The sequence below is a fragment of the Paralichthys olivaceus genome, chromosome 2 (assembly GCF_024713975.1).
Source record: "Paralichthys olivaceus isolate ysfri-2021 chromosome 2, ASM2471397v2, whole genome shotgun sequence".
Classification (NCBI taxonomy): domain Eukaryota; kingdom Metazoa; phylum Chordata; class Actinopteri; order Pleuronectiformes; family Paralichthyidae; genus Paralichthys; species Paralichthys olivaceus.
Genome location: NC_091094.1, coordinates 26,544,765 through 26,688,943, shown reverse-complemented (window position 1 = coordinate 26,688,943; position 144,179 = coordinate 26,544,765). Strand labels below are relative to the sequence as shown.

The following is a 144,179-nucleotide window of genomic DNA, read 5'->3' as shown; positions in this document are numbered from 1 at the left end:
CAACCACTTGTGGGTATTTGAGAATTAACATGGGACAACCTTTATTCAGTTGGCAACTTTCCCTGAATGATCACCAACAGAAAATTGAGTGATGTTTCCTCAGGGCACAACAATCTGCCATGCTGAACTGAAACAGCAAACCTGAGATCATCCTTTCTGCCAGACAGAACGTTTGGACAATTCTGTCATGGATTTTGTTAATTGACAATGTTTCTTCCAATTAGGTTGGGCAACTAAACATCGGTGTGTGTTTCAGAGATTGTTTTTCCTTTGAGAACATTGTCAGCATCTGACAGAGAGCCGCAGCACTGAGGCAGGCTTTTCCCTCCCTCTAGCCTTCACCTGGATACAGCTCCTGCCCCAACAATGCTGGCTCTATTCCGTCTCTTGGGGGTTATGGATTAGTATATTTAACATATTGGAGCATTGCTATAGAACAAGGGGCCTTTTCCTTGTTGAAGAAACCCCAGATCAAGAAGGTGACAGGACCCAAAAGACAAGAAGTGTTTGTGTTTCAATAGATCAAAATGATCTACTTAGGTTTATTTAGCATAGAAGGCAAATATAAAGTCTTACAATATATGAAAGATTAAATATCAATGTATGTGAAGCACAAAAAAATAAAAAGAAGAAAGTGATTTGTGCTTAAATCCTCATAGCTATTCTCCCTCAGATTCTTCAGTCCTCTGCATAAACTTCCTCTGAGATTTACCTCAGATCCTCGCTCTCAGGGTTACGTCTCCTTTATAAGGCTGGAACTGAGAGGAGGGCTTCACTATTCCTTTCTTATCAGCAACCCATACATGGTATATATTTGAACAATCTCAGCAGTTGATTGGTTTAGACCCAAAAGTATGTTTGTGGTTATATGAAACATGCATTCAGTGAACCTGACGGTGGATCATACAAAGAAGTTCTTACATGCGATGTACATATGATCCTGCATAAACAAAATCCTGATTTTTTTTCTGAGAACTTACCCAGACCTCTGTTCTGAGAACAGGGCCTCACAGAGTGGCAGCTGGAAAGTACCACTGTTGTCACCACTGATAACCTCTATCTGCAAGCAGTATATTAACAACAGACTTCAACAGTACATAACACATATGCAACAATTTAAATATCACTCGAAAATGTCACTTGAGTTTATGGATTTCCTTCTCTTCATTCCTCTGAAGCCTCTCTTTTGGAAGAAGCATTGGCAGAACGCACTCTTGACCTGTGCTCTCTCCTAACATGGGACACCTTTCTGACATTACAATGTGCTACACAACCAGGCTACATCATACCACTACACTTTTTCATTGATCCATGTCCACATTTTGGTTTCATATATGATATAATCCCCGTCCATACTAAAACGCCTAAAAACATATCATGTGATCACCCACGAACACTGGGCATGCACATGCCAGTGTAAACAGGAAGAAATGCGCTTTCTACTGGACACAGTAATAGTCGCAAAGTGTTTGAATAGTAGCCCCTGTCCTTCACATGTAAGCAGTTGTATTATTGTAAAAATGTAGAATTCAACTGTTGTGTCTACATCATAGTTTCCAAATGTCTCAGTTTCTTGCCATCCAGAATGAAACGCAGCCGCTGACTTTTCAAAACAAAATGGGGCCAGCAGCTTTTTTAAATTTCGTTGCTTAGTGGCTCCAAGTAATGTGGATGCCAGGCTTATTATAGCACAATTGATGTGTTTCAAAAATAAAACAGAAGTATGGACGGGTAGCCCCAGTCACATCACCTGAAACTCTACACGCAGCATTTTCTTATGATTAGAGGGAAGAAAGTCCAACATTAACTGTTTTACTGCGGCTGCAAACTCTTCTTTACTCCCTTCATGAATCCAAAATACTTCCTGCATTGGCAGTGAACAATGCCACAGACGATGATCATAATTCCTTGAGACACTCTACAGCTTGAATCAACGTGATAAACTTTTCCAGATTGCTGCCATCCTGGTAGCACCCGTGCAGTGGTATAAAGTTGCATTCGAATCTGTAGATTATCAGTGTTTACTGGATATCTACATGTTGTGTCATGTTGTAAGAGTGGTGTTAAGATATGCTGGCATCATTCAGGACAAATAGAGGCTAAAGATACAGATACAGGTAAAACCAACATTGAGTGTCATAGTTACGTTGGCTGCCATGGCACTCTACTGGGGCGATGAACACCATTCTCCCAAAAGATATTCCCTCATTTTGTGTTTTAATGATGGTGGGGATAGAGATGTCTGACACATTAGTCGAAAATTTCCCATTCGGTCACGTCATTCCACAACCCCTAGTTATTGCTATTATATTTCTCCATATATATCCATGTCCTTCCTTCTTTCTGAGACTGAAGGTGAATCACATGTGGCTCTATTTCTGGAGAAGTCTTCATTAGTCAGAATTGCTCAACTTCCAACAACCCACGGTCTCTTGCCTGAGGTTTTCATTATTATGATTTTCTTGTGCAGTTGGTTGATTGAAGAATTGATTGACGTCCAATCATTAAAAGACATTAGATAAATACGATGAAACCATTAATGGACAGCAAGATACACTATTTTTTGCTTGACTGGGTTCTATACCACAGAGGACTGTTGATTAGCATGGTCACATATATAATTCTATATACACCATCTTATTATACACCTTAATTGTACATATCGGTATTGTACAAAAATAAAATTTATAGTCTATTTATACTTAAACACATATATATGCAAGCCTTCACAAGATTCAGCTTAGTTGAGTTTTGTGTATTTTTGCATCCAGTTTTCCATCCATCCTTAAATCTCATGGAAAGGTTAAACCAGTTCAGCTCCATTCACAAGGGAACCACCTTATTACCAAAATAATTTGCAATCACATGTAATTTATTTTTTTAATAATGCTGAGCTACTGGGGGTGACGGCTCGCTGACACGGAAAGGCAGGCTATATATTGGCCCTGTGGAGTAAACACTTTAGTAAAATGTGTTTTGTGTGATGTTTTAACAATACTGGTTGAGCTGGTGGAGTCACCTGTCAGCAGCTCATGAATTTGCCTCAACATCCACGTGGCACAAACATGTGTGAGCAACACGCTCTTCCAAAGTCTTTTTACTGCCGACACAAATTGGCCGCTTAAACCATCTTCTTGTGACAGGTCAATGTAAAACATCATCCGCACCAGCCAGACAGAGGCAGAGAGAGCTCTCTGTTAGCCTCCCTGCTCACTTTCAGTTTTTGTGCGAGCAGCTCTTGCGGCTATTCATCCATCAATCTGACGACGAGTCACTGAGCGCACTACAAACACATGTCTGTCAGCAGAAATGCAGGTTCAAATGCTGTTTGTCCGTTTCCTTGCTGGGCCGGTTCGCAGAGTCGCTCTCCTCTTGTGTATTTTTTGCGCTTCTAGGTGTCGCCTCTGCTGCCTGCCAGAAAAAATATAAATAAACATTACATAATAATAATATAGTAGTGAACACCTATGGTCACATCTAATCAGGTGAGGCTCAATTAGCCATAATTCAAAACAAGTTTATTGATATCTAGCGGTGAAGTTGCTTGTTGCAGCTGAACACCCCTCACCTCACCCTCTCCTTCCAAACATGAAAAAGAAACAGTGGTAGCTTCAGTTGTCATAAAAACTCAAAAGGTTTTAGTTTGTCCAGTTTGTTCTACTGTAAAAAAACATGGTGGCCCCCACACAGAGGATCAGCTCCTGATGTAAATACTGAAATATAAAGTATTTAAATATAAAGGGCTGATTCTAGGGTAAAGAAGATAACAATTTGCAGAAATTAGATAATTACACAATTGTGAAAACATCACAAGGATTTTTTATATTCCCTTTTGTTTTGGATCCCTTTCACCTAAATCTTACACACTAAGCCTTTAAAGACCTCTGTGAACCAGAGGATATATACACGTGGATATATATATATATAAATATATATATATAGCATATGTATGTAAACTACAGCCACTTATATATATATAAAATAGCATATGTATGTATACTAAAGCCACTAATCTTTCATCAGCAATAGATATTCCTGTTCCTGTTGTTGGCTGCACTGAATTAGAACACATTTCACATACTCCTGGGAATTGTTGGCAATCATTGCATTTGTTCTTTTCCTGTGGCACAGTTACCTGTTCGTGCAGAAGCTGCTGCAGTCAGAGTCGTTCCGCCGTGCGCACACGCAGCGCTGGGCCTCTGCGTCCCTCCTCCTCCTCCTCCTCTGCTGATCAGTGCCAGCAGAGCGCTTCATACGCAGCGAACCCTGGTAACTGGACATACCATACGGGACAGTGTGCCTACAAAAAGATACATTCACATGTGCTGAGTGATCATTAGACTTCAAGGTTTTGTAAGCAGACCTGAAGTAATGAAATCTGTAGTCTATTGTAAACCAAGTCAATAAGACTGTGGCTCACAAAGAGCTTTTTTTTCTCCTTGTAAAATATTCAAAAGACATTTTAAAAGGCTGTACCTGGTGCTGGACTGAATTATACTGAGAGGTGTTTCTAGTTTTTGGACCTTCACCATTTGGATACAAGATGGGTGAAGACCAGCTTATAGGAAACACATTTCAGTGTAATGGAGTCCAGTAAAACACCATCAAAGGCTGCAGCCTCAAAAATATCCATACTTAACCTCTGTGAAAAGTCAAAATTGAACATGATGATTGTTTACAGAACTGCTGCTGGATCCAATAGGCAGTAAACATACAACCTAGTAAACCCGTAAGTCTGTTTATCTTAACATCAGTACATGAGCAGATATAAACTAAGCAAATCAACACCCCGAAGCTCCCTTTGGCAGATGACAGGAAGTGTAAAAGTACATTTAAACATTCTTTTTGTTTGTGTATGAACATTAGGTGCAGTATATTTCAGTGTTGCTGTCTTTAAATCATAAAGGCAATACACAAACAGTAAAATGTGTTGCTTCAGCTCTTGAGAGTTGTTCCTGCTGGAATCCCATGATCTCACCTTATACATGGTGTGCACACATGCTTTATTTTGAACTAAACTGTTGGAACTTAAAGGGGCATTCCAACGATTTTACGCATCGACTTATTACAATTTACCTACACAACCTGGTTACATTTTGGGGCTTAGTGGCACAGGAGGGATCATCACTTTGCTAGACTTTGTTTACATTTCAGAAGAATGTGGTTGAGGTCTACTTTATGAATTTCTCACTTCTCCTCCACCTCCCAACGCAGGTGATGGAGGGGAGAGCGCTTCTAACATGCGACAGATGCAATAATACAAAATACTAAAATAAAACAAGTATCTTACAAAAAATGTAGAAAAACAGAGGAAGATGTCACGATAGTTTGTTGCGATAAGAGCCTTCATAGGTGTCTGTATGTTGTCAAGAAAATCACGTGATCTCTGCAGCTAATACATTATTTCCTGCATCTGCCCGCTGCACCTTTCAACTAAATAATCCAGAGGATTTGTTGCTGTTGTGAGCGCATCAGTGCAGAAAACCTCAAGCTGTCTTGTGCATGTGTGAAAGGCAAATTGCGGGTAAAGTCCATTCCCAATTCTCCAGATTTTACGTGCAAGTCATGTCACCGACTCAAATGCAGCAGGCAGCTGTTTTATCTTAGAATAAGCCAACTACAGCCTACACTAGCAGACCAACTAGCTGGGGAACTCAGTGGAATATTTAGTGGCCAAAAAGTGACATTTCCCTCAGGAGCTGCAGAGCTAAGAGTTAATATTAGAATCAAATCCAACAGATCCAAATGAGTGCTACTGTTGCTTTGTGTCTGTTGTGTATTTACAGTCTATAGTCTGATAACGTGCAATTTAGGCTCCATTACGCTTGCAGGTATCTTCTTTACTCACTTTGTTGGCACATCACAATGTTTTTCTCATTTCTTCTGCCAACTGTCAATTGGTGGATGTGAAAATACTGTGAAAATATTGGTAGGGTTTCACAGTAAGCCTGTGCAGGGGCATGTAAAGTATATTTCCTTGTGTATATGCATCATACCAACAAAAGAGGGATGCACACGCACAAAAAAACTTCTGCTTCCAAGAACTGCCAGTGACCAAAATACCTTGCATGCACAGGGTTATGTTACAGGCTTGAGATGCTTTAAATCTGTTTCAGCTTCACTTCGTGACAGTTTGGTAAGAAGGATCAGGATTCATTTATTAAAATCTTTCAAAGAACAACTCTAACCCAACAATAACCCATCTTTTATGAGAAGAAGTTTCTTCTCCTGTCGCGGCTATTCCCTGAACTACTCATATATCTTCATCACAGAAGTGACTCATCTTATACAGACAGTGCTTCACAAGGCTCAATGCCAAGCCATTTTTCATCCAGGTTCAGGTTCACTTAACTTTCTTCCAAGTTTGCTAAAGACGTTATGCTGTTTTGTTCATTCTGCACCATCAGTGACGTGATTTAAAACACATTTAAAGTTTCACTTATTTTCCATGATTTCACAGTTTGACTGAGCCCCCCCCAAAAATGCACTGATCTGCCACAATATTCCAGTTGACTGATGTAATATTGTGGATGACTTGACTATGGCATATGTCCGAAGTGCAAACCTGAAACCAGTTACTTCTTTCTGTGCACCGAGGGTGTTGAACACAGCAAAACTGAACCCGTTTCAATTCATTGTCTTCTAGAGCAGCATCAATCACATTTTAGAATGTGTGATCACCAGCTGCTGAAACACCACACATTTGAAAACACGTCTGCAACTGAACCTGATGAATGATCTTCACCTTGTAACTTAGGATGGAGGTTTAATTTTGACAAACTTGCATAGCTTTCATGATTTCTTACTGCAAGGATTTTCCACAGTAGCAGTAATGAAAATGGGTGCAAGTTGAATTTGTGAAAAACCTGTAACATTTCCTTTTTTTTTGTACAGATCGTTTTTTTTTTAAAGAAGCATGACAACCTGAGAAGTCGAGAGGTCGACTACGGTAACAGCTGCAGCTTTGAAGCACTCCGCTGAGAGGGATTAAACCTCGGGTAATTAATTTTAGTCACACTAAATCATTTCACCTTTTCACACACATGATCCCATGAGAACTGTCAATCACTACAGCTGTTCCCCGAGTTATGTCCCCTTGAAATTTAAGCTTCTTTCTGACTGGCTGTCGAGATGATTTATCCACATATTGTTATTGTGTGATAAATGATTGTGTGTTTTTGTTATTGTATGACTTTGTGGACTCCTATCTGGAAAACAAAAAGTTTCTATCTCCAAAGTCAAACTTTCTTGGTTCTATAGAGTTCTACTTGTGAAGGGGGTTAGGGGTTTGAATGCACACAAGAGGTATATTCAGGTTCTTCATTTTTGTCATGTTGCCACACCGCTCAGTGACTGCAGCTTAAATGGCAGTGAGGACACAGAACTGAAGATGAGAAAATGTCATGCAACCCGGGGCTAATGAGAGGGCTGTCTCTCTGAACTTAAACTAATGGCCCGTATTTAAATCTGACCTCTGCACTGCATGCAAACATGGATCACCTTGAAAAATAACCCACAATGTTCATTTCTATGACAAAATATGATTTGCCCTAAAACAGGAAATACTTATCTGTCATTAATTTTAAAATTCAACTATTCCCAATGAGGAGAGAGTGTGTGCGGCAGCATGTGGCGGCTGAAAGAACCAAAAAAAAAAGCTGCACCCAGCATCTTTTTTCAGAACCAGTGCATCTGGTTGAAAATCCCTGAAGACAGAAATCCACAAGTGTTTTCACTATAGCTGTTTGTTGCATAATTAATCAGATGAGGTGAGACTCGTCACCCTGGTAAAAAAATTGTTCTGGCTGTGTCTTAGCATATCAAACGCAGACACTCACATAACTGTGTAGTCAACACAACAAGACAACAACACAATTCTTTGGGCTGTGGCTCAGACTTAGTGGCGGCAGGCTCATCCATACAAAGTACGAGGCCAAGCGTCCTCTGGCTGGTGCTCATGGTGAACAAAACAATGTGAAATAGTGATCAACAGCGAAGGGACAAGTTGGCATATTAAACAACGATAGTGGTGATTTCTTGTTGTCATAGGAACAAAACTCACACGCAGCACTTTTTTGTTGAGGCGATGGGATGAAGCGCCCCCCCCCCCCCCCCCCCCCCCCCCCGCGCCCTGCCAGTGCTTTTATGCTAGAGAGAAACACTGTAGACACACGCCCTGAGGATTACAAGGTTCTATCTGTTCTACAGCATTTTTTTTTTCACAATTTTGAGCGGATTCTGTGATATTGTACATTGAGGATAAATAGTTTTATATATGTCATAGTTCATATATTACACACACTTTTGTTTTGAATTGCAAAAACTCAATATCTGAAATCTGCTCCGAAGGGCAGAACCCCAAATCCCAAATTATATTTTTGAAAATGAAGCTATAATCCCAAAGGAAAATAATTGCGTTTGAGCCCATGTGGTTACAAAAATGTCCATTCCAATCACTAATGTAACTTCAAATACTAATATTAAGTATGGAATTATATCAGAAATGGGAGAATTCAAAGTGAACAGGAACAACTGGAGAGCATGGACTGTATGTGCTGTACTGCTCACATAGTGTACGAGGCCCCACCTGTAACAAGTACATTCAACAAAAAAATTGCCTGATTTGACTTCAATCTACGCAGGCGCTGCCAAACAAGACAGACCATTAGCAATTCATATCTGGAAAACATTAGCACACCGAGCGACTTCAGAGGAAAGACCTTCCGGCGGCAGCTTGATCCACTCCACACAGTATAAATCCTGCGTACAAAAGGAAGATAAATCTAGACGGCTGCATGCAGCCAATTTTGAAACTTCATCTGTAAGGTGTTACTGCAGAAAAACAGGGGCCTCTTACAGTGCAAAAGCTTTGATCTTATTGCACTGATCCTGTTGGACAAATATTATAATCTGTATAAGTTGTTAAAGAGCAAATCCGCGCCAACACGCAAACGTGTCTTCTGTGCCGGAAACATATGTGAATGGTTTCAATTTATTGATTGACTCTACACTCAATTTTTACATTTTTCAAATAAAGTTCTGAATGTGCTTGTAGAAGAGATCCGCTGCACTTCTCTCTGCAGGCTGGAAACCGTGCCACTCAAAAGCTTTGTAACCAAAGGACTGATAAAAGATGGATGATCTCATATCGCCTCCACCTCCCGACTCTCAAAGCCATGGCCCAAACCAACACACAACTCTCATATTCGTGTCTGAGAAAAAGGCACACCAAATTAAACCAGAGCCGCCCTGAAGCCCATTGTTTGAACTCAATAAACCAGTAGAATTAACTGCACCTATCTTCCCCGTGCTTCAGACATTTGGCGTCAGCTTATACAGGTGATTATCTTACAATTTTGTCTTTTTCACGCCAGATACCAACACATTACTTTCCAGCCTGGCACCAGTCAAATGTAATATTTTGATGTTTTCACACTTGCTGATTGGAAAGCTGATTGGAAATAACAGCAAGTACAGGAAGACAAAAAAGAATGTTGAGCGAGTGAATAACAGATGAAGGAAAATAGTGGTGTTGGCAAGTCGAACCCTCTATTATTCTATAAGATATTAGCTTTGGTAAAATATTATGAAGAGCCATTGCTGTTATCTTGTTTCAATTTAAAACTGGCAGCAACAAGAATTGTGTGGATTTCAGACTCTTCTACATGAATTTCAAAGCCTCAGTAACAACCAGGTTCTATAACAACCAGGTGGACCCCTCCCTGCTGCCTGTTGCGCATTGTCAGATTCTTCGTGGAATTGAAATACCTGAGAGGTCAGGGTTCTGAACTCAGATTACATCAGGTTTTCACAGTTCACAAAGCCACAGGAAATACTGACGTCTGATGAGACAACGCCTGGTGTGTTTGGCGGCTCCCTTTGCCACAAATCCTTTCATGGATTAAAAAATGAAGAGAACACTTTGTTTTCTACATAACTCACATATTTGTGTCTCCTGCAGTTCACCTGTACTCATGAGATTATAGCTCCAGCACACACAACATGCAAATCAGATTCTCGGCACGAAGGTCTGTCTTAAGACCAAGAGTAGTGATTACAGTGAACAAATGAGTGCTCATGACGAGACACTACACCGATCAGCCATTAGAACTGATAACTGCTTGCACTGTTGGGGAATTTGTGATGTATATGTTGACTTAGTCAAACCATGAAGTCTGAGAAAACAAGTGAAATCATAAAGTAAGTTTTAATCTTGTGGCAGAACTGGTACTGAGGTAAGTACATAGATCAAGTACTCATGCCCTGTATCACAGCAATGTCTCTGTAAACTCATCAGCAGCACAAACACATTCTAGGTGTCTGTGGGCTCAGCGAAGTACCCATTAAAAAAGTGAAGATGTTAGGTCAGAAGGACTCTTACTCTGGCGTGTTGATCCAGATGATGTCCAGGTGGCAGTAATACACACACTCCTTGTCTTTGTAGGTGTAACATGTGCACCTCTTCGCCCGTCTCTTGGGCCTGGGCGGCTCAAAGGCAGGACACGGCTTCACCTCAACCGGAGAGGGAACTCTGGCGAGGTCGTCCACACCACCGGGAACGAGCTCGTCCAGCTCGGCCGCCTCCACCTGCTCCCTCGGGCTCACATCTTTGCTCGATGAAGAACCTGCAAGGGCATGGCAATGGGACATGCACAAGCTTTTCAAGTTATGACCAAACATAAACAACAACAACAACAATAGTAATAATAATCATAATAACAATACTTATTTGTATTATAATTTTTGCTATAATAGCAATAATAATAATAATAATAATAAGTAGTATTATTGGTAGCAATGTTATTGTAATTATTGCATTTGGTATTAATGTTGTTACTATGATAATAATAATGACTTTGAATAGATACAAATTGATTGATTGATTATTAGAGGTGATCTTAAGTCTGTGAATGTAAATTCAATTTATGTAAACCATTAGTTCACCAGTTCCAGAATCAGAATCGTGTTTATTGCCAGGTAGGTTTACACATACATGGAATTTGCTGTGGTGTGTTTGTGCGAATATAAATATAGAAAATAGAAAACATAAAAAATAGAAAACAAAAAATGTAAAAAAAAGTAAAATAGAAAGTACTATAGGCAAGCAGGAGGGATTGTGCAAAAGTTGAATGACAATTAATTATCTGTTGCAATTTTAAATATGGATTCATTATTTTTTGTAATTTAAACATGTCACAACTATATAACAATCAATTACAAATTGCTGGATGCATAAATAAAGTAAATATTAATAAATTTGCCGATAATAGTCATTTGCAGCACAAATGAAATGAACGTATTAACATATAGAAATGTAATGACAGTTTTCATTGCACAATGCCCACTATTGACTAACACCTGTTTTCGTCATCACATTTTCTTTCAGCGACTCATAAAATCTTGTGGTATCATAAATAACACAAGTTGTCTCTTTATTTATCGTTGAATGCCTCCTCAGTAAAAAAGACCACCCACTAGTTTAACAGTAGCTGCTACTCACCGTTTGCCAAAGATGCTGTCACCACGATGAGGAACAAAACTCCCACATCAAATGATGAAACATTAGCCATCACACACAAAGCATAAGAAATTAAAAATGTTTTAAAAAAATGAAATTCACAAACAGGAGCGATAAAACCTCCTAAAGTCCAGAGTGTCTTCTTCAGTTGATCTCAGTGCAGTGAAAGTCCCGATGGAGACGTCACATGTGTGATTCCACTGATACCTGCTGACAGAAGTATCACTGCTGCACTGCTACCACTCAGCTTTTACTCCCCTCACTCAAACTCTGCTTCATTATAAACTGATCTCAGTGACAAGTCAACTGTAACACACAGCATGATTCCTGCTGCACCGTTCAAAGTAAAAGTCCTATCATCAAGGCACTAGGGAGGAGTTTAGAATGAAGACTTACTAGATATATTCATTTTTGTCATGTTGCCCCCCAGTTCTCTATATTTATTGAAGCTATTATTTAGGTCAAATGTAAAAACTGCCCTTTTTTTGTTTATTTTATTGTTCTGTATAAAAACCAATTGTTAAAAAACAAAGCTCTCTGTTAAAATGAGTCCTAAACTTTAGCTTAGTTACAGCTCAGTCACAAACCACAGACCAAAACACAGTTTCAGGAGGTTCAACATCACTTTTACTTTCTCTACCTTAGTGAGATTGAAACAGTTTTTCTCTTGTGCCTGATTCAGCACTTATTTCCAAGAAGTACATGTCTGCTTATAACATTTTTGTAATCCTGAGACTACAGAATGATAAACCATTTATAATTTGGTTATTCATATGGAAATGGTTGTTTGATTTCCCTGTTAGGTTCATGTATGTGAAACACAATCATCTCTCAGAGCAATTTTCACGTATTCCTCCTTCTTCTGGGTTTTTATTTTGAAAGGGAAACCCTCCCACTTCTACTTTTGCTCAGCTTGTGTGTCTGGTTTGGATTTGAGGCTGCTGAACCTGCAGAGCACCACCCGCTGGATGCAGTGACTCAGTGATGCTAGAGGGCTGAGGGCAGCAACACGTACAGGATGCAGTCAATGACAGTGGTTCCTGGGCTGTGGTTCAGGGATCTATAGGGTTCACACCCAAATGAAAAACAAGCCAGCATCATTGAAGTTAGTAAATCAAAAGGTCTTGAGAGGGCTGGACCTGGAGGATTGGCTTTTTTTTGTGTTTTTAAAAATAATGAACAAGAGACTGGAAGGTTAGTTAACCAACCAAGGCAGAGCAAGCATCTATCACTGATGGCCCAAAAGGTCTCAGGTTCACAGTGTAATAAACCTTAACTCAGAGGTGGTTCTCACCCCTGTCCATTTCTTTGTTAGTTGGTTAATGTAAACACTACTAAACAGATTTCCATGAAAAGAATCCATTTATAGAGGGCAAAATTCATAGATCTTGAGGAAAGAAAAGTAAGCATAGTAAAACAACCGATATCTTTGAGTGTGTTGAGTTTGGTGCATATCTAAATAAAGTTCTAACTAATTTTAATGTGGATTCATGAGGGGACTGTGGGGACTTGGCGGAGGTATACACCACACTGGGTGCCCTTCTGGTTCGTAACAAAGCAAAATTTTTATTTTCATCATATTGCGGATTGTGAATATGGACACAATTATTCACAGTACACCCCCAAGGTTCAACAGCAGGTCCTAGTGTTATCTGGTTAAATAATAATATCTTTGTTAAAAGCTTTTGTGTTCATTGTCCTAATCAGCAGATGGTGTTTGCTCGGTTGTCATGGCGATGGCTCACCTTCACTTCCGTAATGAACTCTTAATTGTAAGAGCTTTTCTATTGCAGTTGATATTCTTCTTATTGTTCCTGCAGAATTTTGTGTTTAAAATGTGTTTTTTAACGTGTGGGTATACTGGTTAGATTGTGGCTCAAGCAGAATTACGTTACCGTGTGTCTGCTCTGTGTTCTGTAATGGGCGTGTGCTTGAATATGACGTTAAGCATTAAAACACACAGACAGGGGAAGAATGGGGGAACATTAGGGGCCCACATTTCATGTTTTGCTCCAGGGCCCCAGATTGGCTTAATCAAGCCATGTGTTATACAGTACATGTAGTAAACCACAAAGTCAACAGGAAGCTCAGCAAACCATACTGTTAGTTAATGAAAACAGAAACGTGACCTGAATATAGCTAAAGAGTTCTGACCGTTGACCGGTCAAATGATAGACGTTAGAAATCAAATCAGTCACGCGTTAGAATGCCTCACTTTGTGTAAATTACAAATTCCATACATATTCAGACACACACAAAGGTGTCTCCGAAAACGGAGACAGGAATGTTATTGAGGGAAACAAACACTAAGAGGTGGATATTAAATGAGTTTTGAGGTCTACCAGACTGGAAGTGGAAGGACTGAGTGACTGTGGGGGGGGTTTAGTTTACATATGTAACGCAGCTAGCGGAGCTGATTGTGGCACACCTGCAGGCAATCAAACACACTCACACACAGTCGTGTCTCCATGACTTCAGAGGACATTGCTTTGACTTACATTGATTTCATGGAGACGTACTCAAACATTAGTTATTACCTGCCCAACCCTAATTTAAATCTAAACCTGACCGTGAAACACGTCATTCATGGATTACATTGTGGGGGGTTACTTTTTGTCTCCATGATGTGACAGTGTAAACGGATTTAGGTTCCTACAACATTGCCACACAGGTTTGCCAAGCTATCCTCATTAGGACCTGGCGTTGACTTCCATTCATTGTGTACAGCCTAACCCCAACCATATCCCTTACCCTTAACTTTTAGCTCCCCCCAAGGGAGCAATGGAGTGGGCAGAGAGGTATTGACTTCATCTTACAGAGGCCCCAAAGTGGAGAGAATGGAAATTTGATGTCCCAGGGGCATCTATAACTGAGAGTCTCAGAGGTTTACAGTTTCCAAAGGTCACCACGGGAAACATTGAGCTGATGAAAGATAGGTGACGTAGTGTAAGTTTATCTCTGAACATCATATCAAGAACATTTTACCGCAAAATCACATTCCAAAGATTCATTTGAGATATTGTTTGAAATGTATTCAAACTATTCATAACACATATATTCAAAACACTGGTATATCCCATCATGCATCTAAAGTGAGCATCACTGTCTTGAATCCCACTTGGTTCACAGCTTTTAACAGCATCATATCCTGGAGACAGTGTCACTGCCTCAGTCCCCTCTTTCCATCGTTTGCTGCTTTCATTGTATTTTTATGACTGTGTCAGTCAGTTTATGTTTCAAGACATTGTGAGGGAATTTTCTTATGAAATAGCCGAATAGATCTGACTCCAGAAGTGCCAACCGTAGCCCAACAAAGTTAGATAACTTTGGGAAATATGTGACTGTGCAGGGCTGAAGGGCTGTTAGATCATGCTGAGTGGTTCTTCAAATATATCACACGAGAGACCCTATGATAGAGATGTGTGATGCTATTTCATAATCAGCATGGCTAGTAGACAATCAGTGTGTTGGTCGCCGAACGTAGCATGGATCCTTGTTGAGGTAGATCGAATGTTATAAAATGTCACAAACACTAAGATTTGCTTAAAGTACACTGTGGTGTGGACGTCTTGTGATATAAAATCCTGAGATTGCCAAGCCCGGGAGGAAGAGTGAACATTTCCTTTCAAGTGACAGAGCTGTAATTTCAGCTGAGGTCAGAGGCGAACGAAGAGAATCAGATGTCCACTTTTATTGTATGTATAAAGCTCTTTAACTACTATGCATTTTGTCATTATTCAAAAAAATAAATCACTGAGGGAAAACTCAGCTTCATGTCCCAGGCCCAGGATGAAATACTGTCAGTCTGTCTGTCTCTGAGTAACTGAGAGTAAAGAGAACCCAAATTGTTATTGTGTTATATGTGTTTTTATTTTACTGGCAGCCTCTCTGCAGAAGATGACCTCTTTTTGTATCTGTGCTTTGGAATACAGACTTGGAGTGAATGACAACTTAATAATCCAAACTGTCCCTTGTTAAATGTCGCTGTGGGAAATCAAGCTTAGAGATGTTCAAACAACACCTGATCTGGACCGACAGGTTATAACTGGACTGGGTGGATGGGTAATTAGTAGATTTTATCTTTTTAGCATTTGTTTTCTACTTTCAGCTGGAGTCTTACTCTGGAGCCTGGTGCTATTTTGACAGAAAATACACAGTCATAATGCAGTGCAGAGCTGTTTGGCTGTTACAAGTAACCTTGAAAAGCACTGAAAAGCATGGGCCCCAATTGAGGCCCCCATTCCATATAAATCCATAAATAATCTTACCAAAACACATTATGGAACAGGCCCGGTCTTCCCACCACTTATCAGTTGTTCTGTGGCTCTGTGACGTCATTAGTTCCTAGAACCTGAACCTGTGTGGTCTTGACCACAGCGATCTGGACAGGACCAGATTATAGGTCAGAATAAGGTCCCATTTACAGCTGCTTTAGATATTGAGGCAAACTGGGTATCATACTTATATAATGATAATAGTAATGCAGAGTTTAACCAAGGCTCACACAGACTCACTGATTACTAACTGTCATGGTATTCATCACAAGATTGGTCTTGCTTAGGTTTTGACATGATCGCTGTGTTAAGTGGAGAACCTTCAACTATTTAAAATGAGTCATATGACTCACTGAATGAAACCTACTTTTCAAAGCTCATCATCGATGACAACGAACTGCTGACTGCAGAGTAAATGCACATGTTGAGGGGTATTCACAAACAGCAGCAAGCCAAGTTCACAGGTGGCACAAGAGCATTAAACTGTTGATTTTCAAAGTCAGAAGCTGCACACAAATGCCCGGTGTGTGTATTGTGAAGCGTATCACAGATGATGTGGACACGTTGTGATAGACTAGTGTAGAGCTCATAGCAAACATGCCTGTTTGGACTGGGCTGATCTCTTGACCTGTATTAAAGCTCCAGCGCTACTTCAGAATTCTTCCTTGTCATTAGTGAGTCGTCCTCAAACATTTCTACAACGCACTGTCACTTTGTATTGTTTGTGTGCTGGACATTGTGTGCAGAGTTTAAAGATACCTACAGTCAGTCAGACAGACAGGAAGGCAGAGGGTTTGTGGAATTAGTAGATAGATATTGTTGAGCTGTTATAACTTACTGAGGGTAACTTATCTGTTTGAAAAAATGAAACGTCTTCATGAAGTTTACTATTATTTTATGATATTAAATTTCAAAACCATTGTGATCTTTTCCATCAATTTTCCATGGAATTTTATCCATGAAGTAATGTAGCATGCACCAATATCATTGTGACTACCATTGCCGTGACAGTCACCGAAGCTGATGGAATTATGGAACCAATATTTAGCTTAAATGTATACACTATTCTGTTGGTTTTGTAGGCAAATCGGGACTAACTTCAGTCTGCACTCAGCCTTTGTTTTCACAGATTGAGCAGAAATTGTGTTTCTTAAAGGCTACTTAAAACAGGAAAATCAAACAGTTCATTGTCAGGCTGGGACTGTTTCATGTTGCATGTACGTACATCTTAATCATTTTAGAATTTAGAATTCACTTGTTCTGAATATCATAAATCTATTACTGTATTATAGAATGTGTAAGGGAGTTAAGTTAACATCCGACATTGTGGCTTGATGACCATCTAATTTATTTTCTCATCATTTCCTCACATCATAGAATAATGAAAAAGCAGACTCAGCTCAGCATGATAAACTAATCGGTTTCGTCCAGACTCTTGTGAATCAGATCCTGTCTTCTTTCAACTAGGGATGAATAACATTAAAGTTATTTTATCCATCTTGATTCTGCAGAGCAGCAGTCTGTGCTTTGTCATTCTGAGGAATGAAGTTCCTGCAGCTGGGACATTAATCACTCTGTGACTTCAGGCCACAATCAACAACTATTAAATAAATGACTGGAGCGGGAATTTAATTCCAGACAGGAAGCTTGAGATTTGTGTGAACTGAAAGTTAGTGTCAGAATTAGTGTCAGGTAGTGGGCTCGATACTTTTCATTCATTTCTTTTTACAAAAACATCTGTGTTGGTCATTTGTTTGTAAAAGTGAAGAATTGCTATATTTCTATTGGTTTGGCAAGGGTAAAATCACTTTCAAGGTCTTAAACTTTAGAGGTTCTGGAGGAAAAAAATATTTTGCCATTTGATTAACACGAACAAGCTGTTTCCCTCTGCTTTTGATTCATGCTGTGCTAAGCTAACTGTTCCCCCCTCATTATTTTGTTTTGAGATATCAGAACCTATAACTCTTGTCATCTGACTCGTTCGTCAATATGCCGTACTGACATGCCATCTCCCAAGTTTATACCCATCATTTCTGTTAATCCTTTCCTGACACACTTTATTAGTAATAAATTAGTAACTCTTTGTCACAAGGTTATTTTTCACCATGAAATGTTGTTTTACACCATTAAAAATATTCACACTGCATAATAAAATTAAAGGAACGCTTAATCATCACAGTCTAAAACCAAGTCAAAGTTAAAACAGAAGGGCATCAACCCAGCAGCAGGATCGGTATCTGCTCCTTTGTGCAAGGAGGAACAGGAGGAGCACTGCCTTCAATGCATTGAAAATGTTGGGACTGTTGTTACATAACTTTGTTCATCAAGATCTGATGTGTGATTTAAGTGTTCCTCTTTATTATTTTTTGAGCAGTAAAGGCAACAATAAGGTAAATCCATCTGGGAATAATAAGGTAGAATAAATATCACAGGCTATTTTCTATCATGTACTTCTCAATGAGTCACTCTGAATCTAGTGTGTTACTACAGAACAAACTGCTTATCTGGCCTTGGACCAGTGTCTGGTGTGTTTCTCTGAGTTAACTTACTGAAACTTTGTTATGAAAAGTTCCTGATTCAATTCAGCAAAATTATTTTTGTTTCACTTTTGGTGTTAGTCATACTAAGCTGTTATACAGCATGATTACATAACCATGTACTCATCAAGCAACATATTGGCCCAAACTCTCTACATTTATGTAATAATAATAACAACAATACACTTTATTTATATAGCACTTTTTAAATAGATAGATGCACTCTGAAAGCACATTCCTTGCCATGTCAAACACAAGAGATTCCACAGAAGTGTACAGTGCTATTCACCAAATGCCTCCTCGCACTATTGTGTGCTCATGCTAGCATCTATAAAGTTGTTACCGTACAAACAACATAGAAAAAGATACCGATTAACTGTATCTCTGCCTAATAGACCAAAGTTGGACCATTAAATCGGATAGCCAATAAAAAGTTTTAGGGTTTTAAAGCGGGCCCCCCAGATTATCAGGATATTAATAAAAGGCTAATTAAAAATGCATTCGTACTAAGAATGTTTATTTCAAGTAAAAATACTATTTAATAATCATTCGGAAACTATTATTTGAAGATTCCCAAACCTACTACACACAGAGTGGTAGCGAGAAAAGGAGAAAGAGCACTGGGTTCGAGCACTACCAATGGAAAAGTGTTTTAGTCAGATCCTGATTGTATGGGGTACCAATTAACCACAGCAAGGTGTGCTCAATGTTCTATCGTAATTTGGTACACACAGGTACTATCTGTTTAATTATACATCCAACTTGAGTAATTAATCTGGAATCTGCGGGTATCATAGCTGTGTACGGAACAGGTAGTGCAACGATGGTAATGCGTCATCTAACAGGATTAACTAGTAAACATTTAACTTGGCTCGGAGCTGTCGGTTCAACAAGGTCTTTCCAAAATGTTCACTGTGAACTTGAACTTAACTGTGGTACTTCTCTTACATTCCACTGCCTCAAATACCAACAACCTCAAAGTTTAATTCATTAGTTCTTTGTTCATTTGCTAGAAGACCACAGCATTGTGGCTGAGTTTGGTAATTTGCATTGTGTTAGGAAAAGCACAGGTGTAATTAATACCACATGGCTCTGCTTCCGTGTGGGCAGTGAGCCACCATCATTATTTTTTTGAGCTGTGATTATCCTGCAATGAAAAATCAAAATGTGGAAAAGGCCAACAGCAATGCGTGCAAACCACCATTACTGCTGATAATAACATCCATTAAATAAGAGGCCTGTGTTTCTTCATTATAAGAATTTCACAAAGACATTTTTTTAAATAGATCAGTAATTCAGATGGTTGCGCTTTAGTTAGCATGGCAGTCGCTTAGTCAGGACAAATGGACAAACCTTGTCAGCGTTAGCCTAGCTAGTAGCATGCACCATTAAAGCTGAGTTTATAATGCTGTAGATTTAACAGTGCATACAATGACCAGTGTCAAGCCAAATGGTTTAAGTTACCTCCAAATGTAGTTGTTCCCTTCAGATTTTTCTCACATAATTTTCATCAGGCTGCTGTTTTCACTGTTACCCTCCCAAACAACAGGTGAAGACGTTACACACAAGAGAGTAGCATGTGGCTGCTACGTGTTTTCATGTTGGACGGAAATGGACAGCAACCACATGAGTAATGATGTTGGTCAGTCAAAAGCACAGATGAAAATGATACAATTAATGACGACTGAAATCCTATAAGCAGTTTCCGTTTCAGCTGGGGAATTTGTGCTTGTCGACTCACTCTCACTTACTGGGATCAAAACAGGGCAATCATTAATGTTATAAGTCAGGTGTCAGTAATGGTTTTACTAACCCCTGAGCTTTTCCTTCCATAACAAGTCAAAATGACAGATGTGGAAAAAGGCCCTAAAGGTAGCCTGGCTATTGTAATATTAATATGACTGCATTCACAAACAGTAGTTTCTGCGCCAATACATGAGCAGCAGCTGTCATATCTTGGCCACCCTCTATGCAGTGTTCAGGCCAGGCTTGTGACAGCTCTACATTTCAATTTTACATTCAGCATACACTTTATTACTCTTCAGAGTACCTCACGAGTGGGGCGCATGCCATTTAACTTGGTGTAAAACACAGTGGGATTGGTCAGACCGCTGTATTTAAAGAATACACACAGAGTGCATGTCCAGCTGAATTGATAGTATTTGACTAGTAAATAATCCATTCTTTTATCTTTCTATCTGTTTATCCCATTCAGGGTCACAGCGGGCTGGAGCCTGTCACAGCATGCACTCAGCAAGAGGCAGCTGTCTGGGACAGATTGTCTCTCACAGGGTATCACATGCAGAGCAACTTCACACTCACACATACAGGAGTTTCCAGTTCAAAAGACTTACCCGACTTTTAGGTGTGGGAGGAAACTGAAGCACCAACTCACAGATCCAATCCCAGACTGGTCTTAAGGCATTTGCGCTAACCACTGAGCCAGCGTGCCACCCACTCAATGATTCAGATAGAAGACAGAAGCTGTTGCAACATTTCTCAATCCCCGTACTTTAGTGACTGGCTTTAATATGTCAGTTATATCAGAACAGTTGATTGACAGTTGTTTTTGTCTGCTCTCCAGGATCTAATCATCTTATCACACATTATTACCTCTGGAGTGTAGTGTCAGCAGGAGTTCACTGTTTTGCTTGTGTGCCAGATGAAAAATAGAAGTCATTTGAGAGTCAAAAGCGACCCCAAACTTGGTTGTATAACTATAGTCTCAAATATAGTTTATGGTTAAACTATAATGACAGAGTACCTATAGTTACCTCATCTCAACATGAGGCTGGTCAGTCCTGTTTAGTCATGTAACTGTTTTGGCCAATGCCCAGAATGCTAGCTCGCTGCTACCCATGCAGTATTAGAACATGTGTGAGCATGAGCAACAGAATGCTGACTGCAAAGTCATTAAAAACAAAGGTTTTATGAATGTTACACATACAACCCTTAATTGGATATTTCTTACCAACTGCTGGATCTGTGCAAAGAAAGGGAGTTTAGATGATACGATAAAATGCCTAATAAATTCATTTCCAAGTGATGTATTTAATAGTAGAGTGGAAACTGCTTATAGTGATCACGTTTGTCTTAGGGCCAAAATGATCACTATAAGAGGTTCATTACTAAAATCCAATTGTGTAGCTTCCGTATGATAGTCCCGGAACTTGAGTGACACTTGAATACTAACACGCACAGAGTCATCAGACACATTTGTAAACTCAGATTGGGTAAAAACACCTAATTAATAAACTTAGACAATGTATGGAGAGTCAGAGGAAATGGTGGGGTAGTGGGCAGGGGGAATGATACAAAGAGAGGAGCAGTATATTACTGACAGAGCTGTAAAAATTGTACAAAATACCTTTTGACGGTCCAAACATGTATAACAAATGCACACTGTAAGAGGACTACCTGATCACTATAACCAAATTATTTAAACCCCATTTGTATATTTCTCATGTGAGGAAATTACATTTTTTATGAACAAATAATTTCAAGGATATTAAGTGAACATTTTAAATGATCCAAACAAAGAAACAGCTGTTCCCAGTAAACAACTATTGAACTAATGGAGTTTCTGAATAAAATCTGAAAGGATTCTGAGTATAAATTTGACATTATGTCTAATCTCTATACAAATTTCAACTGCTCCCAAAGAGGGCCTATAGAGACCCCAGGTTCCATATCTGTAAACCTTTTGTTGGGATTATTCCCTGATTTAAAGGTACCTCAGAGTGGTTCATGTGTACACCTGACCCAGGACTGGGTGACAAGGTCAATAATGGCCCCACTGCTCATTTTTCCATGGGGTCCTCTACTTGGATAATAAACCCACAATGTACCAACCTGCAAACATTTCTACAAACTGACCTGAATATAATGTCATTCACATAATCCATACTCCGTGTAGACACCATATTAATGTTTTGAGTCAGATGATAAACTCACATGTGCATCTCAGGAGTTCTGAAAAACCTTCCAGCATGAAAATGAGTTATTGACACACAATGTCTTTTTTTCTTTGAGTAAATATGCACATGCAGACTTCTCATCTCACAGGAGGTCTGAAAGACAGAGACATGCATTCTGAGGGACGGACCACATTAGAAAATACCATAAAACTGTGGGGGAACAACTGCAATTGATTATTATATACCATAAATGGAGACAATGCCATATTGTATCTTACACAGGACTGATGCAGATTGCATTGTTTTGCACATTTCCAGCTGTTTGACTCCAAGAGCATATAGTTCTATGGACAGAAAAAACTACTGAAGCTGACCTCACAGACTGCATTCTTTCCTTCAACCCTAGAGACTGACTGCAAGCCTACTGTGTGATGGCTTTATTTATCTTCTTTGAATAACAAAGAGCTCACAAAATCAGTGCTTATGGGAAGTAGCTCCAGTTTAAAACAAAAGGGCTAAAAACACAGAGCTGGAAACACCAGGGAGCAGAATATATGCAGAGGGTCAAACTGGGGAGACAAGATGAGCACTAGGAGCAAAGAGACAGAAGGAAGTCTGGGATAATTGGACACATGTAAAACACACGAGGCAGGACAGACAATCACAAGAACAGGAAGTAAAACAAAATCTGGATTAATCCGCCTCCAAACGTCACACAACAGGGACGTGTTACTTTAGAACTTGACTCGACTCGACATTGAGTTGGCATTTATGACTTTGACTTGTTTTAGGCCATGAACAGATGACTCAAAAACACATTTAATATTTGCATTTTTTTGTTTGTGGATATTGAGAAGTTTTGTTTTTGAAACAGTGCTATGCAGGCAAACTGGACAGCCTTCTCAAGAGGCCTATGCATGAAGCAGGCATCATGATGGCAGCTACTATGAAAAATGAATAAACTTTGGATTCAAGGATTATGTTGTTATTTTGTGTGCTATTTTTAACAAAATCTCTATGTTAATGTTAGCCATGGTCAACCTCACTCTTTTTATTTTGAATCGACAAAACTCTTGCCTTAGTCAAAGTTTAGAAATGTAAAAATGTTGTATAGTTTTAATTAAGGCCAAGAATGAGCATTTCAGTCAAACCTTCCAAAAAGATTTCATCTTGTTGTAGAATATATATACATAAATATATATATAAAACATATATACTTTTTAACAATAGTTGAAATGACATATGTGTCTCCCTCATTAAACAAAGCTGCAGTCGGCAGCAATGTGAAGCTGAAACATTCAACTGGGAGAGCGTTGAATCTGACTCATCATCACTGAGAACTGAGCTGAGTGGAGTAGTTTTGCTTGTCTCAGTGTGTCTGAGCAGTACCAGTCAACGTCATCAGTTTTTGATATCTGGGCTGAAAACACTGAAGGGCAATCACTCAAACAGACTCTGACAAATATCTAGGAATTTGGCTCGATCAGTCACTCCCATTCTAAACACAATTTTCAACAACTAATCCAGAAATGAAAAATCAAACTCTTAAAAATTAAATATTCTATACTGCCACACAGCCAGATCAACTCTCCAGCAGTTAAACCCAGTCTATCACAATGCATTACGCTTCATCACAATGACGACTTCTGCACACGTCATTGTTCAGCTGGATGGACTTCATTACAAACAAGAAGAGATAGTCATCTCATGTTGTTCATCTTTTAAAGCTCCAAATTACCTGACCTCTCTTCTCTCATTTAAAACCAGCACATACGGCACAAGATCCAATAACTACACTTAACCTTACACATCCCTCATGTACACACCAATGTTGGCAGAACTGGTGTCAGTAACCTTGCACCTTTTAAAAGGAATCATTTACAAACATCCCTCAAACTACAGTCTTGAGTTCCCCTTTGGGATTTTACATTTTTACTGAGTTATGTTTTTTATGAATCGTGTGACTGTTGTTGTTTGCTTGTGTTTAATCGTGTCTTGCTGATTGCGAATGCTTCTTGGAAAAGAGATGTTGATCTCAATGTGACTGCCTGATTAGATAAAAAAATATGGCATGTTTAGGTCATCGCCAACTGCCCCAATGGCCAATGGCTCTAGTCATTTTCTTTTGTTATAGTTTACTTCTCTGATAATTTGTGGACATTATTTGATTCAAAATATTGAATTGTGTATAGAGTGTAGTACTAGAGCACAAATTGTAAATAATGCATTAGTTAAATAAATGCTCATTTAGGGTCTTATTTTGTTATAATTATTATATTTTACCAGATAAAATAAATAGAAAGGATGTTAACCCTGCTCTCCAGACATCAGCATTGAAAAATCCTTACTGGTAGCTTTAGCAACCATTAAGTAGCTTTTGTATGTGAATTTAAGACATTTTTTCTATATCAGACTTAAAGGTAAAGTGTGTAGAATTTTGTGATATCTAGTGTTGATATTGCATGTTGCAGCTGAACACCCCTCACCTCACCCTCTCCTTCCATGAACATGAAAAATAACCTGTGGTAGCTTCAGTTGTCATAACAACTCAAAAGGTGTTTAGTTTGCTCAGTCTGGACTAATGTAAAAAACATGGCGGCCTCCATAGAGAGGGTCCCCTCGATGTAAATATAAAGTATTCAAATATAAAGAACCTTTTCTGGGGAAAATAAAACTACAGTTCATACAATTTAGATGAAACGAACTAGTGAAAACATCATGTGGATTATTCTATATTAATTGTCTGCCAATAGATCCCTTTCAACTAAATCTCACACACTGGACCTTTAAAAGTCCAAAATACCATTAACACGATAGTGAAATTCAGTTTATATTCACTGCAGAGATCTGAGTTAGAGAGTGTGTTGTTTATATTTCTAACACTCCTCACCTGAACTCTCTTGTGTTGTGTTATTCATGTGTGAAAGGAAATCCCCAGAGTTCATGCCTGAAGAAGGCTTTACATGACTCACTGGTGGAGCACTTCTTTGGCTTTCACCGGCATAACCAGATGTAGTTAGTAGTTAGAAAATATACATGTTTATTTGGTGGAAAAGAAAAGTTAACTGTGAAGCCCAAGGTGAATTATGTAAAGTAACATCCAGTCACTGGGCTTAAAACCTTGTCACACTGTGCACTGTGCACACTGTGAGGTGGAAGTTAAAAGTAACGTGACAGTAAAACCTACAGTTTACATTAATTCACTGGGATTCTGGGAAATTCAACAATGAACCATCATTAATTAGTTACCACTGTGAATCAAGTTTGTGATTACCTTGATTTCCATAGAAACAGCAGGTAAAGGTTTTCAGACCCTTGAGGCATAAATAAAATAAAATGAATAGAAAACAATTATTCAATCTATAAGCCATCACTAGCAAATTTTGAGTTTTAAATGAACAATAGACTGAAACACAATCAGACCAGTGAAAGGGTTTAAGTAACCTCTTCTTTTGTTGAAATGGTTGAAAACAAAATGTGAGAGAAACAAATTTGAGATAATTTCATGTGCAGTTTTCTTATACATAAAATCAGTCGCGATGTGAAATTCAAAAATGAAAAGAAAATGTTTGTATCATAATGTTAAACTAGCTTCACACCGTCATGGTAAACAGCTGTTCATTTTTGTGCCCTTGGCTTTCAGCTCTATGAATGCATCTAACATGTGAACAGGACTGAACAGATTCACCGCACATAAACCTGAATCAGTGCTATTACACACATACACCTGTCAAGTCCAAAAGGTTTTATGACCACTAATGGGCTGAGGACTGAAGATGAGTCATTGCTGGATTTATGTACAGAAATGTTCCCAGCCGCCCATTTCCTGTCCCGTGAGCTCCGGTGTCTTATCATAGCTGCTGACTCATCGCCAAACCCAGACTGAGAAAGGGGTCGTGCTTCTCCAGCCAATACCTGAGTGATCTGAGTGGCAGCAGACATCCCCGTAATGGGTATCTGACTGCACGTGAACATAAATCACACACACAGGTGTTGTCAGGTAGGGTTAGATAGTGTTACAGGTTGTAATTACTGAGAGAGAGTGAGTATGGGAAGGCAGACACAATTAATGCAGATGTGTGTAAGCATGCGTGAGGCGGATGGAAGTCACATAAAATAAGGGGTGGAAGTAATGTCATCGGTTAAGTAGCCGAAGGAGCTGAAAGCATTGTGTCAACACTTGTGAGGCCAAGCAACAAAGACCTGATGTAAAACAGGATGGAGCTAGCACACAGAAAAAATAGCAATCCTGAGTGATCCGATCACAAGTGTTCAGTGCTAAGTACAGGTGCCAACACACACAGCAACATTTGAATCTGACACATCAACTCAAACAACATAATTTGTTCTTTGCAAACACAAATAACATATGTGATTATTTGCATGTAGTCACTCAACATGTAAGTGTTCACAGAAGAGACATTCAGGATGCATTTGAATGTCAGGTGTAAACATACCTAACACTGGCCACGTGAGACCAGACCATTCAGGATGGATGTTAATACCGGATGTCTGAAATGTATCAATTTGTATTATCATGAATTAACAAACAGTGAGTGCAGGACAAAAACTTTTGTGAAATGGGGGTGTTCATTAAGGCTTGTCCATGACTAAACCTCTGCTCAGCTAGGTTATCTACTTTGGCAACATAGCAATGCTGCCAAACAAAGAGTTGCCTTCTTGGTATGCTATTAAGATAACATGCTAAAACTATTTATCATTTATATATTTTATTCTATTTTCATATGTTTCATACTTCCTATCGAGCCTGGTCATTTGTAGTGGGGCCTTTATTATTGTCATAATTAGTAATTTAATTGTTTTATTGAAGTCATTCCGAATAAAATTTGTTTTTCGTTGGAAATGATGCAACTGTTTTGTGACTTGATTACTGACTTCTGTGGTTGTTTTTGCCTCGGAGGGGATGTTGTGAGGGACATTCCTGACACTCTTGAAATTTCAACTAGGAGGCTGACGTGAGCAGATTTTCCTACTTGACCAGTTTTAAATACTCTCAGTAGAATATGACGTGAACACAGCAGAGTAACCCGTTGACCTGAAAAAAAGGGCTGCTAATAGATGTGTGTGTGAATGGGTGAATGACAAACTGTACTGCAAAGCACTTTAAGTGCTCATCAAGACTAGAGAAGTGATATATAAATACAAACCATTTACCATTTAATGTGCAATTTGTAATGGAAAAATATGAAGCAGTCATTAACAGAACTGGAGAGAAGTTTTCACATGTGGATCTTTATTTGCTCGAACTTCCGTGAAAGTGATAGTTGACCAAAAAATGAAAATTCACTCATTATCTACTCACCGCTATGCTGACGGAGGGTTGGGTGAAGAGTTTGAGTTTCATGGGTAAACGGTGTTGCAGCCAAATTGAATACAATTGAAGTAAATGCTGACCACTTATTGAAAAGTAAAAAAACAACAGAGAAAGATATAAAATTCCTCCATACTGCTCCTGTGGTTTCACCCAAGTATCCGTAAGCCCAGACATTCAAATTCGACTCGATATGAGGTAATCTACACCATTTATTTTGCTTGTCCTCTGTGATCCACGCATGAACGTGGCTCCAGAGGGGGATAACAGCAGCCATTTAGACTAAAAACATGGTGTTACATGGCTTACGGACACTTGGATGACACCACAGGAGGCATTTATGGGGTTTTTTGTTTGTTTTTTTACTTTGGAAAAAGGGTTACCATTTACCTCAGTTCTATTGGAATTCAGTGGTGAGTAAACAATGAGTGAAGTTTCATTTTTGTGTGAACTATCCCTTTAACTTAGCCATCAGTTTCTCTGCCTCCACAGCAGATTTGCATGGGAAACATAAAAATCTACAGCAAATGAAAATGAAATGACATCAGTGTATGTTCACATGTCCCCTAAAGCTCAATGATAAGCTTTCCTTCATCATCACTGCTGCTGGTGTCTTCTGAAAAGTCCTGGCAGCTCTGCACAGGCCTCACTCCAGCAGTCAGACTCTCAGCTGGCTGGTACCCTTGAAGCTGAGCAGCCAAGAAAAAAGACTGGTATTTGTTGGTCATGTCAGTTCTCCCAGAGTTACTGCTGTGTGTTCTGTACTCATGTGGTGCTTGATCCTTGGTATCCAGCTCAGGCTCTTGGTATGTAAAGGGATTTAATGGGGCCCCAGCATTATAACCCAGCATATTGGTGTTTGACGTGTAAGTGTTTCCCATCCATCCAGCTGAAGCTTGACTGACTTGCAGGGAATGAGAGACTTGGCAGTGGTGTGTGGCGCATGAGGTTTTGATATCTGTCAAGAGACCTGGGGTTTTGTTACTTCCTAATGTTACCTCAGTAGAATGGTCTACTGCTGTGCTGCTGTTACCTGCAGTGTTTCCTTGCTGTACGGATAGGGTCTGCTTTTCCTGGAGTGAAAATATTGATTGCTGAGTGATTTGTGAAAAAGCATGTTGTGACTCTTTTAATGGGGCCTGTGTTTTGATAAGTTTAGTGGATTTTGACTCGCAGTAGGTCTGTGTTTGTTGGGTATGGGCGGTGCTGCTTTCCCAGTGTTGTTGTGAGAAATAAAAGTTGTTCATTTCCAGTGGGGGCTGTGGAGAATTGAGAAGGCTAGTCTGACTGCCGCTGGCTGCTAAATGAATGTTATTTGACGTGCTCAGAGCTTGCTGAGGGCTCTGTGGAGGATACTCAGACATTCCTGAGTGCGTCTGGGAAAGATGCTGAAGATGCTCCTCAGATAGCCAAGAGTTTTTAAAGGAATCCACCTTGAACTCTGTGTCTTCTCCCTGTTAATAAAAGAAGAATATGAGAAGAAATATTACCATCTCACATTACTATAATACAGTCATTGTCCTCTTACCACTGAACCTTCTGATTAGATTCCTGCATACTGAAATACCAAAGTTTCTCGTGTCTAGTGAGTGATGAATCAGTCATCATAGAGAACAAGGTGAGTGGGTATTCAGCTTCAACTGTTCACTACACATCCTGAACTTTGAAATCATGTGAAGGAAATCCTGCCTTCTGTGGCATCACTAGTGTCAGCTGCCTGCAGTCCTGGTCTTGTTTTAATGGATTGTTGATGTTTTAAACTTGAGCAAAAAGCTCATAAATCCTAATGATTGTGTTAGTGTTGGGCAGCAGCTTACAGGTAAGGTGATATGTTTGTTTTACGCAGCTCCTTTAAATATATAGGTTTAAATGCAGCGCCTCTTCAACCTTTGATCTCCAGTGAATATCCAGTGTAATTCATGGTAATATATTCACTTAGTTCAACTAGTTCTGCTGACACAGCTTAACGTTTTAGTTATTGGGCAATTACACTTGAATTTGTATATTTTAGTGCAGTGCCCGTTGTAAACCTGCCTGTTTGGAATGGACTGTTTTTGTGGCCTGATCAGAATGATTTCATGTCATGAGGGAGTCCTCCTCAAATAGTTCTACGATATACTGCCACTTTTTACTGTGTGTTTGCTGGAAGTTGTGTGCAGAGATTTTTATAGAATCTTTGTGTTCATCCTACCTGGTTTATCTGCAGTGAAGATTTTATAGTCTTTTATTTATATATATTTATATATATATATATATAGTTTGGACCGATTTACAGAGTTGCCTGTTGTTTTTTTCATACATTGCATGTCGGCTATTTTCAGAAGTATGTTGCAGTTGAACACCCCTCACCTCACCCTCTCCTTCCAAACATGAAAAAGAACCTGTGGTAGCCTTTAGTTGTCATAAAAACTCACAAGGTGTTTAGTTTGTCCAGTCTGGACTAATGTAAAAAACATGGCGGCCTTCGTAGAGCGGACCCCTCAATGTAAATATAAAGTATTTAAATATAAAGGGCCTTTTCTGGGGTAAAGAAAACTACAACTCATACAATTTAGATGAAACAAACTAGTGAAAACATCATGAGGATTATTCTACATTAAATCTCTGCCAATAGTTCCCTTTCACCTCAATCTTACACTCTGGAGCTTAAAGCAGTCTACACAATCTTAATGAAATGAAGTTCTGTAATTGAGCTCATAATGACCCATTGCAGCAACAAAAAGAATGTTGTGCCTTTACTTTAACAGTATCAGCACCCTGGCTTCTGATTGTCTGTGTCAGTCTGGTATGGTGAAATGAAAAAAGATTTTTTTCTTGGCCTGGGAAATTACATTTCTTAAGAAAATATGAACGTGACATGTCTGTGGATGGAGCTGAAGTAAGTGGCGATTGCTTCACAGTCTGAAGATGCAGAGATCAGCCCCCCTGATGGCAAACAGCACTCAGGAGAAGAAGGAATCGCTTTGTTCTCTCTTGTTATTATTTCTACTGCAGAGCCTTGCCACATATATCAGCTTGTATGGCTTGCACTATAAATACATAAATGCCATTCAAACATTTAATTAGCTCTTTGAGACAGTGTTGCTATGTTTTGTGAGTGTGACATATAAAAGAGATTTTATGTAAAGTTTTGAATTTCACAATGGAAGCAGAAGAGTTGAACTATGTAACCTCTCATCAGTGTTGTAATAAATGTCACAGTTTGAGGCTATTTAAACCTTGATGACTCATTTTACAGCTGGTATAAGACTTTGTGTGTGTTTCATGTGAACACCTTCAGTGTGGAGCTGTGATTTTGCTGCCATTATTACTGCAGGGTGACTTGTTCCTTGCCTTACCTTTTCTTCACCTTTAAGATTTTTACATTTGGTTAGCAAACAATACATTTGTATACATCACTCTCACCCACAGCTGAACTTGGAAAGAAATCTGGGGCCGAAAGCTTTACAGTTATCGTTGGGTCAAATTTCTCCTCAAGAAATATGCAAACTTGCACTGTATACAATCAAAATACCTGCATGGGTCAGTGGTTAGCAATTTTCTCCTGGACGCGGTTCCATATCTAAAGGTTCTGTGCTCAATCCCACCACTTTTCCGAACAATCAAAGAAAGCAACATACTTCCTTGCACAGAGCAGTTTTGTTTTTTGCTTCATTCTGATAAGCGGTTGGATTGGAAAGAACCTCTATCTTCCACAAGACTGTGCGGTTTGCACAGATGTTTGATGTTTGTACTTAAGTGATTTCCAAGGGAGGATTAAACCTTTCCACTCATACACATGTTTTTTAAATTCCATATATTTTCATACAACAGTAAAGAGCATGTTGCTCAAAGACATTGCTGCTTATATCTGTTTTTTTCACTGACATAAACAAAACTGTTAATGCAATTTGTATTTTCTTGAAGATAATTTTTGGGCCCTATTGCCTTTACTGAGAGGTCAGTGAAGAAATGCAGCAAGTGGATGAGTCGCAATTAAACCTGCAGCAACCAAACTATAAATTCTCACACTCAACTATATCTGCCAAATCCTTTAGTTGAATGTCTCAACGTCTCAAGTGACGGTTTGCACAGCAGTCTCATTATCACTTATCTGTGGAAAACACTTTTTACATCCGCCTTTGTGTAAGGCTCAAAATAAGTATATTTCCCATGAAATAAATCTTTCTTGTCTGGTTCGACACATCGTAGGGATCATATATTTATGATGCTGTAAATGTTTTCGCAACAAAAAAGAAAATCTGGCAATGGTAATGTCTTTTTTCTTGGTAGAATTCAAACCATTGTGTCTGAAACCTGCTCCACAGGATCTTCAAATCAATACAGTCTGAATATTTGAATGTGAGGATGATTTGTGGAAAGTTTATCAGTGTTTAAGAACAATCAATACATTGAAAATAATAATTATAAATAATATAATTGTGATTGGGGATCTTATAATATTATTGATTCATCATTGACATCAATCTTGGTATATTATTTGCATTGATATTTCCTAGTTTTGCAAACTTTTGATGGAAATGTACTGTCAGCAAGGGTGTTTGATGGATGTCAATCCAACCAATCAACCTAATGGTTGGATCCTTGGTGTCTCAGTAGCCTCCATCTGCTGAAGCTAATCAAGAAATAGTAGTAATCAACAAGGAAGCCCTTTTTGCATTCATAGTAGATGTGTTGTATGAACTAGGGAAAATAAATCAATGTCTGATATTTGTGTCTGAAGCAGCAGGCAGGTTCTTGCCATTGAAAGAATTATGCTCCTTAGTGAGTGCATACATTTATGAGAACAAGTCAAACAATGACAAGCCCCATTGAGAGGGGGTTGGATATGAGTGAGGGTGAATTCTTTGATGAAATCAAATCCAAGGAATCCAAGGAATTATTGCCAGTGGACAAGAATTTAAGAAATTAATTGTCAGGTTTAACAAAGCTCTGATTGGGACATACCAGGATATTAATGTCTGTGCAAAGGCAGACCTGGTAGACAGGTGGCAGCTGTGCTGCTGTGTCTTGAAGGCTTAAAGAGATAGTTAAATCAAAAATGAAAATTCACTCATTATCTACTAACTACTTTCAGAGTTTTAGATGGGTAAACAGTGTTGCAGCCAAATCCACTACAATTGAAGTAAATGCTGTTTTTCCACTTTTGAAGAAGTGATTGCCAGTTACTTCAATGGTATTGGATTTAGCTGCAATGCTGTTTACCCCTGGAGCTCAAAAAGTGTTTAGTTGATTCAAACACTTCAACCACCCCTCCATCGGCATGGTGGTGTCATTATGCTTTCCCTTTAGTTGGAAATTGGATACTCCAGGGCAAAATAAGTGTCATCAATTTCTGTAATATGTGTAAACCTAAGTTTGACAATTCAGTTAGGAGGGTAAGCTCCATCTGGGTATGTGATTTTAGAGATCACTCTGTACTGTATGTGTTTTCATCTGGATGAGGACTATTATTTCAGTTCCTAGCACCTTTGAACCCCATGGACGTCATGAAAACTGCATTTTTCCCTCAGGGAGGAAGGACTAGGCCTCCGGAGCTCTTATGAACAGACTGACTGTCTTTTTGTTATGACGGTTTAACATTAGCACACTGACAGGTGCTGTAGACAGAGCCACAAGGGCTCTAACCCATGCCACTTGCATACTACTAAAACCCTCTGCCTTAACAATTGATTGACTGACACACATACTGAGCAAACAGTGTTGAATTCAGACGCGGTGCAGTGTTTTCACCAGAGACAGCTCTGCAGGTCCTGAGTCCATTTACTCCTGAATGTGTGCATAGTAAATACTAGATCCATTTTTCACAAACCACATATCTTATAAACATTCTGACACTGAAAAAGCATTTTGCAGACAGTTTGAGAAGTTTCTCTGAATGAGTAATACACTCTCGCAAGATCTGACACAGGGTTATCTCTCTTCTCTCTGTAGGTTCTGGCCTGGTTTCAGTGGCAGTGTTGCCAACATTGCTTTCCAACCAGATAAACAGAAATTTTAAGAGGCTATGAATCAAAAAAGAAAACTTAAATCAAACTGTCAGTTACTCTCTTTACAATACTATTGAATACAAACGTATTCAAATGTTATTGAAGGAAAAAAAGACAATTAATATTGGACTGGGAAATAGATTACATTTGTATTGTATCCATTGTGATGAATTAATTAATTGACATGGGCAAGCAATAGCTCATCAAGCTTAGACTAGCAATATGCTGTAATAACAAAACAATGACCAGTGCACACAGGAAGTTTATACCATTTAGGGCACTGAGAGAGAGCTTGTGTCATATATATAATTATCTGCAGTGGAACTAAGGGCATGGGGATACATATTACTGTACTATATTACTATATTCAGAGGTTATTGTTTACTTTGTCTCAATTCAGGGATCGCTGTGACTTACATAGCCACACATTCTGTCAGCAGAATTCAAGTGCAGTTACACTTTAACACTGAAACAGCCAGCAAAACAGATTAACATGCAACCAATAAAGAACTTCGATCTCACCTCTGGCTTTGTCATGTGTGGTAAAGCTGTGTATCTGCAGTTTGAGTCCGTGTTGGCCAGCTGTCTAGGGACCTGGTCTGCCTTGATTCCTCCGTTCTTATCCTCTCTCATCACTCCTCCACCGCTCTGCCCATCTATTCTTTGGTCGATTGTCTCTCCAGCCCCTTGGCTCGGTTTTGGTCTCCACTCTGTGCAGTCTGACTGCCCAGGTATACCTGCATGCCCCTCTTTCTGTGGCTCCTTCTGAACCTCACATCCCATCAGGAAGTCTCCCTCCATAATCCCTAGGGAAATAAAAACACAGGAAAAGCAGTTGATATCTTAGGGATGGTGAATCCACAATCTTAAATGTCAGTTTTAATTTGCCTGGAAATTAATACAGGGTAGAGGGGATTTTCCCTATAGGTTTTCTAACAGTGACTTCAACAATGCTGTCATGGTCAAGTTGCAACAACTAGTACTAACCTGGCAGAACTAATGATAATCTGCTGATCAGTTAATTCAGGGAATTTTACTTTACATTGAACACATTTCCGCAAGTATGTCTTTTAAGGGCAACTAGAAACTGTTCATACCTACAGAAACATTGAGATCTGATACCTCCGACCATATTTACAAGGGATTTTGGCACTCACAGTCTCCCTCTCACATGCCAGCGCCTTAACTTGTTGTTTCAGTTTAGCCAGGAGGCAGTAGATGGATGTCTTTAAGTGGCAGTCTTTTTGTTTTTCCTGTGCTCCCCAAGATTACCTTTTCATCTCTGTTATTGTCTGTAATCCTCAGCTCCTTTAAATTACAGAGTGATCTCTTGTTATGTGCCGTGATGGGGATCAAATGACAATTTCAAATGCTGAAGGACCTTTCTCTGTGAAGGCTTAGGAGGCAAATCAGGGTAAAAAATCTACTCATTTTATTTCACCACAATCAGGTTTGAAGCAAAATGCCATTTCAATATTTTGTTTATGTTTTAACCATGTTAATTTAAGTGATTTCACAAAGACCTTTACTGATTCTGTGGTTCTCACAGGTTAAGATGAAGGCTTCACTCTGCAAACCAGTTATCATTTACTACCATCTTGTGGTGGAATTGGGTTTCTTTCTAGAAATCTTGCTCTGTTTGAAAATTGTGTTTGCATGTGTGTGTGTGTATATATCTATATCTATAGATATGTAAATATATATTACTGTTTATATATAGAGAGAGAGACATAAACTTTCACCTGTAAGTATTGCCTCATCTGCACTTTAATCTTCTATTTGCACTTTCTGGTTAGATGTAAAACTGCATTTTGTTGTATTTGAACTATTTGCAATGACAATAAAGTTATTAGATGGGATCAGCTTTTATAATGCTAACCCCTTCACCCTCTTGGTATTATTTAGATTTAAAATCTAAAATGTGTGAGTACAGAGTCAAATCATAACATTACACAAAGATCCTTCAGATTCTACACAATATGAATGATCTGAATTATTAAAATAGTAACATATACCTGCAGTAGGGCTCTGAATACTTGTGAGCACAGCTGGGATGTCTTTGGTTCTTTCCACATGGATGTTAGAAGACACTGATGTAAACAGTTTTTGTGAGTGGGCTAAGCTGATTACATCCTGTGAATCACAGAGAGTCTTTTCTGGTAAAGTGAGAGAATTGTCCGAAGGTCCCACCCCATCACAACCTGTGTTTTCATGTTTAGATGGATTCACGGTCTCTGATAATGTTGGGTCTGATGGTTTGCTGCAGCAGATGGATGCATGTGGGTTCAACTTTCTTGGAGCTTTGCAATTATTGATAGAAAACGCTGACACTGACCCGGACAGTTTATCAGCACTGGCCTTATCGAACTTAACCTGCATAGAGCAGGGTGCTTCTCCACTTTCTAACCTGCTGCTTCTGTATTCAGAAGCTTCACACTTGGTTTTCATTATGCTTGCATCAAATGAGGCTCCTTGATTTTTAGGTTTTTGTTGTGTGTCTTTGCCCAGTATTTCACTTTTTCTCTTCTGATTTACTGAATTGGGAGAAACACCAGATAGTGTTTGCAAAACCAGTCCACCTTGACTGACCCAGCTGTCCAGGAAAGGTTGTTCTTCAGGCAACGGGTTCAGAGAAAGGGCACGTTCCTCCTCTGAAGTTTGGTTTCTTCCTGACAGTACAGCAGCAGTTGACATAACATCACTAACAGAGCTCAGAGTCTCTGTGGCCGTGTTTACATGACCGCATTTGTGTGGGTGTAATGTCAAGCCCAGAGATTCAGGAGGCTTAGGTACAGCTGATAGTGTAGCCTGACTGGAATTTCTGTGTTCAGTCGTGTGGGCAGTCAGTGGTTTTATTCTCTCCACATTAAGTGTGGGTAAAGATTCATTTTGGTCCAACTCCTTATGATTTCCCTGCAGTCGATGGGCCGTTCCGTCATTGTTACTTTCCGTGGCAACAGAGCTTTGAGCTTTATTCACTTCTGCGGCCTGTGCTTGCATGTCACATCTCTGTGAGAGGCTGCTGTTCTCATGACGCTCAATCTGCGGTTCAATGAGAGCCAGCTGCTCGTCGGATATGATCTGAAGGCAGATCTGGAGATCTGCTGTGTGAACATGAAACACATTCTGACCTGCTGGTTGCACCTGATCAAATGGTATGATGTGACATGGTACTTTTGGGGTGTTTGGGCCGGTAAATGCTCTGTCTACAAGGTTCAACTGGTCTGACTCTGGCAAGAGTTGTAAGTGTGAGGGAGGAAGGTTAGAGTTACGTTGACATTGTAAGATGGTTGTACTGGAAGCAGCAGATGTCTGATTGTTTTCTGTGCTTATGGTGGGTAGAGCAGGGAAGTTTCCAACCACAGGTGCTGTGGGTAACTGCACAGTTGCAGATTTCGAGGGCTGTATTGATGTGCTGCATAATCCTTCCTGGTTATCATGTCGGCAGGCTGTGGTTATTGTGGTTGCTGCAAGTTGATTGTGCACCACAGGGAGACTAGATGTCAAATTGTCATTGAATCTTGTTGTTTCAGCTTGAAACAATGTTGCAGCTGTGCAAGGCAAGAAAAGCTGGGCTTGTGTGGAATTGAGAGCACTCGTTTTTTTGGAATCAGCAGTTATCATCAACGCTGATGTGACGGGATCACTTGATTTGATTTCAGTAGTTGATACTGAAGGTGAGCTCTGCTCGCTTTGAGAAGATGAAAGAGTAGAGGTGAAGGTCGTGTCAGTTCCTATCGGTTTATCCGCAACATGCAGCGCAGCATTTGATTCAGATTCTGCAGCATTAGGCAACTTGAGCTGGTACTTGGGCAGGAAGCTGGTCTTGACAGCTGAGGGGATGGAAGTGACAGGCAAGTTGCTAACCGATGGTGCATTTGCATTGATTATGCATGGTGAGAAGAGAGCTCCTTTGAGTTGAGTGTAGTTTGGGGTTTTTTGGAGGTTGACATAACTGAAGTGTGTATCCTGCCGAAGTGCACTGCCAGTGAAAGAGGGAGGAGGGTGAGTCAGTGTGTTTGGGGCGGTCTCCGTCTCAAGTTGGCAAATTGATTCATCATCAGTTCTCTGCTTTTTCCTATTAGAGGGAACATGGGCTCCACAGAGCTCGGAGATGGAATCAGTGTGTTTTTCTTCTTTAGTCCCAGCCCCTGTGGTGCTCATGCTGTCTGCGTGGTGGCTAACAAATGATCCAGCTGAAGGTAATGGCAGTATTGACAAAGACAGGTTTCTCTGGATTGGAGTCTTGACAGAGCTGCACAGTGAATACAGCTGGGTGGTTCTTACATTAACATCCATAGTAGAGCCAGGGGATGACTTGGCAGGAGGGCAGCCTGGGTGGCACATATTTGCCCTGCTGCTCGGGATGTTTATCGCTGAGCCTGTTGTTGGTATCTCCTTATGAACTGATGAAAGCTTTTTTTGTGGGGCCAGAAAAGCCTCATTCTCTGTGTTCATACATTTCCTGCCTTTGACAACACTGTTATCACCACTTTTCTCTGTGTTGTAGAGCTTCTTAAATGTCCCGCCCCCGTACATGTACCACTTGTTGTAGGCAAACTTCTGAGCTTTCTTCCTCCGGAACTTTCTGTTGCTTGGCTCTCCACAAATGTCCCCATCGCAGCTGAGACTGCCGGTGCTCGCCTCCTCCACAGATGAATTCATGAAGAGACCGTCTGTTGCGTGGTTGCAGTCAACGGCTGTCTGTCTGACCAGTGGCCGGTGGGTGGATGACTGTTGGTTCACAGGCTTGATTGCAGAACCTGCTGGGTTGATCTGGCCAGAGCTTCCCCTGCGACACAGTGTTACATAATTGCTCTGATAGGACGAGGCTGAGCTGCTCTTCTCAGGCTGCAGGAGGGCCACGCTGAAGGGGAGGGAGTGGCTGCGGGTTAAGGGGGCATGCTCCATGGTGGTGGAGTGCTGAGTGGGCACAGAGCTGTATAGTCCAGGCTTCCTGTTTCTTTGCAACCCAATATTCGGAGTCCTACTGATCTTCATGTCAAAGTGAAAGGAGTCCTTGTATGTGTATGGCATAGGGAGGTCAATGCTACCCTGCTTTGAAAGAACAGTCTTCCGAGGCCTTACATTCTCCAGCTGTTTGTCCTCCACAACAGCGTTGTTCTCCGAAATCAGCTTAGATATGCGCTCCTCCAGTGTCTTCTGCTCCTGCTTCCTTGCAGTGTCGTTGGGCTCCTGTGCACCTTGCACTGAAGACTTGTGTATGTTTGTTGTTTCCTCAAGATGCTCTTTATTAGATTCAGTGAGAGAATCCAGACTGTGGTCAGGTAAAACACTGCCAGGGCTTGGGTAGTGGTCACTGCTCTCGCTGAAACCTGAGTCTGTGCTCTCGTGGTTCTGTGATTTTCCTCTGGATACAGAGCTCTCCCACTGCTTGGAGAACAGAGTGGCCTTTTGTCTCTGAAGTGGAAGATGTCGACCAACAGTCGAAGGAGGTTGTTCATTTTCCATTCTCAGGTTCTCCTCTACTTTTCTTACCTTTGCACTTTCATTTGAATCTGTTGTATGACCTGCAGGGGTCAAGTCTCTCTGCTCACAGACAGAGCCATGTGTCGTTACAGAGAAGACCCTTGTAGTATTGGCTGGACAGGTAATCTCAGCAGCAGGTAGTGTGCCATCCTTCTCCATGCTTCCTGACTCCTCACTGTGCTCATCCAGAGACAGACTGGAGGAATGAGTCTCTCTTGAGCTGGACATGCTGTCCAGGCTGCCCAGGCTGCCCAGGCTGCTCTGCTCTGACTCGGATGAGAGGCGGGCATGAGCCTGAGTACGTTTATGTTTGTAGAGGTTGCTCTGAGTCTTAAAAGAAACTCCGCAAGTGGTGCAGGGGTAGGGCCGCTCCCCTGTGTGGCAGCGGAGATGTTTCTCCAGCACACTGGGCTTCATACAGTCCCGTCCGCAGTGAGGACAAACATGTTTTCCTGCCGATTTGGGTCTGGCTGTTGGAGCAGCAGCTGCCGGACTCAGCCCTGGCGGAGACTGCAGCCCACCAGCAATGTGGAGTGTCAAAAAGGGAAGAGTCTCCTTGGAGTAGAGCGGTGGCATGGCCAGATGGAGTGTGGCTGGTTCCTGTGCAGCAGCAGGAAGCTGTGGGAAAGGCTGCGCTGGTAGAGCAGGCACGGTGTGGATGTAAACAGCCGTCAGCGGGGCCTGGACATCCATCCTTTTCTCTGTCTGCGCTGCGGCGGAGCTGATGTGCACTGGAGCACATACTGGCTTGCCAGTCTCCATGGTAACCCGGCTGCTGTCGTGATGTGCCAGTGCCAGGTCTCTAATTACCTGTAAGATAAGAAATTTCATTAGGCTCGGCTTTACTCAGATTCAGAACTGGTAGATCTGTGTATCTGAGCAGGGATGTTTGGCTTTAAATTTAAAAGGAGAAATTAGACTTAAATTCTGAAGAATATTTTGTTGTTGCACCAGTGGAACAGAGAAAAACAGATAATGAATGTGCTAAGGAAGTTAATGATGGTTGATATGTGCCTTCAGGACAGATGGTGAATAAAGGAATGAATCCAGTCTGGATTTTGCATGCTAATAAAATCCAGGGAGATGCAATTTTTCCACAACTCTACAGCACGAAAACAAAAACACATCTAGATCTGAGTGATAATGTTGTGATGAGACAATGACAATACCCATGGTGAAGAGTATAATTATTTGAATCTCTGTTGTTTCATTTCAAGAGCAGGTGGTGTAGGGATACAACTCTGAGGATATGTTTTGTATGCAGGCAGTGGAGATAGAGGAGACAAAAACATGGAGAGAAATGTGTAGCGAGAAGCAGAGGGTGATGTAGGAGAGTGACTCACACCAGGAGAGGAGGAGGGAGATCAGATACTCATATCAGAGGCTTTATCTTTCCAAATGAAACGTGTCTGCTGACATTAGCTCTTGCCTCTGTCACCAGTCTGCACCAATTACATGGCACAACCCTTGATTCACCGTAGCATGTAACAGCTTTGTCTCGTGACAGATCGTCATATTTATGCAGAATCAGAGTGTGAAGCCACCTACATGAAAAGATAAACAGCCTTATCTTAGGGTGTGCAAATTTCATTTCCTGTTGCTGTGATGGTGCCTCTACATGTATGATGAATTTGCATAATTCACCCACAGAATCACGGATGGCAGGGAGCATAATTTGTGTTAGCTGTGCAGCATGAGCACGCCCACGTTAAACACTGTTTGTGGTGCTGTTATACCCAGGAAAGTTTGCTCTTATTCAAGTGAGTTCTCGATGAAAACGAGAAGCACCGTGTCAGTATCTTTTTAAACATTATTTACTCTGTAGATCTTCCCTCTTACTGTAATGTGCTTTCACTTCCCTATAGCTATGTAAATATGTCACGTTGGTTTACATGCTGCGGTGCCATGGACCTGTAGTGCAGAGCTCTTTTCACCTACAAGCACTTCAAAATGGTGAGTCTTGTATTGAATGGGTTTAAAAAGAATTCAAACTGCACTGAAATACATCTGTTAATTGTACAACAGCTAAATTGACGAGCATCAAAATGTTAACAGAAAAGAAGACATTATGGATTTCTCAGATTGGAGCACTGTCTCAAATTAAAATATCTGTCTTGTTTTATCTTATTTCATCTATTCAACTAATTTCCATTAGTTGCTCTGCCTTTGTAAAGGGTGCTTTTAAAAAGAGGAAATAAACTGTTGCCATCACAAAGTGTTGGTATGAAGAACATTACAAGAAACCAGAACATGCTGTAACTAGGCCGAAAGTCAAGGGCAACTGTTTAGAAAAACAGAAACTATCTCGTCAAAGATACTAAAATCACTTACCGTCTTGCTTTTGATTTGAATCAGTTACAATTATCCAGCCCAGAGAGTCTTGTACCTGCAGCAGCCCCATCTTCAGAGTACCTGCTGTGTTCAGTCTGTTCTGTCATCCAGGCCGCGCGGCTCTCTCCAATATGATTCTTTCACACAGCTCTTTTGACATGAACTGTCACAAGGAAGCTGAACAAATGCAAATGAGAGAAAAGATGCACTATGAAAGTGGTGAGGCAGAGAGGAGGAGAGTGAGGGAAGGAGAAGGGCTGGCTGGGTGGCTGAGGGGGGTGGTGGCTGTGAGACAAAGACTTCCGGAGGACAAGTTGAAAACACAGAGTGATCTGGAGGAGTGGAAGAGACCAGAGGCCCTGAGCACAGATGGAAGGACTGAAGACACACACACACACACACAGTGCTGTGCAGAAGTTAAATTGGCTTTTGTTGGAGGAAGTGCAGTGACAGAGGCAGACTTACCTTCAACAGTCACGCTGGATGAATTACTGACTTTACCATCAACAGTTTGAGCCAGTACCTGACTTCTGGCTCACTGAAACACTCGCTCCCCCATCCACCCACTTCCTCCCACACACTGTATTTCATACACCCACATAGACAAGGGCGCAGCAAAGCCAATGTTGATGTGGCCGCTTGGCTGCATGTGCATCTCACTCTCTCATGCAGAGAACGAGCTGTGAGTGGCTGGGATGAATTTCCCACCTCCAACAACAGCCCCCATTGCATTCAGCGGGTGTACACCAGTTCACACTGCACATGCTTACAGTCATATAGTTGCTTTTTTAATTATAATGTCTCATTTCTATTCACCATTTTGATGCTGTTTTTTTTTTTTTTACTGTTGCTGGATGTGATGAGAAACTATTGATTTCGTAGACAGTATACATTCAGCCAGTACAGTGAGATTGTATTATTGACCATAAGATAAAACCCAATCCAACTGGTGAACGCATTCATCTTTTTTGTTTGATTCTGATTCTATTCTCATAGATCATTTCTTTTATTTATAGAAAGACAACACATACACATACTTGTGTATTTGTCCACATAGCCTCTGTAATGAAAGTGCCAGCACACTAGTTAGGGAATTGTTCTGTCCCTGGACAGCTGCAGATTACAAGATTATAATAACTTGAGTTATCTGAGTGGTTTCTCAAAGTGCATGTGGCCTCAAATGGGCTGTAACAGGATAAGTCCTAAAAAACACATTGTGGGTGTAGTGAGTTACACCTTTTGATATTGATTAAATATTTGATATGACATATTTTGATCATGCACACACAATACTGATATAACATTTTTGCTAACACCTTTTGCATATTAACTTTCGATTGCCAGCAGATATCAAATAAGCTTTCACATGAAGTATAGTATCTAATACCAATAATCACTTTTCGTTTAGTCTCCAACCACTCCTGAGATAAATGTCTTTAGCATCATTTTTCTTTTCTCTTATGAGACTATGGCTTGCAGCCTGTAAAAGCAAAAACAAGTGAAAATACTTAAACTGCTCCACAGAGTCACATGAAACTGCAGAGTTGAATGATCATTTGTAGTGGTTTTGTTGCCACAAGCAAACATTTGAATGTTGCCCTGGATCATAGAATACATAGTTAATACAGCTGCTTTAACTTTAATCTGTGTTTTGTTTTTCTTTGCAAATGAATGAAACAGCATAATTTTACTCTCAACAACACATGATGTAAGTGATGTTTCATAGCTCTGCAATCATTTTTGAACAAATATGTCATCGTGTGGGATCGGCTATTCAATTCTCAGATGACATCTGCTGAAAGAAAACAAATAGTTTTTATATCTTTTCACTGCTACAGACTCTTGCTGGTCTCCAAGGCAACTGCAGGCTGATCTGCTGAGAGCATGGCTAGTGTTGACATGGTAACGAGACACCTCCTACCATACATGTTTTCTGTCTTTACATAGCTGCAGTCCTGCAGGAGGGAAGCACAGTTTCAGGCATAATCACATTTGTAAAGACAGAGTCAGATTAGATGTTTACAAATTGAAGTATGTGTGTAGTTTATGTCAGTCTGCACAATTGTCTTCACTGAAACAGTCAGCAATGTTGTTGTTAGATGATAGATTTAGAAAAACGGTGTGTTCAGTTGAGTGGGATTATCAGACACACTACAAATTTTGGAGTTCAGTGGTCACGTGACTTAATACAATGCCAAAAAAAGGCTAATGTCATTCTTTTTTGAGGATTATGAAGTTCTCTGCCTCTTCGCACTGCCGTGGACAAAGTAATTCAATGTATGTCTGAGGACTAAAAGTGCCCGAGGGACATATCCAGCTTGCTTGATTAGACTCTGGGTGAGTCCCCATGTAAATGATAGATATACTATTTGAGCAGGCTTGTCTCCAAAGCAGGCTGAGCTACCGTTATGCATCTGAATTTATTACACTTCATTTCTGTCTCTTTTTGGCCACATTTCAGGAAGCGACAACTGAGTGTGTGGGTGGGTGGGTGCTAAATTTCTGGAGGCCTATAACCATTTACATGTTCCCTTGTACCTTTTCAGTGGTTGAAGAATAGCAGTTTCTTGCCCCACTTTTTACCCCAATACCAATCTCATCACTGCTACCTGCTGCCAAACACTGTGCATTTACCCATCAGTGTAAATAACCATTATTATCATTTATTTTTCACTTTTAACACTGTCTTAGCTACTATCAGAATTTAGCTCGGTTAAGGGAATTTTACGGTTTACAACTTCAGAGCTGAAAATTCCATTACTTTGACAAAGCAGCGATTAAACCTAGAGCAGTAGCTGAGTGTGTTTTCCTCTTCATGTCTTTGAGATGCTGTACTTGTGCACCCTCTGCTGGGTCATGCTTACAGGACGCCGTTACAGGGGTAAAAAAAAAAAAGCCTTCCTCACAAACAATGTATAAATACTAATTATTCAGTTGGTAAAATCAGGACTGGTGGAACACACTGCAAACTTCTTCAACACATTCAACATCCGACACAAGACCTTTCAGTTTAATACCCAACCACAAAAAGTTTTAAGCATTTTGTTAAAAATGAAAAATATCAGCCGGATTAAACTATGAACCTACCTTTTGACTCATTTTTACAGATTTTAACTCGCACTAATTATATGCTTTTATTAAGGCAATAGGATGTGCATACACTGGGGAAGTAAGAAAGATATTTTCCTTTTTTTCATTAAAGAATCAAGTATTACAAACTACATGTGAAAGTCCTGTTAACCACGAGAGAAGAGAATTGTGTTCTGCATTTATAACTCGAGCATCAGGCATTTTCTTCTCTATCTTAGTACAAATATAAATTCACAAAGACGACAAAACTGATAGTGTTTCATGTGACAGTGTTTTTGCTATTAATTTCCTATTATCTATAAATTTTTCCACTTCAGAATGAGAATCAGAATTCCTTTATCGTCCCAAGATTGAGAAATGAACAGCGTTGCAACAGCAAGATAATCAACAGGCATGAAAAATGAAGAATATAAAGTAAAGATAAGTTAAAACAAGATAAATTACAATATACAAATTGCACTTAGACATCTGCATTGGTTGTACATTGACTGTCCTTGTTTATAGCCTTACATTATAAAGTATAAAAGTATAATATCATGATTAGCACTGCACACACATATGAACATGTAAAACGTTTAATGATAAATATGAATCTATTTTATCCTCTGGAATGAAAACCCTGTTCACCGAGAGGGAACGTCCCGTCTTTGCGTGCTGACGTAGGACGCAAGTGACGTGCAGCGGGACGCACGTTCCGGTTGAGTCCAGGAGCGCCATTGAAGCCAGAGCGGAGGTAGATCTATTTTCATGCTTTCACGCGAGCACAGAAGAATAATGCGGCTCCTCTGCGGGTAATTCGCTCAAAGCGTTGTTTGTGCAGCGCACGCTCACTGCGCCACTTCCGGGTTTCACCTGCGCGTAACTTAAGCTGAGTTCCCTTCGTCCTAACTGTAGCAACAGAGCTAGCGCTGTTAGCATCGCTGCTAAGCACAAGTTCCATTCATTCGCCTCATAGTCGGAGCTAAGTAGCTGACGGTGTTTGCTAGGAGCTTGTGGTTGATACGGTGGGAGCTAACTGTAGCTAACGCTGATAACGCATGAGCACTTAGCACACGAAGACGCGTGTTTGTTGACTCGGTGTGTTTTCTTGCAGCAGCTAAGTTGTGAGCACTGACGGTGTGGTCCCGGTCGCAGTGACCCATCATGTATCGTCCCAAACCGACTCTGAAGGACCGACAGCACCTGTACAAGCTCATCATCAGCCAGCTCCTCTACGATGGATACACCAGCATCGCCAACAGTCTCATCAACGAGGTGAAGCCCCCCAGCGTCGTGTCGCCCTCTGAGCAGCTGATGCAGCTGGCGAAGACAGGTGAGCTGCTCGGCGTGTGAGGCTGCGAGAGGGCCGTCAGGTCAAGCTGGGCGACGAAAAACAGTAACAGTAGATTCTGCAGAATGGTTTTCATTCATAGCAGTACATCAGATGTTAGTAAGCGTTACCGGGAAAGCAGTGCACACTTTACTCTTTGTCACACCCTTCAGTCAAGAATCCGTTTTTAAATCTGCAGGATCCATATCTGACACTACTCAGTACATGTTATTGTCATGAAGAACTGGTGCTGCTATCTTTAATTCATCGTTACATGTATAAACCTCTTATTATTTTGATTGTAACAACCAGTCTGACAGAGCTTAAATATTACGGTTACAAAAGTGCTCTCTCTCCTCTCTCTTCCCCTTTCTTCTCCCTCTCTCCCCTCTTTTTCACTCACCTCTCCTCTCTTCCTCACTTTTTTCCCAAACCAGTTCTACCAGAGGTTTCTTCCTCTTGATAAGGGACTTTTTTTCCCCCCCTTGCAGTCGCTGAAGTGTTTGCTCGTTGTGGGAACTGTTTCTCTATAATTATGTAAAATCTTGACCTAACTACGCAAAGTTCCTTCCAATATTGCATGTTGTGATTTGATGCTATACAAATAAAATTGAAATGGAAATAATAATTTCACATTTATCATAAGCGTTGCCATGGTAGTCAATGTTATCGTGTTGCACGGTGTTAAGACACATACAGATAACATAACTCCCCTGCCACCGCTGTTTAATTTTTTTTAAAACTTAAAACCTATTTGGTAAATTTTTGTTTATCAGTGGTCAAGTCAACACAATCTCTAATTTGTAAAATTTTAGTGATCAACTCCTTAGCTACTCAACTACTCAGTCTGACACACTTGTAAAGTGAAAGTGTGTTCTGAGGCATATCACAGAGTAACAAAGTCTTGCTGACCAACAAGGATATGAAGGATTTGATATTTAAGGATGATAAAAAAGCTCACGGATGACTTGAAAGTTCACCATCTCATCGATAGAAGGTTCAATGGGCTTGATTGAGCGAGTGAGCAAGAAACAGTGGTGCAGAGCGCTGTACACTTTCCAATGAAGCAACACCGCACTTCTGCAAGATCTTTCATATTATTATGAGAAGTGGACTGGCACAGTCTAGGTAATTAATCAGAAACACTGCAGATTACTTCAAGTGCTGCAGTAGAGTAAGGCCGCCGGCACCAAAATCGTAACGCACATCTTGTTAAATGTCTGGTGTTGTCGCACCATTCCTAATCATGATTATAATCGATATCTAGAGTGATTTGATCATTGTTATCTTGATGAAGTTTTGGCCATATTGCCCAGCCCTACCCTAAGTGCAGTTGCTGCAAACTCTTTCAGGGATGGAGAATGACGACAGTGCGGTTCAGTATGCCATTGGGCGCTCAGATACAGTGGCCCCTGGAGTAGGTATCGATATGGAATTCGATGCTGACATGCAGTCAATGTCACCAGAGGCGTCAGAGTATGAGACCTGCTATGTAACATCTCATAAGGGCCCCTGCCGTGTCGCCACCTACAGCCGTGATGGCCAGCTGATTGCCACGGGCTCTGCTGATGCCTCCATCAAGATCCTGGATACGGAGCGCATGCTGGCCAAGAGTGCCATGCCCATTGAGGTGAGGCAGGTTGGAGAATCTAGGTGCACTGATCTGAAGTCAGCAGGCTCACGCTCACTATTACCTTTGTTTCTTTTTATGTCAGGTGATGATGAATGAGACAGCTCAGCAGAACATGGAGAATCACCCTGTGATTCGGACACTGTACGACCATGTTGATGAAGTCACCTGTCTCGCCTTCCATCCCAGTGAACAGATTCTGGCTTCTGGATCAAGAGATTACACCCTCAAACTGTTTGACTACTCAAAGCCCTCAGCAAAAAGAGCATTTAAATATATACAGGTCAGAATTTGTTTGCAGAATGTCTCAACTTTATCACTTGTCCTGTGTTTGGCCAAATAAAACTGCTTTAATTAATATGATATGAAGATGCTGCAAATGTAAACAAGGCTGAATTTGAGAACATTGAAATGTTTTAACTGGTTTTCTAAAACTATTAGTTATGTTATCTAATCCTGACCTCGTCTGTCTCACTATAGGAAGCAGAAATGTTGCGTTCAATCTCCTTCCACCCATCAGGAGACTTCCTGCTGGTGGGAACACAGCACCCCACCCTCCGCCTCTATGATGTCAACACCTTCCAGTGCTTTGTGTCCTGTAACCCGCTGGACCAGCATACAGACACCATCAGCGGGGTCAGCTACAACCCCTCAGCCAACAGCTACGTCACCTGCAGCAAGGATGGCAGCATCAAGCTCTGGGATGGTGTCTCCAACCGCTGCGTGACCACCTTCGACAAGGCCCACGATGGCGCAGAGGTGTGCTCCGCCATCTTCTCCAAGAACTCCAAATACATCCTGTCCAGTGGCAAAGACTCCGTGGTCAAGCTGTGGGAGATCTCGGCAGGCCGGACGCTGGTCAAGTACACAGGTACAGATGACTTCTGTTTTACACGAACCATGGTGTATTTTCATACAGGAGGATTAAGACTTGTTACTTCCTTAGAACCTTCTTGATTTCTAGATCTTATAAGATCATTAATATTATATTTTTATCAAAGTTATTCTTACAACTCGATCCAATGATTCAGTTAAGAATGTGTCAACATTCAATAGGTAAACTGTTACTTTTTTATTAGTGACTGATTCATGGCTGGTTTGAAATGATTCGGTTTGGCTCAGTTCCATTCAATACTACTTCAATACTATTTAATTTAATGTTACTATGTTTGTAGAAAAAAATTGACATGAATATTTCCATATTTTTTAATTCAAGAACAGAATATAGAGACAATTATACTGTCACAACAAATAACAGTATTAGGGGCAGATAGAGTAATTAAAACAGGATGACTAATCTTTTACACAGAACAAGTGGAAGGAGCAAATTATAAATGATGAATGGAAGCGCAGTGTATCAGTTGCTGTTTTATAGATAATGAGCTATGATATTAAACTACTAGTGCACCTGAAAAAGAACAAAAAAGTAGCTTGGAGCAGTCAGAACATATCATCTCTGCTCCTAATGCTGTCCATACATAGGCTCACTGCTCCTGCCTTTAACAAGACAAACACTATCTTGTTGTTTTAGAACAAAATGATGATAAGGAACTATTAGTCACAAGCAGGGAAATCAATATTGCAGCAAAAGAACCACGTTAACAGATATATAGTATAGATCCCATATATCTGAAAACTAACCACATTGTGACCTTCAAAGATTCAAAGATTTTTATTGTCAAATACACACGAGAACACACGTTCCCCTGTGAATTGAAATTCTTTTGCTGTCCTTTCTGGAATACCAGCTGGCCAAAATTTACATTAAAATACAATATTTACATAAAATACAATAATGATATGAAACCTGTTTAAAAGTAAGGCAAAAAAAGGTGAATGAGGTGAATAAGGTGAGGATTGTGCAAAACTGAGCAGTGCAAATTGACAATAACAGTGAGAAATGAAATAGTGTGTGAGAGACAGACAGCTATTCCACTTGCAGGAGAGAAAACAGTGTCTGTAAATCTCCAAATATAAAAACCTGTTTATAACATGTTAGTAAAAAATGTCACCATCATGCAACATATAAGCTGAACTTAAGATCTCAAAACCTTACAACCCACTTTTTCAGTTTCTTTTATACTGTCCAGTCCTCACCAAACTGACATTCATGGTTGATGCTGAGGATGTGCATTAACCTGAGGGCAAAGGTGGAAAGCAGTGCCCCCTAGCCAGTTAGTGAAGAAGTGCTTCCACTTAGTAACATCACCTGCCACTTATAACATTTTATTAAACATCAGTCTGTAAAAGAATCAAACAGATCAGAAATTGTTAATATGAGTTATAAACTTGAGTATTTCAGTTTTCTTTTGAACACATCAGTGCGGATGTGGTGTATTTGAAAGTTACCACAGGATTCATTATGTGTTACTTCCCTTAGGTGCTTTTTTTCATACGATGCCCTCGTCATGATGTAGCTTATAGAGATGGAACAAAATATTCTTGTTTCCTTTAGAAACCACAGCTAATTTGGTTGGTGGGGGTTGAAGTTCCTGACCTCAGTTGTCCTGTACCTACTAAAACTCACATACAGATTGTTCAACTCTGAAAAGACTTTTCCTCTCTTGTATTCCAAAATGTGTGGTGTTCCACTCAATTATAACTTTATGGTCACTCAAAAGTTAGTCATGTACAACATAAATAGAAAGTATAAGGGAAAAAGGTAGAGTAGTTCAGGGACAGTTCTATGCAAAACCATTGAAGATGCAGTAATGCAGGGCATGAGGAATCTCTCAATGCTAACCACTGCCAGGAAACAAATTATGAAGTTACTGATTTGGTGACGGATGTTCGCCCCCTGGACCTGAAGGCAGCTACAGTTGTGGAGGACTGATGATTAAAAAGTCTCACCTCCTACCAGAGGCCGGGTTGTCAGATACCATTTCTGAAACCATCTCTGCTAAATAAGAGAAGCTCTATCATGACCACTCTTCTGTGGCCTGACATCTATAAACACTTGCTTGTATACAATTCATTCATATTGTATTATTCAGTCATGTTGCAGTCATAACCCTAAGAAATAAAACATTGACATGAGAATTCACTCACTTTACAATAAATACATATTGAAATGTAGTGCTTCCCATTCCTCTTGATCATCTTTGAGATGATTCTACATCCTGACTGAGCACCTTGCTTAGTACCTCAGACTGGACTGAAGGTTCAAATTCCAGCAGTACAACAAGCCTAAGCACACGGCCAAAACAAGGCAGTAGTACCATAGCAACTCAGCCAGAGCAACTACATGATGTTTGTGTCTTGAAAAGTTGGGAAGGTTGTTAGTGCCAGTGTGTATTGTGTAGCCCATTCCCTGCAGCTGGCCATGAATAATGGTGTTAACAAGTGCTTCACACTGACCGGCACTGTGGGTTATTACAGCTTTTCTTACACTAACCCTTAGCAGCACGGCCTTGTTGCTGCTGAAGCAGAGATGGACCACAGCAGCTTTTCTCTCTGATTCTGGTGTGAGAAAACCGAAATCATTCCTCTGTGGGGATCAATGTGGAGGAGATGGCACCAGCGTTGAGAACTATAGAGGTTGCCACGACAGCACACGGCCAAAATAAAATTATTAACACTAACAAAATCAATTCAGCTCATTTTATCAGAGCTATAAAAAGTTTGTATTTAGTTTGACTTGATAATGATCTGCTTGAGATATGTTCACACGCTGCAAGGTTATCACGACAGCTAACCCCCATGGAATACTGCATGGACATGAATAAGGGCTGTTCTGTTCTTCCAGTTCTGCAGACATAGTCAGTGAACACAGGTCAAAAAGCCAAATTACACCACAAACAAGCGAAAATGTAATTCCTCCTCATGCAGAGCTTGTGAACAGACTTCATCCCAAACAAACAAACATTAATTGTCAGTTTAAATATTGGCAGTGAGCACTGATTTGATTTCAGTTGTGTTGTCGTAGTGGTGAAACAACGTGTTGTCTGTCTTCCTGCTGTTACAGGTGCAGGTTTGAGCGGACGTCAGATGCATCGCACACAGGGCGTGTTCAACCACACGGAGGACTACGTGTTGCTGCCTGACGAGCGCACCATCAGCCTGTGCTGCTGGGACTCGCGCACGGCTGAGAGGAAAAACCTGCTGTCTCTGGGACACAACAACATCGTGCGCTGCATCGTCCACTCGCCCACCAATCCGGGCTTCATGACCTGTAGCGATGACTTCAGGGCTCGTTTCTGGTACCGCCGCACCACCACAGACTGAGACGCATCGCGGTTCCGTGTTTCCACTTTACCGATGTTCCTCCCCATCTCATACTCCCACCTGAACAGAGACTCAATCGGAATGTTGGACTCTTCTGCTGAATTCATAACCTCGGTGATCTTGTCACTTTCTGTTGATCTGTGGCATCTTACATTTTGATTGAATTTAAAGTTTGTGGGGCAGTTCTTCATAAAACAGTTGTCATGTCATCTGAAGTGACACTCAGTTCCCTGGATGTGCACTGAGACAGATTTTGCTTTAAGGAATTCTATACTAAAAAGAGCATACCCACTTGATTTGATGAATCCATGTAGGCTTTTCAGTATAATTCTTATAGATAAGAATCTATGGGTCTTTTTCCTATCTTTATTTAAGAGCCTGATCTTGATCTTCTCTTGATGATTTTGTATTGCTCTCACTCAAAACCACTCATTAGCATTCAAATATACTTTGCTTGTGTTTAGATTTCATGCGCTCCATTGTAATGATAAAGCTGTGGAGGGCGTGAGTGCATGATCTTGGTTAAAGTTACTACCTGTACGGGACTCTCAATGACGTAAAGCAAACACATTCACAACGAGGTTGAGACAATTTCACTTGTCAGCACTACACCCGGCATTCTATTGTTTGGGAAATTTTGAAGCATGAAAAAATCAGAAAGCGGAGGAGACATCCGAGACGTCAGAGCACAAAGAAGCACCGTGAGCGTGAGAAGAGCTGGAGCGAAGGAAATCTAAGAACAAGCAGATATATTTGAGTGTAAGCGCAGGGTTTTGAGTGAAAGCATTACAAAAACAAAATGTGAAATCGGTCCTCTTAAACTGGAAGACCACACTCATGAGGAAAAAAAACCTCCATAAGAATCACAATGTACATTACCTGCAGATGTTTTTCCCTTTGACTTAAAGTGAAGGCCAGCAGGGAGATGAAGAATACTTAGAACAAGGAATACCTGTGTCAGTGTCCGTATGGGGGCCTGACTGTTTTAAGTCAGATTTGAAGAAATGAATGGAGACTGATACACTGAACTTCACTTGGACTTTTAAACTTCCTCTGACCTTGTGGAAACTTCATGTGTAACCTTTGCCTCTCAAAACGTTTGTCGTCATTTTGACCGCAGAGCTGGGTTGTTATCTTTTCCACTTTTATACTTTCTCAATGTCCTTGGTTGTGATTTTTCTTTTTATTAAACTATTAAAACAAGAAGCCCCTTCTGTGAATTTGATGGTGAAGTTGCCCTTAGACATCACACAACTAACTGCAGCTATGGTAATATCCTGTAGATATTTTAAGACCACAGTTGTTGTTGCACAAAGTGAGGAACCTGCAGGGTGCAGTTTGTGTCTGAGAACTAAATTCATAAGCCAGTTCCAGTCAGGACGGGTCAGTTAAAATAAGTTTAAACTTACTGGATTTATATAGATATCTATATCGATATATACATATCGATATATACATATCATTAGTGACAAGTTAAAAGAAGAATGTAAAACCTATCAAAGCTCCTGATTTGCCTTCCTTTGCGTCCTCAGACTAAAAGTTCACCCTGACCCTGTCACCCCCTCTACATTCCCCAACCCCCAACACCACTCTCCCAGACGCCACTGTCTGTGTCGCCCAGACAACAACAAAGACATCAACGAGAATTTACCGCAAACAAACTTCCACCTCCCCCTCAAACCTGCTTCATAAATCTGATGCTCGTGCGAAGGAATGTGTCAGAGTTAAGAAAAGAGGAAGCAAAGTCAAATTTTGTCATAAAAATCCCCTCAGTTAGTTGGAACAATACTTGGATACTCAGTAATGTAATTCTCCTTCACAAGAAAGATGAAGTATATGAGTGTGCATGGAATGGGGGGGTGCGGCAAAAAACATTGTTGGGGTGGGGCAGCTGCAGAGAAGGGGGGTATCTCTGGCCAATGGGGCTGCAGGAAATCAGCTCAGTCAATGGCATGGACCCTGGTTTCCCCGCCCAGGGTGTAAAAGAGTCTGCCTCTCAGTGACAGCTCAGACAATATGCTTGAGAAACACACAGGAGGAGTAAATCCCCAAGAGTTCTCACACACACTGCTGCTGCTGATGGCTCATTGAAAACGGACCCTCTGTGGACGCACTCATTTCTCTGTGTGGAAAACTAAACAAAGCCGTTCAGCAAACATGGTGAGTGCTGCTGCCACTCCATCAGCTCAGGCTTCGAACTGTTTCACCTCAAAATGCTGTTTTCACAGCTCAGGTTTTATTTAGAATGACCGATGATGCATTTTTTGAATTTATACCTTGATGTCTTTTGTATATGCTCTGCTGTCGGCTGTTGCTCACGCAGAGGAATGTCCTTGTATAGACCACCTGCTTGGATTTCACTTTAACTTGCGGTGTCAGCTACCACCTATTTCTACACACAGCCCCTGTGACCCGCTCTACTGTAGGCTGTAACCTGAGAGGCCTGATCCTGACACAGAGCTGAGAGGGAAACTTTATGAGCCTCATTAACACAAAGGCCTCCAGAAGTGAATTTAACATCTCAGTCTGCTCAGAAACATATAATTGAGACATTAGGTGTGAGTTTCAGTTTTTGAATGTTGCACTTTGCAAGTGTGTCTTTCAAATTTTGGTTTCCCAGTTTTTAAAAAGCTTTTCACGTTAAAACACGGCTGAGGAAAATGCCTGCCTGTTTGTTTTTAATCTTTAATACCTAGTGCACATCTGTTGCATTGCTCATGTGTACCTTTGGTTTGACACTGCTCTGGCTCGTGCACTCTCAGTTGAAATCTCACTCCAGCTGGACAACTCTGTAACCTCAGCTCACTAACCAGGCTGGATGCTGCAGAATTGCTCTTGAATTTTGAGTTTGTAAAACTCTACGCTGGTGCACTTCTAAATCTGTTTTGCAGCTTGACCAAGACATTAACAGTGGGATGTAGTCACACCGTTTCATCTTTGTAAGCCAGTGTTGGTCACAGGACTCCCACAGTAACTAAATGGGAATACACTGGCAGCCAGCAGCAACAGATGGGGGAAGCATTAGCGTTATCTCTCAGAGTGGGGCCTACCAGGCCAGTCAATATTTGGTTTGGGGGTCTTTGTTTGGAAAATGCTTCAAATAAGCATAAACGTGGTTAATGTTGATATGAAGCCTAATCTTCCCAGGAACTGTCTGTAGAGGGAGCGGAAAAGGATATGCATCATCCAGATATTTTCTCATACAAACAACTCAGTGAGCTCATCTTATTCATTGCTTGTTTAGGGGGAAAACTTGGTTGATGACTAATCTCACTTCTGCTCTATAAGGTCTCTATTGGAATGCATCTCTTTTTTTCATTCATAGAGCTATTTTGGGATTCCTCGTGTGCTGTTGATGTGTCTGTTTGTGTCATCTGAGAGCAGGAGTCAGACAGTCATGAGGCCATGGACAGCAGGAGGCTGGCATGGAGAAGTGGCAGCATCCTCTTCACATCCCAAGGAAGCTGGGGGGGGGGGGGGGGTCTAATTCACCATCTGCCATTTGTGTTATCAGTCCGCGTCATTAGTCATTGACTGTTGAGGGTTATTAATTCACGTCAGACAGGAGAGGCCATGGTAGTTCATGATGTCTGCAAAAAACCCTTGAAGAGACTTAAGAGAGTATGAAAACCGAAAATAGAGTCCATGGCCAGTAGATCTGAGACATGGATCAATTTGTAAGTAATAGATCAATGAAGAAATAGATATTGTGAAATAATGGCTTGCAGCAGCAGAAGGACTTTTCACAACCGTTTTGTGAATTCTCATTTAGAAGAGTACGATGTTTAGATGTATTTTAAACCTGCAGCTCTATTCATAATATATCTATTGATACATTTACAATGTAATGTGTTGCTCATAGCAACAAAGGCCCAGAGAATTATCACCCAGCACACAACCAACAGTTTCCCCCGAGTGGTGAGGAGCATTTTAATGACTTTCAGCTCATTTGGTTTTACGACCTGCAACTTGAATGTATTTGTTCGGTCTCACCACTCTCATCAGCTTTGTTTCCAGCAGCAGGCGTTTGCTCTCAGTAAATAAAGGCTCACTGTTACCTGCTCAGCAGCAAACAGCAGAGGGCAAACTGGTGGAGCATTAAGTGTCTATTGTTTTAGATATTTTTAAATACATTAAAATGTAAATGTTGTGTTCGCAGGATGTTTTGATGCCCTCAAATGGCTCCAGAAAATCGTGAATACTTTTAAAATACCATGAACCTATTATTAGTGTAGCTTTTACCATAGTATTTTTTGTGCTGACGATAAAAACAATGCATATCCCATAAAACCTGTTTCTTTAGGCTGATTTTAAATTGAATTAGAGTAACGCTTACTTTCAGTATTACTCACTGAGTGTGTCATGGAGACCTGACAGACATGTTGAGTGCATTTCCTTCCTGAAAAAGCTTTTGAGAAGTTTGAATATCTTGAGACCGACAATTTTGACGCCCATACACACAAGTAGGTTGTATTTGTTGGTTCCTTCAACAAGGAAAGTTTGACGGACTAAAAAATAGCTTCTATCATGAGTAAATGCAAATTACTCTGGAGGTGGCTTGGGAGTCATCATGTGCCTTTGCATCATCGAAATTATAGTAAAAAAAGTAGTGTTGAAAACTGCATAGGATGAGTTTGATTAATCCATTTGGTTTGCCTCAGATCAGAAAACACAGCCCACAGTATTATAAATAGTGTCAAATATAGCAGATGGGTTGAGGTACGTGGGCAAATACGCCTTGAGCATTTGGACCATTTACTGTGCGTCTCTCACCCTGTGTCAAATTTCACTACGTCTGTCTAAATAAAGCCAAAAATGACAGAAATTAAATCTGTTCAGATTTATTTCAAAAAGTAGTTTGTTTTCACATGCACCTTTAAATCACCATACTGAGTAAAAATGCAATTCATGTTTGTACAGTCAAAAAAACTGATCAATGATTTACACAAAATAAAATCTGATCATTGGTCAAAACTTCATACTCAATCTCGACTTAAAATATACTCTATTAAAGTGTAACAGCTACAAGTTGAGCCATGGAGTGACCACATAGAGCATATACACACTGACAAAAGGCAGAGGACATGATTGAGGAAGTGTGAGTATAAATAAAGTGTGAGCAGTGAGATAAGTTTGTGCTGCAGAGCAGAGAGCCTGTTATCTACTGCTCCTCACATTGTCCCTCATCACTCATCACTGTTACAACCTAAAGTAGCCTAAACCGTAACCAGTAGTTTTGTTACCTAAACCTAATTCAGTGGTTTTGTAGCCTAATCCTAATCTTGTAGTTTTTTTTAGCCTAAATCTAATCCAGTAGTTTTGTTACCTAAACCTAATTCAGTGGTTTTGTAGCCTAATCCTGATACAGTAGTTTTGTTACCTAATCCAGTAGTTTTGTTTCCTAAACCTAATCCAGTGGTTTTGTAGCCTAATCCTAATCTTGTAGTTTTTTAGCCTAAATCTAATCTTGTAGTTTTGTAGTTTAAACCTAATTCAGTGGTTTTGTAGCCTAATCCTGATACAGTAGTTTTTTTTAGCCTAAATCTAATCCAGTAGTTTTGTTACCTAAACCTAATCCAGTAGTTTTGTAGTTTAAACCTAACCAACCCAATAGTGCAAAATGAAAGATCTCCGAGGATGAAGTCTGACCCAGTTATCTACCACAACTTCCTCTGTAAATTCTGTGAAGCTCATTAAAATACCTCACTTTGCAAAAACGCATAGCTGCAAACAGTTCACCAGTGACCAATCTCCAATTATCAGCATGTCCCCAGGTACAGTGTCCCCGGCAGCAGACACACACTCATGTAGGCAAACACTATCTGACATTAGCCATAAATAAGCTACTGGCCATACTTGACCCAGTGATGTTGCAGAAAAAGCAGAGTAGTGAACTCACAAAAGGTGCATCCTGTTGCTCTTGAATTCAACGTTTCATTTCAAATAGGAAGGTTTTGAGGTTTGTTGTTGGAAAGATTCCATTGACTTGCTTTAAAGGTCAACTCCTGTCTTTCAAACGAGAAACCAAACAGAACAATGCACTTGCGGCTCCTCAGAACTCATCCCGTCCCACGTGTCATCCTACTGCGTCTCCTGTGCCCCATATATTCAGTTGCACAGCCAATTCAATTACTTTGGCACATATGTAAAAGACTGAAAGTAATCACGGTCAATCCAATCTTGAGCCTTTTTTGTTTAGTTAGTAAGATAAAATATGAAGTCTTCTCACTGTTTCCATAGCCTTACATTGCTCTGCTGTTTATGTGGAATGTTGATTGGCCACTAAAGGGTCCTTGGAGGTTCTCATCAGTTGTGTATTTGTGTTTGAGATTTTGACATAGTTCTCACCAGTTCCAATACAGGAAATACCAAGGCAGCTCCAGTGAGTCAATGTCACTGCCACAGAGCCTGATTCTGTCTCCACAGCCTCTTTTTGAATTTATTTGAGTTGGAGAGAAGGTTGACAAAGGTGATTTTCCATAGCGCACATCTGAGGATCGTTTTCAGATGATAAAATTGATCGCCCAGGAACGAATTCCCAACATTTGAAAAGATAAATTACTGGAATACCAAATGTCTCATTCAGTGTTTTTCCCTCTGTTTGTCTGTCCCTGTCTCTCCTCGTCTCCCCTCCTACCCCCGTCTTTGTATCTAAGACATTATGGGAAAGTCTAATTTGTCATATTTATGGGCAGACTTCCTGTCTAAATTAAAAATATAAAAATAGATTATCTCAATATGTGCTCTTACTCATCTTGAACACCCTCCAGCCACTGCTCTGTAAATAAAGATCTTTCTAAACTTTACCGAAGTTTTAGTGCAGTGTGCTGGACCTGGTATTTGAGTGAATGTTTAATGGATGAGGTGCTGACCTGACCCCAGGGTCATGACCTGGCTGTCAAGGGGCAAAAGGTCTGACTGAACCAAGAGGGTTTTATTCCCACACTGAGAACTGCTTCCCTGTGTTCCAGTGGTTCTCTGGGACTGACACTCTCATTATAAAGACATAATAGTTCATCTCTACAGGTAATCTTTCTGCTTATATGGGGGCTGAACTGCATCACTCTTTCAAAATAAGAGATATTTATTCCATAACACATGGAAATGAAAATCAACAACCACTTCTATAGCTTTATATATATACACACACACACACATTGTCAAAAACATTGGGGGGAAACATTAATACCGACATGTTTTGTGATGCACCTCACCAATGCTCTTGTATAGAGCATCACTTATTGGTCCATGTATTCATAGGGTGATGGTATCATCTAACAATGCACAGAACAAAATACAAAGGTACATGTCGGTATGAATGTTTCCCCCTGAATATTTGTCTTGTCAGTGTATGCACATTTGACAATGTGTGTCACATGTGTCAAAAAGGCATCACATACTATCAACACAATCAACACAAAATCATTTTTCACTAACTATGTGTCATGAAAACAACACTTCCCAAGTAGCTGAATTTGGCCAAATGATGCTCAGTGGCTGAACAGGAGCTCCTATCCCGCAGTTTTAAAAGCCTTTCTTTTGCTGCGTGTGCCGGGCCGATGTTAATTTGTGAACAGGATGGAGCGGTGAGACGGGAGAGGCTGGGCGGAGACAGCTGTGCAGTTAAAGTCCCGCAGGCCAGCTGTCAGAGGGGCTGATCAGCACAAGCAGGCGTGTGCAGGAATCCAAAAGAGTCACAGCTGAATGTGACTTGGTTACTGTACTTGGTGATCAACACGGGGACACGAGTAAATACAGTGCGAGGTGAGGAAGGGGGAGGCTCCTCAGGATAAGCAACTTGAATTCTCACAGTTAAGTTTGTGGGTTCATCTGTGGCTAAAGCAGAGGACAGATATACATAGAATTTGATCAAATGTAAGTGGAACCACAGTCAGGTCACACACTATAGGTTGTGGTTTAAATGGCATTTGGGACCTGTTGCAAGTGCGGGCACTGAAACTCTGCAGGCGTTTTTCACAAGCACACTTCGTGTGAGAAAATCTGTAGTCGGTTGCTAATGTCATCTTAGGATAGTGCTCAGTGATGATTCAAAGGAGAAAGTACAACAACATAAATCTGGGTGGTGTGTTCACTGACTGTCATCTGAGCCTGTGTATTTCGCCTGCATGTCTGTAGCATGACCCAGAGGATTAGGCAGGGAGTTTGCTGAGCCTTGCTGTGTGTGTGTGTGTGTGTGTGTGTGTGTGTGTGTGTGTGTGTGTGTGTGTGTGTGTGTGTGTGTGTGTGTGTGTGTGTGTGTGTGTTGGGGGAGTAAGGTCTGTGTCACTCAGTGGTGTGCTCCACAGGCCTGCATCCCAACAGGTGCTGAGCATGTTGGGGCTCTGATGGTGAATGGTCTCTTTGTTGCAGAGCTTTCACCCTCTGAGACAAGGCAGAGCTCCCTCGACAACACACACACACACACACACACACACACACACACACACACACACACACCCACAGGCTTATCAGCTGTGGGTCGTGTGTGTTTGGTCAGGTTTCTGTCTGACTGCATCACTGCTGTGTTCCTTTGGTTGGGTGTATAAATATGAAACAAGACACTTCCAAAGGTATGTGGGCCCCTTGACATTTCATCAATATGTGATTATAGCAGCAACATTGATATGTTGCTACAACAGTATCACTGTATTTATAATTTTTGCAACGTAGTGAAATCATCTCTACGCTGCTCTCCAAAAATCGTCCCGCTCAGTTTGTGTATTCACAGTGTTTGTGTATCACTGAACAGAAAAAACCTCATGCTTCCCAAAGGGTATTCATGATTCTTATTAGTATGTTTGATTAAATGAGACATTTAAACTTTTGTATGATTTTTGTAATATTTATCTTATGTCGACTTGTGCAGTGCCTGTTCTAAACCTGCCTGTTTAGAAGGTTCCGTTGTCCTGTGTTTAAGCTCCAGAGCTACTTCAGAATGATCACTTGTCTTTAGTGAGTCCTCCTCAAACAGTTTGACAATATACCATCACTTTTTATTGTTCGTGTGCAGAGCTTTTTATAAACAGTCTATGGTGCAGACTGACGATAGGAAACTTTGTGTTAATATAGTTACTGTTTTTCTTTACCTTTTCAAAGCGCTGGTCACCTGTTTTTATTAACACTGACAAAATTGCTTGTCTAAATCACACCAAACTTGATACTGCACTTCCTAGGGCCACTAAGAATACACTTGCCAAGTGTGAAGCCGATAAGATGAACCATTTGTAAGATATGCATTCCACATTCATGGAATTAGGTAGATAACAGATATGTAAAATATTACTTGTTTCCCTGTAAGCGATTCAATCAGACTTCAGCTGTTGAAATGTAATGTAAAAGTGAGTGTATTTTTTTTTCCTTTTGCCTTTATTTAAAAACTAGAGACAGAGACAGGAAATGTTAGCGAGAGAGACTCAGGTATAGCATGCAACACGTCCCACAAGCAGTAAATTGGATCATGGGTAGGATGTGTTTTTGTGATTTTATGATCTTTAATCATATCCGTGGTTTTTCTGTGGGAGTCAAAGTAAAGTCAAAGTAAGTCATACTACAAGCGGCTGGCTGCTACTTCAGCTCTGCCATGTGGTTTTGGTTTAAGGTTATGAGTCAATATTCACAGCTTGCTTATCACAATGTCAACATGTGCAACAAGAGCCACCACCACAAAGAAACTGACAATGACGTAAAGACAGTTGTCACACAGCCTAATGCGATTTAGGTTTGTCACATACAGAAAAGAGCTTCTCGATTAGCAACACTGAAGTCAACACATGGCTGAGGGTTTATCTGGATGCATTCATTATCATTCTTCTGCTTCAGGGTAGAGTGGATGTGGAGTGAAACAAGGCTTCATTTAAACAAGTCAACGTATTCATGGAGTGATGAGAGAGGATGCTTACAAGCCTGCAAGAGGAAGCTTTGAAGAAACTTGTTTTTCACTTTTGTAGGAAGCACAAGAGGAAGTGAGAAAATGGGAATTTATTTACAACATCAACTTTATTTTGTTTCACATTCACTATAACAATTGTTGCATGTGCATCAACGACTTGTAAAAATTATGATTTATGAAATGACTTTGTAGTGTTTCCTTGTGAATATGACCAAGACTTAGAAGTGTGACATGTTGCGACATTGTGCAACAGGAAATGTTGTCATTAGAGATACATCAGCTAAACCATACCATATTTAGAAAGGCATTTCAGGGTTCTGGAGAATAGATTGTATCACATCCAGTATTTTACTTTTTTCGTGTAATAGTGACGCACGTCATCTCACTACAGGTGATCTTTGTTTTCTTTACCTTTTCTCTTTTCTTTATTTCAGAACAAACTGGCCAAAGCTCTGTATGACAACACTGCAGAGTGTGCAGATGAACTGGCCTTCAGAAAAGGTGACATAGTCCTGGTGGTGGATCAACACTTTGCCGGCACCAGTGGATGGTGGATGTGCTCTCTGTATGGACGTCATGGTCTGGCCCCTGCAAACAGACTGCAGCTCCTACCACAGAACGAAACCAGCACAGGGCCCTCACGCCATGTCACAGAACAACCTAAATCAAGTGATGCTAAAGCTAATGAGTGCATGCACAATATCTACCAGATCCCGATTGTCCCTCGATCCTCCAACAGTCCATCTTATGAACACATGGATGTGATATACAAGGTCCCGTCCACTCCTTTAACATCTTCGAAAAGTCCGATGCTGTCAGCGCTTAAGCACAGCTCAGAGAGACCCGAGGGAGACAAGGTACAAATTGTTTCGTTTTCTACAAACACAACTCTCTGCTTATGTAGAAAAGAGGAAAAAAAGTTAGTCAATCTATTGCTCTATGGTCAAAGCTGGTTCTTTACTTGGGAAATGTTCACTCTCATGATTAGAGAGGTAGACTGTTACAGAAATGCAATGCTGTGAAACCCCTGCTGGCTAAAGAGCTTACAGATGGGGACCAGGGGCCTCTCCATGGGGACAGGCATGCAGCACCAGGGTCTTTATGGGCCTGTAAAAGACAAACAGACAGAGACTTCAGACAATTTTAACTGCAAACAGCAGCCTATGCCACCAGAGACCCCAGCAAGACTGAAGTGTCTGTACGGGTGACTATGAGGCAGAATGGGGAGAAACTCACCCAGATGTTCATCATTTCCTCTCCTGCTGCAGGGGAGTCCTCTTCCCTTCTGCAGTAGCCACCTAATATTCAATGAGCAGCATGGTTTCTATTATAGAGCTGTTTTAATTAGCAGAGTGCATGTATAATGGGGTTCTTTGGCACTATCAGCAGGCTTCAGAGCAAACACTGTCCCCATTAACGCATTGATGCAGAGGTCAGTGAGGTAGATGCTGCTTTGATCAAAGCAGTGCAAGTGTTGCCAGCCAATCCCAGTATCACAGTCTGTCTGCTCTGTCCACAGCTTTCTGTCTTCAATACTGTGTCTCCAAGAGGAGAGGTTTACGATGTCCCGGGACAAGCAAGACGAGCTTCTGCCTCCACTGTGAGCTCCTGAAAATATACACAACAAAAAGAAAGAAATGAGAGACTATTTGTAGATGTTCTTGAGTGGGGTATCGGTCTGATATGTTCACTGATTTCTGTGATGTTTTGTTTTCAGGCATCAACAACACCAAGACAAACGTCTCGAAAACACTCACTGATTCCGATTTCGGAGTTGGGACAGAGATTTGACTCTTCAGAGAATTTCAGGTGTAACAGTCCAGGAGACTCTTATGTAAGTTTCAGACATTAAAAGGGATTAATGAAACAAGGAACCTGCCATTTGCTGACTAAATGAAGCATTTCCTACAATATTTTTAATTGTATTTATTATTCTGTATTGCTTGAAACTAACTAACCTGTCTGCATGTTAGCAGAGCAGATGCAGCAGATTCAGTCAAAGTATTGGGTGTGGGTCCTCTGTGTTTTGGCAGCACTCGGAGCCCGCATCATTATCACTATGTTTTAAACTGAAGAAAAAAATAGTTTTAGGCCTCATTTACATGCATATAGTATGAGTAGATCATGAGCCATCTCTCGGCCTGTCGACAGCTGGACTGATTAATATAGAAGCCTATCTGTTCGGACATGCATGAGGCAGACAACTGAAAACACACATCTTAAATTCCTGTTGCCTTTTGAAATGCACACAAAGCATTGCCTGACCATGTATAAACACAAAAGTGTTTAAACCTGTTCCATTAGTCCACCATTGAAGGTGGGGTGAAGAGCCTGCCATCATAAGCCCGTTTTACACAGCCTGACGTTCTGCAGGAAGGAATGCTGAGCCTTAATTCCTCCTTGCCATTCTGTATAAAATGTAAACATGGATTGGGGTCATTGTTGTCTCATCCTTAAGTCTGCAGCAGAGTTAGTCACAGAGCTGGATTGATGTTGATGAAAGGGAGAGCCTTATGGGACACCAAGGCTGTTGTGTTACATGCTACGCCTTTGATTCGCGACACCAGCAGGTCATCTCAAATCACACAATATAGGAATGTCTGTATAAAATGGGCTGAAGCTTCCTCCTGGCTGCATCACACTGCCTTTCCAAGATAGTATAAGAACACTATGTCTTTGTTTGGTACTGTCGCTACAATGAATCTTACAAAAGGAGATAACAATTCCTGCTTCTGTCTCTTCTTGAAGGCATTTATAGTATACTCAGGGAATAGTGGAAAGGTCAAAAAAGAGGAAGTGCTTCAGGAGAAAATGTGCTGCTTATTTCCCGAGGCACCTTATACCCTGCATAACAACCTTGTTATTGTGCACAGGTGTATGCAGTTCCACCACCTTTGCCTCAGGAGCCAAACTATGACATCCCTGTTCCCTCAGCCACAGAAGAGCAACAGAAAATGTTTGGTGGACACAACACCCTTCCAAACGTACGCAAGCCCGAGTGGATCTATGATGTACCAGTGGGTCCTGAGAAACCAAGCCAACCCCAAGGCTCCCATGACACCATGCCCTGCAAAGGTGTTCCAGCAAATGCTTGGCCCACACAAAGAGGCAGTCCAACTCCCTCAGTTTATGATATACCAAGACCCACTTCTCTTGACATCTCAACTTCACCCAAAGTTGCGCCAGTCCTTCCAATTTATGACAAGCCCCCAACTCAGACACTTACAGATGAGTCAGTATATGTTGTGCCACCCAAAGAGGAACGCTTCAACCAAGTTTTAGGTGTCTCCCACGTTGATCATATACCCCTAGAGTGCAGAGGTGACTCAAGCAAAGCTCATGAACTCAATAAGGTAAGGCTGCAGCGCATGAGGAACTTTATGGCTTGTACATCTTTCCACACCCTTCCAGGAAGTGGGGAGTCACTTGGGCGGGATGACAGTGAGAGAGGTAGAATCTCACATCCCTCTGCAGCAGACAGTCAAAGAATCAGCACAGCGTCCAGTTCTTCCACCAGCTCCTGTGACTCTCTGGCTCTGAGCTCTTCCTCTCCAGAGCCCTTGCGAGAGGTCACACTCTGCCAGGACGAAGCCTGCCGCAGAGTTCTTGACCTGCACGAGTCCATTAGCCGGGCTGTGCCCCAGCTTATGGAGTTTGTCAGCAGTCACTGGAGGAGCAAAGAACATCTTCAGAAACACCTGAAGGAGATCAAAGAAGCTGCAGAGGGGATTGCCAGTTCTCTGACCTGCTTCCTGAACTTTGCCCTGGACGTTAAGGGTAATGCCCGTCGTTTGACTGATACCAACCTTCAGACAAGGCTTTATAAACAGCTGTCTATCATAGAGGACTCTGGTGTGATCTTACAACAAACATTGAGTGCTCTGAACATGGCTGGCTGGCCCCTCAACACACTGTGCCAGGACACAGGGCAGGTCCAAGCACCTGACCAGTTGGATCGCTTTGTCATGGTGGCACGTACGATCCCAGAGGATGTCAAGCGCCTGGTGTCTATCATCATTGCCAATGGCAAGCTTCTGTTCAGAGGTTCCCAGAAAGATTCAGAGCCTCTCAACACCACAGGTCAACCAGAGACAAAGAAAAGTCCTAACAGAGATGAACAGGGAGGAGACTTATTGGAGGATGACAATGACTATGTGGAGCTACAGGTAAACACTTTTAATCCTTTCTATGGTAACTGAATCAGCTTCTAACTAAGAAAAACCAAAGAATACATCATACTGTAATGTTTTTGCTTTTCCCCAGACTAAGAATGAATATGAAAAGCTGCAAAGTAAAATCCAGAAAGATCCTAAAGAAAATGTCACACCGGTGTCTACCAGTATACAGGTCAGTATCTCCTATTAACACAAAGGATTTGTTCTTGTTTAAAGAGCATGACCAAAACCATCAAAACCTCTTCGAAATTCTAAAAGTTTTTCCATAGAAAATATATCTACCCCCGATTTAAGACTTTCCTTGTAGTCAGCAGAAGACTTGATATGTTTTCCTTTGCTCCTTTTCTCCACTCCTCAGGCTGACAACAAGCGTAATTCCTCTGAGACCATCACTGGCACAGAAGAACATCAATCACCCTCCCTGTCAGAGCACTGTCGGCTTTACTTTGGTGCGCTCCAGAAGGCCATCAGTGGATTTGTTGGTAGCCTTCAGGACGGCCAGCCTCCAGAGAAATTCATCTCGCAAAGCAAGCTGGTGATCATGGTGGGCCAGAGACTGGTGGACACTCTGTGTAGGGAGGCTCAACGTGGAGGGTCCTGCCAGAGCCTCCTGTGTAAGAGCAACCACCTGTGTGCTCTCCTGAAGCAGCTGGCTGTGGCCACAAAGAAGGCAGCGCTGCACTTCCCAGATAAGCAAGCTCTACAAGAGGCTCAAGAGTTTGCAAAGGAACTGGCCCAAAGAGCGCAGCACTTTCGGATATCGCTTGACATCTGAAGGATACGAGGTCATGGTATAACCAGGTCATTGGATAAACCATAACCTGGATGACTGAGAATCTCCACAGACACATATGAAGCCTATTGATTCATACAGCAAAACACATTGGTTTATTCATCTGTCATCTAGCTATCTATTTTTTCTCATTCATTTTATATTCAACTGTTATGATGCTTCACTTGCCAAAAAGGTCATTGCTGTTAGCCGAATGTTGTTATCATGATGGATGCGGTGCAGGTTAAAAATGTTAAGTGTCTGGTACAAACTGAAGAATTCAAATATAGAGTTGTATATACTAAAATACAAAAAATATTGTATTCAAGCTTATTTTACAATGCAATTTAAATATGAATAGTATTTGTTTTGTAAAGTTATAAACTATTTTATATTATTTGAACGTTTGTTATATTGATGCTTTAGTACTACCTTTAATTACTTTATCGTGTAAGAGGCATAGTCTCCAGGGTAGCAGTTTGATAGAGTCTATGTTTTGTGAATATCTTTGTAAATATTCTAAAAGATATGTTATGCATTCCCAAACTTTTCATTGACAAAAGACAGACAGAAGCACTGTTGGATTTTATTGATAATAAAATTTTCAATTTTCAATATGTTGTTTTGTTAATGTCTCCAATAAGCATAAATTAAATATATAATTTAAATGCTATTTTTTAGTCAGTATCACTAAGCATGTGAAGCAGTTATCTAACTTCTTTTTTCAATACTTTTATCATCAAAATAAATAAAATAAATATAATTAAAAATGAAAAGAAAAAGAATATAATATATAATTTTTGACTCATGATCATTTTCTCAGGATCACTGGAACCATATCTGCAGGTGTTGCTGTCAAAACAAGATTCTAAAGGAATATTTCTAATAATATTTGAAATCATAACCTCCCTCCTAAACTCTTGTATTAAAGTGAACCCTATAGAGATAATATTGGAAAATCTTTACATTCAAAACTAAAATATCTGAACTATTTGCATTATTTTAGTTACAAAAGTGTGATCCATCCTTTTGTAGTGAATCAGACATATTAATTGGCATCTGTGCGTGAACAAACATTTCCCTTCAATCGCCAATGGAAATTTTGTCATTAAGATCCAACTTCCAGGCTTCCAGGCACAACTCAGAGGTTTTGCAAGAACCAGATGTAAGACAGTCATAAATTATTGATATTAAATCTCAATCTGACAGTTTTTCCAATGATGAAACTCAGGGGCTTTGTAGTGATTTATTTTGTACAGCGTGAAAAGAAATTTGTATTTGCAAAAGTGGAGTATTTGTCTTTGCCTAGTTCACCTCACCCCAGATTAAATTACGACTATGCACTTTATGAGCACAATATAAACTTAATTAATTAAAATCCGAATGGAAGATCATTCTTGACCTTGGAAAAACAAAAAAACAATCCCCTCTCAAAATCCAGTTACTAGCTTTCAGGAATATCAGATGGTCTTCATCAATATCACTCCTCAACAGATGACGGAAAGTCAAAAGGTACACAGTAAAGTCTGGAGCTCCTGCACAGTTGCTCACTTTGGACGGGTGCTTATTCAAGATGACAGTTCACCAGGAGGTTTTAACACAAAGATGCTTTATTGAGTTAAAAGATTTTAAAACTACGAGGCAGATATCTCATCCTGTGCTGCTGCCCATTCTTTTTAAAAATCCAGTAAGTTCTTCAACTTTGTAAAAGTGTAACACTAGATCACTGGAGTTGTACTTCTTCTCTTCTACAAGGAAGTCAGAGGTCAGTGTCATTGCACAACAGGAACCCCATAGTTGCTGGAGCTTCAGTGTCTCTCTTCACCCCGCACTGCTGCAAACAGCTTCATTGTGAGTAAATCTTTTACCACCCACTGTTCTGTTTATGAGATGACAGCATTATCTATGTATGCAATGTTCACATCCACACTGCAGTACATTTAGATTACGTGAATGTGACTATGTGATATACAGTATTTACGTATCTATATTTAATAAAATATTGAAAGTAAAATGACAGCAATTAAAACAAAAATTCATTACCCATACAGTAGTGTAACAGTGTAATAAATCCCTGATAAATGTGTTCCCACATTTGTTGCAGTTTAGGCAGACCCTCACAAAAGGTTGTGTTAGAGCGTGAAAAATTAGGAAATTCTTTTCAAAAAAGAGAGGGAAAGAAGGGGGAAAAAAAGGGGGGAAAAAAGAAAGAAAATATGCGACTGTCAGATAATGTTTTATTAATTATTCTTTTTCTATTTTCACCCTCTGATGCAGAGTCCGTATGTCCTTGTGTTTGGGCATAGATTATTATTGTTATTGTTATTTACAAAAACCTTCAGGTGGGTCTGGTACCGCACCTTGAGACCATGTCCTGACCCACAATTAGGTTTAGGCCATTATTAGTTTAGCTGATAATGTGCACATTAATTATTTTGTATCAACGTCACCAAAAATCTAATCATTACAAAATAAAAAATAATGCACAGAGTGAGGGAGGAACAGGCCAGCAACTAATTGTATTCCCAAAGGGAGAACACAGCTTAACTGACCAGTAAAGAACCTCTGATTCATTTTACCTTGAGATAGTGAGTCAGTGAAAGTGCTGCAGAATTTTTATAATGATAGAAAACATAATTATACAAAGCTACACAAAAATGTAGTAAGATTATCACATAAAGCAAAAGTCAGTCATTCTATAAGTGAGTATGTGAGTGCATAAAGCAGGAGCCACCTAAAGAGAATAACTCCTCGGTTTGAAGTTTCCAAATGCTAAACTGAATAAGAACTTCTGTGTGAATGCTGCTTACACATTCAGTTCTTATAGTTGCATGCTGCCCTCTAGCAGAACTGAACTGACATTGCTGCATTCACATGTTTTTTGCTGCCTCTTCAGTAAAGAGTGTTCTGATCTGACCTACGCAGAACATTGGGAATGTACTTGATAGGTGATTGGATGAAAAATATATGTGCATTTTTTGACTTTGATTTATTTGGTCATTATTTCATAAATAAATATATGAAATTCCAAACTCAGAAAGGTCTGGGCGGAAATATTAGAAGGAGAAAATCCAGAGGACTAACAGGCCAAAGAGAGGACTCGTGATACCACACTGCAGTGGTATTCGTTGCTGTGGTTGGTCAGCACTCATTATCACTTCTTGGCATTGTGAAAGTTTGAATAAATAAAATGTTCTTTTTAAATCAGTGGTTTATGGTGACATTAAGCTCATGTTACACTTATTTACTGCATCCGATGGGGTAGTTGCAAGTCGCTCATTGGTTGCTTGAGTCTGAAGGTAAAACTGTGAGTCACCTTTGACCTCTGCACGACAGAAAGGTAACAGAAAAAGATTTGAGCTTGTCAAGATGGTTCACGTCTCGCCTTGCAAAGCCCTGGTTCAGATGAACGTACATGTTTCATTAGCTAAAGAAGTGTGGGAGAAACGATTGTGAAAATAAGGAGAGGGACCTGCAGGCTGCCTGCAGACCTCCATCCTTCATGAGCACTTTACAGAAAATAATGTGATCCTAGAAGGTCTTCTGTCGTTTTCTCCCCCCGTGAAGTGATGCACGGATTTACAACATTAATAAGAGTAACACACTCATTTATCAAAATGTACACTTTAAAAGGCTGAATACAACATCTCTCCATCTCATATATACAGATTTTACCTTTATTTTATGTGCTATTGAAATAGAAACAAGTTACAAACAATTTATGATAAACAATGTGAATATAGGCTATAGATAGATGGATGGATAGATAACTGTAGATACAGATATCTATCTATGTCTATATATACATGATATTTCTCTCAATCTCGAGGTTTTGTCTTAAACTGGATGGAATTTAACAAACGCGGAAGTAAAGAGTACGGAACACTCTTGCTTCCCTCCACGTTTCTCCGGTACGCGCCCGTGCGTCATCCCGTCCCGTGCTCGCGCCTCCCCGCCCCTCTCGCTCCGGTCGGACTCTCACACCCTCATGGCTCCGTGAAAGGACACATGGCGGCGCTCAGCCATGATCCAACAACAACCCACCACAGACTGACGATGCTCAAATAACGGCCTCGGTTCTTTTCTTTTGGAAAATATCCCCACTCCTGCGGCATCCTCAGCAGCAGCCAGCCGCCTGTCAGTGCCTGTCAGCGGCCGAGGCACCGCCGCCTGCACCGGCTTCATTTTACTGCTCGTTCTGGTTTTTACACTTTCCGTTTCCGCCGCAGCTCAGCTCATCATGGGTGTCCACGGCTTCCTCGAGTACATAGAAAAGCACTGCCCCAGCGCCGTGGTGCCGGTGGAGCTCCAGAAGCTGGCCCGGGGGAGTATGGTCGGAGGTGGCCGGCAGAGACCCCCTCAGAGCCCGCTGCGACTGCTGGTGGACGCCGAGAACTGCCTCCACCGGCTCTACGGAGGCTTCTACACCGACTGGGTGAGCGGGGGCCAGTGGAACCACATGCTGGGCTACCTGGCCGCCCTCTCCAAGGCCTGCTTCAGCGGCAACATTGAGCTCCTGGTGTGCTTCAATGGCGCCCTGGAGAAAGGCCGCCTTCACGAGTGGGTCAAGCGGCAGGTGAACGAGAGGCAGACCGCCCAGCAGATCATCAGCCACGTCCAGAACAAGGGCACCCCTCCGCCCAAAGTCTGGTTCCTCCCTCCCGTGTGCATGGCCCACTGCATCCGACTGGCGCTCCTCAGGTTCCGCGTCGGAGTGAGTGAATGCTCGGCCTGGTGCTGCCTGTTGAGCGGTGCACTGCCACCGTTAGCAGGCTCGGCAGTTAGCCTGCTAGCCTGCCCACCATGACACCACTGCCAACTTCACCCATGACACCAGTCTATGCTCCCACACTCAGTGAAGCGGTGTTGGCAGTGGTGTCAGCGACCTGCTCTGATCCCAGAGTCATTCTGATCTGGTGACCTGACATGTGTGAGACTGCATGTGACGAGCAGATAACTGATCATGCAGGTCATTTAATCAAGGCCAGATATTGAGTTGATCCAGTTTGAGGGCTTAGAGAACACAGACAAACTGGCTGCAGACACTGGCACTGGACCATACTTTATTACTACTATTACTGACCATTAGACCATATTTGGATAATTGACTGATCATGTTGTATTTCACTTGACACTTATGATGATCACAAGTACCTCTGAGAAACTAATTTCCTCATAATTTACAGACCAAAGCAAGTATTGAAGAAAACATACCATGTAATGAAAGTATTTGTTAGTTGTAGCCTCACATATTACCTTAGCATCAATACTGCTAATGTAGAAATGTACTAATATTTTAGTGACGCAAAAACACAATTCCTCTCATGTTGCATGTTTGTTTTACTGTAGCTTGCAGTAGAGCTGTTATCATATTTGAAATGATCCACAGGGTAATAGTTAGTTTACATTTCTTTATTCTTGCGATCTGTATGTATAAATTAGGGATCTGCTCCATTGCTGCTGAACTCAACACTAAGTGGGTTGAGTATTGGGCAGATGTCATGTCCACAAAATGGATACTGATCCACATTTAATACAGTTAGTGGATCAAATTCGATCTCCATCTTTTATTTCTGCAGCCAGTTAGCTTGTGCATTAGCTCGTGTCCGACTGTTCACCTGTCAGTGTGGAGGATGTTGAATACAGAGTCTTTAGATCCTCAGAGTTGAGATGTCAGGACAGATAAAGTTGGATTGGTGCATCCCCAGTACTGATGTGAACCAGATTTCACCATGATCAGATCCAGACCGATATGGTATTTTTTTGGGGGGGGGGCTGATGCCACTACTGATATAGATAGAGTGAAAAATATTGACTGATGTATATATTTTTGCAATGCTTTCTAAGCTGTCATGATCAAACCCTTATGACAAACTTTTTTCTAATTGAGGTTTGATATGTTACAGTTTAATCATAAACTTTTTTATAAGTAACCAATATAAAGAAAGAACAATACAACCAGACATATAGAAGTTGAATAAAAAAACAATCAGTTTCATGTAAATCATGAACATAAATGCTCACACTATCGGCCAATCGAAAAATCATTCAGGCTCTCGTTATGATGATGTTGTGAGTGGTGACTTCTACTTCCTGCTGTCAGCGTTCATAAGATGATGCCTGTTATTTGTTTGTGTGACTCTCGGCTGTGTAGAGTTGGACACACTTGGAGCTGCTCCTTCAAACCTGCAGTCGAGTGCTTGTCTGTGTGCGAGGTTTATTTTGAGTCTGTCCCATCTTAAACCTAATTCTCGTCTCGGCCTCTCCTCAGGTTGTCCAGAGCATCGAGGACCACCACCTGGAAGTGATAACCTTATGCAAGGAGAACGGCTTCCACGGCCTGGTGGCCCACGACTCCGACTACGCCCTGTGCAACGTCCCGCACTACTTCAGCGCCCACGCCCTCAAGCTGAGCCGCAACGGAAAAAGCCTCACGACCAGCCAGTACCTGATGCACGAAGTGGCGCGGCAGCTCGAGCTCAACCCGAGTCATTTTGTCATTTTCGCATCACTCTTAGGTCAGCACGACTCTGCTGCTCACATGTTGGGCTGATGGCCGTTCAGAAGAGGCCGACTAAAAGGTGTGCTTGATGGTGTTTTACAGGAAACCACATACTGCCTGATGAAGACTTGGCTGCCTTTCACTGGAGCTTACTTGGTCCAGAGCATCCATTAGCATCTTTGAAGGTAAACTGTTCTCTCTCTTATGTCTCACAGTGTGTCCAGTGGAATAATAATAATAATAGTAACAGTGGGGGGAGGTAAAGCTTGTTATTGAATGACTGAAGGACTTGAACTGTGGTTCAGCACATTGACCTGTTGTGACAGGTCAGTGAATTGTTCCTCCAGTGGAACTAATTAGTCGAGGCCGATGTATGAAGTCATTTCTCAGAAAACCCGCCGCTCTCGCTCGCATGTTGACATGCCATTGAGTTGCATGATGGGAGATATAGGATTTTGGGATTTTGGATGTCGTCCCAGACTAAAAGTAAAGATATATAGGTCTCTGCTGCTTCAGTGTTGTGTGTATTTAAAAGTTTATTGGGAGTTCTCCCACTTTTGGGATGTGCAGTGAAGGGATAATGTTGCACTACTACGACAGCACATTTGCATCAGCACATCAGAATAGTAAGGATAACCCTCCCTATCCTGTCTGTGACTGTCGTCCCCTGACCTGCTGGTTTCTGCTGAAGATGGACATTTTCTATAAAACACACGACAAACTGAAACAGAGGTCCCTGTAGTTTTCAACAAATGTGTTTCAGAACTTCCCTAGTTTTGGAGAGGGGATGTATTTTAGCCTTTTAATATGCATTTGGTGTTTTTGTGTTCTGTTTTGTGTCGTAAGGACAGTACAACTGTGTGTTTTGAGTCAAAATACCAATAGTGGTGTTCAAGTGTGGTCATGGTAATGAAGTGATGTGATTTTAATAATTTTTGACAGCAGAGGAGTGAGATATATCAGGCTTTAGACTCCCACACACACACACACTTCACAGTTTGATTCATCACTGAACTCTGACACAAAACATGAGCCATTTTCAGGAAATCCACTCCAGAAATGATCCACACAAGTCAGTTTAGACTTTCTCCGGATGTTGCTTTTCACAAATGAACAACACAGCAGGCACGTTTATAACAACCCAGAAATCCAGTGGTTCATACTGAGATGTTTGTATTCTCTTTTTAAATTTACATTTTTGCACGTTGTCTCTTCTCCTGTGTTCTCACATCAACTCTTAAGGACATTATCCAGAGTTTTTACTGGGGTGCTGGCAGGGGACACTCTGGAGAAAGTCAGCAGGCTCTCACTCGGACATTTGTGTTCATGCATACAGCTCCCTTCCAGGAGAATGATTTTCTGGAGTTAATTGAATGTCTTATAGCAGCTATGGATGTATGTGGCCATTTCCAACTGAGCCCTGCCTGCTTGACACAGGGCAAAGAGAGAAAAATAAACACACAAAATGTGTGTTCCTGTTGGACCACACACTTCAAAGTAGAGCTGGGTGACATGACTTCAAATTAATGTCTCAATTATTTCAAACCATTACCTCCATTACAATTAATGAAGGATTCTTTCATTATTACTCTGTGTGATTGTGTGTGTCTGAAGATCACATAATTCAGTTATTAATTGATGATGTCATATCACCACTGTAACCCTGATGGCTGTGCACCTCACGTTACGTCTCGTGTTGTGTTTTAACTGCATGTGCGCAAAATGTTGGACTTATTTTCAACGTGTTTAATTACATGTCTCCTAAACATTTGAGCGAATCAAAGAAACACAAAGTTAACCTCAAGTCTTGTAGCGTACGTATCCTAATATCTTCTGATTAATGTTGGTGTTTATTGTTAAATTGCAATGTGAGTGCTGGTCAGCGGAGGAGGGAGGACCTTCAGCAGGGTGATACGGCACGAAATGTAGCGGAAACCCGGCAGTTTGTGAAGCTACACATTGGGGAGTATTAATCAAATTAACTGGCATGAGAAAAATTAGGTCGGTTAGAGGTTATAAATGTCAATTTGGATACTTTTTTTTGTTAATTGCCCAGCCTTACTTTATAGCACCAAGCTTAAATGGCCTTTAAAGGCCTGCAACTGCAAGACATGGTAAAAATCTGAATTTAACCAAACAGCCTGCTCATAATTCCATCAATAAAGAAGCCTTATTTTGGCAGGAAAATGTAATTGCTGTCATCCATAATTTACTCGTAGCATCACTCCTGCTGAGCTTTGCCTTGATGACCAGAGGTTGAGTGGCTGTTGTATGATTCCACAACTGGATGCTGATTGTGGTTGTGAACACTGCTGCTTGATAATAGATTACTAGTTTTACAAAGTGATGAGAAGCTGTTGGTAGATCTTTCTGGAATATGAGGTTGAATATTCCCACCACTGAATTAACCAAATATGTAAATGAGTAGAAGACTGAGCTCCACCACCAGCTGCCACCAAGCTGCATCTATTAGTTTGGCTGAATATGAATGGGTGATACAGCCTTATTGGATTTGTGGATTGGTGAATGGTCGACAGTTGTTAACAGTGCCAGACAGTTTGAGGGCACAGTGTGTGAATGGTTCAGCTGCTAGTTTGCGATGAGCTGTGATTAAACAGAAAGCCATCTGGTTCACATGTTGCAGACAAACACACTCTACTGCTCAGTGACACACACACACGGGTGGCTGTGGATGAGCGGCAGTCCTCCAACCAGAAGGTCGGAAGTTCGATCCCCACTCTTCCCATCTGCATGGGGCAAGATGCTAAACCCCAAATTGCCCAATAGAACAACAACAAAGAAGACTAGAAAAGTGCTATGTAAATACAACAATTTACACACACACACTACCCAAATGTCTTGACTGGTGTCTAATTGTGTCTGTTTGGTCGTTTTTGGGTTGTCTGTCTGTTCGTCCCATTCCCATGAACGGAATGTTTCAAGAATGCTTTGAGGAAATCTCTTAAAATTTGGTACAAATATTCACTAAGACTCAAGGATGAACTGATTAGACTTTGGTGGTCCCAAGTCAAGTCTTAAGATCAGCTTGAGGGAATGTCTTCTAATTTGGCACAAATATTCACTTGGATAGATTTTGGTGATTGGCGGTCAGAGGTCAAGGTCAGAGTTGTTTGATTTTCCTCTGACGCTGCAACAAAGAGCACTGTTATTGGTGAAATATCGGACCTCATGCAGAAATCGGACGGCGTGCGGAAATTATTCAAAACCACTTTAGCTGTCTGTTCACATCCGAACCTTGACCAAGCGCAAGCGGTACACAAAGCCTGCTAATCAGAGGAGTACTGCAACGTTTCTTGTGGCTTCTTCGGCGGCAAGCACTGTCAGTGAACAACCCGAAAAACGTCAGAAGCTGCAGGACGACGCGATCAGCGAGGGGGGCGACGCCGACGCCGGGCTTCGCTAAGTCCGAGGCAAGCGGACTTCATGCAGATCAATGTTGACAACCGAGGAACAGAGCAGATCGGAGCGCAACAATAATGCCTCGGCCCCAGTGACCGTCAACAAGGGCTCCTTCGCAGAAAACACGACAAAGCAGAGATCAAAATTCAAAAACGTAGAATTGCAGTATAGACTGTGTAAATATAGCCTTTATTTGTTACCCACTTGTGCAATAAATAAACTCGTCCTTATATATAGAAGGATCTTGGACATGAAGTTTTTTAAATTATGATTTAAGGCTGAAGTTGCAGGAAATGCAATACACCACCAGTCTGCTTTATTTCTCACTGGCTTCTTTGCCCTGGCTGCAGTGGCTGAGAGCAGGTCATGGGTGTCACAGTATTTAGACCCATCTTACAAAAGCTCTACCAGCGTGTTGAGAGGCTGGGGAATGTGTGACCGAGGTGGCAGGTAGATTAAACTGTCTAATGAGTTACAGACGCACGGTGCAAACTAAAAGGCGGAACATATTCAAGGAAAATCATTCAAGTGGATTTAATGTGATTATTATGTTAATCAGTGTCACTGTCTGTGTGTGTATATGATGAACCATGTGTGTGTTGGGGACAAACTCCTGTTAACGTCCAGCATTTTAAACAGCAACAGGACCTTCCTGTACACACTGATGTAAAATGCAGGTTATATGTACAGACCTAATATTTGTAATCTCAGAATCAGCAGATTTACTCTCGGATGTAAAGAGCTGGATACAAAGCAAAGGTTCTTACAACTGTAAACTCAAACATGATTGGCTGACCTGTTGGGAACGCCATGTGTGATCGATCCACAGGTGCGTGCCCACCAGCTTGTGCTCCCACCCTGTGATGTTGTAATCAAGGCCGTGGCCGACTACGTCCGCAGTATCCCGGACATCACCGACCTGGAGGCCATCGCTAAAGACATCTTCAAACTTTCACAGGTAGGAGAAGTATGTGATGTGTCAGGATGGCATTGGCTCTTTTGGAAACTGTTTTCTGCAGCGGAGGTGACGGGTGTGATGCAGAAAGTTTTGATCATACTTAGAATCGAATGCAGTGAACAGCATTTTTTCGAAAGCAGTTTTCCTTTGTCGAAATACAAAATATAGATATAGCCAAAATGTTATCTCAATAAACAAATGTCATATCAGTCTTTTGATAATTAATACAGTAACATTTCAGATCATTATTTCCTTCAACTGTTACGACTTAAAAAAAATTAATGTAATTTAAAGGAACCACACTTAAATGTGGTTTTAAACTTTTTAAAATAAGGACAATGAACTTCTAGAAAGTATATTTGAATGTTAAGACAATATTTTACTGAAGTTGAATTAAGGCAAATAATTCCCGTCTGCTGCCAAGCTTTTTAAATGCACATTGTTCGGAAAAGCAAACATGATGACCTGGGCAGCACAAAGAACTGTGCACTTCAAAGCTAAAGTGTGAGCAATGACCCATAACAAAGCTGGAGGCTAAATCATTTTCATAATGATTCAGTTTGGGACCAAACAGAAACTTGCTACGTTTTTTAAAAGATATGAATCTACCCACCATTAATTTCCGTGAACAGGAATTCGGACTGTTTCACATTCTATCATTTACCAAATTACATTAACCAGTTAAACCAAAAAGCTTTTCTTTCCTCTGTAGATGAATAATGGTCCTGCTCCCTGCATGTGTACAGTGTGTGATTCCCTGATGTCTTTTTTGTTTCCAGTCATGCACTGATGACAAAGTCATCCGCTTCAAGAAGGCAGTGGAGTACTACTCAATGGCCAGCAAAGCACCTCACTTCCCTCCACAGTTTGGTGGGTTTATAAATAATCTCTTTATCTTTGCATATCAGGTGCTCCAGTATTATTCTGCATTCTTACAGTGTTTTCTTTGAAATTGTTGAAGGGGCTACACACACAAGATGTTTTATTAAAAATAAGCCATTTTATTAAACACAGTTAATTAATAAAGATATAACAATTCTGAGACCAAGTAAGAGACTATGACCAGAATGTCCACAATGAACAAGGGATGATGAACCTGTGATTTAAGGCTGGTAGAGTTGTATTAAGATTAAGATTAAAATTCCTATTTTTGGTCCCACACACAGCATGCAACATGCAAACATGGGGAAATTTGACCTCTGTATTTAACCCATCCGTGTGAACGGAGCACACACGGAACACAACACACACAGTGACCACACACGGAACAGTGGGCAGCCATGAAGGCACCCGGGGAGCAATTGGGGGGTTCGGTGCCTTGCTCAAGGGCACCTCGGCAGTGCCCAGGTGGTGAACTAGCACCTCTCAAACTTCCCTCCATGTTGGAATTGAACCGGCCACCCTCCGGTTCCCAAGCCAAGTCGCTATGGACTGTGCTACTGCCTCCCAAAGTTAATATTACACATCACACATATTTTATTGTCCTCTCACTACAAATATCAAGTGACTTTTTTGCTCCAAAAAAAACAAAAAGTGGATTTAGAGAAAAGTTACACCTTTAGTACATGGAGCTGCACTTATTCACCATTAATTAGCTGGTTATTAGCAGCATATTGGTTATCATTAGTTGTTATCATAGTTATCATTATAAAGACATTATTCATGTCATTAATAATTCAGTTGATATTTTGCATGACCATATTCTATCATTACAATTATTTTGTTTAAATCAGAAATTATCTTTTATCAAAAAAATATCTTAACGATTGTGTGTTACTTTTACTGTGTTAAATACAGATTTCAAGTCCACCACTTCCCACAGAAAAAAAATTCAATATTTGTTTCTAATTCAAATAGTTCAAATTTCATTTTATTGTAGATCTGATTCACACAGCCCCTCCTGGCCCTGTTCTCTCTCTTTTTCTCACACACACATTTCATATTGACATCATTTCATCTTCATCAGGTGAGATCTGATGAACTAGAGACAGATGTTAACACCATGTCTGAACAGGATCTGTGTCACTAGAACATAGTTTGTTCAGCAGCTGTTCTCGAACTGTGTGTCTGCTGCTGACAGGAAGTGCGCAGTGGATTTGTAGATTTTTCTTTGAAACAACACAGAGCAGTGACAGTGATCTAGAACACTATATTAAGGGATGAGGTAGCTCAACTGAGCTGAAACTAATGCAAACATGCACTGAACTCCAGATTATCTCTTGAAATTATCCAGGACTGTATCTTCTGAGTTATTCCAGACAGCCCCCTGGGAAAATGGAGAACATAGCAGGAGATCCTTCAGAGGATTCATGTGATGACGTGTCTAACATGCGACTGGTTCAAATCTGATAAAAAAAAAAAAAAATATCAGGATGAAAAAGAGGAGCCTTACACGTAAAAAAGACTAAGGAACTTGGAAACCTTTTTCCGTTGCTGTGAACGCGTCTTGTGCTGACATTTTTATTTCTGAAAAAGCCTCTAGTCAAGCTGAGAGGAGCTGCAGATCCAGGTGATAATTATCTGTATCAGGGATGCCCTTCACATTGTCACATTATTTTCACGCTGTCAGTTGATATACATTGTTATTATACATTTGACTAATTATTATAATTACACCTTCATACTTCCATTTTCCCACAAACAAATACTGATGTGAGCTGTGTGTTATCTGTACTGCAGCTCCAGCCTCCCTCAAGTCTATATACTGAAGCTTTGTGTGTCTTTTACAGTCAGACCAAAACTCATGGGAGTGCCTGCTGCAGTGCCATCTCCAAAAATGCTCAACATTCCACAGGCGCCGCTGCCTGTAAAACCTGGGGTAAGGCTGTCGAGGACACTGTCCTACCAGTGAAAGCACTGCAGGTGGCTCGTCTTCACCGGACACCGCATGTTCATGTTTCCCTCTCTGTCGTCTTCAGGTCCAGCACTCGTACCCGGAGCCTCTGGTGGAGCGCAGCCTGGCTCTGGACACGTTGAACAAAGGCCTCCCAGAACAGAACAGCTTCAGCCACATTCCTCCTGAAGGGAAGCACACACCACTGTATGAGAGGTCTTCTCCCATCACCCGGGGCCAGGCCGGTAGCCCCAACCACACAGAGGCTGCTTTCTTTAATGCCTCCTCCACTTCCTCCTCCTCGGAGAACGATGAGAGCTCAGGCTCAACTGCCAAGTGAGTTCAGCACAAACCAGCTCTCTCTCTCTTGGTGACTGTCCTCTTTCCAGGAGAAGGTAGTGTGGCATGGGACTCTCCCACTGGATCTCCTAACAGCCAGACGTCAGCCATTGACTTTGTCAAGTCCTTTAATTTAACATAAATTTGAAAAACACTAACTCAATTCATTAATCAACATACATTGTCCAACACAGAACCTTTCAGGTAGCGTGGCTCAGCTCTGTCTCTGTGTCCTCTCCAGTCTCTTTTCTATGTGTCAGTCTCCTTCATGTTTCTGTCTCATGTGGCAGCTCTCTGCTGTCTTGATATCCAGGGAAGTCATCAGCCCACAGCTATCAGTGTGCTGGGCACAGCTGGTCAGCTCCATGACCACATGTGGTTTTCTGTTTCTGAGAAAATGTATATCTATCTGGTATATTGTCTTTTCACTTCCTGTTTGGGAGCCCTGTCCATACAGCAAATGTTTTTGGAGAAGTACAGAAGCAGTGTAGTCAGCAATATCTTTTACCAAAGCCACTTTCAGTTCACATGATCTGCTTCATGACAGCATTCATCTGTCATTAATTCATTATTTCATCCGTCTGCTTTATATATTTGCATTCACTGTCCTCAAAGGCTCTCTCCTTCTATATCTACACACACACACACACACACACACACACACACACACACTAGGGCTGAGCGATATATAGAACATTTATCGTCAATCTCGCTATAAACATGCGCGATACACATATTGCAAAAGACTGCTTGAACTGCAATAAATTGTGTTCCATGTGACATGCATTGACGGTCTGCATGTCAAAATATTTGGCCAGTCAGATGGAGCCCTGCTGCCCTAGATGATAAATTAAAGATATTCAGATCACTGACTGGTTTAGAAGAGAAAAGAGAGCAAATTCGATTGAGAACATCTGAAATCTTTGTCCAGAAAGAGGAGTCCTAGTAACAGCTAAGATACTGCCCCACACCCTCAAGCTCTCATGCCCTTTGTTAGAGGACCCGATCTGGAAGAAGGAAACACAAGACTGTCCCCCAGTGGGGAATTTATATATATATAATAAATAAACTGCTGCTGTCCTACATGTACTACTTTAGTGTGTGGGGTGGTGAGTCTCTCCTTTTCTTGCCTGCTCACTTCCTCTCTGCTTCTTGTTTGAAGATCTGGGACTAATTGGTCAAACAGCTCATACAGCTACCTCAGTCGGTACATGCAGGATCAAATGAAAAAGAAAATGGCTGCTTTTAAAGAAGGTCTAATGGCTACGTTGTATGATTCTGCAATCAAATGACAATGATTGACAATGATTGTTTTTTATTGTCCTCTACATACCAGCATTTTCAGTTCATGATCAACCACCTGTCACATGTTCAACTGTTCATCTTTTAACTGCTACATGATTCATGTGTATGTTGTTTTACATTTAGTCATGTAAGTGACCATAAGGGAGGTTGGGAGAAGAATGGACATCCTCCTCACTCTGAGAACACACAAGACGGACAACAGGGAGACCAAACAAAGGTGAGTTGAACATCAGAAACTCAACACATCTGACCCACTGATAACACCAGGTAACTATCTCACCAGTTTACTGTACTTAAACTTGTCTCCTCTGTCCTCAGACTGACCTCTGTGTGACCTCTGCTGTGAGCCCCGGGTTGCAGGCTGCAGGTCTCCACAGCCTGAATGCCCAGATCCCCTCTCTGCTCTCCATGCCCACTAGGAACCACATGGATATAACCATCCCACCTCTCCCTGATGTGGCCCCCGAGGTTCTGAGGGTGGCCGAGCACAGACACAAGAAGGGCCTGATGTTCCCTTACATCTACCATGTTCTCACCAAGGTTAGGGGGTCTGGGTCATCAAGACTGAATGGACAGAAATTCACAATGCAATGCATATGCACACTGGAATCTGAAGTGTCTGTAGTCGTTTGCGTCATTGTGCAGCATCAAGGTAACTGTGTGTCTTTGCAGGGAGAGATTAAGCTTTCTGTCACCATTGAAGATGAAGCTAACAAAGACCTGCCTACGGCAGTGCAGCTGTTTCGTCCTGTTCGTCAATATGTTTACGGGGTGCTCTTCAGCCTGGCAGAGACCAGGAAGAAGGCAGAGAGACTCGCCATGAGGAGTAACTGCCTCCCTGAATGTGAGTCCCACCTCTTAACTTCTTGATCACCTCATTCTGTGAAGTATTTAATCTGTTAGGTTGTAGATACAATTATAAAAGTAAACTGTCCTTAACTGCAGTACTCTTTCTTGCGTTAGTCTCTACAAGCTTTGTGCACCTGACCACAGCCCTTCTTCCTCACTGACTCAGTTTGGCTGGACGACCAAGTCTTGGAAGAGCCTGGTTCCAAACTTCCTTCAGATTAATAAACATTGAGGCCATTTTGCTCAAATGCTCAAAAGTTAAAAAAATGGTTTTATGTGTAGTTTGAATTGCGAGACCTTATATAAACAAAAACTATGTCCTAAACTATGTCCATTCAATTCACTTTGACTCAAGTCAGATCATTCTCAAGGGTAATTTAAAAGAAAAAATAGATTGCTAGAGAGAGGAGCCAGAGAAAAGCAGATTTTAATACATTTATAAAAAAATCTCTAAAAATGTGATTTATTTTTTTCAGAATGAGTTATTGAGTATAGATTAATCGGCAAAAATGACAAATTTATCCTTTTAAAATCCTACAACACAATCTGGTCTGAATACTTTCTGAAGTCTCCGTGTACTGAGTACATAGATTTAACTGCAGTCAGCTAACGCCGTTACGCCGATTCACCGGCCTAGCTCTCTTTGTCCTGACAGCAGAGTCACTGATGAGCTCTCATCTTTTATTCCTTGGTCTATTGTAACGGATGGATACGAACACTGATATCTCCTGATACCTTTGCGTCCTCCCTCAGATACACATGTCATGGTCAAAGAGTGGGCTGCCTACAAGGGCAAGTCTCCCCACACTCCAGAGCTGGTGGAGGCACTGCCCTTCAGGGAGTGGACCTGTCCCAACCTGAAGAAGCTGTGGTTGGGGAAGGCCGTGGAGGACAAGAACCGCAGGATGAGAGCGTTCCTGGCCTGCTTCCGCTCTGACACTCCAGCTATGCTAAACCCTGCCAACATCCCCACACCCCTCCTGGTGCTCTGTTGTGTGTTACGGTGAGAGGGCTGCTAATATCCAGAACCCGGTGTGGTTATACACACCGATACAGTTATGTGGATTTCACTGTCAATGTGAGGAGGGAGACCAGTGTGAAAGAGAGTGAGGATGCTGACCAGTTCCTGTTATTTGTAACACTGTTAACCTTCTGTGTTTTGCTTCAGGTTTATGTTACATTGGCCAGGAGTAAGAATTTTGCGTCGTAACGAACTTGACGCTTTCCTAGCCCAAGCACTTTCTCCTAAACTTTATGAGCCTGACCAGCTGCAGGAACTGAAGGTGATTTTGTAGTGTTCATGATATGAGGAGTGTCTGAGAAACACGCACACATCACGAATGGCCGGTTGTCAATCGCTCATGAGCGTTGCATGCACCTACCTGCTCAGAGAGCCGCGGACTGATGAGTGAATTGGTTGATGTCTCCTGTCGGACTTCATGTTGTATGTGTTTCTCTCGTACTCCTCATATTCTGCAGACAAAGCAACATGCTTGTGTGAAACCCTGTTTGGTTACAAGCATGTTGTTCCGTAGCTTTGCTCTGAGAGATGTATTTGTAGAGCTTTTGAGGCGTGCTCATGTCATGTGTGGATGGTTTATCAACTCCATGCGTCACACGGAGTTGTAAATAAGCTGGAGCTCTTATTTCCATTCGGCCTTTGTTGGTGTAAACCATCCACACCCGCTGTGTGCTTGTGTTCTGTCTGTGTGTAGCTCTGTCGGAACATGGAGGTTGTGTCTGCTGGCTTTCTGTGTTGGCTGGATCTGGTCGTCCAATGATGTGTTTTTGGCAGCTGGGAGTGAATGGGCTGCTTACGCTTGCTCTGTGCTTTGCTTCGCTCTTGATTAATTTGAATGCTCTGGGTGTGGGGGGGGGGCTATTAGTGGGACATGCTCCCTTTTCTTGTCATTTGAGCAAAAGTTTAAAAAATGTGTTGTATTTTTCCCCACAGATCGACCACCTGGACCCTCGAGGAGTCCAGCTGGCCGCTCTGTTCTTGAGCGGGGTGGAAATGGCTCTGTTTGCCAACGACGCGTGCGGACAGCCTATTCCCTGGGAGCACTGCTGTCCGTGGATGTACTTTGACGGCAAACTGCTGCAGAGTAAACTCATCAGGGCCAACAGGGAGAAGGCCCAGCTCATTGACCTCTGTGATGGTCAGGTAGCTTGATCACACTGAGACACTCTCTTGACCCACAAGACAGCAAAACATGCTTCCACTTCAGGCCTCGGTGCGATTGTCTTTAGTTGAACAACATCTAAAAGTGTTTGTAAATTGACCATGGGTTAGTAGGCCTTCCATCATAGTATGTTCTTTCCCCTGCACTTTATTCAAGAGCATGGTCTTTCAGTTTGAGAGCAGGATTTATTGATTTCATGTTCTGTAATGCCTTCACTCCATGCTCTACACTTAAGGCTAGGCGATATGACATCAAATCAATATCACGATTATTTCAGACTTTGACTTGGTTGCGATTAATGGACGACTAGATTTTTCCTCTGCTCTTTTCTAATCACTCACACACAGAACTAATAACTGATAACTTCTGATTAGTGTTGGTATTTATTGTTAAAGTGCAACGTGAGTGCAGGTCAGCGGGGGAGGGAGGACACGTAGTGGAAACCCGACAGTTTGTGAATGCACTCATTGGGGAAAGTACTTAAGTCAAATTAACTGACATGTTTAGATTAACATTAAGTTGGTCAGAGGTTATAAAAGTCAGTTTCGATACATATTTGGTTAATTGCCCAGCCGTAGCTTGCACTCAGATATTTTGTTTCTTGGACACGTTTCCTGCTCTGCGTCTTCAGCTCGTCCCCTCCTCATGCTGCTTCTATGCGCGTCTGCTCTCTGAATTTTTCTTCTGTGCTTGGTTTGTTTTGTTTAACAAGTCTGTCAAAATTCCCCAAACTTGTATATGTCCCCAAATGAAAATGGACTCCTGCTCCATGAAGGCATTTTTCTTAGTGTAGCAAGAGATGTCTGTATAATAAATGAAAGTAACCACCTGTACCTACACCCTAACATAGGGCGGGACAATTTAATTCTATCAGTTGGGGAATTTTAACTGATTGTTGCACAAAAAACTCCAAGAGCAGAAGAAAAAATCTGAGAGCACACCTTTGAGCTCAAGCAGGGTATATGCAAGATTCTGTGGTTTTGAGTGAAAGCACAACAATAAAAGAATGTGAAATCAATAAGTTCCTGCTCTTAAATTGAAAGACAAAAAACCCCCAAATCATAACGTCTGCCTGGCTGCATCTTGTGACCTCCTGTGTGTCATTTAGATGAATCCTATAAATGGAGACGATAGTGCACACAGTCAGACTGCCGCTCCTCAGGGGTGTACAGGTTGCACAGAAGTGATTTGCATTTGGGGAATATCAGGGGGGCTGAGAACTGGAGAGAGTGATTCAAACTTCTGCACATCTGCTCAGTTGCTGCATAAAGCAGGATCAACTCTCAGATTGTCTGATTTGCAAAGTCAGAAAAATTGTCAGACACTCACAGTTTCTGTTGCTGTTAGGCCACCTGACCCCAGGAGTTTGATGAAGAACAGCGAAGTTGTAACATCTCAGTTTTAACAAAGATCAGTTTAGATCAGTTTAAGTTTAACACTAAGTGTTAAGAGCCTGTTTAGTCTGATTTGATTGATTGTTTATTTTACTTTATTCTTTCAAATCCTCCAGCATGTAATTGTCAGTGACTTTCATTAGCGCGGACAGGATTTGATAATCTTCTTATCGGTAAATTGGCAAAACATGAATTGAAACAGATTTGGAAATTTGAACGGTTTTGTAAAGAAATGCAGGAAATCGTTGATTGTAGTTTCTCAGATTTCCTGCTTGTTTGTGTTATATCATTGGGTTTTGGACTGTTAGTCTGTTCAGAAAAACTTAATTTGACGGAATTTTTTCAATATTTTTCTAAATAAAATATTAAACTATGTAGCTATAGGCTCCAAATGTATCTATAGTTAAATACGTATTCCCTTAAATGCATTTAAGGTAAATTACTTGGTGAATAATATTGAAACTCAGCAGGGTTTCTGGACAACTAAGATGCTATGGTGGTTGTGGGGTTGTAGAGGTTATATTGGTCGAGGAGTGTGGCCTCTGTGCATTGGGAACAGCTGACTGACATAGTGAGCCGACTCCTCTCTGAAACATTTTCTCTGATAGCTAACATTTTTCATGCTTCGGTCTCTCAGCTCATCCTCTGTAGTTAACTGTAGCATTGATCTCTTTGACAGACTTTCTCCCTGGTTCATTGCACGCTAAAGATGTCAGGAGATGCTAAGAACTCGTTTTCACTCGTCATTAATTAATTTCCTCTGTGGCAGCAGAACATGTAAAAGCAGCTTTCAGAGATTCCTGCAGGTTTAAGTGGACTAACTGAACACTTAAGGGGTTGATTAACTTTGAAAGACTCACTGTAGATGGACTTGAAAGCACTTGCTTGCCTATGAACACAATAAGGCTACAGACATCCCAAAATGTACTGTAGTTACACTGGTCTCTCCATTATGAGTATATGTTGTAAGGAATGAAAGCCACAACACTTTCCTTTCTCTCTCATTGCAGATGTTGTTAACGTTCATTCAGTGAAGAAGCTGCAGCTCTGTGTGATAGTGGATCAGTAACAAGCTGATCAAAAAAAACTGCTGGAACGTTTTCTTGCCCATTACCTTCAGTGGAAGCGCAGCAGCTAGAGCTAATGTAGCAGTCTGTTAAATAACAATCTGATATTGATCAGAGACATCATAGCTGCAGATGTAAGAGGCTGATAACTGCACTCACTTAACTAGGAAGAATTCTTTTATGATTTCAATCAATATTAGAAAAGTGAATTACCCAAAAGCCTCATCAAAGCAAGTAAGCACGAGTGGTATTCAGAAATAAAGACAACTGTGCAGGCTTTTCTTTTTCACAAGAGGTAAAAACATGCATAAAGCTGCACTAAGTGAATGTACTTGTTCTCTGCCTAAAAGGTGATGAGGCATCGACGCTGTAGCAGCTCTCAAAACAAGTGTAGCTTTAATAATGACCCACTGAACTGTGATGAAAGTAGAAGTGATGGCAGCACGAGTCAGATGCTCCTGACGACCTCAGCTCTACTGCCGTCTAGAAAGACAGACACGAGCATGTCACTGCTGAGCTACGACCAGGACACCAACATGTACTTTCTCTGACTGTGTGGAAATCCCATGATTTTTCATCCTAGATGACGAACAGAGGCATTAGAATGTGAATTTGTAAGTGGTGTGATGTGGAAGTGAACACTATATATCCGAGGTGTGAGTGTAATGAAGAAAATAAATATAATCAGCGTTTCTAAAAACAATGTATGCTATATATTTTAAAAAAATACCATGAAGTGATGAACCACAAGCACCAGACCAATTTATACAGCACCAGCCCCCCAGGAGTAGAATCATCGGTTAGAAGCGCCAACTTTAGGACGACTCTGACAATCCTCGGGACTCAGGAACACACCTAATAAATGCAAACGCCTACAAGTCCTCTTCGAATGAAAGACTGCACCCATTTGTACTTATTCTAAATATTTAGTTTTTTTATAGGGATACAGGTGATGATGTAATAAAAGTTCATTGAATGGGAGGTGAAGTGTTTTGCAGTGGTTGTGATCATTTTTTTTCCTTTTCTTTCTTCAGTCTGAGCTGGTTTCCAAGGTGGAGAGGATGCGTCAGAGTATCTTGGAAGGTCTCAGCTTCACTTGTCCACCTCACCCTCCTGTCTTCCCCCCGCCGCCACCTCCAAATCCTCACGGGATGCCTTTCTACGCCCCCAGCGGTTCCTTCTACCCCCCACCCGCTGTGATGCCTCCTCAGGGGAGAGGTAGGGGGATGCCTGGTGAGTACAACCACAAACAGTAAGACACCATGTCATTTTGTATTTGGTCATAAAAGTGTTGATCTTGAGGTTATTTCATGCATCAGTCATTTTTGTAAGATTTAAAGTAAATCATAGAATATTCCCCCTTAAACCCAACTTTGCTTATCACTGAAGTCCACTGAGGAGTTTAGTTTTTAAATGTTTCCGTCATTAGAAGCCTCAGTCTGCACATGCACAACACAGCTGGAGGTTTCTCTGCACAACAGCATCAAATTCTGTTTTGTTTTTGTTATTGCGTTTGTCACGCATTATAAGCATCATCAACCCCCCCCACTCACTTGCGGTTAATCCAGCTGAGATCCCCTTCTGTGTTCACACATCCACTTCTCCTGGATTTCTACAGACTTATACTGGGAGGCCAGGCAGAGAAAGTCCATAGAAACTGTGGAGTGTCTCGCTCGGACGTTTGCGTCCACGCGTTCACACATGCACCTCCTCTGGAGAAAATACAGAGGAGCTGCGGAGTCCAGTGCATGTCTGATAGCAGCTAATGTTACAGATTTGAGCTTGTGCTGTTTCCTCAAGCAACTCTGATGAGAGACACATGCACTGACTAACACTACTTGCTTTTCCTTTTCTAATTAGGCCTTCAAGGAATCTCGTCTCAGGGTGGGAAGCTGGAGATCGCTGGCACTGTTGTGGGTCAATGGGCCGGAAGTCGACGCAACAGAGGAAGGGGAGGCTTCCCTATCCAGGTGGTGTCTGTGGGGGGAGCAAACAGAGGGTAAGAGCAGAAGGGAGTTAATGTGCCTCATGTATTTTTATTATCAGTTGCACCAATTATAATTCATTGTAAACCATGTTGATTCTTTTGTAGTCGTCTGCGAGGTGTGATTTCTACACCTGTTATAAGGGCATTTGGTCGAGGAGGCAGGTACCACACTCAAGCCTTACAGAGTCATGGAGCGTACCTGGTAAGTCAGTGATGTATCATTCTTCACACACACAGAAGAGTAAAGCTGCTTTCTGACCTCCGCATAATCTCTGGATATTCTCTGGAGGGGCTGTGTGTGAGAATACAAATGTCCGGGTGAGAGACTTTCTCCAGAGTCTCTGGCTGGCCCCCTGGTACAAACTCCAGAGAATCTCTGAATGAGCTTATGTCTGAACACAGCAGAGCCCTTTCGATGTCATGACCTCCGGGTAAAATCCGGAGAATTGGCTGCAGAGTTTACCCAGAGTCTGCCTTTCACACATGCGAGACACAGCGGGAGGTTCTCTGCATAGCTCACAACAGTGATCCTCAGCATTATTCAGGCGAGAGGTGGAGCAGTCGGGTGCAGGACGGGACTTTTAACTCCACTGCTGCGATCACGTGATTTTGTTTACAGCACCCCGACACCGGCGTCAGCTCTTATCACCACAAACTCTCTTGATATCTTCGACAGTGTAGTCGACATGTGTGTCACCGCTGTTCCACAGTTCTTTCACTGTAGCTCAACAAGGAAGCTCAAAGTGAGACTTTATATAACAGTAAGATTCAAAGATTTTTATTGTCAAATACACAGAGAACACACGTTTCCCTATGAATGGAAATTCATGTGCTGTCCTTTCTGGAATACCGACCAAAATGTACATAAAAATACAATAGTTACATAAAATACAATTAGGATATGAACATGTTAAAAATAAGGCAGAAACAAGGTGAATGAGGTGAATAAGGTGAGGATTGTGCAAAACTGAGCAGTGCAAATTGAACAGATTTGAACTGTCATTTGAACAATAAAATGACAGACGAGCTCTATTGAAGTCTTCCTCTGATATCAGTGTGAGAGTAAATGGCATTACCTTGACATTCAAACTATGAGGGTAAAAGTACAGAAGTGAAAATACTAATTTTAAAGTGTGAAATTGAGGTGAGATGTGTTGTTGACCTTTGGTTCCTTTGGTGGCATGTTGTGTGGCAGCTTGTGATTAAATGCATTATAATGCCACTTTTTCTTAGTGCCATGTCATGTTTGCAAAGTGTTTATAGCCAGACACATTAAGCAATAGCAGCATTGGTTGTAGATTCTCAATGAAGCACCATTTAGACATTTAATTAGATTTAACTACATCTATGGACATTGAACATGTTGGTGTAAGGTCTCAATAAGTGCACAAGTCAATTTTACATAAAAGTCACAAACTTAATCTGCAAGGTCCCACTGAGTAACAATTGCACATCAGTCCTTACACAGCACAAGTCTTAATTGATGTCACACTAATGTAAAGGCTGCAACAGAACACAAGTTGAACACACACACAGTCTCGTTTTACGCCTGGAAATGTATCACTTCATTATTTTGCTCGACACATTAAGAAAATACATTGTCGAATGAATTTTAAATAGTTAAATGTGAATCTCCTATGTTCATGATCATTCGATAGAGGTGATTATTAAAGAAAGAAACTCCACACAACCACAGTCATCATCTGACTGGCATTACTTTGTCACATTTTCTGTTTTTATTCATCATAACTGAATGGATGAACTAGAATGTTATTCAGTAGAGCTCATACCTCTGCCAAGGAAGCTTCAACTTATTGCACACATTGATTCTAAATATACCAATTCTTTTATATATAGTTCTGTTGGAAATTGTTAAAAATGTCAAATGTCCTTTTTGAAATTTTAAAGAAAGTGAATAAAATCCTGAATCTGCCCCCTTGTCTGGATCACGCCAAAATTGAATTGGTTCTTTCTCTGCCCATGTCCTGATTTCCCAGGGGAATCCATTTAGTAGTTTTTGCATAATCCTACTATCAACAAACCAACCAAACACAAAACAGTGGGCAAAAACGTAAGCTCCTGGTGGAAATAAATATCAATGCCCGTCAAAATGCTAAATATAGACGGCATGGACGACTGAATTAAAACTGATCCACTGTAAGAGGGGATTCACCTTGAGGCAGGAATCAAGCATCCCATACTCTCACTCAGGATTTTTAAATGTCACATGTCATTTATTTAGCCCCTGTTATTTAGCAGTACCACTATTCCCTGTTATGCACCAGGGACCAAATGTCAATTAAGCGTTGCAGCTCTTTCTGCTGTACAACCATCCCAGATCAAAGTAGACATGATACAGAATACATGTGGGAAAGTGGCTTCTACGACAATTCAAGACATTTGTAACATGTTAGTCAGGTGCTGCTGTAAGTGGTGTACTTATGCTTCAGTGTTTGTTTGAAATGCTAATCGAATCGTCCGCAAAAGAAAGGAACCATCTTCTGCAAGAAGGAATGTGTTTCCAATTTTTGAAGTTGATTTTAATGTGGGTCAGTAAAAATAAAACATTAGGCTCTACAGACTGAATATCCAATGCAAAGTTCATGGGTATCTGAGTTTGGGCTTTGTGGAGGAAATCTTCTGAAATCTTATGCTGTAGTCTCACCAGTAGTCTGGAACAATGTGTCTGGACCAAATTATTCTGAAGGGCAGACACATCCAGACTCTGCTGCCTTGGTGGGAAACAATTACGATGGTGAAACAATCCGGACCTCTCCGCGGTTTGTCTTTCAGTCATGAACAACACGCTCAGACACATGCATAGCACAGAAATCTCTGGAGAGCTCAGGTGAGGGGTGATGCAGAGTCACGATGTTATGTCTAAATTAGGCCACTGAGATCCTGTGTTTTGTTTACACCACATCTACACCAGCATCAGCCCTAATCACCAAAAACTCTTTAATCTCGTATTTCCAAGTCGGCATGACACCTCTATTAGTCTGTCTCATCCTGATTCATCCTTATTGTTTTAGTTTTCTTCTATTTTGTGTCCGTCTTGTGTTAGAAACATCATCTTCACACCCGCTCCCCTGAGGAGGATCTACTGCTGTTCTCTCACATGGGCTCATTCAGACATTATCTGGAGTTTTCACTTGGTGGCTGGCAGGAAATACTCTGGAGAGCCTCTGACTTGCACATTTGCGTTCTCACATACAGTCCATCCAGATAATTTCAGGAGGATATCTGGAGTTCAGTGCATGTCTGAAAGCAGCTACAGTTATGGGCTGGGGCACCATCCGGCGGGTCAAATAAATATTACTAAAACCTGGAGGAACAGCCTCTACTATGTGTTTTTCAGTCATGAAGGGTAATCCTTTCAGTTGTTAAGCTTCACCATATGTGCTTCACAAAGATCAAAACACTGTTTGGCTTTTCACAGTTTGATTACAGTGCAACAACAAAGTACACAACCATTGTGTGGGCTTTCAGCATGTGATGTGTGGGAACTAAACAGCCTCTCAGCAGGTCTTTGTGCTGTACAACCCCCCTTTATTTTACTGTTAATTGACTTCTACTTCTTACTCTCCAGTCTTTCTGTGTTTAACCAGAGCTGTCAGCCCACGTCTGTGGTTTTGTTCTGTGTCTAACATGATCCTTCACAGTCACTGCTGCTGTGTAACTGCATCATTTTTTAAACATCCTTTATTGTCTGACGTCTGTACCAGAATAAGTCTGCTTATAAGCCGCCTCATACATCCGGACACGATGAAGTGAAGGAGAAGAAGGATCCCAAGCCGGAGGAGAAGGCATCCTCCCCTGCACCGTGCGACGGCTCAGCCACGGAGAACGGTACAGACAAAGAGGAGCAGCTGAATGGAGATAAAGAGGAATGCAGGGCTCTCATCGTCGAAAGTGCCTTTAGCAATGACTCCAAGACGTGCAATACTAATCCTCACTTAAATGCACTAAATGTAGATGGAGGCTGCCATAGAGAGGAGGGTCTAGAGGCCGCCGTCTCAAAAAGAGAAGTGTAAGCCTATTTTTCTAGAGAGGGTGATGGATGAAAGATGGAGCAGCGTTAGGAATACCTGAGAATTTGAAAAGCCTACAGTCAAATGTACATGTTTCTTCTCAAAGAACAGAGATGAATTTCAGATCCCTCTCAGTAAACACTCAATATACGACACACTGCGAGGTGGAGTCCCTGGTGACATCCCAGCGTCACCATCGTTTCTACATATTAATGAGAATTACACTTTTTCTTTTCTTTAGAATACTAAAAGCTTTAAGAAGCTTTGATTTGGGAATATTTTAGTTCTTATAGGTTGATAATCTTCCAGTACTTGGCACCATGTACTCGTGACAGTACGGGTTAATCAGTTTTGTGTTGTCATGATAACTGCACGTTGAAAACTACACATAGAAACAGAAAAGCAAAATGCAACATGTCCACCTTTGGTCAACCACTTTTGGGTTTGATTCACACCGAAGCAGCGGCTCTGTGCAGTTTCTGTCACTCAGCTGCAGCGTTTCCACAACCGGCTCAAAATTCAGAAGCAAAAGATCTGGTCACACCCTGACAGATGTCCTCACACGTGGAGCTGTAGCAGCACCGCTTCAACACAAACCTTCTGCATGGGTCACACTTCAAAGAGGTGTGTAGTTATTATGCATGTCGTCCTTTTTCTTCCATCTTTACAAGCACCGTGCCCATTTGGAAATTGAAGAAACAACTAATACCACTGGTATCCCATAAACGATGTTAACTGTTAGTAACAGATTTGTTCTGACCTTGTTTTTTTCCCTTTGATATTGACCTCTGTTGCATTTAGTTAAAAAAAAAAAAACAATATGTTATGTAGCTACTTTGAACTAGTGTATTCATACTGTATTGTTCTCTGTTGCTGTTCTGCATTAGTCAAATAACTAAGAAAATATGAATTCATTGCTTGGATCAAAATCAACCCTTTTGTAGCTCAAAGCAACGTCCTCGACCTTCTAATGAAAACTTCAGCCATCAGCCAGTAATTGACTTTAGTGTTGTTTTTACCCTCACACCACCTCTACACCAGGATCATCATTTAACATGTCAACTTAATTCTCCTTAAGCTTCTCATTGTTCATTAGTGATTAGAGAAATGGTGTACTGTACCCCTCGCCCCCCCCCCAGTCCCTCTGCAAGAGCTAAATAGGTTACCTTCTATGTGAGCTGATCACAGTTTCTTCCTAACTCATGGATTGTGAAAGAATAAACTGCTGTGGGGTTTGATTGAATGTTGGATCGTGGAAATCGTATTTGAAGGAAACTTAGCTACAGTGCTTAATAAAACTATATTCTTTTAGTACAAGCTGTTGTTTGTGTGATTTCTTTATTGCTCTTCTTACTGTAGCAGAAGGAACACATGGATCTTTACACTTCTTCCTGCTCACTGACTGATTTTTCTCTGCATTCTTTTTCAGATATAAGAATACACCAGGGCCAACATTGAATTCTTATGTTAAGTATTTTTCACACTAATCTTTTTTTTTTTTTCTAAAACATTTCACAAATAGTATTTTGTTGGGAACCTTTCAACTGATTGACTCAGTCTTCTTTAGTTGATGGAGTTTGAACTGTCGGGGCGTGGTAGCGAGGGATGACATCACAAAGATCCCTGACATCACTTGTCAACAGCCCCATCTTTATGATGACTGAATAAACTTGATCTGCTGATGGAGTTCATGTGACACAACTGAAGCTCTGGGTTTTTGGTTTTATTTTTTCAAACCATTATTTCAGAAGCCAATAACGTTTCAATTCTTAATACAAATCCATTACAGCTCATGTAGTAGTGCGTAAGTAACAGTATATGTATCATCCAACCAATACACATAACATGACATTGATACCAAGGGAAAATTAGTTTACAACTTTGAGACTTCATATTAATTGTAGGTAAAAGTAATAAACACAATATAATTAATAATAATGTTTCTAGTAAATATGCATATATACTGTAAACCATGATAATAAAGCACATTATCAAACTATTTTATGATATTAATTATTGTTAAGTCATTCATACAGTGATTGGTCTTTAATAATAATTCAGTTCACATACACTTTTCATACACACTATTTTTAACTGTCAAATAATGTCTTTATTATGTTTGTGCCTCTAAGTAAAAGCTGCCATTTGGGGGAATTATTTTCATCTATAGATTTCGATGTATCTATAGATCACGTTTGTAAGCTTGTATTGATTAAAATCACATCAAAGTGTTTTATTTAACAATTTTAATAATCACTTTCAATACTCAACTTCTGTAAATATCTTTCAATGTTTACTGTATTCATGTTTTTATCTTTAGTGGATCTTTCTTTTAAATGAAAAGCACAATACAAATAATAATTATTATTCATTACGATTCAACTATAAGTGATCAAAATATAAAAACATTTAAAATGAGCTATATTTTCGCTCTGATTTGTCTCATGGTGAACATCTCAAAGCCTTCGTCTCTCGGCCAATGCTTTATTTGGGTGGAGAATAATCAAATATATTGTTAATCTTCATGTTGCATTTATTTCTTTTATGGATATAATCTAACATCTAAATATAGAATCTACAAACGACGCATCTATATCATCAAATGTCAACATCTAACCTGAAAAAACCGTCCCCGAGATCAAATATGTCAAATTAATTAATTTAACATTACACAAATTAATTGATAAAATATGATTAGATTGTTGGTCGCGTGTATCCCAGATGATGTAATAACTAAACGCTGGTGTTGTACCGTGCACATGTGACGTCTTCCTTTGTATCCCTGTCAGTAAGCAGGTCTGCTGGATGGCGGCCGCTGCCTTCGAATGAAAGCGCTAATGCTGATTGATCCCCGGACGTTCATTCATCTGATTTGAGCTCTGCCGATTAACCTGCTGCCTGACGTAACTTTCTTACGCTCCTTATTTATTTATTTTCTCTTTTCGCAGCGACATCGACGCTCCGCTCCGGCCGCTGACATGACGGCGGCGCGCAGTCACCAGGGGGCACGCACACAGTAATAACAACAATAATAGTGATAATAATAATGATGCGTTTCAGGAAAGCTTCGCCACGACGGGGCTCCATCGTTCCCTCCGCTCCGCACGAACGCGAACACGGCCGCGGCGCGATGGAGATGTGCGTGTAGCCGCATGTGTCCGGCGGGACTGCCCCTGGCTTTTTTTTCTGGGGAAGATCATACTGGATCATATTGTTTGCAGGACGCGGTTCCTCCCGCAGCCCCCCAAGTCTATCCCGACGTAGCTGTGAATTGAACATGGCGACTGTACCAGTGTATTGCATCTGCAGATTGCCTTACGACGTGACCCAGTTTATGATCGAGTGCGACGCCTGCAAGGACTGGTTCCACGGCAGGTAAGGCCCCACTTTGTCCGCCGTGCTGTGTTGTGTGTTTCTGGCGCTTTGCATTTGTGGAAAACAAACAAAAATGGCGAGCTGCTCGGTGCGTTTGACAGCTTTGTGGCTCCGAGGCGCCCGTCTGCATCTGAGGAGAGGCCGCTCGGAGAAGAAGAAGGCGGAGTTACATGGAGCCCGAGCAGGGTTGTGACATTTTCTCGCAAATAACACCAAGTAAACGAAGGTTTTACAATAAATTCGGAGGGTAATGGAGATATTTCAGCGGGGGGCTGTGTATTGATCACGCTCGATGTGTTTTCAACCTCCCCGCTTCGCCCCGGTCTGAACCGTCGTACCGAGCGGAGGCAGCGGGGGGAAGCCTCGGCTCCGCTCGCCGTGTGTTCGTCTCCGTCTCCCCGGCTTCTCCCAGACTGACACTACGCCTGTATTACACATTAATGCTGCCATATTGAAACCGATCTCCGTGCTTTCGCCGACGGAGCGCGGCTGGAAATCACGACCGGAGAGAGCGCAGCTCAGCCCCGCGCAGCCCTCCTGGCAGCAGGCGGCGGCGGCAGCAGCAGCGATGGCTGACAATAGCCCTCGGTGGATGTCTTCTCTCCGCTGTAGCGGGGAAATAAACCAAATGCGTGACACCCAGCGAGCTGGTTCATGAGCGTGGGGGGGATTCGGTTCGGACTCAGTGTGATTAGACGTGTCGTACAGCGGCGGATCATCGGTGTCCTCGCCGCGGAACATACGCTGAACAAATCCCTGTGATCATCATGTCACGGTTCCCTCCTGCCGCTGCTCGCCGTGTTACACAACTCTGTCCCCGCTCCCCGTCTTTTCCTCTCGGCTCGCTTCAAGCCGTTCGGCCGCTCTCCGGGAGTCTGCAGGGGGGGGGAGCGGGTCGTTTGTTAAACCGTGTTTCGCAGGCTGAACAAGCCTTTCAGAGCCATGGACAGTATTTACGCGCCTGAACATTAACCCCTTGCTGCTCCGCTGGCTGCCTCTGCCAGCATGGAGCTGTGTAACCCGTCTGTAACACATCATGTAATGCACTGAAACACTGGAGATCCGCCTGGTTGTACCATGCTGCGTAAATGTCTTTTGTCAGAAAGGAGAAACTGTATCTTCCAAACATACTGTGTAATAACTAGTGTGCATACATGTTTATGACTAACCCCTGTCATTCTGGCTCCTGAGCTGGACCTCAGTCACTAGTTTCAACCAAACTACAAATCTCAAAACCATGATTTCCACTAATCACTGGACCACGTGTTAAGATTAGCGGGACTTCAATCAATCAAGCGATCTAATTGTATTTGTGAGCCCATATTCAAAAATCTCAATCTGTGTCATTTGGCACACACAAGGTGCAACATCCTCTGCCCTTGAGCCTCGATAAGAGTGAGGTGAACTACAAAAAACAACTTTTAACAGGGAAAAACAGTGTAGAAACCTCAGAGAGTCACAGATGAGGGACCCCTGACCCAGGATGGTCTCAAGTGCAATATATGTCACATGTAACAGAGCAGGTCAACACAATAACAATATTTACAACATTCACGGAGGAGCCTATCAATGTTCAAAGTATTTATACAAAAGGGAGCAGTAGTTACAATAGTAGAGGTAATGTCAGTAGTAGTAGCATATGTGAGTAGTCATATTGTATATCTAAGCAATCTAGTTGTAATCATAATCCATAATCAGCCTCCACCATGTTTTAGATCCACTATGTGGCCTCAGTGTCACATTTAGTCCGACATGGAGCGGGAGAAAAACAATATTATAACAGCTGTGCAAGTTCAGAGTGAAACATGGGAATTACAGTTTAATGTGCCAGCATTATATGGTGTGGATCGTCTCTGAGGTACATTTATGCGATGTGTAGTATTTGTCCTGTGTGTCACCACCATAATTATATGATTCGTGCTGTCACCAGGTGATGTGGCCGAGTGGCAGCGTGCACAAAATGAAAAGCAGTGAACCAGGACCCACAGGGGATCTCTCAGCTGAGCCATCCTCACACACCTAAATAGTCTGTTCTGTGATGAGGACCAGATACAGTGTTTACCTCGGGGGTGGCAAGGCGATGCATATTATTGTGTGCTGTTATCTGACGTGCACATTTGTGAGGCAAGAGGAAGTAATTACATTGTCAAACTAAAACTACAGTAGTACATGTGGTGTGGGAATATGATTACACTAGTTGAAATGTGATAATACTAGTAATAGTAGTAACAATAGGAACAGCGCAGGCGTGTAGTAGTAACAATGTCATATTGAATTAATGCAAAGAAAAGGAACATGTTTATTTGCAGTCACATAGTCGGCACAGTTTCTCTGCATCGGCACAGAGTTGTGTTCAGCTCAGCTTCACAAAGACCCACAGCAGGATGCACGTGGGAGCCCACCCCCAGCGAAACTACACTTATCTGTTGTTTTTACATTCGTCTTTGTCCACGTTTGAGTCACATCTGTGTTCAGAGGAGGTTCTTAGATGCCGCATGCATTTATTGTGCCCAGCTGTTGTTGATCAGGAAATAGTTCAAACTCGTAACTGCTCCAAAAACCACAGTGTCTGCTTCTTACTCTACATTTCTGTTTTATCCCATGTTGAATGAACGAGGCCAAATGTTCTCATGAGGCCGTTATGGTCTGGTTGGGTTTCTAAAACTGCATTTTTTAAAATACCAATATAGCATTAAATGAATGTGTTTATTGTGAAAAAGGTCACTTGTAAGGACAGAGGGTTATTCTCCTACTCTGCAGATTGCCTCAGCTTTTTATATTTCATGGCCCCCAGTTTACTGCAGAGTTCAGTCTCACGGCTCTCATCGATCTTTTTTTACAAAAGCAAACACGCTGTGATGTACCCATTTCGCAGTTAGCATCTAACATGTTGTATCTTAAGAGCTGGCTCTTGTTAGCTGGCCAAACAGGAGTTGGTGCAAATCCAAACCTAAAGAATGTTGAGTATTGGACTTACCATGAGAGTCAAACTGATACACTGAGCAACTGATTTCATCTGCCAGTATTAGCTCAGACATATTAATATTGGCAAGTATGTCAGATACTAAGCAACTAAAATAGCTGTGCAGAAATGCAGGGAAATCCCGTTTAGAAAACCAGAATCTCTGTAACATAGTGACACTTTATTTTCCAGCTATAATTTGTGCATAGATTTGTCAGTATTATTTGTTGGAACAGACTGTCAATCAATGTGTACAATTGCAATCTGTAAATATATAATACCTTAAACAATTCCCAAAAAATAATTTTCTATACAAACCAAAATATCTTTAGATTATAAAACGGATCCCCAATGAATAATCTAAATCTAAATAACTAACACAAATTTATATTCCTTACTCCTCAACGCATTTTGTAGTTAATGTCACTGCTTCCTTGCTTTTTTCATAATATTAATAATACATTTTCATGGCAGTTTACATTCATATACAGATTGTGCAGGAACTGAGCTCGGTGTGGTGACCGGCAAAAAAGGAGCCAGTTTTGAGTGTTATTATTTACAATTATTCTGCAGACTTATACACATATTGAACTAGTGATCACAGTGCACATTTAATGATGCCAGTATGTGTAACGTTATAACCTCTGCCAAGGAGGTTATGTCAGTGTTTGTTTTTTTGTTAGCAGGATTGCTCAAAAACAACTAAACCCATTTCCATGAATTTGTGTGGAGGGGTGGTGCATGGCCCTCTTGGAAAAACCTATTCAATTTTGGAGTGGATCCAGATAAATGGGTGGATCCAGGATTTTGTTTCACTTCTTTAACATGGCAAGATAGCCCGTTAGCCTTGGCTGAGGTATGAGCTCTCCGAGCAGCCCTCTGGTATCATAATGTAACAATTATCCACTAGTTTTTAATTGTGAAAAAACACCCCCATGCAAGTACCTGATAATTACTTCACATTATTTCTGACTACATAGCAAATGATTTCACCTCCACTACAACACAGCTGACATGTCACAGACCACCAGGTTCCCTCCAAACCCAGCTTTCTTTAAATGGCTGTAGTTTTTTCCAAAGAGATAATCAGTCCTAAGAGTGAAAGCAGGTCTAACCCCCTAATTTGAAATTCATATTATTTAAAAAAAATGTTCCTGCCCTACAGCAGTTTGCTCTCTGTTAGACAGCTTTCACTTTTGTTGAGAATAATTTGTGCTTCATTTGTGTAAAATGTATATTAATGCAAACACCACTCATGTTTCAAGAGTGTTTAGCTTCCAAGCATAATATAAGTCTACCACCTCCTGCAGCTCCTTCACAACAAAAGCCTTCCAGTGGTTCACTTGAGAAAGGAACTTGTGGAGAGGCTGGGTTTGCAGATGTTAGACATCATTGCAGCTCTGGTAGAACAGAATAGAAGAGCTGATCCACAAACAGTGGCTGAATGCAGGACCAGGCATTCCTTCTTACTTGTAAGTCACACAAAAGGGACAAAACTACTGAGAAGTGACATATCACATTGCATCATCTTAGTAGCATGACCATACATCTAGTCCACCATGACGTCATTATTGCTTTGTTTCTGGTGAGGTAACATCAACATTTAAGGCGAAGTCGGGACCCTGAGTGTTAGGAACTATGAAAAACATCAGCACGATCAAAACATCTTTTAAGAAATCTGTTGTTAAATACAACAAAACTGAGTGCACCTTTCACTAAAATGTTATATCGTTCAAAATTGTACGTTCCTCCAATAATCACAGGCCTGTTATTTATATGTTGAAATGCTTTTTTTGATTTGATTTGTTATTTTTAATTAATTCTTTGTTACTACTACAGGTTACTACCTTAACAATACAGGCCCTAAAGTACAACCTCAATGCAACAAACATGAGCCCTTTTAATGTCTCTTGATTAATAACTGTATGAACAAGGTTAAAAAATTACATTACAGCTTCAGTTTTGGCCTGGGTTGTGTCTAATGCATCATGGCTCCACAATGTGAGGGACTGAACTTTAACAAGTAAGAAACCAGACTGGAAGACAGTTCATTAAGATGGAGAGGATAGGAAGACAACGAAACTGAACATGAGCTGAAACACAGTTGCAGCCGTGGTGGATGTACAGAGGGAGCCATACTATCAATAACAGAGGGCACAGTGGCTGGTCCTTGACAAATGACGAAACACACACAATTCACTGTTAATGCAACCTTGGATAGTAAAACAGACGGATAAGTGCTTCTGATTTGGCAGAAGGACTATCTGTAGAAATTGTTGTTCCAGTGACAGATCAGAGTGAGAAGGACATTGCATGAAGTCAGACTCTACCGACGCAGTCCAAGAAGAAAATCATTGCTCAAACAAACGGCGAAAAAATTAGAAGACAAAACTTTGCCAAAAAAAATGAAAAGAACCTGATTAATATTGGCGGCATATTCTATGGTCAGAAGAAATTAAAATAAATGTATTTTGATCAGATGGGGTCCAGCCTTTTTTTTTTTATTGTGGACCAGGCCAGGACCACCACAGTGACTGCAGGGCTGACATGCGAGACATGGATATTGGGTGTGGGAGTTGACATGTACAGACAGCACCATGGACGTACGTTTGTTTCCAAATACTGAAAGAGAAAATGACTCCCAGTCTTAAGTTTGGCAGGAGAGAATTTTCCAACAGGGCAATCATCCAGACAAACAGCAAAAAACACACAATAGTTTTCAAAGAAGAGAAGTGAAAACTATGACCTGGATGAGTACATCCCTGGAATTGAATCCAATAGAAAGCCCCTCCAATAAAGAGCAGCTGAAAATATTAATCTGGAGAATGTCAGAACATCTGTCCACAGATGTGTCATATCATCAATCAGTCCAGGAAGAACCATTAAGAGATGGACCTGCAAATTTAAAAAAGCATTTGAATGGAATCTCACTATTAAAGGGTGTATAAACTTTTTTTTTTTTTTCAACATTCAACACAGTTTGATTCGTCAAAATATTTCTGGTATTCAAACTATTTGGCTTCATTCTTCTCTGGATTTGTGTTAGCTGGACAAGATGTGTATTTACGCACCATGATCAGGAGTGTGCTCAGTTTTGTTGAGTAGCACCCTGACTTTTTTTCTGTCTTTCATTGCTAATATGCAAAGTTAAACTAAATTTTTATGTTGTTAAATTCTACAGCCCGATTGCACACAGAAGTTGCCAGTTGTTATATAACTCCATGCACTTCCCCCCAAAACATAAACATTCCCAAATACTTTAAAAGGAAAGTAAGAAATAATGAGCTGCACCAACATGCTTTTCTAAGGACTCAAAGTTATAAAATAAATGGTCTCAGTTCTTTTAATTAGTCCCTTATGCAATTATAAACAACTTGTGTCTATAGCTATATACGATATTTCCATTTACTTTAGTTCACATGAAATTCAAAGCCTAACAATTGTAAATCTGTTTAATTTCCCTCTTCCATTTTAGCTTTGTTAGCCCAGGTATTCCAATTGTAATACTAAGCCCAGTCAATGTGGTTACACAGTACAAAAGGGTGCTCTATCAGGGCAAAGCTTCACCAAGGTTAACGTTCTGTTTTGCCACGCCAATGCAGTGTTTACCACTAGACTGTGGCCGCCATATTCTAATTTGTCAGAGTTTCAAATTGAACCAAACATCTCTGCTCTGTATCTGTAACTTGGTGATTTGCTCCGTTGCACCTGATAGTTGGAGCTGCAGTTGGCAATTTGCAAGTGGCTTGTAATGTCGATCTCTATCTCGTTAGAAGTTCTCTTTAACTCCTTAGTCTGTGAAAACAAAATTGTCGGTGATGTGACATGCTCCACCTTAGCCATTTTGGACATCACTGGACCCAATGAACGAGTATTGAGGATTTAACTTGTCTAAAGAGTATTGATCCTACCCTTGTATTGAGTATTGACAAATGCATGTTTGTTTTAATCATCAAAATCAAATGACCTTACATTCTGATTGATTTCATGTTCACACCATGGCTTGTTCCATGTCAGCAAGTATTTGTGAGTATAGTTTGCATAGCTATTCTGGTGTGACTCAAACGATAGCTTCCTTCACTTATTTTTAGAACATTGCTCACTAATGAATGAACCACCTAATTGCTGCACTAATAGCTGACTCCTGAGATCATTCATTTGAATCAAAAACTCCTTAACGGCTTCATCTACTACGAATTGAAGTAAAACATAACTAAACAGATCCGCAACCATGACACTTATCTTTTTAAGTATTTTATTTTAAGTGCTATAAGTGAACACTTAGCTAGCACTAGCAATCAACCTCCAAAATGGCACTTAGAGAATCCCATGGGACTTCAAGGTGTAAGATACTGTGGAGAAGGTTATGTGACTGACAGAGGATACTGTGGCACTAGTTGGCTGAAGCGCTGCTGCCTTTAAATGGAGTGACCATGTGAACGCCCCGCTCTGTAGTCACCACCTCATATCTTGGAATGTTCTGAAAGCTCAGACTTTCCCAGTTACTATGTGTTTGCTGACATTTGCAGAAATGCCAGAAGCCATATGGATGTTCTTTCTTCCTTGCGTGGTTAGTTTATGTATTGAAATTGTAGTCGTATTGAGTTTTTCTTTGTAATTTTGTGGATTCAATTCATGAGCGAAACCCAGCAACAAGATTCTGTGATACAGAAATGAAAAACTGCTAATTATTACATATAGATTTAAAAATGTTGCATGAGCACTACAGCAACCAAAAGCTCTGGTTTTCATTTTGTAATACATTTTACTTTAAGGAATTAGGATTATATTTGAGGTGTATAAATAGAATGTCTGTCAATTCAAAACCTCACCAGAAAACGATATATCATGTGTAGCTTTTCTAATAGTTACATTGCTTTGGTACGAGTAAGCCACAAACTAGCAAACCCATGCCTTCAGCTGCCTACCAACCAAATCTAAATCTGATGTGGTGTGCTGTTACTACTGTTCAAATAATATTTTAATTTAATCAGCTGTGAGCATCCATTTTATCGTATTATAAATGCTTATTTGCATATTTTATGCAGTGTACATGTGGGACACAGGATATGTTAATGTCTTTGATGACCTCACTCATCCACAGATGCAGAATGTGGCTGTAGTTTGTAAGTGATATAATCCTCTCTAATCCAAAACATTTTCTGTGTTTTACCTCTGGGGTATACCACGTTTTAGCTTTATTTCTTAAATGCTTTAATCCAAAACATGATTTAAGTGAGATGATCTGTATCGTATTGTCCCCATTTGTGCTGGATTTGGAATTTGTGATTCATTAGAGATGCAGCAATGATACGATGGAAAGAGAAAAAGGGAAACAATAATGAAGGGGTCATAGATTGAGTTTGTATCATTGGTGTAGCATTATGCAAATCCCTGGCTTGTCTAAATGTTGTGTCAGATGCCTTTTAACCCTGCTACTGCTATTACTATTATTTTGGTTTTTATTATTTTATTTAGATTTAAGATTTAAGTCACACACACATTTATATATATATATGTGTGTCAGAAACATCATTATTGTTTCTCAGTGTAGCATGAAATGGTTCATGTTTTATAATTAATGAGGTGGTTCTGTTTCACGAAAAATTAAAGACATTTAGGGCATCCATCAGGTTTTAGAAATGATGGAACCACTTTCTTTTTGGCTACAGCAGCTGAATGCCAAATTGTATGCCTCCACACCGCCGACAGCTAGTGGTTGGAGGCATTATGTTTTCAGGTTGACTGTCGTATGTTGACCCATTCTTATTAATGTTAATGTCTTGGCACAAACATTCACTTTGTCTCAAGGATTAGGTGAATTGATTTTGATTGCCAGCAGTCAAAGGTCACAGTGGCTTCACAAAGTATGTTTATGTTCAAGTGTGATACCTTAAGATCAGTTTTAGGGAAATTCTTCTGATTTGGTACAAAGATTCACATGGACCGTAATATGAGCTGATTACAATTTGGTACTTACAATCCTTAAAAATGCGAAATTTCAAGACTATCTCTGAGTCCAAGTCAAATTTAGAGCAGAAGTTCATGAAACTCCCTCAAGTAAAGTGATTGCATTTCAGTGGTTGGTGGAGGCACACAACCATTGTGCGGTAAATCTAGTTTTCCATGGGTTTATGCGATTGTGACATCTTCTGGTTTGGAATTTTGGCTGGAGAAGTTACCTGCTTGTTATAGCAGTTGAGACAACAATATGAGATTCCCTCAGCATTCCTAATTTCTCTGCGGACCAGTAATCGGACAGATGTTATACTACATAACTACATGTTATTGCTAATAAATAGGCGGCGGCTGTGGCTGAGGGGTAGGGCGGTCGTCCTCCAACCAGAAGGTCGGAAGCTCGATCACAGTCCTCCCCATCTGCATGCTGAAGTGTCCTTGGGCAAGATGCTGAACCCTGAGTTGCCCCTCATATAAAACCCAGGTTCTTTGCCAGCATGTTTCTGTGACATCATTGTGTCTGTCTCTATTCATTATAACTATGGCACTACTGTGCCACCATCAGGTCCAACTGGAAATTACAAAAGTACCTGTGAAAACTTGCATGAATCATCCCATAAAAAAAACGCCAGACTCCTGCACACACCTGGTCAGTAGCTGCAAAAACATTAGAAAAACTGAGAAATGTAGTTTGTGGAACAGTTGAAGCATAAAATGAAAATAATATTTAATAAAAATTTAAACAACAAACAATGTGTTATTACAGAGTGGGAACACTTTAATACTCTGAATCTTCAGTGAGACCAGAAACAAAGGAGCTGTTATTGTGAATAATTCTGGTTCACATCACCCTGTCCATGTCTGAGCTAGCCTTGCAATGCTGATGGCTAGAGTAGCACTGCTAATGACACTGTCAGGTACATATTTATTGGGTTACGGAGGTAGAAGTGTAAATTACTAGCTCAGAATAGGTATAGCTTGTTTTGGAGACTAATGAGGAAGAGGTATCACCAGCCTCTCGCTTACCACTGCTGGCCTATCGTTGACTCAATTAGTTTCTGACCTTGACCTTCACATTGACACCAGCTTTTCTGCCTGTCTGCATTTTGGCTCTTTCCCCACACAATACAGAACTGCTGTATCATTCACTACCTACATTGCATCTTCCTTGTGTTTTAATCACACCCTCCCATAATGTCTTTCAAACTGGTATTAATCATACCAACACTTAGAGGGATGGGTGTCTGATGGGTGAACAATTTTCATGTAAATAACATGTAGCATTTCTAGCTATAATTGTTTTATTTTAAATCACACCAGTTTCAATGGTTGTAAATAAAAATGGGTCACGTAGCTCCCAAAAGTGAGGTGGAAAAAATCTGAATTGCCTCCTGGTGGCTGGCTGCACAGGTCTTAATCATCTCCATCGCCATGTTAGAAGATGGTACAGGGGCCAAACTAAAAGTCACATTCTTTTTCCAAAGATGGTCTCTGTCATTATCACATTGATGTATGTTCAAGTTTCTTAGAAGTTTGGCTTTGATTGCCTGTGCCAAGGAGATTATGTTGTCATCTCTGTTTCGCTTGTTTGTTAGTTCCATGGATTACACAAAACAACTCAACCAATTTCCATCTAATTTTGTAATGGGGGAGCATACCCAAGGAAAACACAATTGAATTTTGGAGTGGTACATTGCTGGATTCAATATTTTTTGGGACCTTGATACGTCTCCACGATCACTACTGTGCAGACACTGGCTCCACATTAGCTGATATGAGATATGTTAGCATCAATTTTGTACAGTGAGAGAAAGTGGAGCTGCGTCATCCATCTTTATTTAAAGTCACTATGCCAGATGCTCAGTACACTGTCACAGCCACTAACATTGAGCAAACCTATATATTTTTTAATTTGAAATCAACACTACTGTTCAAACCTTAAATAATGTTTTTAAGTATTTGTTAACATCAGTTAAAAACCAAAAATATAATTGCATTTATTCCATTCGGAGGTATCCCTAAAAAGTCTGTCCATCCGTCACACAACATACATTCATATTTCCTTGAAAGCTGTAAAATAACACTAGAACACCAAAGAGTTGTCTTGAATGAACAACCAGGACAAGAAATCACTGAATAACATGAGTATGATTTTGAATTGAGCACCATAAATTGGAAAATCACGAGTTAAGGTCACTCTTTGTACTCGCCTCCTACCACCTCTCAGTAATATTAACACTCAGTAACACAAATAAGCAGAACATAAGTTCAATATTGTACTTTAGATTACTTGGGTTTCATCAGGTGAATTTGATCTTCGAAAGCTTTAACATTGTACATTGCCAGTCTTTGTAGAGGAGCAGTCATTTCTCTCGTACCCACACAGGAAGGTAAAAGGTCAGTTTCTGAACCGTTCAAGGTCGACGCTGCTCTGCAGCTCATTAGGTGCTGACAGATTCAGATGTAGTTCAGACCTGGTCCAGGTTTAAAAATAAATCCTGCTCTCATAAAATCAATTTTAAAATCATCCAAAGTAGAGAAGGTAAAGTCGAGGTAATCTGATCCCATGTTGTGCGTTTTAGCTTCTCAGCAGCCTGGAATCAAAGGGCAGTGACCAGATTGCATCAAAGAAATTCTTAAGCAAAAGCGTCTGAACCTCTGAGTTTGCTTGCACAACTTTAATATGAAGTTTAGGAGTTCTCCTCCAAGCCACCAAGTTACAGCTGTCATAAACAGGCTGCTCCACTATGTCTGCACACACAGCCACCTAATCCACTGCCTCAGTGAAAGTGAGCAGGCCTTGTGGTGAAGCTGTGGAGTTCCCAGGGGAAAAAGAAAGGCATTCTGGGAAACTCCCAGCTCAGTGAGTTTGGGAGCAGCGACTCTAAATGGGAGGAATGTGCTTGCATAAGACACAGTGACCGCTGCTGCTTGAAATAGTGGGAAGACGTGTTTTCACTGTTATCATACGAGACAAATGCTTCAATCATCTTGGCATTGTCTTCTTATCACTTGTCTACAATCACTGCTGAGGATTTTATTACAAATTTACTACCCAATGATATTACAGTTATAGTTTTATACTTTCTCCTCACTGTAGTTTTAGTTTATATCTCTCACTCAATTATCGTTTTTGTATTTTATACTTTTACATTGATAATTAAACACAAATTACTAAAATATCATGATAAAAAACGGCATTAAAGATCTTTTAACAGATTATTTCATGAGTAAATTGTCAAGTATAGAAATGATTATTGCATCAAAGACAAACTGGCTCGTGATAATTGTGTGCTTTTGTACAGCAGCCACAGTGATATACAATGCTCATATACAGAGTGTAGTCTGGTATTTATCGCCCCTGTCTGATGTAAGTGTTGTACTGCCTCTTTGTTCTGCACTGGACTGGACTGTATGTGTGACTCACCGTGCTCTCACAGTCTTTCACTAAACCAGCCGTCTTTGTAAAAGACCATTCAGTGTTTTTTTTATGGTTCATCTTCTGCAGTTGCTCCAGGCAAATTACTGTTTTAGATTTGAAATGGGCCTGTGCTTCCAGACAGCTGCGACTACAGCACAATAACTATCAGTCAAGGGATTTAGTTTTTTGATATTGGAAAGAGCCCAAAAAAATAATTAGGAGATGTTCGGTAAAATATTTTGCTCAATTAGCGTATTAAGTTACTGCTGAAACAATTTCACCAATTTGTTTCAGTTACAGAGAACTGTTTCTAATGAGTTGGCGTTTTCTGTGTTTTACATCATTGTTAACTGAATGTCAGAGCTTCTGTCTCAATTTGAAGAAATCAACTTTGGCCTCTAGAGATTGTACTGGGTGTTTGTTAATGATTTTTTAAAATTTATTTTTACATTGACCAAATGATTAACTGATAAAAAGAAATTAGAAAATAATTACTGCTCTTAAATTAGCAGTAAATTGCAGCACTACTGTCAAAGGAATGAACAAAAGTAAGAGCAGACGGGATCTTACAGACACTGATTCTGAAAGTTTCAAGTTTCCATCAAGTTGACTTAAGTGGTACAGCAGGGGAGAAGAAAGAAAATAAAACCTACTTTTAAAATGGGCCCTTTAAGGTCACATTAACTTAACATTAAAAGTTATCTTTTCTTGTTTCAGCTGTGTTGGAGTGGATGAAGATGACGCTCCAGATATTGACATATATCACTGTCCAAACTGCGAGAAGACCCATGGTAAATCCACATGTAAGTGGCAACCTTCAGGTGGAGTCACTGACTGTATCTAACTGTCCTTAGCATCTGATGGGACTATTTCACTCTGCAGTGTTATATTCAGTCATTTGCCATATTATTGTTTTGCAGTGTGATACTGTGCAATATAATTTTCTTTGTTCTCTTTTTTTTCAGTGAAAAAGAAAAAGAACTGGAGCAAACATGACACGGGGCAAAGCACAGATATCAAGGCCGTTCAGAACGGAAGTCAGGTTTTCATCAAGGAGCTTCGCAGTCGGACATTTCCCAGGTAAAGACGTTTTAGACACATTCTATTTTTTTCCTCATCTCAATGTGGAACTGTACAACTGAATTACCACCAACTGTGTGATGATAGGAGATTATAATAATTAAACCCTCTGCTTACTTGAAATAATCAGGCTTAACATACAAATACAAGTATTCCTCACAATGATTATTCCTCTTGAAATTTCCTTCATATTATGTAAATGTTCTTCTCCTGTCTTTTACTTAGAATCCCAAAAGGGGGCACTGTCTCACAACTTTTAAGAGATCTGCACTCAAATAGTCTCACGTTGTTGACATAGTTATCACATCGCATTGAATTACTTCATTCCAGGACAAGTTAGTTGAACCCACCATCACACATCTGTCACGCTGCTCTCTGGTTCATGCTGCTTGTTTGTGGTTTGCAGTGCGGAGGATGTGGTGGTGAAACTGAGCGGCAGTCAGCTCAACATGGATTACCTGGAGGAGAACGGCTTCAATGAACCAATCCTGGTTCAGAAGAAGGACGGGCTGGGCATGTCCATGCCCGCTCCCACCTTCTACATCAGTGATGTGGAGAACTATGTTGGTAAGGAGCTCACTGACAGTAACTACTGCCACAACTACTGCCTCTGATACTGTCTGTTAATACCACTAGTACTACTGCTAGCTCTGTTACTGTGTGTATCTACCACTACTTCTACTTCTACACTTCTGCACCTAGAACAGTACTTGTACAACTGTTCCTACTTATCAAGGTGCAATTGCTGAAATCACTACTGCAGTTAACACTTAAGTTACACTACTACTTAACTTACTAATACTATTACAACTACAGTTAATACTTATATTGCATTGCAAGTATTTGTATTACCATTGCTACGAGTTTTGATACTATAACTATTACCACTGCTACTACTATCAGTGCTGTTCTTATTGTTGTTGCATCTATCTCTTCAACTACACACAACTATTACTATTACTATATCAGTGCAGTAATTACTATGACTGTCATTACTGTGCAAGCATGTCAACAGACCAGCTGTAGTAGTCACTCATGTAATAGTGTCACTACTAACAAATCATTCAGTTATTACTACTAACTACTAACAATGCTACTATTACTGCAATTACGACTACAACACTTTTAAATTACTGTTACTACTACTTCTATAACTACTACTGCAGTTAATGTTACTATACTAACAATAATATATATATATATATAATATAGTATATAATAGTAGTAGTGCTAGTGCTACTGTTTGTATTGTACTACCTTGTAATACTTTCAGTAACACTGTCACAGCCTCTGTGTACTTCAACTGTCAATGTTACTGGTGTTACTGGTTTGGTTAAGGATTAGTAATGACTAACTACTGTTATTTCTACTGCACCAAAAGTGTTGAATGCAGTAGTAATATTACCCTTGTACCACTACAATAACCTGTACTACTTTCACTACCACTCCAGCAATGTTGAACTGTAACTTTGCCTATGGAATTACAAATTTAAAGTATTTTATTTGCGTATTTCCATTTAATATCACTTTATACTACATCTTTTCTCCGTTTGTGTGCATTTGTGTGACAGCTTTAGCTACTCTTTACCTTTCAAATGAAGATATACATACAACATATGTTTTATTGTTACAACTACTGAAGCAATTTGCAGTTAAAATTAAGGAGGGAACAATAATACATTAAGATGCAAATAATAGTAATTTCTCACATAAAGCACAAGACCAATGTACCATTTTGCTTTTCAGTAGGTGGCGCTGCAGTTCTTTCTTCCCCCTGTCTTCTGGTGCTCAGTGATGAGATCACTTGTTAGATTCCAACAGTCCACTGCAACAGACACTTTCCAGTCCAAAGAAAATGTTAAGCCTGTAGGTGGTTAGTTTTTCTGCTGCTTGTCTTATTGTGTCTTCTGTGTCCCCTGTTATCAATCCCAGGTCCCGACGTTGGCGTGGATGTCGTTGACGTCACCAAACAGACGGACAGCAAGATGAAGCTCAAAGAGTTTGTCGACTATTACTATAGCACAAACAGAAAGAAAGTGTTAAACGTCATCAACTTGGAGTTCTCGGACACAAGGTACATACATTTCTAAAATGAGATTTGGCTGGTGAGGCTGCCAAAGTCTCCGGGTGAAAACTCCTGGTGACGATTTCTCTTTCTGTTTTTCTGGGACAGGATGAACAGTATAGTGGAGAGTCCACAGATTGTGCGGCGGTTGTCTTGGGTAGAAAACTACTGGCCTGACGATGCTCTGCTTGGGAAGCCAAAGGTCACCAAATACTGTCTGATCTGTGTCAAAGACAGCTACACAGACTTCCACATCGAGTGTGGTGGAGCCTCAGTCTGGTACCACATCCTCAAGGTCTGTCACACTTTGTTTTAGAGCAGGATGTTGTAATAAAACGTGTGTATCACACAGTCAGTGTCATCTGCCTCTAATATGATGAGAACAGTGTTTACACTGTACTGATTTCCTTCTATTCTGAACGGATTCTCAGGAGGACGTCAGGAGACAATGTGGAAGACATTATGTCTCTCACATGATTATGATGATGATGCTGATGATGATGATGGAGATGTTGCCAGAAACTCTGATTGCATCTGTGTTTGCAGGGGGAGAAGATCTTCTTCCTCATCAAGCCCATGTCTGCCAACCTGTCTCTGTACGAGCGCTGGAGATCATCGTCCAATCACAGCGAAATGTTCTTCGCTGACCAAGTGGACAAGTGTTACAAATGCACTCTGAAGCAAGGCCAGACTCTGTTCATCCCGTCAGGTCAGTGTGTGTGTGTGTGTGTGTGTGTGTTTGTTTTCATATCAAATAACTTTGGGTTTTGTACTTTTGCTTGGGAAAAATGATTCATTTAAAGGCATGGCAATTTTCTGACATTTTATGGACTTAATGATGAGTGGATTAATTCAATGAATTACTTATTATTATCATGGTAAATGTTAAAGAAACAGTGTAGAATAAGAGGAGGAGGGAAGGTGGATTACAACAGAAAACCTAAATGTAAAAGTGACAATATTTTTACAATTTGAATCTTTTTACCCCTTTTGAATTGATGAATATATTTAATTTATATATTTAATAAACATGTAATAATAGAATATTTTAATTGCATATGACGTCTCCTCAGGTTGGATCAATGCAATACTGACCCCAGTCGACTGCCTGGCGTTCTCTGGACACTTTGTCCACAACCTGAGTGTGGAGATGCAAATGAGGTTCGTTCACTGTCTCATCATCACACACATTCATTCTTTATGCTGTGTTGTTGTTGTAGTTTTTGGTAACTGGCTCTTCTTTGCCCTAATTTTGAGGGATTTAATGTGACTGTAAGGCCTTGGCTGATCTGACTCAGTAGTTTCCTTCATTCAAGACTTGTTTTGATCTCCAAATTTTCTTGTGTGTGTTTATGAACTCTCTACGTTTGGAAAAACCTTGGGAATTACATATTTGATGCAATAAACTTGTTGTTAATACATGACAGTGTTTAGCTGAGCGTTCTTGGTTTATTCTCCTCAGAGCGTATGAAATTGAGAAGCGGCTCAAGGTCAAAACCCTCACCCCCTTCTCCAACTTTGAGACGGCGTGCTGGTATGTGGGACGACATCTCCTGGAGCGATTCAAAGGTGAACTCTTAAATCACGTTCATGTATTTATAGACTCAGCTAGTGCTCTTAACGTGCAGTATTCTCACGTAAACCTGCATCCTTGTTCAACTGGCCATCTCTCCAGAAGAATGCACGAAAGCAGAGAATACACAAACACTGTCAGAAATGTCTTTTTTCCAAGCGGCACTGGCGTAACGCTGCTGGTCTGCAGCACAGATGAGGAGCTGGATGCTCTAATATTATTTCAGTCATTAAATCGGTGAATCGTTGAGTTCACAGATGATTAGCTTCAAAAGATTTGGCCCAGCTAGAATCATTTGCTCCATTACAGGCCTGTGTTTAAACTCCCCTCAGCTGGCCTGGGCCAATTGTTTATGTTTCCACCATCTTCTATGCGTGCATGTGTGTGTGTGTGTGTGTGTGTGTCTATTGTGTGCTTTGCAGACTATTTCTAACCCACCAGGCTTTGCCATTAATATACCATTATTCTTGTTAACTTCATGGTCAGAGCAGGGAAGTGACTCAGATCTCTGCTGCTGATATTGTAATAATTTTCTTAATAATTTCCTATTTTATCCATTATCTACTTAAATACTTCTCAGATGTATTTTATCATTACATTAAAGAAGAAATCAACAATAACACTTTTTGTTTCCTAAAGTGAAGCATTGAAGTAGTAGCATCTCAATCCAGACTTGCCAAAGGTTAGAACTGTTGTTGATGCAATGTGGAGGTATAACCTGGAATATCACTCACACTAAATTAACAAGTTTGTTTTTAGTTTATTTGAAAGACCAAATCATTGAGACAGCGATAGCTTTTTGTAGATGTATCGGTTTCTGCACATGTTAACCAGGAAATAACAAAATAGTGCATGTGTTTGAGGTCACTTAGAAACACGAATGCCAGTTGAATTATTTTCCACTGATGTATTTTTGACGTCTTTACCTTGGCGAGCTCAAACTGCAGCAGCTCACAACAATACACAAAAATAAAACAAGTAGACTGTAAAGGATTATCTAAACACAGCTGGTTCGCCAGGCACAAGTCATTAAAAACACACGATACCCCAAACAATACAAACTAAACTGAAAAACCAGAATGTATGTTACGTATGCAGGATACTCACCTGACGAGCACTTCAGCTGGTTTATATATTTATTTGAGTTTTTCAAGGTAACAAATGAATTTGATCTACATTATATTTCATACACTGTTAATATTCTATGTAAAGGTCACATTAAAAGACTTCTAAAGCTAAACCTATGGTGCTAATAGTAGTATTAGAAGTTAATTATTACTACAATATCTGCATATCTGTTTTACCATAGAAAGATACTGTGAATTTGATCAAACATAAATTGAAACTAACCAGGAACAGCAGAAACAATAAAATGAGTGAAACACAGAATAGGTTTATGTGAAGGAGAGTAAATGTTCTTTGCAGTAAATATGATTAAACACAGTAGCTGTGTATAGTATTTTCTGTATAGTCACTTGACTGTGCTTTATTCAATTATACTGGTCACAGCTAAAACAGAAAAAGGAACTTTTTGTTAGAAAGCTTGGGTCCGTCCTCGTTTGAGATTGAGGCTGATGCACTGAGAGAGCGGGATGATGTCGATGTTGTTCCTCGACGACTCAAACTCGTCACTCCACCGTTTTGGGACTAAGCTCTGGTAAATTTAGGAAACAGGGCAGTTTGTCTAAACACACAGTCACACTGTTGACAGAGTTCTTCTCCTGTTCACTGACGAGAGCAATAATCATCTGTTCGGTTACATCCTGTAAATCTCAGCTGTACGCTATAGTTTGACTTTCTTTTTCAGGTTAATGGCCTCGACTTTTCAAGTTGTAAAGGTCACTGTCGACTCAATGATAACATCTGTGTTTCTTCTCCTGTAGGTTTACATAAAGCAAATAAACAACCAGCTCCATATCTGATACACGGTGCCAAAATCATCAATGGAGCTTTCAGAGCTTGGACAAAGAAACAGGTACAGACTTCAGAGGATTTACTGTACATTTAGTGTCAGTAGTTTGTGTCTGATGTTGTTACAGGATTGACCGTTTGGTCTGTTTACCTCCTGACAGGCGCTCTTAGAACATGAAGACGAGCTTCCAGAGAACATGAAACCATCGCAGCTCATAAAGGATCTTGCCAAAGAGATCAGACTGTCAGAGGTATTTTCAATTTATTTAAGTTTAAATTTAAACAATAAAATGTGATATGATCAATTACTAAGTCTACATGTTTCACCAGGTAGTTTTATATTTTGGTGGCAGTGAGAGACGAATATTTACATTTTTAAAAGCGACATATTAGAGTCTTCATTACCAGAGCAAAGTCAATTCATGGTCTTGGTTCTGGTCAGTGGAAAGAGAAGAGGTGTTCAGGTGAATTACTTCCTTTGCTGCTGATTTGAACTTAAGAGACAGGTACTTCTGTTTCAATAGGAAAAGACAATATAATATAAAACAAATACTGTATGGAAGCACTGGAAGCACAATGTTCAAGACCTTCTCAGGCAAATGTAACGTCCAACTCAATAAAAAATATTTTTCAGTTTGCACTTCAGCTGTCAACATTGTGCCAGTGAAAGGGGACTTGGTTGTAAAAGGTGATATTATGTTTACCACCCAAGTTGCAGCATCATAACCTTTTAGTGCTGAGCAGAAATATGTTTTTCATATCCGAAAAGTAATTGAAAGTTTGTCTGGAGCAGTGTGAGTTTAGGCACACATGTCAAACACTGACAGTGACATGTGGAGTCATCATAGGACGAGGTTAGCAGCCAGGTCAGCCATATATTTAAAAAAAATAATAATACTATGTTCTTTCAAAACCCAAAATCCTAAAACACTCTCTCATGTTACTTAAATGTCAAACCAGAGAAACAGTTGTGACTCCTGTGGAGCTGACTCTCCTTTCGTGGGTTGACAGATCTGAGCTTCCAGACTTGAGCTCTACACTTTATAAACTCTTTTTATTTAGTTTTTGTTCTTTATAAAAAGCTAAAGTGCAACTTCTCTGGTTTTAAAATATTCTAAAATGTGCCACACAGCAGGCGTGAAGCGGTGCCTCACAAATAAATTGTGTGAAGATTTGATTAGTTAGTGATTGCGGACTCGTGGCTTTCCCGACATCTTTCTATTGTTATCGTGATTATGTGAGGGTTGACGCTTTGATCTGTCTCAGCCCTATACTCGATTACAATTTTCTACTATTTATTTTATTATTTTGACTTCATATTCAATACAACTTCAGTCGTGAGGGTGACATTTTATGACTGATTGCAAAATTATATTGCCCATCTCCATTCCCTGCCTTCGTTTCTAGAATGCAACAAAAGCCATTAAGAGTGAGCCCAGCATTAAGGTGCCAGTGGAGGAGCCACCATCCACTCACTCTGAGCCTGAGGAGCCTGTGTCGCCGGCACAAGTCCCCTCACCCAGCAGAGAGAAGGCTAGAAAGAAGGCTATCAAACCTCCCAAGCCTCCCAAACCCCCAAAGATACCCAAGGCCCCCAAACCTCCGAAGGTGCCGAAGGTCAAGGAAGGAGGAAAGAAGAAAGCGAAGAAGGCAAAAGAGCCGTCGCCGCCTCCTAAACCCTCCAGCTTCGCAGCTCTCGAGTCCCATGCAAAGGACATATTGAGTAAAATGGACCAGCCGAAAAAGATGAAGGTGAGCAGATTGTAATGTTAGCATGAAGCAAAACTGTTGTTTTGTTGTGGAATTATTTTATTCATATTTATAGTTTTTATCCTTTTTTGAATTATGACTCAGTGTTCTATTATCTCGGAAAGTTTCTCACAGTGACTCTTAAATATTAAATGTTTTTTCCGTTAATAACTGTGTGGCTCTTCAAATATTTCCATTTTCTCAGGCTGTTAAAAATGTCCTGAGTATGTCAGAGAAGGAAATATCGAAGCAGAACAACGTGGAGAAGTTTGAAATCAGAGAGCAGAATAAAAACAAGACTGAAGCAAAATGGAAGTATAAGGTAAGATCGTTTCAGCCGTCATCGTTCAAAACTAATGGCTGCCAGTTACAGGCCAAAGTAAATAGCATTACGGTCTGTTAAAAGTTGAGACAAAGTGAAGGTTTGTTGTCATTTGGAAAAAAAGACGTTTCTAGCCCTTTTGAAGGTTACAAGCTGAGCAGCTGAGGAGAAAAGAAAAAAAAGTGTGATCGTCCAAAAGTGATTTGCACACTTCACTTCAAAGCAATCAGCAGAAATAATGATGTGGCCTTAGTCGCACATTTTAGGTCTGCAGCTCATCACAGCTGCTCCAGAAACCTTCGCCGAGTTTATAGAGTGAAACTACATTATTTTCATATCCGCCACCACATAGGCACTCGTCTTTTACAAAAGCGTTGTGCATCCTTATTACTTACCAACACGGGGCGGCTTTTTCAGAGGTGAAGTGTCATTTTGTCGAGAGGAAGACATTAAAGTGCTTTAGTTTAGTGGAAAATTCAATGTCAAACTTGTGCTGAATGTTTGTAGTCCCTCCAAGGATCTGCGTCCCACTGCTCCGTCACATCAGGCCAAACACTTGCAGATGGAGCAGAGGCGCTGTTAGATGTTTACCAAGGTCACTGTGGACCTCATCTTCGCTCATTATCACAGCCCCTCTGTGTACAGTGTGCGCGGCAATTACGCCTTGAGTGTCAGGTTAAAACATGAATGAGACAATGTGACGTCTCAGTTTCACGTGTTGTCATGTGCCTTTAATTTAGAAGACAAAATTGCCGAGGAGTGGATATTTGAAAATGTATATTCTTGGATTTCACTTAATTGCAGTTTATGGCAGCTGTTTGCCATTCGTCTTAGTTCAGTTTAAACTGAGTCACAAAATGATCCATGGAGATAAACACCATGATGATTTCAGGATTTTTAACACTAATGTTTTCATTGTCAAAGAATTACTCCCTGCTACTTTCTCCAGAACAGTTCTGTGTCACTCACTCATGTTAATAAAGATGTGACACTACTTGTTTGAGTAGTAATTAAAGTACAGTTCAGTCAAACAAGTGGAAATGTGCTAAAACCTCCTATTTAGTTTTTAATTAATACGTAACCAAGCTATAATAAAGATGGATGAATGAATATGTATTAAAAGGTAAACTTGGTTTATTTGAATTTAAAATGTATTTATTCATCCATTTATTTATTTCATTTACTGATTTACAGATTGACATTGATTAATTTCATATAATAAAAGACAAATAACAGACACGGAGCTATATTAGAAATCATTGTAATGTTTGACTAATAGAATATATATTTTCTGTGCTTTTAGCTCAGTTTTTGGACTCCACCAAAGATTTATAACAAATTGACTGAAAAGACAAAACAATGAATCAAAAGTAGCTAAAATGCTATGCAGGGCTGAATGCAGCTGGATGAGGATTCTCTGTGGTTCATCAATACTTTTTTATCATTATTAGACCTAATCATTTTAGCCTTTATTCTTAAGGAATATTGATTTGTGCAGCTTAAATACATTTCAAATTGTGGACTTCTTCCCTTGTGAAATGTCAACACTAATCTATTTGTTCTAAGTTCCAGTCGCTGTTCACCCTCTGTTATAAACCATCATGTCCTGGGCTTGTTTCCTTTTCAACTTTACAGAACAGTAAACCTGACTCCCTGCTGAAAATGGAAGAGGAGTGCAAATTCGACAGAACACCACTTTCAAGCAATAAAGACAAATTCAGCTTTACTGTGTCTCACAAGAAAATGCTTGGGTATGTATTGGATAGCTGTGATTGCCACATAAATGTTTCATAAATGGTCTTTTGAGAGAAGAGCATGTTAAGCTTCTCATGTGGCGTATTATGGTGATTACAGAGCAATGTGGCTATCAGCACCATGTCCATTAGAGCTAATTCAAGGACTTCTCACTGCGAGTTGCCTGGCTGAGCCTCACATCACCCCTTTATTGTCCTGTGGTTTCCTCTCCAGCTCCAAGACGCTGAAACCTCAGACCAACTCAAGTGTTTTTGGTTCATTACAAAACCTAAAAGAGGACAAAAGCAAGCCAGTGAGAGACGAGTATGAGTACGTCTCAGATGAGGGCGAGCTGAAGATTGACGAATTCCCCATCAGACGGAAAAAGAACACCGTTAAGAGAGATCTTTCCTGTGAGTATTTTTGGATTTATTCGAAACTGTTGGGTTTGAGTTCATTTAAACATTCAACTACCAAACCTCAACACTTCTAGAGTCTCAGTTGACACAGCGTATTGTTTTGTCTGAGTATTTTAAAGTGTGAAAATTGGCATTAAAAGCACGGTCATATTATTACCTTTGGTTACTTATGCTGCCTTCAGACATGAACTGAACTCTGAATAATCTCCGGAGATTCTTTGGAGGGGCTGTATGTGAGAATGCAAATAACTGAGTGAGGGACTCTGGACATTTTCCCAAGTTTCTCCTACTAGCCTCCTAGTATAAAACTAAAAAAAAAAAGAATACAAATATCTCAGGATGAAAAAGCCATACACACAGAACAATCACAGAGATATGTGTGTTGTTGTGAATGTGTTTGCGTGGAGACTCTCCTGCTGTGTTGTTCATGTGTGAAGGCAAACTCGAGATGTCTGAACACGTTTCTTTCTTGTTGCGATATTTTAAGCTTGATTTAGCTTTAAGTTGTACAAAGTTGTTTTCTAATTCTCATGCCTTCACCTGCATATTTTGGCATTAGTCCAAAAAAAGGATAAAAAAAGTTCCAAACCTTTTAATCATATCTCCAATTTGATCCTCCCGACTCTATTGTTCAGATTGATAATCTGTGTTTGCACTACTGCACAATTCAATAATTCCTGTTTTTCCCAGTTCTGTCAGATATCAGAGAGCCCATTCAGTCAGCCAAAAAACCAAAGTTCCAACCCTTGGTGACTAAGGTACGTATCAAATGTGACTAATGTTCGACACATTTACCAAACGCCTCTCCTAGCAGCTAGTAGCTGATGTTTGACCAGTTTGTGATATCATTATTCAGCACTTTTTACAGAATTCTGAAACTTGTACCTACAGTAACACCGAAACTTCACATGAATGCAAACTATATCCTAACCTTGATCTGCTGTTCCACTAAGCTTCCTCTCCACTTCTAACCAAGCAGATCCTCATAGTTAATGTCCGTATCATCCAAGTCTGTGTTACCAATCCAGTCAAACAGGAAACTGTCCCCCTGGATCCATGTCCTGACTGTACAATTAAGATGGAGGACATGACAGCCCCCAAAAGTAAAACCAAAACATCTGAATCTCCCCCTGCTGGCTGGCTGCAGTATAGGCCATAAACCAAGCCCCCTCCACAGAAGCGAATGGTCAAAACTAAAAATATCGAAGTCCACACCAAATAAACTGGTCCTGTATTATGATCCAGTTTGTCCACATGGATCCACACATGTCAAAATGTGCATATGAATAAATGTGTTCGTATTAAACTAAACTGCTAAAATCTTTTAGCAACCCAGAGCTCATTTTTACAGTGCCCCCTAGTGGATTATTCTGTCAGAAATCCCATAATAAGCTAAACCTCCACCAAAGCCCAAGAGTTCCCTTAAATTGAATCCAGCTGTACCAAATTTCACAAAGTTATAGTAAACCTCACCATGTTCAAGAAAGTATAAAAACGTTTTAATAGGTTATTTCTTGACCTTATCCCTCCATCAAGTTTCATCCCTCAAGTTTTTTTTTTGTGTAATGTTGCTTACAAACAAACTAACAAACATGAGGACAGATAACAATGAAACAGTAATTAGAAATAAATGGTTTAGACTCAGGAAACAAAACTGCTCCAATAAAATATCTCCAATAAATCACATTCAAAAGAAGAAAGTGTTCTGCAGAATGTCTGAACTTTAAACTGCTTCTGTGTCTCTCATGTCTGTTTCCACTCTGTCCACTCTCTCCAAAATCAGAGCGTCGACTCTTCGGATGAGGAGACTCTGCACATAGACACAGAGACCAAGTCTGAGGTCAAAAGTCGCAACTCTAAGGTCAAGAAAAAGGCCGGCAGTGCCGCAGGGATTCTTGACCTGCTGCAGGCGAGCAAGCAAGTGGGAGGGATTGACTACAGCACCAACAGGTAGACTGACTTCTCCTCGCGTCATTACTTTCTACTTTTTCACTCCATTTCCTTCAACACCAATGAAACGTTCACGTCTAAACACACTCAGGTTGCAGCACATGCACGGTCTTACTCTGTAAATGGCTCCCAACGGACCGTTTTCCCCTGCGTAAATGAAATGTGGGTCTTACTCCACTTAATGGGGTGACACGCTGACAAACTAACGGCCCAGTCAGCGCCGATATAAGTGGATGAAAAAGCTGAATTTTATAACTTTGCTCGGAGCTGAAAAATGCGAGTGGAACTAGTGACTGGAGCAACAATTTACACAGAATCTGTCAGCAGTTAGTGTTAAGTCAATGTTTGTTTCATCCCGTGCTAATCTATCAAACACTTGCGTGGCTCCAGGCTCTTCCCTTCGCCTTTTGTTGTTTGCTGTTTTGTTCAGCCCTTGATGGTCTGTTTGCACCAAACTGAAAGCTACAAATGAGCCAAACAGCGATTGAAATATGTTAATTTCTCAAATCACTTTAATTCTTTGAAGAGGAAACTTTGTGAGAGCAGGGAGCGAAGTCCACCTACAGCTCATTTCTGAGTTTGATGGTCACTTTGCTCACTGCTGCGGCTAATAACCCTAATGGGTGTGTGAAATTATTTTCATTGCCGCTTCTAAAAGCAATCACACATCACCGGAGAATATTTAGATATGACAGCTTTACTTTGCTTTTCCAGATTCTGTGTAGGTTTTTAAAACTTTTTGCAGATGTCAAACGTTAATGATGCTTAATAGCACGACTGGTGACATTGACGTGGACTTCAAAGCCTTCTCAAATTTATTTTCTCAGTCGCTCTTCTCCTCTTCCTGCATGTTGACCGCTGTGTAATGGCTGCATTGTTGTGTATTTCTTATTGACGTACTTACAGTCAGCCACCTGCATCTCCCAGCACACAGGAGGCCATTCAGGGCATGCTGTCCATGGCCAACCTGTCGTCTTCAGACAGCTTGCAGCAGCCGTGGAGCAACAGCCAGTCCAAAAACAATAGCCAGTCGAAGAGCAACTCACACAGCGCGCAGGCTGGCAAGAAGGCCGGCGGGGGGGCCGGCGCCGGCGGAGGCAGCGGCAAGCGGCCCACCAAACGGCTCCCGAAGAAACCCAGGAAAAGCAGCAGCATTGAGAGTCTGGATTACGATGACGACCAGGATCACATGGACGCGTGTTTCAAGGACTCAGATTATGGTGAGATTCGTTTTTTTTTTTTTTTGTCCCTGTTCTATTTGACCCCATCACAAGGGTCGACCCAGTGTCACACAGTTTAATCAATGAATGAGAAAATAATGATCTGCCATGATTCTCAGCGCTGCATAACAGGTGCTGTTAAAAACTGTTTGACCCGGGTGGATTAACATGTGGCTGTTTAACTCTAGATTTGGCCTTTTCATTTGAACGTTTCATTAGGACTGGATGATAGGGTTTATGTTTATTTTTCATGCATTCTTTCCAATTCCTCCCTTTCGTGTTGCTCCAATTTGTGAATAAAAGCCCAGATCCTCTTTAATAAGCCATTAACACGCATTCTCAAATGTTATTTTACATCCTTTTTCAACTTCTACTTATGGTCTAATTAGTTGATCATAGCACGAACGTTCTCTTCTGAAATCCTCAGTCCAGCGCGAAGTGCCTCTCACATGCTGGTACTTGTTTCTTTTTCTGTAAACAGGTCATTTTTTATCTTGATCATCCAATTATCAGTTATTAAAAGATCTAGATTGTGATGGTTGTGCTGAGCAGGCAGCGTTCAGCAGCTGTCTCACAGCTGTCCTGCAACTTCCACCGTTCTCGATGGTTGAGAAGCAGAGACAAGTACACACATCTGTTCCTCTATTTAGTATATGTGACAATTCAGTCCATTATTTTATATTCTCTTTGAAAACTAAGCATGTGTTAGTAATCCTTTACAACTTGTGATTGTAGTTTACCCCTCTTTGGAGTCTGAAGAGGATAACCCTGTTTTCAAATCGAGATCGAAAAAACGGAAAAGCAGTGATGACACTCCATACAGCCCGACAGGTAAGTACAAGCATATTAATGAAGAATGCACACTGTACATGTTATGGATTAAGCGGATTTTAACATTTATATCAATCGGATCGCAGCCCGTGTAGGACCCTCAGTTCCCAGACAAGAGCGGCCGGCAAGAGAAGGAGCGCGAGTGGCGTCCATAGAGACGGGGCTGGCCGCAGCCGCAGCAAAGCTTTCTCATCAGGTCTGCTAATGAACAATATTTTGAGACAATACTAATAAGTATTCATGTGGTGCTCAACAAACTGTATGTGTCCACAGGAGGAGCAACAAAAAACCAAGAAGAAGAAGAAAAGCACCAAAAAGAAGGCAATAGTAATTGAGGAGCCCCCAAAAATCTCTCAGGACAGTAGCTCGCCGGAGCACAATCTGGACTCCCAAGATGGCAGCCTGACAGACCACGAGTTCAACACTGGAACGGTCAAGTCGCCGGGGGGGCCGCAGCCCATGGCTCCCGGGGTCTTCCTCAGTCAGAGGCGACCGTCCATGTCTTCTCCCAACAACAGCACCAACTCCACGAGCACCAACAGCAGCAGCACGGCGAAGGGGGATCGTGTGGGGTCAGCAGATGCCAAAGGTGGGCTGTAATGAAAGCGACGTTAGGATGATTGGACTTTTACTGTCGCAGATTGTAAAGTAGCTCTGACTGCATCTATGTGCAAACAGATAAAGGGCTGAAAGTAGCTGATGTTGGAAAAGGATGCAAATGCAACATGATCACGTCATGAATATGCTACACGGTACACTCTGCTTCCACAACAGTTTTCAGCTATATCCTCAATGAAGCACGTTGACCATGAACATCCCATCCATATAACAGGTTTTGGTCAAATTTCCCCTGTAGTCCAAAAGTCTTTCCAGGAAACTGTCTGAGTTAATATTCGAATGAGGGAATGGTGTATAAACTGGAGATGGATGACCTCTGACCTCTTCATATAAGTAAATGAACCTGCCTTCAGACATGCACTGCATGAGAGAATGTCCGAGTGAGAAGTGAGAGGCTCCAGACTTTCTCCAGAGTTCCTCCTTCCAAACTCTGTGTAAAAACTCTGGAGAATGTCTGAATGAGCCCATGTGAGAACACAGCAGGAGATGAAAACAAAATGAAAACCTAAGCACCTAAGACACAGATGGAGATGTCTAGAGAGTCTTTGCTAGTGTCGATCTCCTCAGCAGAATGAATGCATTACTTCCTGCCTCATGCTCCACATCTCACCTGAACACCCAGAGATTTCTGTGATGTTGGGAACATGTCTGAGCGGAGAATCTCCTGCTGCGTTGTTCATGTGTGAAAGACAAACTCCAGAGGAATTCAATTGTGCTGACATCTGGAGTTACTGTCTGGACACAGCTCGATAAATAACTAAATGAATGTAACAGCTGCATTCATTTACATTACGTGAAGTCAGTTATTTACTACAGTCAAATAATCCATGAAAATTATGGACCTCTACTGGAAACAAAGAAGAATTACAATACATATTGCTTTGATAGTGTTTTAGCTTAAAGGCACCCTGTGGAGTTTTACCCACTGGGGGTGCTATTGAGCAGCGTTTTTAATGAGTGGGTTTAAGAAGAAGACTCCTAGCGAGCAAACATGGATGAAAACAAAGTATATCTTGTGTTATTAGCGCTGACACTGTCGCTGGACACCCTGTCTTACCTCCTGTCTTACCTCCTGTCTTACCTCCTGTCTCTTCTTGTCCTTTTTACAGCGAAGCGGCTAAAGAAAGGCATGGCAACAGCCAAACAAAGACTTGGAAAGATTTTAAAGATCCATCGAAATGGAAAGCTCCTCCTGTAGTATGCAGCGGACTGTTGTAGGACTGGGAACTCATGAGCTGGGTCCCATCCCAACCTCACTCCCTGTTCACTGATTAAAGCCAACAATGGAAAAAACAATAACTGCAACAAGATGGGAGAAGAAGAAAATCATGCATTTTTCAATTTCTAAGAAGAACATCACTCAAATAGGTTTTTGCCTCTACTTATACTTTATAACTTTCAGATATTAAAGTGTACAGAACCTACTATAAATATTTTTTAAGAGAACATGTCATTTTACTACAGCTGTTAGTTTATCAGGGGTTGCTAAAACATGAAGTAGAAGTACATTGCAGTCATTCCAAGATTTCTGAAAGTATCCCTTGCATGTATTCAGTTGCATGTGTGCTTTGGCCAGGGTCTGGGGATTTTACTTACGTTAATTCCTTCTGTATGGATGCAGCTTATCATTGCAACACCGATGATGGATGGATCGGCCTCTCCCAGGAGCTGAGATTCTCCGTGTGTTGCTGTCGAGCACGGTTTTGATTGGAGTCAACTCGAGCATTTATCCCTTTATGTTAACACTGACGTTTGCAGAGCACTATCAGCCCTGATATTTATTTATTCGTGTCGTAGATAGGAAATGAGAGTTCACGGAATAACTGTAAAGCACAAAGTGAATCACGAGTAGCGCTGTGCACCAGGAGGCGGAGGCGGTGTCCGGAGGTTTCCTGCAGTTACACATAGGAAAGCGTACGACTAAATGGCCATGGAGGTCTGCTGAGGATTTGTGTGTTTGGACACGAGAAGCATAGGACTGCTCACACTACGCGGGACCTGTAGCTAATGATAAGCCTCATCCATGTCAGGTCTGCAGTTGCATGGGGATACTTTCTCTCTTCTTTTGCTTTCGCAGGCAGCACCAACAACTTAGGCTCCTCTCTGCATTTTTACGGCTTCACACAGTACAGTATATAGAATGTAGCTTGTACATAGCCTTTTAAATTACTACTTTTTGTATCTTTTCTCCTTAAGGCTTAATCCTACATTTTTACCGGTTTTGCTAATTCTGAATAAATGAATACAAATATATATATATGGATATACATTATAGTCCTAATATTTGAACCTTTATTTTGTTTTTTGCTTTTTCTTTCAATAGCAGAGATTCATTTGTAACTTTGTTTCCCCCCCCTTAGATTGAAAGGTGTTGCCTGGAAAACAACTGAAGAAATAATACATTTTATTGTCATATGGCCTTACATACACAAAGCTAATTGTATTGTTATTCTGTTTGAACAAGACACGAAGCTTTGAGGAAAAATTATATAAAAAGGAAAAAAAAAATACTTAAAGTTTCTATGACCAGCCTCTTGTTCGAGTTCTAGTATCCTGAAGGGTTTCGGAATTATTTTACTAGCACCTTGTGAAGTGTTTATGTGTCAGTGATGTAATTTATTAATGTTTGTAGCTTTTTTATACTTGTACAATTCTTAAGAGTTATTGTTTTGAATATTTCATCAACTTGTGAAATTTCCCTCTGCAGAAAATTTTAGTTTTTCTTTTTTCCTTTTTGTTTTGGATGTGTGCGTGTGCGTGTGTGTGTGTGTGTGTTTGGGGGCATCGCAGACATTTTACACACCAGAATCTTCATTAGCAAACTTTTTTTCAATCCCCATCCCGTCTTCACTCAGTGTCGATGTTATCATGACGCCATGGTAAACATTTCCAATGTGACATGTTATTATTGTTAATATTATAGGTCCGAGCAGATGCGTCCTCGCCTCCGTCACGCCGTTTCATTTTGGTCAGGACATCTTTAAACATTAATGTGCTGCACTCTATAGCAGCAGTGTTTTAGTCACAGATGTAAACCACGCGTCCACTCCTCACACATGAGATGCGCTCCGATCAAACTCTGCCAGTGGGACATATTTTCAGGTTTTTATTTGTACAATATGTGTGTTGCGTTGTTGTGGTTTATTTTTGTATGTCCGACCTATTAAATGCATCCACTGTGCCAGGACAGTGAATGATACCTGTTGTAGCTGTCTTCCCTTACTGTTATTTACAGTACTAGTAAGTATTTACAATCCTTTTTGACCTGAATCTATATTTTTCTGTATTTAGACAATTCTGTTTGAGATCATGGCTCACTTTTTTAAGACATAGAGAAATGGCAAACTCCGAGGAGCAAACATATTGTTGTTAAATGATATGATTGTCCGCCTTGTTTACTTTTGCAATACAGTTACTGTGGAAAACCTCCTTTGTAATGTGTTCCTCTCCCACTTGCAATGTGACGGCTTCTGTGGTGTCGACTAAAAATGTTTTTCCCGCTTCACATTGTCATATTTCAAGTTGCATCATACCCTGCACCAGTACGCACACTGATCACACACTGATCTGGCTCCTTGCTCTTTTTCAGGCGAAGCTTCAGCCTCTGGTCTCGGTTTTGGGATCTTGTCTCTCAAAGCTGTAGCAGCTACTTTAGCCAAGTCATTAATTAAAACCAAGCCAAAGTCAACACCATTAAAATTGTATTAACGTGAAAGTGCTCTCCAGTAGTCAGACTCTTTTATTCAGGGACGCTCTTTCACTCTCCTGAGCAGGTGTTGCAAAGTTGAAATATCATGTAGCGGCACAGAAAATGATACAGCATCTACCAGTTCAAAAACAATTAATAGAAAGAAATACCCATTTCCACATTTACATCTTTACAAGATTTGATTGTGTTCTGAAGTCTGTGGCAGCCAGTATTATTATTATAAGTCTACGCCACTAGATGGAGTCATAAAGTGTATGTGCATGTTTTGAAATACTCATATTGCAGTGATGTTGGAGTAGAGTGTAAATGCAGGATGCAGCATAGAGCTGAATTTTTACACTATTTTTCAAAGGATTTTAAGATAAGATTTGAAGACACATTCTGATGCTGTTTATTCCATCTGATTTTATTTTTTCCAGCTGTATTATCATAACTAGACAAAAGAAAGGAAAACTAGACCAACACATTATTATTTACAGGACGTTTTAAATCAGCGTCTCCAACAAAAACAAGTGTCACTCTGTGCAATTAAAGACTGATTACATCAACTGATAAATGATGTGATGCCTTCATACATTCTGCTTCACTGTGTTAATCCAGGCCTAATAACACATCTGGACACAATTGATTTCACACAAGAATTAAACGTGAGCAGTGGTCTTCATGGGAACTTGCATTTCCTCCTGCACCAGTGTTTTATTTAATTTCTCAATCAGATGTGTGAGTGTGAATGAGGTCCAGGTGGGGGTGGGGGTGCTGGCGGTTGGGCGTGGGTGGGAGGGCTGCATTGAGCCGGCGTGGCTGTTTTAAGGTCGTGACCCCGTTTCCACCCTGGTGAGCATCAAAGTGAGTTGTTATTGTTGGCTAATTGTTAACACAAGATCGTGAAGTGCGCCGACATCAGCGAACGAAACAATCACATAATTTGTCCACTCAGGATCATTTTCACACACTGACATGAAAGAAGCTTCACACTGGGATGAAAGTGGAGGCAAACACACACACACACACACACTCTCTGCAGACTCTGCACTGCTGCACTGTTTGCAGTAGAATATTAATATGGAAGATTAAGTACAGGAAAAAAAACTGTTTTAAAGAGTCTAAAATAAAGAGTGACATGACACAGTGTATTCAACCTCTAGTGCTTTTGTATATTTGTCATCCCAATATAAATGTTTATGTGACATTTACAATCAAAGTCAATTTAGTGCAAATCAACAATCATGTAATATTTTTTCATTTAAAACCGAGGCCTATAATCTGTTTCTATAAGTAAACCACATGTGCAGTGCAGTAAGTAGTGAATATAACTAATTCATTTGTCCAGAATTTTTTTTTTTGTCACATTGTGAAATTGGATTGCAGAGGAAACCAAAAAGTAATGCTGTTTTTTATTAATGTTCCTGTGCTGCTGCCTTAAAATAGAAAATAAATACAAGTGAAAAATGCCCTACATCATTTGATCTCCTTATCAAAGTTTCAGTGGCTGAACATTTTCTCTGGTCGTCCCTCATTTCTTTGTCAGTTTCCCCGGTGCTGTTGGTCCCCACTAAAGGGCAAGTGGGATCACAATTTAAATGTCAGTGTATTAAAAACAATGCCTGCAGAGTGTTACAGTCTAACTGCATTCATGGCCACGCTGCACATGCTTAGCGATCACAGATGTGAATGGGCTGCCCTCGGCTGCTTTGAAAACCCTCCCGTTCTGTATGGGAGTCCCCAGTGGTCAGGAGAAACGTGCCATGTGAGAGATGTCTTAATTACACAGGAATGTCAGGTTAAGCTTTGCCTTTGTGTGGCTGTGCAATGATGCAAGTTGTTAAAACGCTCCCCCCCATTACTCTGCCTTTTATTCTTCCCATTCCTCTGAGTTCAGGCCTGTCATTAGTGATCATAAGCAGTGATTCCTCTGCCAACAGATTGGTAAAGCTATGGGGAGCAGCAACTGTGTCCCGGCCCTGCAGCCATCTCCTCACAAAGGGTCCTAAGTTGCCTGTTTTTGTGGCGGTGATGAAAAGTGGCTGACGACTCCAAGACTTGTGTTCCTCTGCATTTCCCTGTCGCTCCCCACCGCGTGGATTAACTGTTCTGTCAGACAACAGGAACTATCTGCTGGTGTTTCACACAAACTCACAAGTGCAGAGTGATGTTTGACACACACACACACACACACACACACACACACACACACACACTGTTCCTATATGTCTTAGTCTGCTTTCCAAAACGTTTTAATGCACTTATTTTAAAATGTATTCAATATTTATTATTAATTTTATGGTTGTTGTTATAAAAAGCATTTCACTGTCACTTTTGCCTGAGGGAGCGTTGATTCAAACCTGAGTCATTTTGGCCACACGATGATCTGTTTAACTTCCAGGACGAATGCTCCTGCTCTGCGAAGTGTATAAAGACTTCATGTTCTTTATGATTTCTATTTGCGGTCTTAAAGATCCTTCACTAATGAAGTGCGAACAGTTGTGAGACGAAACACAGTGTTAGCTCAGTGTAAAAACGAGTGTCCGACAGCTCCAGAGTTGGAGTGCAGATGCGAGCGCTGCCTGGTTTCAAGACAAACACCGAGCCTCTGTGTTATGGTGCCGTGTTTCCTTAACCTTTGGCAGGCTTAAAATGTTGGAACTGGAAGACAACACTTCATCGTTAATTTCTGACACCCATCAAGGAAATGACTGTCACGAGTGAAGTGCGAGCCCACCCAAATGAGAGTGTTATTAATGTGAGCGTGATCAAGGCCTCGTGGAAAGCTTGTTTCATTCACTACCTGCTGCTGTCTCAGTGACAGTCATCGCAGGACAGACGTGCATGTGTTCAGGTCGGGTTCAGTCGGTTGTTTTGTTTACGTTTTTTGCTTCATTTTCCAGCACACCAAAGTTTTGTTTTGTTTTTATTCAAAGTTTATAGTTCGCCATGATAAAGAAAAAATCATTCCACCCAGTCGTGCTAAAACACACACACACACACACACACTATATATATATACATATTTCCTCAATTTCAAGTTAAATACTAGATCTGACTCTGACATTTGTTTAACTGTATAAAATATTTTTCAACCTTAGAGATGCATCATTTCCATAAGTACAACATTCTGGTGCTGTAATGGTGTATTCAGACAATCTGGGCAGAATAATAAACCCCCACTTATTCCCACATACACTTTATTCCATGAATACACCCACTGCTGCACTGCATACATCACCTAAATTAGCTGTATTATTATCAGTGGAAAATATGATACATTTAAATAAACACTCATATAATTATGTGCTACCAAATACAAAACATGACCCAAAAATATGCAGTGGCACCTAATGGACCAGACTGAAAAACAGTCCCCACACTGCTGTGAGACGTCTTTGTGCAAATGATCAGACTTTTTTTTTTCTCTTTTAGGAAATATTCACCCATTTGTATAAAACATTTGGCAAATAGCAACAACACATTTAACATCATACTACATTATAAAATAGTATTTTATTATACTATACTATTTCCTACAGACATGGACAACGAGCTCCCGCGGCAGAGTAATTACAGACGTAAAAGATTTCTTTCAGCATTAGAAACAACACATGAAATACACCCTTATGTCACCACGTTGGATTAAATCATTTGTATTTAGCAAAGGATTATTAGGTTTTCCTCACTTCTGCCTCCCATGCTCCCTTCACCTCTGGCTGACATTTTCTGTTACATAAATGCTTTAAACATTAATACAGCTATAAGTTAAACACAGTCTTTTTACATGAATGTTGTAATTACTGTTATTTTATCTGTCCTCTCTGACCCTGATCCTCACTCTCTCTGAGGTTTTTATGTTTTTTCTGCCTGTTAAAAGTTTTTTGGGGAAGTTTTTCCTCACTCTCGTCGACGGTTAAGAGCAGAGAACAGTAAAATTACTGCCATCACTCACACAACACCAGACACACAACCGGACTGCTCTGGAATCTCAATCACGGTGGTTTGATTTCATTTTTGATTTTTACCACCCATTTACACATTTTCATAGCAACAACCTCAATTGTTAATTAGCTGCAGTAGCTGAACCGACTGAACGAGAGTTAATGTAGCTTTTAATTTTATATCTGTTTCTGTATTGTACACACACAGTGGTCTGATTGTCATTGAACTGTACATGAATACATATATAAATGAGGCAGCCAACTAGTCAGCAAGATAAGATAAAATACAAGATACAATTACAAGACACATTACAACTAACTTTAGCTAAATTTAGTTACTGTATTTTCTGCAGCAGGTTTCTGTGATATGTAAAAAACTCACATTTATGAACTATATCGTATTTCTTCCCTGCTTTCAATTCAGTTTGGTATCTCACATGCAGAGGGAGATTAAATTGAATCATGATGAAGAGAATAAACCAAGCTCCTTCTTGTTAGCAAGTAGCAGTAGCTGTAGCATTGCAGCTGTGCACTCATTTGTCTTTAAAAATGTAAGTCATATAATGAATATATTAATTTAGGTAATGATCTATAATATCTATTTCAACATGATTATTAGCATTACAAATACACTTAATCAATATTTACAACATTGTAGCATTAGTCAGATTTTCCTGTTTCAGCAAAGAAGTACTGTTCATGTTCTGTTCTGTACATACTATTTCTAGTTGCACAGAACCTTGGATTGATGACTCTATCTTTGCTTTTCACTTTCTAATGAGACCTCCTGCATCATTTTCATTTCTATTATATTTCTTAGTTTCCACCTCCAACTGCTGACTCAACTTTAGGAAACTCGAAGCTGCAGGTGCTAAATAAATCCAATAGTTTCAGAGGTGAACACAGTTGTTGAGAGAATTACACGGAATGACAGTTTAACACCGTGATTGCATCAAGGCCTTCTGACTTCTAAACATCGATGATGTGTACTGTGTGATAGATCCCTGTAAACAGAGAAGCCAAACAACAGATGCAACATTTTCAGCCGCGCTGCACACACACAGGCAAACATCTGTTCACATAGCTGAGAAGTTATTTTTAGAGGATTGTTGTTTAGAAGGACCTAGCTGAAGACGGTAGACTGGTAACACAACATTCATTAATACTGACATTATCCTCAGCCTCAGTGGTAGACTTTCAAAAAACCCAAGCCGCTTTATAAAATGAAGGCAAGTGATGACCAGCAACAGTTAAATCTTTCCAAAATATTAACCGTTTTATAATGTCAGTATAATTTATAATAATTCTGATTCTTGTTTTCAGATGATTTATTTATTTGTCCAATGCTGGGTAGAGAAGTAGAAAAGTCCTGTCACCTCTGGCTTTAAGGATTCCTCTTGTCTAGTGATTATCATGGCCACTAATTAACATAACATATAGTAAGGTATCCAGTTCACGTCGTTATTCCCTCTGCCAAGGAAGTAATGCTTCCATTGCCTGTCAGTCGTTCAGCGGGGTGACTCAAAAACCATTTCAGAATGGATCAGACAAACGCCCACATCCAGCAATATTTTTAAATTGGCCTCACTCGGACAGTTTTTACTTGGTGGCCGGTAGGAGAAACTCCGGAGAAAGTCCGCAGCAAATGACTTGGACATTTGTCTTCTCACATGCGGCCCCTCCGGATAATGTCAGGAGATAAGTGCCTGTCTGAAAGCAGCGATATGCTCAAGCACGTGCCAGTGTAAACAGGAAGCAGACTGTCGACTCTACAGTTGGTCGCTTGGTTCCAGAAAATGCTACAATCTAGAAATAACAATGGTGAAAAATAAGAGCAGGGATTTCTTTTCTCGGAACAACAAGGTGGAACTGTTACTGACAGTAAGTGTGACCAACACTTATCCGTGTTGCACTCCCCACTGGTAGTTGAGTTGAGACTGATTACACCCAATCAGGAAGTGAATGTGGATGTTTCTAAAACTGTCACTTCCTGCCCATCCAGACTAAAACACAACCCCCGAATGGGACCAGCAGCTTTGCCAAACGTCTCAGATTTATGGGACGCTTGATTAGTGCGGACCCATTTCAAAAGTGAAATTTACCATAATATTGAAAATTACTTTTGTCAGTATTTGACTGTTGTATATTATTGTTACTGGTGCATTGATGTGTGTGTAGCTTTAAAGTACTGTTGTTTAACATTGCATCAATTTGATTCTTTTTCTGATTTAAAGTGCCTCGAGGAAATGTATGTTACGATTTGACACTTTACAAACAAAATTAAAGTGAATTGAGTTTTTTGGAAGCTATTCCATTGCATTGTATTCATCAGTACATCATTACCTGAGACAAACTGCCTGTTTCCAACTAATTCAAGTGGTTCTTTCATTTATAATTTCTAAATATGTTTGAATAGGGATTTTCTCTACCCTCTGGAGAATGGATGGAGCTGATCAATCAGATGCAAGTTGAGCTTCAGATCCCTCTCGCACAACCAAAGGCATGAACAGAAACTAAGACGTTGATCCTAAAATGTTCCATCATCCATTTTTTCTCTCCGACATGCCATAAAGAAATGACAAATTATATACATGGCAAATGTGATACAATAATACATCTTTGTTGTATTTGTGTTGTTGTTGTTGTTTATATTTGTTAGTTAATGAAATTTGCAGTGCAAATAACTCCTCAAATGAATTACTGATATATTTGCTATTTATTTGTGTATTTATTTTCTAAACATGAAATAAAAAAAAACCCAATGACCGAACCCCTATCAAAACTGTTTGTTGTAATTTTTAAAATAATACAAAAAATTTAAATAGACTTTCAACTTCTGTCTGTTCTGAAAGAGGGGTCACACACACGCAACTATCCATCAGGTTTCTTTCTTTTCTCCGCCGCTTTTCTTCTAGTTATTCCTCACCATAGTCGAGGGTTGAGGACAGACGATGTCACACCTTGTACAGATTGTTACGCTCTATGACGCCACGTGTGATTCGTGAATATGGGCCACACAAATAAAATGTGATCGATTGATTTTCATCGGCTTCACACACGCAGTATTATCTGAGCTGGGACGACAACAGCGTGATGCGAGGTGTTGGTATTAATAATGATCGCTGTGGAGAAATGTTGCATTGTTTTCAGCTCATATCACAGTGGCTCTGATTTCATTGTGGATGACGTGGAAATAAATTACACTCAGCTGGCACTGGGAGTCTCCCAAGTCCAATTACACTGTTTACATGCAGTGCTAGAGGAGGAAAATTGCTTTTGAAAGCGTTCTTTAAGGTCATGGTTTTGCTGCTGTGCATAAGCCCAATGTTTACCAGAGTATTTTAAGGAAACTCGGAGCCACGCCACGCATCAACAAGCGTCTTAAATGGCTCCACAAAGGGCCTGTTTTTAGCCTAACTAAAGCAAATGCTCACCTAATCCTCCGAAGAGGCCCCTGTGACGGGCCCCGCCGTCAAAGACTGTGAGGCCTCTTTAACAAGGTGCTGAAGTCACTTAAGCACCAAGCAAACAAACAATTCCAATCACTCGCTGCATTTCCTGGACTCCGTTCTGCAAACCGCTACATGCACAACATGCTACCACCGGCAGCGCATCCAAAGTGGCCGGGTGGTCATCTGTGTGTAATTATTCATCATTGTAGATGGGAATTCGGATGACGTGCTGCGCTGGTGAGGCGGCTTTACCCCTCTCTGAAACAAGTGGGGTTTATTTTCGAACCTCTGCTTTTTCTCCACGGCCAGATTGCCCGGAGAGATTGGCTTTCTCCGGGCTGTGTAACAGATACCATCTAAATCATTAGGGCTCATTCATTGCCATGTGCCACTCTGCGGCTCAGGTTCCTGCGACCCCGAGGTCAAGCGGCTGAGAGCTCCCTGACCTCCAGCACTTCCTCCGAATATTAACAGGGTAGTTATGTAGTCAAAAGCCCTGATATAGAACATTGGTTCATTTAGATAATAGCCAATCAGGCGGAGCGGCGAGGAGTGCAGTGATCTCCACAGGATGGCTGGGCCTTTATGTGGCTTACTGAGGGTATAATGACAGCTAACAGAGGAAGCGTAGGCCTCTCTGGCTGAAATTATGTGGTCACATGCCTGCTGGCTGTAATGCTTTCCTTTAACCCAGCTAAGTTGGGCTCCTTATGGAGGACAAATCCAACCAGGCTCGATTATGAAAATGAATGTTTTGCCGTTATCTTGCAGACACTGAACTTTAATACAGGAGGGAGTTGTAAGGCCATGGTGAAAAAAACATTTACCATACAACCTCTGCTAATGATGGTAATCTGAATCTTCACTGATAAAACATTCAAATGGATTTCAAGTTTCCATGAACCCGCTGACTTGAAACTGGAAATGATTAGATTGTGGTGTGAGACTTTGCCTTTCTTCAAATTTGTGTATTTTATCATCCTCTAATTTTGTAGTCATTGTGTATTGGTCCCATGTGAGCCTTGAGCTGAAATGATCCAAACTGGGGTACGTACCAAAATCCCTCATCACTCATCGCAACTCACAGCTCTCCTGATGTTGAATCTCTGTGACACGCTCGCCTTTTAAAAGAAAAATGCGTCTTTGAAATCTTGAAAAAAAAAGCAATGACTGAAGCGTCTTTATTGTACTTGATTGTAGCAATCACTCTGGAAGTTATCTAGCTGGAGAAGGGTTTGGCCTCGTCTTGCCATATGACAGTATCAGTGACGCTGTTAGCCTGCTAAGCAGCCACTGTTCGTCCGCAGCCGCGTTATCAGGCCTTCAGTCAGTGTTTGTGGATCTGAAATGGAGCGTGGCCGATGCTGGCAGCTCTCAGGAGATGGACGGCAGCCACATTGTCACCCCTCTGTGCTTAATTGTCCGTGTGCCGGAGGAGCAGAGGTGTGAGGGATGAGGGTGCAGCTCGCTGCTGTGCAAATAACATGAGAGGGGGGACAAAGAGAGAGGAGTTTGTTCTTTTAAAGTATGCGACACCTCCGAATTGCACTACTATAGTTAATCATGATCAGTGCCTGTGGATTTAAGAAAATGCCAATGTGGTTCCAGAGGAGTTTCTGCAGTTTTTTACAGAGAAATGAACGTCAGGGATTTATAATGAATTGTGTAACCTACACGTGTTTCCTTTTATCAGGGATCATGATTAAAATGAAAGTATTCACAAAAACGATCTTTTTTTAAAACTCTGAATTGTAATAATTACCTCCGACAAGGAGGTTGCGTGTTCAGCCCTGTCCGTTCATTTGTTGATTGGTTTGTTTGTTTGCAAGCAAGGTTTCACAAACACTACAGGACAGATTACCATGGAACTTTGTGGAAGGATATGGTGCGAGTCAGGGAGGAATCCAACACATTGTAGTATGGATCCTGATCAGGGGGGTGGATTCAGGAATTTGTTTCACTTTGTATTTCAATGTTTTACTATTTTCCCAGGAAATAATTTATGGATCTTGATGAAAACATTTAAGGGGACAGCTGGGCCTTGGCAGAGGTATACCTTCTGCTGAGAGCAATTCTAGTTAATTACTAAAATGTTTAACTATCACTCACTCTTGCTGGATAAAGCAGCTGTATCATAAAAGACCTGCACGTAAAATCTGGAGGATTGGCTACAGAGTTCACCTGCCTCAGTCTGCCTTTCACACATGCACAACACAGCAGGAGGTTTTTCTGCACAACAGCATCACATTCGGTTTTGTTTTTGTTTTGTTATTATTGCATTTGTCTGGCGTTATAAGCATCAGTCTCACAGACTTCATCGTGAAATCAAAACACTCATGTCCAGCCTTAGGGTGGATGGTGCACAACAGCAGAAAATCATTTCAGGCTCCACAAACATAGCCTGGTCTGAGGAATCTGGGTTTCTGCTGCAGACGGTAGAGTCAGAATGTCGTCATCGTGAATCATGAAGAATCTCTGAGGAAACGTTTTAAAATGATGTGGAATCAGATGCAAAGAGCCAGGGTCAGAATTTGTGCTTAGTAGTGTCACCACAGTGTAGGAACTTTGAACACTGAGTTATACACAGTGTCCTGCTCTGTATCTCTACACTTCCAACCAGATTGCTTCGATATACAATATACCTATACTCACATATACTTATGTTACTTCTAATACCGCTTTCGTTGCTGCTCCCTTCATCTTTGTCAGACATTCTCTTATTTATATCAAACATTGATACACCCCTTCATTTATGTTAGACACAGGCTTTCCTCATGAATGTTGTAAATATTGCTATTTTGTTGATGTGCTGTGTTGCACACAGCATCTGTTGCATCTCTCTCTAAAGTTTCTAGGTTTTTTCCTGTTAAAAGTGTTTTTTTTTTAAACAAATGCAGTTTAAATGATTTATTGACTTCCCTTCCCTCTGTCTTTGTGTCACATCACCCCAGATATAATTAGTTCACTTTTGTTCAATGAAAAAATAAAAAACGTCTCTTTCAGATTTATTTGACATGGCTTTACATATGTTGATTTACAAGTACAAGCACCACTTTAAAGGCTCAACATCTTATTGACCCTTATTTGAGCCCATTCGTCTTGACTGCGTTCATGACTGAAATGTTCCACCGGTGCGAATACAAGCAACAGCACCCAGAAAAACCTGCGCACATTAGACATCAATAAAAACAGAGAACAATGAGAAGCAATTACTCTGCACAGAACACAGGTTTCTTAGATAATAGGCCATGTTTGCTGCTGTCAGACACTCCCATGCAGAGCTGGAGGAATGCCACCCTAAGATTGAATGCATGTCAATTACAGCCATATTCTCCTTGACCTCAGTGAGTAAATAAACTCCCTGAAACCAGTCGATAATCAGCCACTTTTGTCCCACTGCAGAATCTAGATGACACATGGAATCTGCATTCAGGCCAGACTCTATAAATAGTCGGCAGCAATCAAACAAAATAAATGAACTGTCAGAGCACAAGTATTTACAAGCACGACAAAATTCTCAGTAATTATAAGTAAATTTGTTGCATTTCTGAGTAAGTGGTAGCAGATAGGTCTCTGACAGAGAGGCAGTGGTGTGTGACGGGCTGATTTAGAACGCTGAGGCTGCCCAGCTCTGTGTAAACCCTCAACCCCAGCAGCAACAAAGCCTGCTCCACGTCCCACACTGACCACATCTCAATGAGGAAGAACACTACAGACATCTCTGGGGCCATTACACACACTTAGCTGCACACCAAGGAGCACTTGGCCGCTGTGCCACTCCTGTTAAACTTCTTCCAAATGGCTCTTTGTTTGTCTGTTAATTATCTCTTCCCCACTGGGTGGTTTTAAACATTGTCAGCCCGATTTGTCTTCGTCTTCATCTCCGCCGAATTCTTAGAGAAGCTGTAAGTTGTTTACAGAAACACGCAAATTCTCATTGACAAGAAAAAAAATAAAACGCGTAATGGAAAATTGATAAGCATAACCTAATCCCATGGTTATTCTCCTCAGAGGTCTGGAGAAAATGTTTTATTTGGGTGACTCAAGATGTTCACCGCATTACCATATTTGTTCACCATATGACATGGTTTATAGCCGGTTGTGATCATTTACATCTTGATGGCCTCATTCTTGTGGCTGACTGAGGACGACTTGCAGATCCCGCCTCGCTGATTACAGACTTGTGCTGCTGAAACAATGTAAGTCACAGTCAGCGTGGGCAGAGACACACTCTTTATCTATTTTTAGGCGTCTTTTCATTTAAAATTACTGTGGCATTTATTCAAAGGCTCTCTTCACTGGAAATTTTAGACAAGAGCGATAAACAAAAGGCCAAAGTGAGCAGGGTGGAGAACTCATCATCACGCAGGCGCTTGGATAGATGCGTTACCTGCTGCACAAAGCTGGGCTGTTTAACTAAAGAGTGTAAAAGTGGGACTTTCCAGAGCCGTGTAGCGGGGTCCTCCTCCCCATAGCCTCTTTTTGAAGCGACTCGATAGGACAATAAGCAAATGACAGATAAGGAAAATAAACAAACCATTATGCTTGCCGCAGGAGAGCCGGGTTAGCGCTTCTAATTCAGGTGAATTGCAGACAAATTTCCCCTGGCTGGCACACTTACAGCTGTAATAATACAGAGAGGGCTGCAGAGTGGCCGGGCTGCAGGCTGGCCTGCACAGTGTCCACACATGGCCAGAGTCTCACAACAACACCTCACATGGCAGACCTGAATATGGAGAGAAAAGAGTGCCTTCATTATGTATGTCTTCCCTCATATGTGACATTTTCTACATAAGCAAATTTAGTAAAACACATGTTGTGCACAGTTGGTTGTTTTCTCCCCATACCTGACATGTGTGCGTGGGTGGGTGAGTGGTGTGTTCCTTCAGGGGGAAAACGTGGGACAAACCCAGACAGAAAGACAAAGCGGAGTAAATTCATCCGTGTTTTCTTTACCAGGAGTGCCGTGTTTATTTTTTGTTTCTTCGGTTTCAAACCGTGGGCACCAAACTGCAGAGGAAACAAGTATGATTAAAATTAAAGTGCTTTGATTGAATGCTATTTTTCCAGCCGGCAACACAAACATTTGCAGTTTTATCCTTTTATAGGGATTGTAATGACCTGCTGGGTTCTAAATGATGTGCTACAGGAAACAAACTTCAGAGAGCTACGCCTCACTGTTGCGCTGAGTTGGATTATGTAAAGCAGGTTTAATGGGTTCGGTGTTTACCACTGTTAGCATTTGAAACCCTCAAAAGTAGTAATATCCTGCAGCTCTCAGTTATGAGCAAACTGAATGTGACCGGTATGCAGAGTGGGAGTTCTGAGGCCAAAACACGACCAGGAGTAGAATAAGGACATTTTCATTTTGAATGCTGATTAGCGAGGCCACACACTCTCATGTATTTTCACCGTGCCACAGCTCGACTCTTAGGAAACCTCGTTCTTCCTCAAACTAGTGTGTGTGCAAGCGCGAAGGGCAGAGCAATGACACGGTCCTGAGCGCCTGATTGCAGGCATCTTGAAAAGATCTGGCGAGCTCGGGCTCACCACAGGTCTCCTTTCAGTGGGCTGTCATTACCGCCGAGGTGAGCTCTCACACGCTGACCCACACACACACTGACACACACACATGCTCGGGGGGCCGCGGGATGAATGAGTGCACTGAGGCCTGGGCCTGATCAAGCGAGCGGCGGCCGGGAGTTGGTGTAAGGAAATCCTCTGGTGGGACTATCAGAGCACATTAGACTGAGCAGGCCCCGGCTCTGGCACACACAGCTGCAGGCAGAGCACACTGAGGCAGTATTTCAGCTGCCGCTAAACGCTGCCGCTTAAACCCTAATATAAATATGTTAGCCAAATTGGAAAAAGAGGCCTCGTTTACCTATTTCACAAATATTCTGACTCATGAGGATTAATTAATCCTCGGTCATATAGAGTGTGCAAAATTCCGTTTAATATGCAGACGTCAAAAAGCAATGTGAGGCAGGAGAAAATAAGGTGCGGAAAAGACTGAGCGCCTTCATCCAGGAGCTGACAGAGTGGATAAAGTTGACTATTTATGAGTTTCTTGGAAGTTCTCTGTGGCTGCTTTTGAATTCCCCTCACACAGGTAAAGTTCCTGTCATTCAGATGATAAAAGAGAATTTATTAAACTCTGCATCATTTCAGATCAATGTGTGTGTGTCTGTGTGTGTGTTTGTGTGTGTGTGTGTGTGTGTGAGAGAGAGCTGCGTGACAGGTGTGCCGCTCCTCTCCCCCCATAGACTAACACATGCAATCAGAGACTGTTAGTAAACAGTCTGTCCTTTCTCAAAAGTGCCTCAGAGATTTCCTCAAGGAAGTCAAATTGCTGCAAAGCAGCCTCATTTGGCACCGGACTCCGGCTCGTATGCTTGAGTGAGCGCAATTGGTGAAGAGGTGGGGGGGTGGGGGTGGGGTTGCTATCTCTGGGCATACCTTCCCCTAATAACAAGTGCGAGTGAAATCAAACCCGCTCTATGTTTTCGCCGAGAGGTGATTAGCCGGAGAAGTTAGGATTTCAAACAGCCCTAATTGAGCTGCGCTATTTACGTCAGCTTGAGATCTATCATTTAATTTTTTAAGTGTTTCATTTTAAAGGGATTAGCCCCACGCATTCGGTTTCAGAGCAGTTGTGCCTAAGTGGAGCATGCACGGCAACAGATTGGCTCGGAAAATTGGTTTCATTATTGGAATTATTTGCCATTTGCACAACAAGCAGAGCGTAATCTCCCTCTTCTTGTTGTCAGTGGAGAAAATGAGGATGTTACCATTGGCGTGCTGTCAAGTATGATGTATGAGCTGCAGATAATACCAACCTCACAGTGCACACACCGAGGGCCAAGCCTTTGTGTTACCACTTTGCGTTGTGTTGGTACGGCTGGTAGCTCTTGTGTCAGTGGAGGGGTTTGATCTGTGAGAGGCGTCTCTGTGTTTGTGTGTGTGCGCTGGCAGACGTGACCCGGCCAGCCACAGAGCTTCCCTTCAGGTGTCAGGCGGACCGAGCCGTAGCTGTCAACAGCGATGCTTTATGGGGGCATTTCCACCGCTGCCCTGACATGTGCTGTCACCTCAGAGTGGTAGACACTTCCATCTGCCCGCTAACAGCCGCTGTAGTTAGAACACACACAGGCATATGCATGTTTGTTCAACTTTGTCTCATACACACACACACACACACACAAACGCTCACACATTCACACACTATCAGATATCCTTGACACACATCCCTGTTTCCTGCCAAGAAAACGATCAGGATGCTCTGGATTAGAAATGTTTCAGCTGCTGACAGCTTTTCATCAGAATAACGTGAAGACTTGGCTCTGAGGTCTGAGGCATTTTTCAACACATATGACTATTAGGCACTGTATGTGTTATCTTTACTTTACAGTGCACAGTATATTTGGAGTCTGCTGAATGAGGCATTTGTGGGCCATGCAGTGGGAATTGAGTAAAGTACATCGTGGAAAATAAATTAGTTTTCTTGATTACTTGGATTAGTTTTAAAATAGTAAAAGACAGCCCTTCGTCACTATGGGACTCAACAGCATTGACTGAAAACACAGCATTAGCTGTGTTAGCATGGTGGATGAACTGTTGCCTTCAAATGGAGTCATGTTTATAATATGTCACATATGATCACTCTGTTGTCATTAGATGTGACTTGTGTGCAGGTTTTCAAAAAGTTCATTTTTCTTGGATGGTAATTTATTATATTGTAATTTTAGTTGTATGGACTTTGTAATTTAATAAGATGTCAGAGACAAATGTTGATATTCAGAGTGAATCTGTCAGTAAATGCAGTTCAAATTAAATGTTTCTTCAGAACCAGAGTATAAAACTGACAAAATGTAAGAAAAAAAGCATGAAAACAAAACAGCTGAAAACTTATATAAACATGAACGCTAGTAGCTAAATGCAGTTAGTATTTATTAGCGTATAATGCTAACTATACATAATTTCACATTGAAGTACTTATATAGTAATAGAATTACAATTAATCATCCAAACAAGCTAATGATGATTAACATACATTTAACGTGATAATTTTTCTGCTGCACGCTTAACATCTACATATTAGCATGCAGATCGGGTAACATGCAAACTGTTAGCATATTAACATAAAGGACATATTCAGTTTCCATCATGGCAGCTTCTAGCAATGCCAACATTTCTCACTCAATAATTCTAACATTTAAAACCAGTGGGATTTTATTTTGCCAATTAAATATGTCTGAATTATGTGCAAGACATTTAAAGTGGATTTGATGTCAGTGTTAATATGCACAGATGAGAGTCACAACTTGATGCAGCCATTAAAGCATAGCATGAATAATCCATTCAATATAAACTGTAGAAACCTTTTGCGACACATCAGCAGAGTGATACATCAGCCTAACCTCATGTATATACTTTATATTATGGTATATCCTAAATGCTATGAAGAAAAATGTCAGTGCACTAAATGTGTTGAGCAGCAACAATCAACAAACATGAGAATAACAGGCTTTACACCCAACTGTGACAAGGGTCACCTC

General features: G+C 40.8%; 6 protein-coding genes across 17 annotated transcripts; 4 read left to right on the top strand and 2 right to left on the bottom strand.

The window, feature by feature from the left end:
- Window positions 1-506: 506 nt before the first annotated feature.
- Window positions 507-11,787, bottom strand: LOC109629015 (endothelin-3). Its single transcript, XM_020086487.2, has 4 exons — window positions 11,501-11,787; window positions 10,382-10,625; window positions 4,136-4,300; window positions 507-3,411 (listed from the first exon to the last, which is right to left on the bottom strand). The coding sequence occupies exons 1-4, from the start codon at window positions 11,568-11,570 to the stop codon at window positions 3,318-3,320; spliced, it is 573 nt and encodes a 190-aa protein (XP_019942046.2). The 5' UTR covers window positions 11,571-11,787; the 3' UTR covers window positions 507-3,317.
- A 15,692-nt stretch (window positions 11,788-27,479) lies between these two features.
- On the bottom strand, window positions 27,480-41,644 carry znf831 (zinc finger protein 831). Of its 2 annotated transcripts, XM_069513575.1 has the most exons (5): window positions 41,390-41,582; window positions 40,402-40,602; window positions 35,584-39,868; window positions 34,091-34,374; window positions 27,480-29,032 (listed from the first exon to the last, which is right to left on the bottom strand). In XM_069513575.1, the coding sequence occupies exons 3-5, from the start codon at window positions 39,818-39,820 to the stop codon at window positions 28,145-28,147; spliced, it is 5,409 nt and encodes a 1,802-aa protein (XP_069369676.1). In that variant the 5' UTR covers window positions 39,821-39,868; window positions 40,402-40,602; window positions 41,390-41,582; the 3' UTR covers window positions 27,480-28,144. The 2 variants fall into 2 exon arrangements, with proteins under 2 accessions (XP_069369676.1, XP_019942025.2); XM_020086466.2 differs by lacking the exon at window positions 40,402-40,602 and having other exon boundaries at window positions 41,390-41,644.
- On the top strand, window positions 40,934-52,848 carry cstf1 (cleavage stimulation factor, 3' pre-RNA, subunit 1). 6 transcript variants are annotated; one of them, XM_069513590.1, is made up of 6 exons: window positions 40,934-41,011; window positions 45,573-45,791; window positions 47,141-47,418; window positions 47,504-47,701; window positions 47,899-48,289; window positions 51,383-52,848. In XM_069513590.1, the coding sequence occupies exons 2-6, from the start codon at window positions 45,623-45,625 to the stop codon at window positions 51,640-51,642; spliced, it is 1,296 nt and encodes a 431-aa protein (XP_069369691.1). In that variant the 5' UTR covers window positions 40,934-41,011; window positions 45,573-45,622; the 3' UTR covers window positions 51,643-52,848. The 6 variants fall into 6 exon arrangements, with proteins under 6 accessions (XP_069369691.1, XP_019942520.1, XP_019942522.1 ...); XM_020086961.2 differs by lacking the exon at window positions 40,934-41,011 and adding an exon at window positions 45,075-45,212; XM_020086963.2 differs by lacking the exon at window positions 40,934-41,011 and adding an exon at window positions 45,118-45,212 and having other exon boundaries at window positions 45,576-45,791.
- Window positions 52,849-53,567: 719 nt separating this feature from the next.
- Window positions 53,568-67,093, top strand: cass4 (Cas scaffold protein family member 4). Of its 2 annotated transcripts, XR_011239118.1 has the most exons (8): window positions 53,568-53,802; window positions 61,966-62,388; window positions 63,051-63,131; window positions 63,249-63,365; window positions 64,405-65,697; window positions 65,795-65,878; window positions 66,065-66,772; window positions 66,840-67,093. XR_011239118.1 is itself a non-coding variant. In XM_020086386.2 (7 exons), exons 1-7 carry the CDS (start codon window positions 53,800-53,802, stop codon window positions 66,479-66,481), a joined length of 2,418 nt encoding a protein of 805 aa, XP_019941945.2. In that variant the 5' UTR covers window positions 53,568-53,799; the 3' UTR covers window positions 66,482-67,093. The 2 variants fall into 2 exon arrangements, 1 of the variants encoding a protein (XP_019941945.2); XM_020086386.2 differs by having other exon boundaries at window positions 66,065-67,093.
- A 3,295-nt stretch (window positions 67,094-70,388) lies between these two features.
- LOC109629000 (constitutive coactivator of PPAR-gamma-like protein 1 homolog) lies at window positions 70,389-94,663 on the top strand. 3 transcript variants are annotated; one of them, XM_020086465.2, is made up of 17 exons: window positions 70,389-71,192; window positions 72,750-72,996; window positions 73,083-73,165; window positions 77,230-77,358; window positions 78,138-78,228; window positions 80,088-80,176; window positions 80,277-80,527; window positions 81,959-82,052; window positions 82,154-82,375; window positions 82,508-82,679; window positions 83,438-83,687; window positions 83,853-83,967; window positions 84,639-84,848; window positions 88,363-88,561; window positions 89,189-89,327; window positions 89,421-89,517; window positions 93,041-94,663. In XM_020086465.2, exons 1-17 carry the CDS (start codon window positions 70,719-70,721, stop codon window positions 93,347-93,349), a joined length of 3,171 nt encoding a protein of 1,056 aa, XP_019942024.2. In that variant the 5' UTR covers window positions 70,389-70,718; the 3' UTR covers window positions 93,350-94,663. The 3 variants fall into 3 exon arrangements, 2 of the variants coding, with proteins under 2 accessions (XP_019942024.2, XP_069369665.1); XM_069513564.1 differs by having other exon boundaries at window positions 70,573-70,913; XR_011239117.1 differs by lacking the exon at window positions 83,853-83,967.
- A 1,406-nt stretch (window positions 94,664-96,069) lies between these two features.
- On the top strand, window positions 96,070-128,037 carry phf2 (PHD finger protein 2). 3 transcript variants are annotated; one of them, XM_020087082.2, is made up of 22 exons: window positions 96,070-96,721; window positions 109,780-109,865; window positions 110,028-110,142; window positions 110,549-110,709; window positions 112,075-112,216; window positions 112,316-112,502; window positions 112,754-112,916; window positions 113,281-113,368; window positions 113,670-113,776; window positions 115,664-115,755; window positions 115,853-115,942; window positions 117,099-117,443; window positions 117,646-117,762; window positions 119,398-119,513; window positions 119,731-119,909; window positions 120,606-120,673; window positions 121,699-121,865; window positions 122,793-123,085; window positions 123,821-123,916; window positions 124,003-124,112; window positions 124,190-124,505; window positions 125,644-128,037. In XM_020087082.2, the coding sequence occupies exons 1-22, from the start codon at window positions 96,624-96,626 to the stop codon at window positions 125,730-125,732; spliced, it is 3,225 nt and encodes a 1,074-aa protein (XP_019942641.1). In that variant the 5' UTR covers window positions 96,070-96,623; the 3' UTR covers window positions 125,733-128,037. The 3 variants fall into 3 exon arrangements, with proteins under 3 accessions (XP_019942641.1, XP_019942638.1, XP_019942640.1); XM_020087079.2 differs by having other exon boundaries at window positions 122,772-123,085; XM_020087081.2 differs by having other exon boundaries at window positions 96,134-96,721; window positions 109,780-109,853; window positions 122,772-123,085.
- The last annotated feature ends 16,142 nt before the right edge of the window (window positions 128,038-144,179 follow it).

Excerpts from the sequence above, each read along its gene's own strand:
- LOC109629015 (XM_020086487.2), bottom strand. The coding sequence starts at position 11,570 with ATGGCTAATGTTTCATCATTTGATGTGGGAGTTTTGTTCCTCATCGTG. Across the intron at positions 10,626-11,500 it reads GACAGCATCTTTGGCAAACG|GTTCTTCATCGAGCAAAGAT; the intron begins GTGAGTAGCAGC and ends ATGCCCTTGCAG. Across the intron at positions 3,412-4,135 it reads AGCAGCTTCTGCACGAACAG|GCAGCAGAGGCGACACCTAG; the intron begins GTAACTGTGCCA and ends TTTTTCTGGCAG.
- znf831 (XM_020086466.2), bottom strand. The coding sequence starts at position 39,820 with ATGGAGACTGGCAAGCCAGTATGTGCTCCAGTGCACATCAGCTCCGCC. Across the intron at positions 34,375-35,583 it reads TATTCAGAGCCCTACTGCAG|GGATTATGGAGGGAGACTTC; the intron begins GTATATGTTACT and ends TTATTTCCCTAG. Across the intron at positions 29,033-34,090 it reads CACACATGACAAAGCCAGAG|GGAGAAGACACAGAGTTCAA; the intron begins GTGAGATCGAAG and ends TTTTATTAACAG.
- cstf1 (XM_069513590.1), top strand. The coding sequence starts at position 45,623 with ATGTATCGTCCCAAACCGACTCTGAAGGACCGACAGCACCTGTACAAG. Across the intron at positions 45,792-47,140 it reads GATGCAGCTGGCGAAGACAG|GGATGGAGAATGACGACAGT; the intron begins GTGAGCTGCTCG and ends AAACTCTTTCAG. Across the intron at positions 47,419-47,503 it reads AGAGTGCCATGCCCATTGAG|GTGATGATGAATGAGACAGC; the intron begins GTGAGGCAGGTT and ends TTTTTATGTCAG.
- cass4 (XM_020086386.2), top strand. Across the intron at positions 62,389-63,050 it reads AGAGACCCGAGGGAGACAAG|CTTTCTGTCTTCAATACTGT; the intron begins GTACAAATTGTT and ends CTCTGTCCACAG. Across the intron at positions 65,879-66,064 it reads CGGTGTCTACCAGTATACAG|GCTGACAACAAGCGTAATTC; the intron begins GTCAGTATCTCC and ends TCCACTCCTCAG.
- LOC109629000 (XM_020086465.2), top strand. The coding sequence starts at position 70,719 with ATGGGTGTCCACGGCTTCCTCGAGTACATAGAAAAGCACTGCCCCAGC. Across the intron at positions 72,997-73,082 it reads CATTTTCGCATCACTCTTAG|GAAACCACATACTGCCTGAT; the intron begins GTCAGCACGACT and ends GGTGTTTTACAG. Across the intron at positions 82,376-82,507 it reads TCTACCATGTTCTCACCAAG|GGAGAGATTAAGCTTTCTGT; the intron begins GTTAGGGGGTCT and ends GTGTCTTTGCAG.
- phf2 (XM_020087079.2), top strand. The coding sequence starts at position 96,624 with ATGGCGACTGTACCAGTGTATTGCATCTGCAGATTGCCTTACGACGTG. Across the intron at positions 110,143-110,548 it reads CGCAGTCGGACATTTCCCAG|TGCGGAGGATGTGGTGGTGA; the intron begins GTAAAGACGTTT and ends TGTGGTTTGCAG. Across the intron at positions 110,710-112,074 it reads TGATGTGGAGAACTATGTTG|GTCCCGACGTTGGCGTGGAT; the intron begins GTAAGGAGCTCA and ends TATCAATCCCAG.